Source organism: Gopherus evgoodei, unplaced genomic scaffold, assembly GCF_007399415.2.
Source record: "Gopherus evgoodei ecotype Sinaloan lineage unplaced genomic scaffold, rGopEvg1_v1.p scaffold_39_arrow_ctg1, whole genome shotgun sequence".
Taxonomy (NCBI): Eukaryota; Metazoa; Chordata; order Testudines; family Testudinidae; genus Gopherus; species Gopherus evgoodei.
In genome coordinates this window covers 1,356,860-1,492,474 of record NW_022060060.1, presented here as the reverse complement: position 1 = coordinate 1,492,474, position 135,615 = coordinate 1,356,860, and the positions used below count along the sequence as shown (strand labels likewise).

General features: G+C 51.0%; 1 protein-coding gene, 1 pseudogene and 6 gene segments (V, D, J or C); 7 read left to right on the top strand and 1 right to left on the bottom strand.

Moving 5' to 3' along the window:
* The first annotated feature begins 9,712 nt into the window (after positions 1-9,712).
* Positions 9,713-10,346, top strand: LOC115642245. The segment is given in 2 exon segments: positions 9,713-9,816; positions 9,910-10,346. Coding segments are annotated over 2 exon segments (483 nt in total).
* Positions 10,347-21,105: 10,759 nt separating this feature from the next.
* LOC115642243 lies at positions 21,106-38,571 on the top strand. The segment is given in 4 exon segments: positions 21,106-21,217; positions 21,310-21,618; positions 33,413-33,465; positions 38,380-38,571. Coding segments are annotated over 4 exon segments (600 nt in total).
* Positions 38,572-51,472: 12,901 nt separating this feature from the next.
* Positions 51,473-78,447, top strand: LOC115642242. Its single transcript, XM_030545703.1, is given in 6 exon segments — positions 51,473-51,497; positions 52,479-52,709; positions 52,712-52,921; positions 55,985-56,372; positions 59,115-59,325; positions 78,157-78,447. Coding segments are annotated over 6 exon segments (1,356 nt in total).
* A 2,695-nt stretch (positions 78,448-81,142) lies between these two features.
* Positions 81,143-81,785, top strand: LOC115642241. The segment is given in 2 exon segments: positions 81,143-81,249; positions 81,343-81,785. Coding segments are annotated over 2 exon segments (489 nt in total).
* A 9,156-nt stretch (positions 81,786-90,941) lies between these two features.
* Positions 90,942-96,319, top strand: LOC115642240. The segment is given in 4 exon segments: positions 90,942-91,030; positions 91,475-91,824; positions 92,599-92,807; positions 96,274-96,319. Coding segments are annotated over 4 exon segments (654 nt in total).
* A 133-nt stretch (positions 96,320-96,452) lies between these two features.
* LOC115642239 lies at positions 96,453-96,944 on the top strand. The segment is given in 1 exon segment: positions 96,453-96,944. A coding segment is annotated over 1 exon segment (492 nt).
* Positions 96,945-111,771: 14,827 nt separating this feature from the next.
* On the top strand, positions 111,772-112,423 carry LOC115642238. The segment is given in 2 exon segments: positions 111,772-111,889; positions 111,984-112,423. Coding segments are annotated over 2 exon segments (486 nt in total).
* A 14,154-nt stretch (positions 112,424-126,577) lies between these two features.
* LOC115642237 lies at positions 126,578-127,585 on the bottom strand (annotated as a pseudogene).
* Between the last annotated feature and the right edge of the window lie 8,030 nt (positions 127,586-135,615).

Sequence of the window (135,615 nt, the reverse complement as noted above, 5' to 3'; positions counted from 1 at the left end):
CAGTGGCCAATGCCAGGTGCCCCAGAGGGAGTGAAGTTAACAGGCAATGATCAAGTGATCTCTCTCCTGCCATCCATCTCCATCCTCTGATGAACAGTGGCTAGGGACACCATTCTTTACCCTCCTGGCTAATAGCCATTTATGGACTTAGCCACCATAAATTTATCCGGTTCTCTTTTAAACATTGTTATAGTCCCAGCCTTCACAACCTCCTCAGGCAAGGAGTTCCACAAGTTGACTTTGTGCAATGTGAAGAACTTCCTTTTATTTGTTTTAAACCTGCTACCTATTAATTTCATTTGGTGACCCCTAGTTCTTGTATTATGGGAATAAGTAAATAACTTTTCCTTATCCACTTTCTCCACATCACTCAGGATTTTATAGACATCTATCATATCCCCCCTTAGTCTCCTCTTTTCCAAGCTGAAGAGGCCTAGCCTCTTTCATCTTTCCTCCTATGGGACCCTCTCCAAACCCCTAATCATTTTAGTTGCCCTTTTCTGAACCTTTTCTAGTGCTAGAATATCTTTTTTGAGGTGAGGAGACCACATCTGTACACAGTATTCAAGATGTGGGCGTACCATGGATTTATATAAGGGCAATAATATATTCTCAGTCTTATTCTCTATTCCCTTTTAATGATTCCTAACATTCTCTTTGCTTTACTGACCACCTCTGCACACTGCGTGGACATCTTTAGAGAACTATCCACGATGACGCCAAGATCTTTTTCCTGACACGTTGTAGCTAAATTAGCCCCCATCATATTGTATGTATAGTTGGGGTTATTTTTTCCAATGTGCATTACTTTACATTTATCCACATTAAATGTCATTAGCCATTTTGTTGCCCAATTACTTAGTTTTGTGAGATCATTTTGAAGTTCTTCACAGTCTGCTTTAGTCTTAACTATCTTGAGTAGTTCAGTATCATCTGCAAACTTTGCCATCTCACTGTTTATCCCTTTCTCCAGATCATTTATGAATAAATTGAATAGGATTGGTCCGAGGACTGACCCTTGGGGAACACCACTAGATACCCCTCTCCATTCTGAGAATTTACCATTAATTCCTACCCTTTGTTCCCTGTCTTTTAGCCAGTTCTCAATCCATGAAAGAACCTTCCCTTTTATCCCATGACAGCTTAATTTAAGTAAGAGCCTTTGGTGAGGGACCTTTTCAAAGACTTTCTGGAAATCTAAGTACACTATGTCCACTGGATCCCCCTTGTCCACATGTTTGTTGACCACTTCAAAGAACTCTAATAGATTAGTAAGACACGATTTCCCTTTACAGAAACCAAGTTGACTATTGCTCAACAGTTTATGTTTTTCTATGTGTCTGACAATTTTATTCTTAACTATTTTTTCAACTAATTTGCCCGGTACCGACGTTAGACTTACCGGTCTGTAATTGCCGGGTGTGACGAACTGGGAAAGTTCTTAATGTTTTTTCTGAGTACTGTGTTGGTGCCTCAGTGTCCCCATGGCAGTACTTAAGTATCTGGCAGAGCAAAGGGCCAGTGCACCTAAATGCCTGACACTCTGTCTCTTATCAACTGATGGCCTGGGCCCCTCCTCTGCAAAGGTGCCAGCTGAAGGTGTTGGAGACAAAGGGATCAGATGAGCTCCTTGCCCGGGAAAGAGGCTGAGGAGAGAGGAGGGGCTGGGAGGGGTTGTTAGTCTGGAGCTGGCTGGGGTCAAGGGTGGAGGGCAGACCTGGGGGTCTGGCTCACTGCCCCCCAAAATGGACCCAGCCGAGGGGTCCGGTTCGCTGTATCTACAAGCTCTGTTTTAGACCCTGTTCCTGTCATCGAATAAACCTCTGTGTTACTGGCTGGCTGAGAGTCACGTCTGACTGCAAAGTGGAGGTGCAGAACCCGGTGGCTTCCCCAGGACCCCGCTGGGGTGGACTCGCTGTGGGAAGCGCACGGAGGGGCAGAGGATGCTGAATGCTCCAAGGAGAGACCCAGGAGGTGAAGCTGTGTGAGCTTCTTGCCCTGAACAAGTCTGCTCCAAGGGAGAGGAGGCTCCCCAAAGTCCTGCCTGGCTTGGTGGGGAGCAGTTCCAGAGCATTGCCCGGTGACTCCGTGACAACTGGTGGCAGTGGTGGGATGTACTGCACCCCGTGAATGGTGCTGCTTGCAGTAAGTGACTGGGGAGCAGTAAAACAAAGGAGGGATAATGAGGACCAGGCGTGCTGAAGGCTCAGAGTGGGACGGTTTCAGGGGGCGGTTAACCTCTGGGAGTGTATGACCAGCGAGAAGGACTGTTGGAGTAACGGGGTCCCCCTGAGGACTGCAGCGATCAGTCTCAGGGGCGGAGGAGCTTGCCGCTCGACCCTGGGAGAGAGAAGGATTTTGCAGTAGCAGGGTTCCCCGGGGGATTGCAGGAGCAGTCCCAGGGGCGGAGGAGTCTGCAGCTCGACCCTGGCAAAGAGGTGGTGATCACGAGAAGGGCTGGCACACCAGGGGTTCTTCCTGGAAACCATGGGGGAGCCAAGAGCACACAGGCCTGTGAGTCCAGAGCCACTTGGGAACAGTGAAGTGATGGCCTATCACCATCTCCTTAAGAAGGACATTGTGATCCTGTGCACAAAGAGAGGGTTACGCATGGGGAAATTCACCAAGGCACAGTTAATCGTGCATTTGAAGGAGAAGCACCGCTCTGAGGACCAGATTCCTGGCCCAGATGGGGCTACAAGAGGATCTGAGAGCAGCTGGAGCATCAGCCAGGTATCCCCGGGAGTCTGGTCCCCAAACAGACGAGGGTCTTCACGATTGGGTTCCCCATCAGGAGATTGGAGACGGATGGGATGGGAGCAGAGCCCGAGAGAGCGAGAGGACCGTGAGAGAAAGCAAAAGCCCGAGGAAAAGCTGCATGAGCAGTAGCAGCAGCGTGGACTGGTGATGGTGGAGCAGAGAGACATAGGGGGCTGCCCAGGGGTCAGTGGGGAAACACGCCTGCAGGGGCGAGACCCTGGGACAGAGAGAACTGTGGTGGTGCAGCCTCAGATGCTGAGGGACTGTGGGACCTGGGTGAAGTTCCCTGGAGTGAAGCCCCTCGCCCTGCCTATGGCCCAGATCCCTGTGCAGACCCAGAAGGGGTCGGGCTGGCTGGTGGTTGGGGTTCTCCAGGATATCGGCTGGGATGCCCTGTTGGGGGTGACTGTCTCCCCATGGGACAGGATCCAGGCCCCGCTCCTGTAACGGCCGAGGGTTTGAATTCAAATCCAGGGAACCAATTGGCTAGGATGGAAATGGTCAGTGAAAATGCAAATAACCTGGCTGGCAGGGGGGAGGGGCTGCTGGGCTCAGGATACCTGCCTACCTGTAACCAGCCCCCTGGGGCTGAGTGGGAGGGAGAGATGCTCCCCGCCCCCCTGCACACCGGAGAGGGGGCTCACGCTGGCTCTGATGCTGTGACCAGAGCAGAGAGCTCGCTGCCTGCCCCCACTGGGACAGCAAGGGCAGCGCTGAGCACGGGGGGAGCTGAGACCCCAGCTGAGTGGGGGGACACCAGGGCAGGGCAAGTCAGCTGCCAAACAGGTTTGCCTGGTCCAGACATGCTGCTGGGAAGTGATTACACAGCAGGGAGGGAGCTACCAGGGACAGGGCTCAGGGGGGCTGTGACCCCAGGCCCAGCCAGCGAGAGGGAGCAGGTTCCACTCCCTGCCCCAGCAGCTGAATCCCAGACGGAGCTGCAGAGGGATCCCTCCTTGGAGAAGCTGAGAGAACTTGCTGGCCACAGTGCTGCAAACCCCCTTGGGGAAGGCTGCAGTGACAGAGTCCTGCAGGAGAAGGGATTCCTGTACCAGGAATGGGCTCCCCAAGGGGAAGTAGAACTGGGAGGAATTGGGAGGCAGCTGGTGGTGCCCCAGGAATCCACAGGGTTCTTCCCATTTGAGCTGCTGGATGGGAGGAGAGTGAGGGGACCCCTGGACCTGAAGGGGGAGGATTGGATGGAGAAGGGGGAAGACCCCCGGGGGGATCTCTTCCCTGAGGTGGAAGACAATCTCACCATCAGGTGTTCCCCGTTCAGAGTCACTGGGAAAGCAGCCGAGAACCTGGAGAGAGAGGTCAGGGACATGCTGGCTTTAGATGGGATCCAGCCATTTTACAGCCCATGGGCCTCACCCGTGGGGCTGATCCCCAAGCGAGACAGGATGATCTGGTTTTATGGTGGCTATCAGAAGCTTAAAGCCATCACAGTGTCCGATGCCGACCCCAAGCCTAGGCCTGGGGAGATTCTAGACAAGCAGAGGGGGATGGAGAACTTGGCCCTGGCAGACACTGATAACATGTGCATCTTTAGCCAGACCTGGGAGGAACAGGTGTCCCAGGTGAAGAGGGGGCTGGGCTGCCTCAAGGAGGTGGGACTGACGTTAAAAGCTGGAAAGTGCAAGTGGGGACGGCAGAGGCGTTGTGTCTGGGCCACAAAGTGGGAAGCGGCTGCCCAAGCCCAGAGCTGGCCAAGGCCAAGATCGGGGCTTTTAAGTGCTGGGAGAAGACCCCGTCCCAGTTTGGACCCCAGAGGCATTGGGGTAGCAAAAGGGTTCAAGCCGCATAAACCTTCCCACATGCGGCCTGCGAGTGCCATCAAGCACACCCGACCTAAGGGAGGGCATGAGACTGGACTGTCCTGGTGTAACTCACACCGAGGAATGGGAGAGATGCTGGGGCATCCATAGGAATGTTGGTGGGTTCGAACTTCCCCAGGTCACTGGCTGGAGTGACCTCGCTCAGTTCGGTCTCGAAGGGGGGAGAGATGTGATGAACTGGGAAAGTTCTTAATGTTTTCTCTGAATACTGTGTTGGTGCCTCAGTGTCCCCATGGCAGTTCTTAAGTATCTGGCAGAGCAAAGGGCCAGTGCACCTAAATGCCTGGCACTCTGTCTCCTAGCAACTGATGGCCTGGGCCCCCCCCTGCAAAGGTGCCAGCTGAAGGTGTTGGAGACAAAAGGATCAGGTGAGCTCCTGGCCCGGGAAAGGGGCTGAGGAGAGAGGAGGGGCTGGGAGGGGTTGTTAGTCTGGAGCTGGCTGGGGTCAAGGGTGGAGGGCAGACCTGGGGGTGTGGCTCACTGCCCCCCAAAATGGACCCAGCCGAGGGGTCCGGTTCGCTGTATCTACAAGCTCTGTTTTAGACCCTGTTCCTGTCATCGAATAAACCTCTGTGTTACTGGCTGGCTGAGAGTCACGTCTGACTGCAAAGTGGGGGTGCAGAACCCGGTGGCTTCCCTAGGACCCCGCTGGGGCGGGCTCGCTGTGGGAATCGCACGGAGGGGCAGAGGATGCTGAATGCTCCAAGGAGAGATCCAGGAGGTGAAGACATGTGAGCTTCTTGCCCTGAACAAGTCTGCTCCAAGGGAGAGGAGGCTCCCCAAAGTCCTGACTGGCTTGGTGGGGAGCAGTTCCAGAGCATCGCCCGGTGACTCCGTGACACCGGGATCACCTCTAGAGCCCTTTTTAAATATTGACGTTACATTAGCTAACTTCCAGTCATTGGGTACCGAAGCCAATTTAAAGGGCAGGTTACAAACCTTAGTTAATAGTTCTGCAACTTCATATTTGAGTTCTTTCAGAACTCCTGGGTGAATGCCATCTGGTCCTGGTGACTTGTTAATGTTGAGTTTATCAATTAATTCCAAAACCTCCTCTAGTGACACTTCAATCTGTGACAGTTCCTCAGATTTGTCACCTTCTGTGATGAAGTGGGGTTTTTTTCTTGGAGTTTTCTATCTTTTCCAGGGTTTGCATGCACAGGGGTTGGGACTCAATGTCCCTGGGTGTTACTGGTTTAACAAGGTGAGGGGAGAGGGAGTTTGTTGTTACAGAGGACCAGAGAGGGACTCGGGACCCAGCCCAAGAGACACAACCGGTTCTGGCCAGTGGGAGGACAATGGGCTGCAGAGAGAGCACCCCGTTGACCGGACCAGCCGATTCCAGCCAGAGGAGAGCTGCGAGGAGAGGGGACTCAGGCCTTCCGGTTTAAGACCCTGTTTACCTGGAGAGAAGACAATGGACAGAGGCAGGGATTGAGGCCGGGATATCAGAGGCCCAGCTGGGAAGCAGGGGGGCTCGGGGCTGGCGAGGGGAAGCAGGTAGAGCCCACCTGGATGCAGGGAGACTGGGATGTGCTGCTATTGTGAGAGGCCAGACCTGAGGCCCTGAGAGTTTCCTGTGCTGTGTTCAACTCTCAATAAACTCTCCTGTTTTATACTGGCTGAGAGTCACTCTGGTCTAGAGAACAGGGCTGCATCAGCCCCTTCAGAGGTGAAGAGGCCCAGGGGGTCCAGAGTGTGTGGACTCCCTGAGAGGGCCCACGGTGAGAGACAGACGTGCTAAGGCTCAGAGAGGTGCGGTTCCAGGAGGTGGAGGGGCCTGACCCCTAGAGAGAGTGGACCCCCGAGAAGGGCTGTCTCACCGAAAGGGACAACCCCCATGGACCACACAGGGCCAAGAGTGGGTACTATCTGTGAGTCTGTGACACCTACAAAAGCTGGCTCGGGTTTGGGAATCTCCCTAACATCCTCAGCCATGAAGACTGAAGCAAAGAATCCATTTAGTTTCTCCACAATGACTTTATCGTCTTCAAGCGCTCCTTTTGTATCTCAAACGTCAAGGGGCCCCACTGGTTGTTTAGCAGGCTTCTTGCTTCTGATGTACTTAAAAAACATTTTGTTATTACCTTTGGAGTTTTGGGCTAGCCGTTCTTCAAACTCCTCTTTGGCTTTTTAAAGGAAGTCTTTTTATCTCTCACTGCTTCTTTTACATGGTTGTTAAGCCACGGTGGCTCTTTTTTAGTTCTTTTACTGTGTTTCTTAATTTGGGGTATACATTGAAGTTGGGCCTCTATTATGGTGTCTTTAAAAAGGGCCCATGCAACTTGCAGGGATTTCACTTTAGTCACTGTTCCTTTTAACTTTTGTTTAACCAACCCTCTCATTTTTGTATAGTTCCCTCTTTTGAAATTAAATGCCACAGCGTTGGGCTGTTGAGGTGTTCTTCCCCCCACAGGGATGTTGAATGCTATTGTATTATGGTCACTATTTTCAAGAGGTCTTGCTATAGTTACCTCTTGGACCAGCTCCTGCTCTCCACTCAAGATTAAATCTAGAGTTGCCTCTCCCCTTGTGGGTTGCAATACCAGCTGCTCCATGAAGCAGTCATTAAAAGTATAGAGAAATTTTACCTCTGCATTTCGTCCTGAAGTGAAATATTCCCCAGTCAATAAGGGGATAATTGAAAAGTGGGTGGGATATGGGCCTGTTTTCACTCACACTCCTACTGCGCCTCGTACATCTTTGATTAGGGGCAGTTTGGGGTCCCCACACTAGTGCTGACATCAGCCAATGTGCAGAGCGGGGGGAGAATTCCAGGTGCGCCAGGTGGGCAGAGACACAGCAAGAATAACGCGATTGATGAGTGTTCTCAGGGCACAAACAACCGACATCTTCAACCTGAGCCATCGGGACCAACCCTAGAGAGACAGAAAAGCGGGGTCATTGCGCCACCAGGTCCCCGAGGCGAGAAGAAGGGGCTCGAACGGACACCAGTGTTATTCCCCACGTCTCTGTTTCCCAGCGAAAGAGGGAGTTTGGGAAGAAATAGAAACACGTGTCCAAAGGCCATTCCTGTCCCATGGGCACAGAGTGCCTAACTGCCCTGGCTGCTTTCACACATGCCACAGGAAATACCTTATTTCAACAGCATAACAGCAAATAGATTTTCCTTTATTCTCTCGCCTTACACATGGACCGGCTGTGTCCGATGCTAGGGATGATATGTGAATTTACCTGGGGCCATGGCTACACTGGAGAGTTGCAGTGCTGGTGGTGGCTTTACAATGCTGCAACTTAGTAACTGTCCACACCTGCAAGGCACATCCAGCTCCCTGGCTTCAGCGCTGGCTGTACGCCTGGTCTGCTTGGGGGATAACGATTGCAGCGCTGGTGATGCAGTGCTGCTCATCAAGTGTGGCCACCAAAAGCACTGTAATTGGCCTCCAGGGTATTAGGAGGTATCCCAGAATGCCTGTTCATAACAAACCGGAAGAGTGGCTGAACTCTGGGCACCCTGGAGCTGCTTATCTAAAAAACAAACACAGCTCCTGTTTGCTGGAGCGAGGTGTCATGGAGTGTGGGGAGTCCTGCCCTCCACCCCTCTTCCTGGGACCCACAGTGACTCTTAGCCAGCCAGTAAAACAGAAGGTTTATTGGACAACAGGAACACAGGTTACAGCAGAGCTTGCAGGCACAGTCAGGACCCCTCCACCAAGTCCTTCTGGGCTTTCAGGGTGCTTGGATCCTAGCTAGGATATCCTGAATTCCACCCATCCAGCCCCAAGCCCAAACTCAAACTGCTTCCCTCCTGCCACTCCCTTCCTTTGTCCCCTTCCCTTCCCCTCCCTTACCTAGCTCAGGTTACAGGCCCTGGCATCGTCCATCCCCTAAAGTCCTCCCCTGCTCTCCCACTCCCCACACAGACAGTCCCTACTGCATCACACGAGCGAGCGGAGGCAGGCAGGGGAATTGCTTTGGAAGGTTCACAGCTGTTTGCTTGAAGAGAGAAGCCACATGGCGGAGGGGGAGGGGGAAGTCCGTTTTGAGCAACTGCTTATGTGGTCTGAAGGCTATTTAGGAGTGCATAATTCACATTTAGTGAATAAGAGAGGGGTAGGGGAAGGGGTCGACGCTTTTAAAATGATTGAAGGTTGGTGCTGTGTGTCTTCCAGTCCTTAGAACTTGCAAAGCAGGGAGCTGACAACAGTGTCAGCTCCAAAATCCAATCTCTCTGTCTCTCCCACGCTCCCTGTCACATTCCACCCCACCCCCCTCTTTTGAAAAGCACGTTGCAGCCACTTGAATGCTGGGATAGCTGCCCACAATGCACCACTCCCAACAGCGCTGCAAATGCTGCAAATGTGGCCACACTGCAGTGCTGTCCCTACACAGCTGTACCAAGACAGCTGTAACTCCCAGCGCTGTACAGCTGCAAGTGTAGCCATACCCTGGGCTTGATCAAGTGTCAGCCCGGCTATGGCTACACTTGAAACTTCAAAGGGCTGCCGGGAAGCGCTTTGAAGTGCCAGTGCGGTGGCAGCGCCAGCGCTAGAGAGAGAGCTCTGCCAGCGCTGCAGGTAAACCACCTCCTCATCGGGTGTAGCTCCCAGCGCTGGGCACCGTTTACACTGAGGCTTTACAGAGCTGTATCTTGCAGCGCTCAGGGGGGTGTTTTTTTTCAAACGCCTGGGAGCGAGAAAGTTGCAGCGCTGTAAAGCACCAGTGCAGCCAAGTGTCACAGTCTCTACGTCACTCTCCCTCGCGAGCTCTGGGCTGGGATCTGGAGCCCACTCGCAGTTGAATTCCCCAGTCCCTTAGGAAAAGGGGAAGGTGCAAATGCGGCTACTCATCTCCCCTGCTCTAAACCCCTCAGTCCCCAGACCCTGAAGCTCCAGGGGTCACCAGATGAAATTAATAGGGGTCCGAAACTCTAATGAGGATCCCAGCGCCCTGTGCCTGGCGCTGCACAGACACACAGGACGGGACACTCTGACTCCTGCACCCGGAGCCCTAGGGCGAGTCACTCAGATCACTGGCAGCAGGAGTGTGTGTCTCTTATAAAGCGGGGACATGCAAATGAGGGAGACACTTTCCTGTTAAAATCTGTGCCTCCCTCTGCCCAGGCTGCACCCGGAGACACAATCCGCAGCCCCTGGGTCTGTGCAGTGACCAGCCAGTCCCTGAGAACTTCCCCCTCCAGCACCAGGGAAAATGGGATTTTTGCTCCTTGTGATTTTCGCTGTAGCATCTTTGGAAGGTATTTTCCTCCTCTGAATAACTGGCAGAGTTAGAAGAATATTGTGTTACCCCTGTTTTTATACCGATATTAATGATCTGTCTTTATTCCCAGGTGTCCGGTCCCAGGTGCAGCTGGTGGAGACCGGAGGGGATGTGAAAAAGCCCGGAGACTCTCTCCGCCTCTCCTGCAAAGCCTCCGGCTTCACCTTCAGCAGCTACGGCATGAGCTGGGTCCGCCAGGCTCCCGGGAAGGGGCTGGAGTGGATCGCCAGCATTTACAGCACCAGCATATACTACAGTGACTCGGTAAAAGGGCGATTCACCGTCTCCAGAGATGACCCCAGCAGCCTGTTGTATCTGCAAATGACCGGCCTGAAGCCCGAGGACACCGCCCGCTATTACTGTGCGAGAGACACAGTGACACGAAACCGGTTTGTGACCCTACAAAAACCCAGGCTGCGGAACCGCCCTTCTCCCGGCAGCCGCGCGGGGGCAGCAGTGACACACACCCCGCTCCGGGCTCGGACAGGAGACCCGGCACCCGGGTGAATGTAACACAAACCTCCCGGCAGTTTTAACCCTTCCGCTCCCGGGCAACGTGTCTCCCCTTCCTGCCCAGAGCCCCGCTGGGTGCAGAGATCCCCTCGCTTCACTGTGAACCCCAATCCGGAGTGAGTCCTGTTCTGAGTCGCTCTCCCCTCGCTGACCTGGCGCGTTGGCTCCCGCGGGGCCCGTCTCGGTGTCAGACTCACAGGACAGCGTCTGTCAGTGTAAACGGGACAAGCGCATTGGGGTTCGCATCAGACCCAGAGGATGGAGCGAATTGCTCCGGGGGCCAAATCCTCCGCTAGTGTAAAGTCACCGCAGCTGCTTCTGCTAGACTCGAGTTACTCCGGATTTACACTAATTGGGGATCTGGCTGTAACCGTGCCTTGGTTGTCACAACTGAGAACACGAAATTCAGGACAAACTCCTGAGAAACAGACAAATGCATCCTAAAACCGTGAAGTATCTGAGGATTTCACCATCATTAGTGAATTTTAAGGTAGGGGAGCATTAGTCCCATATCCCAGGTAGAAAACTGAGGCACGGAGAGCTTAAAAGCGGAGATTATCAATGGGACAAACATGAGTTAAGGTAGCCAATTGACAATGATTTTCAATGAGACTCTCTCACCGCCTTTCCTGTAAACCCACCAGGTTCATCCTCAACAGCTACTGGATAAACGTCTGTTAGTCTATAAGGTGTCACAGGATTCTTTGCTACTTTTACAGATCCAGACTAACACGGCTACCCCTCTGATGGATGAGCTGGGTCCACCAGGCCCCTGAGACGGGACTGGAGTGGATCAGGGAAATACACCCAACTTCAGCTATCATCAGCTACCCCAGTCCTTCAAGGGACGCTTCACCATCTCCAGGGACAACCTCAACAACCTGCTGTATTTGCAAATGACTGGCCTGAAGCCCGAGGACACCGCCTGGTGTTACTGGGCTAGGCACACAGTGAGCAGATTACAGCTATTAAACATGGAACAAAAACCGAGCTGAAATGATACCACTTTACCAACACGCCGCAGAGGACAGCAGTGAACTACAATTAAATGCTGTTATATTAAGTCATTTAAGGCATTAGTATTAAAGAGCGTGTTTGTGCTACTACCAGCATGTAAATATTTAGGGATTTCAATGTATTTTAGTGATATGAGACAAATATTCTGTCAGATCTTGAATAGCCACTGGCATTACCGAGAGTTAAGTGTGAAGTTAAATCCATGGCACCACGAATTGTGCTGAACTGGAAGTGGTGTCCTGCACAGAGATGGGGTTACGCAAATGCCTAAGAAATTGTTCTAGGGTCTACATGAAATCACGAATTAACTTGCACCTTTGAAAATCATCCCCCGACCTACTGTGTCCCTTACACTGTTTGGAATATTCCTTCCCCAGACTGCTGTGGGATTTTACATAATATTTACGAGATTGCCCCCACTTAGATATTGCTGAGCTGTGCCTCTGAGCACACTGGATCTCCCCTGAGATACAACATGTCCTTCACCTATTAGGGAGTCTGCTCAGATTTTGAAAGGAACTCAAAGCTGAGAGGTTTCCAACTCCCATGGGATTTGAGAAGTTACATTGCTTAAGTTAAGACCCTTTAAAAACTCCCCCCTGTGTCAGAATGCATCAGCACAGGGGCAGGGCTCAGCTCCTAAGGTCTATGTATTACTGTGATTTTTTATTATTTTATCCAGCGTTCCCACAGAGACTTTCATTTAGTTTTTTTGACATTTTTATCTGTATTATTCCCTTATACAGTGGGTGTTGAAAATAATATTGACACTAATACTAAGAAGAAGAAGAAGAAGAAGAGGAAGAACTGGAAGTGCTAATAAATAAATACAACTATGACATTATTGGCATTACTGAAACTTGGTGGGATAATACACACGACTGGAATGTTGGTGTGGATGGGTATAGTTTGCTCAGGAAGGATAGACAGGGGAAAAAGGGAGGAGGTGTTGCCTTATATATTAAAAATGTACACACTTGGACTGAGGTGGAGATGGACATAGGAGACGGAAGGGTGGAGAGTCTCTGGGTTAGGCTAAAAGGGGTAAAAAACACAGGTGATGTCGTGCTGGGAGTCTACTACAGGCCACCTAATCAGGCAGAAGAGGTGGATGAGGCTTTTTTCAAACAACTAACAAAATCATCCAAAGCCCAAGATTTGGTGGTGATGGGGGACTTCAACTACCCAGATATATGTTGGGAAAATAACACCACAGGGCACAGACTATCCAATAAGTTCCTGGACTGCATTGCAGACAACTTTTCATTTCAGAAAGTTGAAAAAGCTACTAGGGGGGAAGCTGTTCTAGACTTGATTTTAACCAATAGGGAGGAACTTGTTGAGAATTTGAAAGTAGAAGGAAGCTTGAGTGAAAGTGATCATGAAATCATAGAATTTGCAATTCTAAGGAAAGGTAGAAGGGAGTACAGCAGAATAGAGACAATGGATTTCAGGAAGGCGGATTTTGGTAAGCTCAGAGAGCTGATAGGCAAGGTCCCATGGGAATTAAGACTGAGGGGAAAAACAACTGAGGAAAGTTGGCAGTTTTTCAAAGGGACGCTATTAAGGGCCCAAAAGCAAGCTATTCCGATGGTTAGGAAAGATAGAAAATGTGGCAAAAGACCACCTTGGCTTACCCTTGAGATCTTGCGTGACCTACAAAATAGAAAGGCGTCATATAAAAAATGGAAACTAGGTCAGATCACGAAGGATGAATATAGGAAAATAACACAGGAATGCAGAGGCAAGATTAGACAAGCAAAGGCACAAAATGAACTCAAACTAGTTACGGGAATAAAGGGAAACAAGAAGACTTTTTATCAATACATTAGAAGCAAGAGGAAGACTAAGGACAGGGTAGGCCCACTGCTCAATGAGGAGGGGGTAACAGTAACGGGAGACTTGGAAATGGCTGAGATGCTTAATGACTTCTTTGTTTCGGTCTTCACTGAGAAGTCTGAAGGAATGTCTAGTATAGTGAATGCTTACGGGAAGAGGGTAGGTTTAGAAGAGAAAATAAGGAAAGAGCAAGTAAAAAATCACTTAGAAAAGTTAGATGCCTGCAAGTCACCAGGGCCTGATGAAATGCATCCTAGAATACTCAAGGAGTTAATGGAAGAGGTATCCGAGCCTCTAGCTATTATCTTTAGGAAATCATGGGAGACGGGGGAGATTCCGGAAGACTGGAAGGGGGCAAATATAGTGCCCATCTATAAAAAGGGAAATAAAAACAACCCAGGAAACTACAGACCAGTTAGTTTAACTTCTGTGCCAGGGAAGATAATGGAGCAGGTAATCAAAGAAATCATCTGCAAACACTTGGAAGGTGGTAAGGTGATAGGGAATAGCCAGCATGGATTTGTAAAGAACAAATCATGTCAAACTAATCTGATAGCGTTCTTTGATAGGATAACGAGCCTTGTGGATAAGGGAGAAGTGGTGGATGTGATATACCTAGACTTTAGTAAGGCATTTGATACGGTCTCGCATGATATTCTTATAGATAAACTAGGAAAGTACAATTTAGATGGGGCTACTATAAGGTGGGTGCATAACTGGCTGGATAACCGTACTCAGAGAGTAGTTGTTAATGGCTCCCAATCCTGCTGGAAAGGTATAACAAGTGGGGTTCCGCAGGGGTCTGTTTTGGGACCGGTTCTGTTCAATATCTTCATCAACGATTTAGATGTTGGCATAGAAAGTACGCTTATTAAGTTTGCGGACGATACCAAACTGGGAGGGATTGCAACTGCTTTGGAGGACAGGGTCAAAATTCAAAATGATCTGGACAAGTTGGAGAAATGGTCTGAGGTAAACAGGATGAAGTTCAATAAAGATAAATGCAAAGTGCTCCACTTAGGAAGGAACAATCAGTTTCACACATACAGAATGGGAAGAGACTGTCTAGGAAGGAGTATGGCAGAAAGAGATCTAGGGGTCATAGTGGACCACAAGCTTAATATGAGTCAACAGTGTGATACTGTTGCAAAAAAGCAAACATGATTCTGGGATGCATTAACAGGTGTGTTGTAAACAAGACACGAGAAGTCATTCTTCCGCTTTACTCTGCGCTGGTTAGGCCTCAACTGGAGTATTGTGTCCAGTTCTGGGCACCGCATTTCAAGAAAGATGTGGAGAAATTGGAGAGGGTCCAGAGAAGAGCAACAAGAATGATGAAAGGTCTTGAGAACATGACCTATGAAGGAAGGCTGAAGGAATTGGGTTTGTTTAGTTTGGAAAAGAGAAGACTGAGAGGGGACATGATAGCAGTTTTCAGGTATCTAAAAGGGTGTCATCAGGAGGAGGGAGAAAACTTGTTCACCTTAGCCTCCAATGATAGAACAAGAAGCAATGGGCTTAAACTGCAGCAAGGGAGATTTAGGTTGGACATTAGGAAAAAGTTCCTAACTGTCAGGGTAGTTAAACACTGGAATAGATTGCCTAGGGAAGTTGTGGAATCTCCATCGCTGGAAATATTTAAGAGTAGGTTAGATAAATGTCTATCAGGAATGGTCTAGACAGTATTTGGTCCTGCCATGAGGGCATGGGACTGGACTCGATGACCTCTCGAGGTCCCTTCCAGTCCTAGAGTCTATGAGTCTATGAGTCTAAGATTGACATAACACTTCTGTGCAACTGAAAGGGACAGATTTATACAGGAAACTCTCACTCTAATTTGCATATCCTGCTCCTGATAAAAGACACAAACTGATTTGATTTATTAGTTTCAGAAGGGCTCAGGGAGAGGGAGGGAGATTGTCCCAGACTCTGCATTTGTGCAGCGATGGGCACAGCAGCCACCCTAATCCCCTTCCTGGTTTCCTGTGAGACCCACCAGTCATTGTGGTGTGACATTATTGACATGAGCTGTGACCATATAGATCATTGTTGCAACCAAGGTCCTATAGTTGCACCAAATCTTGTACAAAGGAGATCAAATGAGGCGTCTATGGAAAGGTTGTAATTTGCTGGTTATGATTATGCTGACTATATGTGTGCATAATTTTTGTATTTGAAGTTATGAATATTGGCTATGTACTTGTTTCTCAATATGTTTGGTTTCAAGTAGCATTAGCCAAGCACTTTGAGACAGGACTATTCTGCGTAAGTGCCCAATCAAGAAACACTTAACTGACAGTGGACCTTGGGAAACTCCAATCCACATCCGAGAAGCCTTCCTGGGAACATTAAAGGTAGCATGTGAGCAATAGCTGCCGCCCACAAACTGAGTCATGCATGGACATGTGACGTGCCCATGTGACTCCAAACTCCATCTTGCTGCTGTCATTTTCCACAGTATGAAAATCGGGGTCCTTCCACATGGCAGAGGATATGATGATGATGTTCGTCCATCGTTGTCGATTAAGACCTCAACAACTCATTCATTGGATGACCGGGCTCTGTGCGTCCCAAGATGACTGATCAGTCCGATTCGGGTGTGGTAGGTCCTGTCACACATCGGGCAGATATGTGATGGCACTGTCAATGATGTGCAGGCAGATCTCGACTTGTGCAGCTCACGCTTTCCTTCAGTCTCAGCAGTACACCTCGCCTCAAAGGTATTACTGCCTGTGTGAATGAGGCTGCGCCATGCTGGACGGCTCAGTGCGAGGGTTTCCCATATGGTGGTGTTGATCTCGAGGGACTTCAGAGAGGTCTTCAGCGTGTCCTTGAACAGCTTCTTTTGTCCTTTATGGGAGCACTTTCCCTGGGTGAGTTCTCCGTAGAAGAGTTGTTTAGGAATGTGCTCGTCTGACATTCTCACGACATGTCCGGCCCATCTGGTCTGGGCTCTCATCAGCAGTGTGTGAACTGACGGCAAACTGGCTCTGGTAAGGACTTCAGTATTGGGCACTTTGTCCTGCCATCTGATTTTTAGAAGCTTTTGCAGACAGGAAATGTGGAAGTGATTGAGCCTTTGTGCATGACTTCAATAGACAGTCCATGTCTCACAGGCATACAGCAGAGTTGGAAGCACCACTGCTCGGCAGACCTTCAGCTTCGTTGGTAGGCTGATCCTTCGACGTTCCCAGACGTTGGAGGACAATCCGCCAAATGCAGAGCTGGCTTTAGCAATTCTGCAGTTTACTTCATCATTGATTGACACTGCTCGGGAAAGGGTACTGCCCAGGAACGTGAAGTGGTCCACTGCCTGAAGTCACTGTCCATTTACAGTGATGGACGGTTCTGAGTATGGAGCGTGGGGAGCTGGCTGGTGCATGACCTCAGTCTTCTTCATGTTAATGGTGAGACCGAAGTTGTTGCATGCAGATGAAAACTTGTCCATACTAGCTTGCACTTCTGGCTCTGTACTAGCATTCAGAGCACAATCATCGGCAAAGAGAAAGTCTCGAAGTGCAGTTTCCTTCACCTTGGTGATGGCATGCAGTCGCCTCAGATTAAATAATTTCCCATCAGTTCTGTACTTCAGGCCTACTCCTTCACTGCATCAGTCAGAGTGGCAGAGAATATCATGCTGAACAAAGTGGCTGCTAAAACACACCCTTGCTTGAGGCCTTGCTAATGAAGGACAGCTGTCCGAGTCAGGCGGAGGCTGTACATTCTTCTGGAGTGGCTGCAGCAGTGATGACCATCGCAAATCTGGAGTTGGCTTCGCCATCAAGAATCATCTTGTTCTGAAACTTGCCAGTGCCCCCAAGGGTGTGAATGACCGACTCATGACAATGCAGCTTCCGCTTCAAAAAGGAAAACAAGCTACTTTGATCAGCACATACGCTCCCACAATGACCAACCCAGAAGATGTGAATGATAAATTCTACAAAGAACAAGATGCTCTGCTATCATCAGTGCACAGCACAGACAAGCTGATCCTGCTTGGCGATTTTAATGCAAGAGTCGGATGCGATGCCACAGGCTGGGAAGGAGTCATTGGGAAAAATGACATGGGAAAGTGTAACAGCAATGGTCTGTTACTGCTGAAAACTTGTGCAGCACATGACCTTCTGATCACCAATATGGTCTTCTGCCTCCCTACCCATAAAAGGACTTCGTGGATGCATCCCCGTTCCAAGCACTGGCATCTGATCGACTATGTCATCCTTAGCAGAAGGGACAGATAAGATGTCAGGGTGACAAAAGCTATGTGCTGTGCTGACTGTTGGACGGATCACAGGCTCATAGTATCCAAAATGAAGCTCTGTATCATACCGAAGAGATAACCACAAGGCTGTAAGGCTCTCAAAGGATCAACGTGTTGAAGCTGAAGAACAGCCGCATCACTGAAAATCTAGCAGAAGACCTAGAGAATGAGCTTGCTGATCTACGTATTGAGGATGACGCTGAGAAAGACTGGGAGCTATTCCGCAACATTGTCCATACAGCTGCATCGAAGGTATTGGGGCCCTCTACATGAAGACGGCAAGACTGGTTTGATGAAAATGATGCAGAAATCCAGGCCCTACTTGCTGAGAAGCTCCGCCTGCATCATGCATATCAGAACGATCCATCCTCAGAGACAAAGAAGACCACCTTTATCAACGCTCCCAGAACAGTACAGAACAGACTGTGGAAAATGCGGGACTTGTGGCTGAGTGCCAAAGCAGATGAAATACAGGCGTACGTGGACAGGAACGACTAAAAGCGGTTTTAGAAAGCCCTCAACACGCTCTATGGTCCACAGTCTTTTGGGAGCTTTCCCCTCCTGAACTCTGATGGCACTGTGCTCCTTACAGAGAAGACGCAGATTCTCCAGAGATGGGCTGAACATTTTGAAGCAGTTCTCAGCTGCCCCTCAGTCATCAATGATGAGGCCATTGACAAGATGCCCCAGGTTGCAGTCAATGACTCCATGGAGGCTTCACCAGAAGAGGATGAAGTGAAGAAAGCCATCAACCAGCTGTCAAGTGGCAAAGCCCCAGGGTCAGATGCCAAACCAGCAGAAGTGTACAAAGCCAGTGAACCCGTGCTGCTACGGAAACTCACTGAGCTTTTTCAGTCCTTCTGGAAGCAGGGATCCATTCCACAGGAATTTAGAGACGCATCCATCGTGCACCTCTATAAGAGGAAGGGCAATCGCCAGGTATGCGACAATCACCGTGGAATCTCGCTGCTCTCTACAGCGGGGAAAGTTCTTGCACGGGTTCTGTTGAACCGATTGATCACTCACCAGGAGCAGGGCTTCCTGCCAGAATCACAGTGCGGCATCTGCAAGGGACATGGGACTATTGACATGATCTTCGCTGCACGTCAGCTACAGGGGAAATGTCAAGAGCAGAATGGTGAACTCTACACAACTTTTGTGGACCTCACGAAAGCATTTGACTCTGTCAGTCACCAGGGCCTGTGGAGGATCATGTCGAAATTCGGCTGTCCAGACAGATTCTTACGAATGGTACGTCAATTTCATCACGGTATGATGGCTCGTGTCCTGGATGACAGTGAAACATCTGAGGCCTCCCCAGTCACCAATGGCAGAGGATATAAAAGGCCCTAGAAAGCCCTTCACTTTGTTTTCAATCCTGCTTCTGATCTCTGGAGGATCTATGCTTGAAACTGATGCTCTGAACAAAGGACTGAATGACCTATCCAAACTGGGATGTTTTTACTCCAAAGATTTGATTGGTTTAAATCACCAGTAATTCCATCAAGGTTGAAACAAGGACTTTGCAATTGTTGTATGTATTTGATTCCATTTAACCCATCTTAACTCTCATCTATATTTCTTTCTTTTTATGAATAAACCTTTAGATTTTAGAGTCTAAAGGATTGGCAACAGCATGATTTATGGGTAAGATTTGACTTATATATTGGCCTGGGTCTGGGGCTTGGTGCTTTGGGATCGGGAGAACACTTTTTCTTTTACTAGGGTATTGGTTTTCATAACTATTCATCCCCATAAGGAGTGTGGCTGGTGATGATAAGGGAAAATTGGAGTATCCAAGAAAAATGCTTGTATGATGATTCCTAGTTAGCCAGTGGAGTAAAACCGAAATGCCATTGGGAGCTTCAGGGGAGGTACCCACAGACGAGGGCAGCGTGTGGAGCCCTCTGCTCCCTCTTCCCCAGGGGCCAGAAGGATGTGGTTCAGCTGCTTCCAGGAATGGCACAGAGCCAGGGCAGGCAGGGAGCCTGCTCCAGCCGCTCTGCGCTCCACTGCCACCCTGGAGCTGCTCCAGGTAAAGAACACCAGGCGGGAGCCCGAACTGCTCCTGCACCCTAACCCTAACCCTAACCCTAAGCTGAGCCCCGAGGGAAGGTCAGTGGCAGTGCAGAGCCCCAAATGAAGATGATTGACTGGAAGGGGGGTCACTAATCTAGAGGTGACCTCCCCCCTCAGCCCATGGGTAATTCTCTGTGGGTGAAATTCACCCCGTGTGGAAGGCCTTACACAAGGGCCCCTGCCTGTCCTGTGTCCCGCCTAGCCAGAGGAATCTCTTCACCCCAAGCAGCAGTTTAGAAGTGCACAATCCTGATTCCTCTGTCTTCCTCCTTCTGTCCACACTTAGGACTGTGTCAGGTGGGTGGGAAATGGGCCTGTTTTCACGCACACTCGTACTGAGCCTCGTACACCTTTGATTAGGGGCAGTTCGGGGTCCCCGCACTAGTGCTGACATCAGCCAATGTGCAGAGCGGGAGAAGAATTCCAGGTGCCCCAGGTGGGCAGAGACACAGCAAGAATAACGCGATTGATGAGTGTTCCCAGGGCACAAACAACCGACATCTTCAACCTGAGCCATAGGGACCAACCCTACAGAGACAGAAAAGCGGGGCCATTGCGCCAACAGGTCCCCGAGGCGAGAAGAAGGGGCTCGAACGGACACCAGTGTTATTCCCCATGTCTCTGCTTCCCAGCGAAAGGGGGAGTTTGGGAAGAAATACAAAAGTGTCCAAAGGCCATTCCTGTCCCCTGGGCACAGAGTGCCTAACTGCCCCAGCTGCTTTCACACATACCACAGGAAATACCTTATTTCAACAGCATAACAGCAAATGGATTTTCCTTTGTTCTCTCACCTTACACATTGACTGGCTGTGTCCAATGGCCAGTGTGCCCTGTATTGGGGACCCATATTGCTGCACCTCTCTGGAGGTGCTGACCGCCCAACTTCTCAACATCAAACTCAGGGACACTAAATAACGAGTCCCCTTTAACCAGCTTATCCTGTGTGCACAGTAGGAAAATCGGTGTTGCAAGGACAGGCCCCAGCATTGTATGCTGAGGGTGATACATGAATTTACCAGGGCTTGATCAAGTATCAGGCACCGTGTTAAAGACACAGTCACACAGCCCTTGCTAGACGCTCTAGTCTGTCACTCTCCTCTGTGAGCCCGGGGCTGGGATCTGGAGCCCACTCGCAGTTGAATCCCCCAGTCCCTTATGAAAAGAGGAAGGCGCAAATGCGGCTACTCATCTCCCCTGCTCTAAATCCCTCAATCCCCAGACCTGCAGGTCTCGCAAAGAGAAGCTGCAGCCGCGTGGGTTGAAGCAGTGAAGAACTTATTTACCCTTTCCCGAAATACACAAACCAGGGGTCACCAGATGAAATTAATAGGGGTCCGAAAGCCTAATGAGGATCCCAGCGCCCTGTGCCCGGCGCCGCACAGATACATAGGATGGGACAGTCTGTCTCCTGCACCCAGAGCCCTAGGGCGAGTCACTCAGATCACGGGCAGCAGCAGTGTGTGTCTCTTATAAAGCGGGGACATGCAAATGAGAGAGACATTTTCCTATTTAAATCTGTGCCTCTCTCTGCCCAGGCTGCACCAGGAGACACAATCCGCAGCCCCTGGGTCTGTGCAGTGACCAGCCAGTCCCTGAGAACTTTCCCCTCCAGCACCCGGGAAAATGGGATTTTTGCTCCTGTTCATTTTCGCTGTAGCGGCTTTGGAAGGTATTTTCCTGCTATGAATAACTGTCAGCGTCAAGAATATTGTGTTAACGCTGCTTTTTATACCGATATTTACACCCTGTCTTTATTCCCAGGTGTCCGGTCCCAGGTGCAGCTGGTGGAGTCCGGAGGGGATGTGAAAAAGCCCGGAGACTCTCTCCGCCTCTCCTGCAAAGCCTCCGGCTTCACCTTCAGCAGCGCCTACATGAGCTGGGTCCGGCAGGCTCCCGGGAAGGGGCTGGAATGGGTCTCACTCATTTACACTGATGGGAGCCAACAATTTTACGCAGACTCAGTGAAAGGCCGATTCACCATCTCCAGGGACAACCCCAACAACCTGCTGTATCTGCAAATGACCGGCCTGAAGCCCGAGGACACCGCCCGCTATTACTGTGCGGGAGAATGTAACACAAACCTCCCGGCAGTTTTAACCCTTCCGCTCCCGGGCAACGTGTCTCCCCTTCCTGCCCAGAGCCCCGCTGGGTGCAGAGATCCCCTCGCTTCACCTGTGAACCCCAATCCGGAGTGAGTCCTGTTCTGAGTCGCTCTCCCCTCGGAGACCTGGCGCGTTGGCTCCCCTGGGCCCCGTCTTGGTTTCAGACTCACAGGACAGACTCTGTCGGTGTAAAGGGAACAAACGCATTGGGGTTCGCATCAGACCCAGAGGATGGAGCGAATTGCTCCTGGGGCCAAATCCTCGCTGGTGTAAAGTCACAGCAGCTGCTTTCACTAGACTCGAGTTACTCCGGACTTACACTAACTGGACCACAAGACCTTGTGTTTCACACTACTATTGGGTTTGAAGCCGTAGTAAACAGAACCAAGAATGGGAATAGCCAATGATGCATCCGCCGAGGTCTGGGACAACCCTTCTTGCATCAGTTTTGCATTGGGAGTGTGACCTAATGTGGATTTTATGTAATGAGAGTGTTTTTTAAAGAGCCATTCATCTGTTAGTGTGTAACAACAGATGTGTTTTACAAGGGTTCCCCAGGGTTTTCATAATGCCCCTGCAATTAGTCACTCCCATATGATCAAAATGTGGGAAAAATTGACACCCGAAGTCCAAAAAAGAGTAATTTCCTGTGCTGATGATATATTGGTGCAATGGGACAGTAGGGAGGAGGTTGATAGAATCCCTGAGAATGTGTTACAACTCATTCAGGATACTGGATTTAAGGCTAGTAAAGCCAAGGCTCAGTTGGTACAACAAGAGGTAAAACACTTAGGGGTCATATTGAGAAAGGAAGGATGAACCAAAGATGCACAATGGGTGGAACTAATTTGAAAACTTCCCACCTCTACTGATGTGGCATCCTTAAGAGTCCTTTTGGGAACCCGGAACTTCTCGAAGGATTTCATCGAAATGTCTGCGAACAAGCATTGCCCACGGTATTTCCTCCTAGTGAAAGGACAGAAAATGTGTAAATTATTAGGCATTAAGCAAAGGTTCCTCATTAGGGGCTACCCCCAAACCCCAGGACAAGTGGAACAAACCAGCCGCACTCCAAAGGAAGCTTTAAGAAAAATGGTAATAGAAAATGGAAAAGATTGGGATGAAAAACTGCCTATGATTCTAATGGCCCTATTGTCAGCAAGTCACTGTTATACTCCCTTTGCAGCAATGACAGGAAGGGACAGGAGAACACCCCAGCAATGGTAGCTAGATATAGATATTCCAGATGAGTGACAACCCAAAGTGCTAAATGCCCAATGGATCCAGTCCCTTTTAGAGGCATTAACAGAAACCCACAAGGAAATAGCAGAACAATTGGGCCTTAATGTAAGAAAGGTGGATAAAAGGCTGGGCTGTATCGAATATGTGCAGAACAAACTCATTCTTTGGGTATGAAATGAGAAGGCCCAGTGAACATTGTGGGAAAGGCCAGCCCAACAGTATACCAGGGAGAAATCTGGAGAAAAAGGCTAAACAAGCAAAAGTTAAAATGGTTCCATTCTTCACAGCTCACACCATGGCAAGGGGATTCCAATCAGTAACCTCTAATTGTTACCCTACCGGTGGAGGGAGGAGGGATAGAAAAATGTCTATTTTGTCTTTCAGAGTTCAAAAGAAGAAGAAGGCTGGTGCCAGCAGAAGAGCACAAGTAACCCAGGCACCATAAAGAAGAAGCTTCTGTCACAACTGTGTGTGTGTATGTGTGTGTGTGTGTGTGTGTGTGTGTGTGTGTGTGTGTGTGTGTAGATAGATGGGGTGTTAGGGGATAGATAGATAGATAGATAGATAGATAGATAGATAGATAGATAGATAGATAGATAGATAGATAGATAGATAGATGGGGTGGATGGAGATAGATAGATAGACTATGTTACATGTTGTTTGTCTAATAGCCAACCCTATTCACTGGCCTATCAACATCCATGCAGTCAATGCATGGGGAAATGATTTCTGGATGATGGTCCAATGTTGGATTAATCCATCAGTTTTCAATCATACCAGCTGTTGCTTATGTTGGGAAAAGGGGTTTGCTCATCACCATAATGTAATGGCTGGCTGGCTATCACCAAAAGCCCCTTCCAAATCTAGGTTGTCTTTGATGACTGGATACGCTAATATTATGATGGGAAATTGTACGAGCCCTAAAGCCACTATATAGAATATTGATTGCCTTAAGCTAGTACGGGAACAAGGAGAGGTCAGTCCTTTTAGGGTCCCTGGGGTTTGCTTGGCATTCAGGAGGGGACATTAAAATTAGGATGTTAGTGGGATTCAGTGAGCCTCACCTGCTTCAAATCTGGGAATCAAGACCCAGCACATTGTTCCTTCAGGGCAACAATTGCAAATATCAGGAAACTGCACCAATGTGCCTTGGCAGGTGGATATCCAGGACATCGGAGAACTGGCATCCCAAGAATGGATGAAAGAAACCCACGGCAGTAAATGTACTAAAAACAGCCTACAGTTCAACTACAATATCAGTAAAAACAACGAGGAGTCCTTGTGGCACCTTAGAGACTAAAATTTATTTGGGCATAAGATTTCATGGGCTAAAATCCACTTCATAGGATGCATAGAGTGAAAAATACAGTAGGCAGGTATATATATTACAGCACATGATAAGATGGGAGTTGCCTTACCAAGAGGAGTGTCAGTGCTAACGAGGCTAATTCAATCAAGGTGGAAGATGCCAATTCCCAAAAGTTGACAAGAAGGGGTGAATATCAAAGGGAGGGAAAATTACTTTTCATAGTGAGCCAGCCACTCCTTGTCTTTATTCAGGCATAATTTGATGGTGTCCAGTTTGCATATTAATTTCAGTTCTGCAGTTTCTTGTTGAAGTCTGTTTTTTATTTTGTTGTTGTTGTTGTTTTTGAAAAATGGTGACTTTTAAGTCTGTTATTGAGCGTCCAGGGAGATTGAAGTGCTCTTCTGCTGGTTTTTGAATGTTACAATTCTTGGTGTCTGATTTGTGTCCATTTCTTCTTTTGCATAGAGACTGTCCACTTTGGCAAATGTACATGGCAGAGGGGCATTGCTGGCACATGATGCTGTGGAAACAAGATTAAAAGGTTTCATATTCAGGTATCTCAGTTGGGTCAAGACAAAGCAGAGTTAGCCTAAACCTCAGCTCTCACAATGCAAGACTTCTACAAGCAGGGTTTACATCAGAAGCGAGTGGTAAACAGCAAAGCAGAGTCAGCTTGACCTGGCCTTGGAGATAGTAATAAAATGTGAGAGTAGTGAGAAATACTGAGATAAGCAAGGTTTGAGGAAGGAAAATGTATAAACAAGACACAATTGTTTGTCGTTAGTGTCTGTGACTAAATGCTATAAGAACTTGTGCTAAATTGTTTATTCTTTAGAGAACTACTGAGGCAGAGATACTCTCTGTCTGTGTATTCTTCTCGAGCAATTGCCCGAAATAAACTGTAATCTGATTTGTTGCATCCAACCTGAGAGTGAAGACTCTGTTTTCTTCCACAATTTGGTGCTGTGACTCGGATGGTCATGCCTGGCTGGGACAGCGACACCAGGCTGGCACAGCGACCGCTACCATGGACCATACCCCTTCATACCCCAAGGTGCCATATGAGAGGTGGGAGACCTTTTGAAATCTCTACTCTCCATTAATCAAATCACGTTCACACCTCTCAGTTACAGCAAACTGCTGCAAAACTACCATGAGGATTCTTTGCCTTAAGAGATTCTTTAAGCAACAATTCCCCTTTATCTTGCTCCACAGACGCATCGCTCTGCTGAGCTGTGACGAAGTGGGGGGTTTTCTTGGGGTTTTCTGTCTTTTCCAGGGTTTGCATGCACAGGGGGTGGGACTCAATGTCCCTGGGTGTTACTGGTTTAACGAGGTGAGGGGAGAGGGAGTTTGTTGTTACAGAAGACTGGAGAGGGACTCAGGACCCCAGCCCAGGCGACACAACCGGTTCTGGCCAGTGGGAGGACAATGGGCTGCAGAGAGAGGACCCCGGTGACCTGACCAGCCAGTTCCGGCCAAAGGAGAGCTGCGAGGAGAGGGGACTCAGGCCTTCCTATTTACGACCCTGTTTACCTGGAGAGAAGACAATGGACAGAGGCGGGGCTTGAGGCCGGGGATATCAGAGGCCCAGCTGGGAAGCAGGGGGGCTCAGGGCTGGCGAGGGGAAGCAGGCAGAGCCCACCTGGATGCAGGGAGACTGGGATGTGCTGTTATTGTGAGAGGCCAGGCCTGAGGCCATGAGAGTTTCCTGTGCTGTGTTCAACTCTCAATAAACTCTCTTGTTTTATGCTGGCTGAGAGTCACTCCGATCTAGAGAACAGGGTTGCATCAGCCTCTTCAGGACTGAAGAGGCCCAGGGGGTCCAGAGGGCGTGGACTCCCGGAGGGGGCCCACGGCAGAGACAGATGTGCTAAGGCTCAGAGAAGTGCGGCTCCAGGAGATGGACGGGCCTGACCCCGAGAGAGAGTGGACCCCCGAGAAGAGCTGTCGCACTGAAAGGGGCAACCCGCACGGACCACACAGGGCCAAGAGTGGGCACGATCTGTGAGTCTATGACATGAGCCACAACCAGCTCCCTCTGAGCATCACTTAAACCCAGAATCACCTCTGGCCCATTCAGAGGGTTTTTATACAGCCCCCTTCCAGGCAAGCTGCTAGTCTCCATAGTTAAAGGTTAGAGGCGCTCTCTTTCCCTTTGCCGCCCTTCTTGCTGGCAAGAGGCGAGTTACCAAGCTCAACACACACAAGCTTTGGAATTATTTCCTTCGTGTTAAAAGTTTCCACACTGTCAGTGGGTAAAACAGTCAAATCACCTCCGTGCTTTCCTGGTGCCCTGGTCATGATATCAACCTGGTTTAACAGAGTTGTCATATCTTTACCCAGCAACACACTAGCAACAGGCACAATAGAAGCACCAGAATCGCCTGGTCCCTGGGACTTTGTTAAGACACTAACTGGACACTATATTATGACACTAGCTCCTATCTAGTTAGCTATCTATTTATCTATCTATCTACAGGTCTGTCTCATCTTACACGAGGGTTCCGTTCCGTGGTTAGCGCATAAAGCAAAAACAGTGTAAAGTCAAAATTACATTGAGTTCAATAGTACTTGTGGCACATTAGAGATTAACAAATTTATTTCAGCATAAGCTTTCGTGGGCTACAGCTCACTTCTTCGGATGCACAGAATGGAACACAGACAGGAGATATTTATACAGACAGAGAACATGAAAAGGTGGAAGTACGCATACCAACTGGAAGAGTCAATCAACTGAGATGAGCTAGCATGAGCAGGAGAAAAAAACCTTTGAAGTGATAATTAAGATGACCCATAGAAGGTGTGAGAAGAACTTAACATAGGGAAAACGATTCAATTAGTGTAATGACCCAACCATTCCCAGTCTCTCTTTAAACCTAAGTGAATTGTATGTAATTTGCATATTAAATCGAGTTCAGCAGTCTCTCTTTGCAGTCTGTTTTTGAAGGTTTTTTTGCAAAATTACCACCTTCAAATCGGTTACTGAGTGGTTAGTGAGGTTGAAGTGTTCTCCCACTGGTTTTTGAATATTATGATTCCTGATGTCAGACTTGTGTCCATTTATTCTTTTGCGTAGAGACTGTCTTGTTTGGCCAATGTACATGGCAGAGGGGCATTGCTGGCACATGATGGCATATATCACATTGGTAGATATGCAGGTGAACGAGCCCCTGATGGTGTGGCTGATGTGATTAGGTCCTATGATGGTGTCACTTGAATAGATATGTGGACAGAGCTGGCATTGAGCTTTGTTGCAAGGATAGGTTCCTGGGTTAGTGTTTATGTTATATGGTGTGCAGTTGCTGGTGAGTATTTGTTTCAGGTTGGGAGGCTGTCTGTAAGCAAGGACTGGCCTGTCTCCCAAGATCTGTGAGAGTGCGGGGTCAACTTTCAGGATAGATTGTAGATCTCTGATGATGTGCTGGAGAGGTTTTAGTTGGAGGCTGTAGTTGATGGCTAGTGGTGTTCTGTTATTTTCTTTGTTGGGTCTGTCCTGTAATAGGTGACTTCTGGGTACTCTTCAGCTCTGTCAATCTGTTTTTTTCACTTCAGCAGGTGGGTATTGTAGTTTTAAGACCCACCTGGCCCTTAGTCAAGGGTCATTCACCATCTCCAGGGACAATCCCGACAACCTGCTGTATTTGCAAATCACCGGCCTGAAGCCCGTGGACACCGCCCAGTATTACGTGTGAGAGGGTCAGTGAGAAGAAATCCAGTCACAGCCATGCAAACCCCTGGGCCAGCACAGGGAGAGGCTGCCACTTGCTCACAGTTAAGAATGGATTTTTTCCCGAGCTGACTACAGGAGTTAAATGCACAATTTGGGATTCCAGCTCACTTTGGTGGCTTTGAAATTCTTAGCCTAACTGGCCAACTACAAGACAAGTGACATTCTTGGCCACACTGAACATTGGTTTGTTTGGCTGGTTATTCATAGGACACACACAGACATGCCTACATACTCAATACATTGAAGAGGACTCTCTAAATTAATATAATTTAGGGTCAGATCAGGATATTACAAGCAACTAGTCTCGCCTCCTGTTTGTGGATAACACCAGCCTATAACATAACCACCCCTGCTCACTGGCTGTCCCTAGCAAACCTGCTCATTGACTGCACACCCATCCTTCCTAGTGCAGCCAGCGTTCAGACAACTGCAGCGACAGGTGCTTCCAAGAGAAGTTTCTTGTAAATAGAACAAATGGACTTTTGGCAGATCAATGAAAATCCCTGGAAACAATTCTAAAAGCAAATCAGCGGTCAAATAAAAATCGCCGCCCCCCCCCGCCCTCCTGCCCCATGGGTTACAGCCAGGAGACAAAAATGAGCAAGTTCCATTAACCTAAAGGAAGAAAAGGAGGGAATCTTTTCTCTGTTTATCAGACCCGCATGGGGGCAGCAGAATGTCATGTTCGATTATGGAACATTTCTTCCCAAAGACCGAACCCGGGAACACTCACAGGGAATCACTGAAATTCCACCCGTAGGTGCTGAGGACAAAGCGAGGGTTTGCTCAGCCAAATACCTTTCCAGTCAGTGGGAACTGAGTACCCAGTGCTCCTCGGAGGGTCTGAAAATCACAGGACTGGTCCGTATTCCACCAGTGCAGGGCGCTGGTGTTCACACATTCATTGATTCTGTTACTTCAGTTTCATATCCTGGGTGTTACATTTGGATAGCCCAGTATTACACATCTTAATATTGGATTTTACCAACAATCTTTAAGCCCGTATGTGATGCAGTAGGGACTGTCTGTGTGGGGAGTGGGAGATCAGGGGAGGACTTTAGGGAATGGACGATGCCAGAGCCTGTAACCTGAGCTAGGTAAGGGAGGGGAAAGGTCAACACCTTTGCCCGGGAAGGGGACAAAGGAAGGGAGTGGCAGGAGGGAAGCAGTTTGAGTTTGGGCTTGGGGCTGGATGGGTGGAATTCAGGGTATCCTAGCTAGGATCCAAGCACCCTGAAAGCCCAGAAGGACTCAAGGGAGGGGTCCTGACTGTGCCTGCAAGCCCTGCTGTAACCTGTGTTCCTGTTGTCCAATAAACCTTCTGTTTTACTGGCTGGCTAAGAGTCACTGTGGGTCCCAGGAAGAGGGGTGCAGGGCCGGACTCCCCCACACTCCGTGACACCGTATTTAAGTACCACTGAGCTCAGAGTGATTTAGTGTTTTCCTGGATTGGTGCCTAAATTTCATTCATTTGCTCTGGCGTCCTCCATGACTGGGTCCCGCTAAACTCTGAGGTCATTTATTTGTAACGGCAGGTGAAGCTGAGGTTTAGTCAAATGATTTAGCAACACCCACATGCAAATGAAGAAGGGAAATTGGCTGATAAAGGAGAGCAGGAGACCCTCACCGAAGAGCTGCCAGCAGAAGAAAGGTTACTGCTTTGCAGCCCACCAGGTTGTTGTGGAGAATGAATATGATCTGTCTGGGGTTTCTCTTCTTTTTGGCAGCTTTCTCAGGTGAGTGGATGAACCTACAGGTGTCTGGTTAGGACAGCTGGGCTAGGATAGGGAAGATGGTTTTAAGGCTAAGACTTATCAGAGAGATTCAGGAATTCTGGATTCCAAATCCTAGAGTTTTAAACAAATCACATAGGATAGAATTTTAAAGCCAATAAGAGAATTTTGATACACATTTTTCATTATTTTTAATGGGAACTAGGTATCAAAATCCCTGAGACAGCTTGAAAAATCTCAGGCTGGGTTTGTGCCTCAGTTTCCCCTCAGCAAAATGGGGCTAACTGTACTTCCCTCCTTCCCAGTACTGTGGTGTGAATAAATTCATTATTACACACAAGCAGATCAGATACTGCCATGAGGAGGGCAATGGAAGGACTTGGATAAACCTGGGAAGAGGAGGAAAACAATGGAATTAACTGTTTTGTTATTGTTGTTTATTTATAGGTGTCAGATCCCAGATCCAGCTGACCCAGTCCGGGGCAGAAATCAAGAAGCCTGGAGAGTCTGCGAAGGTGACATGTAAAACCTCTGGCTACACCTTTACCAGCTATTACATGCACTGGGTGCGGCAGGCTCCCGGGAAAGGACTGGAGTGGATCGGATATATTAATCCCAGTAGTGGTGACACTGGCTATGCCCAGGCTTTCCAGGGGCGATTCACCATCACCAGGGACACCTCCATAAGCACGGCCTATCTGCAGCTGGGCAGCCTGAGAACTGAGGACACGGCCACGTATTACTGTGCTAGGGACACAGTGAGTCAAACCACATCTACAGCCATTCAAAAACCCCCAGTGAGAGAACCCAGGTCTTCCGAGAATCCTGGAGACTTCACTCACCCCAGAGAGCATTTGCCCATGTAAACAGATTATGGGTAATTCCTCCCCAAAGTTATTAGGCTCCTAACTCACTTAAACCTCAATGTCAGTAAATTTTTCTCCTGTCTCCTACGTCACTTCTCAAAGTATGAATTAGGCTCCTGTGACACCATCACCTGTCACAGCAGCAAAACGCTCCTGGGTGAATGGCCTAAGCACCAGGCTATGGGGTATTTTGTGGAGGGGTCTTTCAATCTCTCCTCTTGAAGCTGTTCCACTCTGACTAATTTAATACTCATGAGCTCTGAAAGAGAATGGGGGTGTCTGCACCCCAATGTCACTCTCCTCTTGACAGTGGAAGATGTGGGCTCAAATCCCGGTCCCAAGTCAGGCCGGGGTAGGGGAGGGAATTAAACTGGCTCTACCATGTCCCAGGCAAGTGCTCTAACCACTAGGCTAAAAGCTAAGGGAAGCACCAACGAATCCTTCTCTGGCACAAGGGCTTTGCGTGGTGGGAAGTTAAGTAACAGCTGGGGCACCTGACTCCAGGAGAGGGCTGTGAATCCCAACTGGTGTTAGGCACCTAACTCCCTTTAACAGGTGGGACTTAGAACCCAACCCCTCCTCAGCATCTCCTAGCAGGGAGGTCAGACAGCGCCCCACTCAGTGCGTTTCCATTAATTGGCTTTGAAATTCACATGCATGGCGAGCCGCTAGGCAAGTTATCATTGCTGGTTGTGCTTGTAATTCCTGTCTTTGGTAATTCAGACAGACCAGAGCAAGACGTCTGTACACACAGAGCAAACTGAACAGGACTTCTTGGAGTCCCACGTTCTAACCGAGAAATGAACATCTCGTCCAATTCCCCGCACCGCACCTCTTCTGCGGGTTCAGATACAACCTTCTTCCTTTGCTGCTGTGACAAGGAGGACTCTGGGATCCTAGCCTGCCAGATTACAGAGGTGACAGACACATGAACCAGGGGGAGAGGGAAAGAGAAAAGATGTCACTTTTAGGGAGAGATTTTCCAGGGTTAATAGAAATCCACAGAGCCACTTGTAAAATCGAGGGATATATTTTAGGCTGAAAAGAGACAAAACACTCTCAAAATGAACTAAAGCTGAAGGAACATCTGTAGCCACGTGGTGGCAGGAAAATGTTCTGTGTGAGACTGGAGGGAAATATTTCATAACAAGGGACCCTGGCAACACTGAGAGGATTTTCTCCTCCTCCCATACATAAGGCCGGGATTTTCAAAGCCAGGATTTGGTCATAAACCAGACTTGTGAAATCGTTGGGAAGTGAGAACCCAGCACTCACTCCTGGGGGGTTGGAAATGACAGCTCACCTGCACCTTTCACCAAAGGAGAGTGCTCATGTTCATCATAGCTTCAGTTATTGCATTTTCCCCATATCCCAGGGGTATTACACTGTCCTAACCCGAGATGATGCATCTTAACATTCCAGCTTTCCGTTAACTCTGAACTCAAACCGAAGTCCACTTGATATCAACATAGAATCATAGAATAGGAGGGTTGGAAGGGACCTCAGGAGGTATCTAGTCCAACCCCCTGCCCAAAGCAGGACCAACTGCAACCAAATCATCCCAGCCAGGGCTTTGTCAAGCCTGACCTTAAAAACATGCTTCCTGCGTTCCTGAATCGGGGCATGAATTCCCTGCAATGGCCCCATCAGTTTGTCAGTCTCGGCTCTGAGGTCATTTATTTGCCAAGGTCGGTGCAGCTACGGTTTATTCAAATGCTTAGCAATGGCCACATGCAAATGAAGTAGGAAAACGTCCCTATAAAGGAGAGCGACTGATCCTCCCTGGAAATCTGCCGGGCAGCCAGACAGTTGCTGTTGTTGCACCGCACAAGGTGTCTGGGGTAGAATTAAAATGACATGTCTGGGGTTCCTTGTCCTTTTGGCAGCCTTCTCGGGTAAGTGGAGTAAAGGTACAAGCAGTGAGTTAGGACAGCTGGGGTAGCACAGGAAGCCGGGCTTTAGGGTTAAGACATACAACCAGGACTCAATAATTCTTTGAACGAATCATTTAATGTGAAAAGTTACCTAGGGGATTTGGATGCCAATTTCATATTGGTTTTCCTGTGAACTCGGTGTCAAAATCCCTTGGGCGGCTTGGAAATTGTCAGGCTGGGTCTGTCTGTGCCTCGGTTTCTTGTCAGGGAAGTGATGACAACAAGCACTTCCCTACCTCACTGGGGCATTGTGGGGATAACATCCTGAATACCCCAGATCACATCATTCTAAGGGGCTGGGGCAATGGAAGGACCTGGATAAATCTGGGCAGAGGAAGGAAGGGGAGAGAAATTAATCATATTTTCCTTCCTTATTGTGACTCATGTTCAGGTGTCAGCTCCCAGATCCAGCTGACCCAGTCTGGGGCAGAAATCAAGAAGCCAGGAGAGTCTGTGAGGGTGACATGTAAAACCTCTGGCTACACCTTTACCAGCTACTACATTGACTGGCTTCGGCAGGCTCCCGGGAAAGCACTGGAGTGGATCGGATATATCGCCCCCAGTAGTGGTGGCACTAGCTATGCCCACGCTTTCCAGGGACGATTCACCATCACCAGGGACACCTCCATAAGCACGGCCTATCTGCAGCTGGGCAGCCTGAGAACCGAGGACACGGCCACGTATTACTGTGCTAGATACACACAGTGACACAAACCACATCTACAGCCATTCAAAACCCCCAGTGAGAGAATCCAGGTCTCCTGCTAACACTGCAGCCCTCAGCCACCCCGGGGAATGGTTACCCCTGTGAACAGACTGTGGGTAACTATCCCCAAGTGACTTAGGGTCACTGAAAGCTAATGGGATTTGAACCTTAAGTGCCTATATCACTTTTTAGGATATGACTCTGTTCCCGGACACAGTCAAATGTAACCGGAGGAGAAGGGGACCAGAACAATCCCAGCCCTTGGAGAAGCTGGGTGTGCCAGGAAGAAGCTGTAGGAAACGTGTGTTTGCCACAGGATTGGACCCGTTGCCAGGGCGTTGTCCCCCTGCCTTCACCCCCAGCTCCGGGAGGGCAGAGACCCCCGGCTATAGGAACCTGTTAGTGACCCTCGGTTGAAGTGATAGGAGGAGCCGAAGGACCCGCCAGACACAGGCGCCTTTAACTCCGTGTGTGGGAGGAGAGAGCCCTGGGGGAAGGGGGTACCCGGGGAGGGCAGAATGGGGGAGCGGGGTTGAAAGAACCCGGTTACTGTGTGCTGTCAGAAGGAAGAGAGGCAGCCCCGGGAAAGGGGGGACCCAGGGAGTGCAGAGTGGGGGCGGGGCTGAAAGGACCCCAGGTCACTGTGTGCTGTCAGAAGGAAGAGAGGCAGCCCCCGGGAAAGGGGGGACCCAGGGAGTGCAGAGTTGGGGGGGGGCGTTGAAAGGACCCCAGGTCACTGTGTGCTGTCAGAAGGAAGAGAGGCAGCCCCGGGAAAGGGGGGACCCGGGGAGTGCTAAGGTGGGAGGACAGAGTGGGGGGGGCTGAAAGGACCCCAGGTCACTGTGTGCTGTCAGAAGGAAGAGAGGCAGCCCCGGGAAAGGGGGGACCCAGGGAGTGCAGAGTTGGGGGGGGGGGGCGTTGAAAGGACCCCAGGTCACTGTGTGCTGTCAGAAGGAAGAGAGGCAGCCCCGGGAAAGGCCACACTGTCTCTGGGCCCACAGGCTGGCGCTTCCCTTCTTACAGAGAACACGGACACCTCAGAGGGACAGAGACATGAATCTCTCTGAGCCCTGGAAACTCAGAGGGCAAGTGGGACTCATAGCGACGGAAGGGAAATCCCAGTGAAATAAACACCCAGACATTTTAACAGATCTGCTCCATCTCCGTCTTTATTTCCCCACCGCTTCTGTGTCGGGCAGGTGAGTACTTGTGTCGGTCCCTAAAGCCCTGCGGTATTCAGGGGTATATCGGTGTAAGTGTTTTCCACATGAGTAGAGGATACACAATCTAGCCCAGTATAAAGACATCAGAGGCAAATAGACAGGCGTCTTCACTGAAATTTCACACTTCTCAGAGCAGAGAATGGCCGGAATTGTCAATGGAGATTAAGGGAATTAGGCACCAAAATCCAAATAACACCAAACGGGACTTGGTGTGGGGTTTTCAGAAACATCCAACAGCCTCAGCAGTACGAGTCCTGTTGCTTTTCCTCTGCACCATTGGAAATCACAGCCAGCACATCTGTCGCCACTGACTCTTTGGGGCTGAGATTTAAAACCCAAACTACCATTTCATTCAATGGGACCCGCCTGGCTGTGGGAGGGGTGTGCTGGCCCCCGTTTCACGCACCCCCATTGGCCTGGAGCGGCGAACCACGGCCAGTGGGAGCTGCGATGGGACGAACCTGCTGGCGCTGCTGCAGGTAAACAAACCATCCCGGCTGCCAGTGGATTTCCTGATGGGCCGCGTGCCAAAGGTTGCCGATCCCTGAAGTAGATCGAGGGAAGGACTCTGAGGGCCTCATCCCTGCAGTATCTCAGGGTTTCACCATCACTAGTGAATTTCAAGGTAGGGAAGCATTAGTCCCATATCTCAGCTGGAGAACTGAGGCACTGAGAGATTCAAAGGGCGATTTTCAATGGGACAAACAGGAGTTACAGTAGCCAATTCACACCGACTTTCAATGAGACTCAGCCCCCCCGATTGCCCTTTGGGCCTCTGAAAATCTCCTCTTAACTGACCATCCCCTCTACCTCCTTTCCAACACTTCTGTGGCCGGAGCCTCATGCTGTAAATCTGTGGGAACTAACCCCACAGCATAGGGCGACCTACAACTAGTGGGAAGTGGAAACTCTCTCTCTCCCTGGGCAAGTTATCTCAGAACTTCCTACTAGGGCTCGTATCGCTCCATTTCCTGAAGCAGGTGACGCTGATTGCTGCTGTCAGAGACAAGTGACAGGGAAACGCCATCACCGCTTCCTCTCAGATCTCAAAGCGCTTTGCAGGGAGGTCAGCACCATTATCCAGGTGGCTGGTTGCTCATTGATTCATGGATTCCAAGGCCAGAATGGACCATTGCGAACATCTAATCGGACCTCCACGGGCTAGAGAACTTCCCTGAAAATAATCCCTCAGACAGATCTTCTAGGGAAAAAACGTGCAGTCTTGTTAAATAATGGTCAGCGACGGAGAACACACCAGGATCATCGATGAGTTGGTCCAATGGCCAATTATTCTCACTTAGATATTTGTACTGTTTCCAGTTTGAATGTGTCTAGCTTCAACTTCCAGCCGCTGGTTCCTGTTACACCCTTTGTCTGTCAGATTAAAGAGCCCAGGATTAAATATTTGCTTCTCATGTAGGAGCTGATCCATGTCAATGCAGTTAAGGCCACGTCCCTTCTCAGTTCAGGGGAGTTTGGGTCCGAACGTTACACACATTCTTCGCCCATCCCTCAGAATCGAAGGGTAAGAAATTTGATCGCTCAGGGAAAGAGTTTGCATCTCTTATAAGGAGCGGGATATGCAGATGGTGTGACACTTCCTGTTTAAATGTCTCTCTCTCTCTGCCCAGGCTGCACACACAGAGACAATCCGCAGCCCCCTGTGTCTGTGCAGTTATCAGCTAATCCCATGAGAGCTTTTCCCTCCAACTCTGGGGATAGTGAGACTTTGGCTCCATTTACTGTTCATTGGAGCAGCATTGGAAGGTATCTTCTCTCCTGGAAAGCATCGTTGGGGCAAGCGAGCAGTCTATTATCGCTATTAATATTAATACGATTTATAATATCTTTCTATTCCCAGGTGCAGGGAGGTTGAAGTGTTCTCCTACAGATTTTTGTATATTGCCATTCCTAATATCTGATTTGTGTCCGTTTATCCTTTTCCGTAGCGACTGTCCAGTCTGGCCGATGTACATAGCAGAGGGGCATTGCTGGCATATGATGGTGTATATTACATTGGTGGATGTGCAGCTGAATGAACCAGTGATGGTGTGGCTGATCTGGTTAGGTCCTGTGATGGTGTCGCTGGTGTAGATATGTGGGCAGAGTTGGCATCGAGGTTTGTTGCATGGATTGGTTCCTGAGCTAGAGTTACTATGGTGCGGTGTGCAGTTACTGGTGAGAATATGTTTCAGGTTGGCAGGTTGTCTGTGGGCGAGGACTGGCCTGCCACCCAAGGCCTGTGAAAGTGTGGGATCATTGTCCAGGATGGGTTGTAGATCCCTGATGATGCGTTGGAGGGGTTTTAGCTGGGAACTGTATTTTGTACCAACAGAACTCCACTGGCCATCACATACAACCCATCCTGGACCATGATCCCTCCGCCTCAGTTACTACGAATAATGAACTTTCTTCTCTTCAACCCGCTTTGTAAACATGAACTAAGAGCAAGACACGCCAGAGAGGTTGTATAAGGACCGGGGAGTGGAACATCTCCCTCCCCCCCCCCCCCCGCCGCTTTTGCCCACCGAAATGTTTCCGCTACTCGCACAGACCGGCAGAAGGCCGCACGCTGCTTGTGCAGCACATTGTGGCTACTGACCAATTCAGGACTGGGCTGGGATGTAGAAGGGCAAGTGGGGACGTAGGTAAAGGTTGGGTTTTCCTTCCTGAGTAACGTCAGGATCGTTCTACTCACCTGGCTGCACTCGAACCCAGCTGTTTAGGACACTGCCCAAGAAACCCATCAGCTCTTTTAGTTTGAGATTTTCGAAGGCACCCAAATGATTTAGGCACCCGCATCCCGTTGCTTGGCAATGGGACTCCTGCCTCCTTCGGCCTCCTTTGAAAATCTCAGCCTAAGTGACAGGCCCGAGATCACAAAGTGAGTCCGTAGCAGAGACAAACTGACCCCGGGGTCCCTGATTCACAGCCCATAAAACACCCCGCGTGCACTTTGCAGAGAACTGTGAAGCCCTGGAGCGTCAGAGAGGGACTGACGGGGCCTATTTATGTCCCAGCTTTCACGCTCTTCATTCCTGGGGGGTGGGGAGGGCTCTCACGCAATGGGCTTCGACAGGGCCTGTGGCGAGGGGCTTGGCCCAGGGACCAAACTGCCAAGAACAGGCAGTGAGGAAGCACCGCTCTCAGATTGTCTGTGGCTCGTGTCCCAAGTCTGGGGCAGGAAATCCTTCTTTCCCGTCTGTTTTCACCTAGTCCCGTTCTCCGGCTCAGAGTTCCGGTCTCTTCTCTACTATATCAAGTCACCCCCCGACCCTCACTGCGCCACGCCCCCACCCCCCATCAGCCTCTCGCCCGGCCTGCCCCCCTGCTGGGTTCAGCCCCTTTTATTTCCAACCCCCCGGCTTCCCCCCGAACATGCAAAGCTGCCACAGCCGACTCCGTACTTAACCACCGACTCCGGCATCTCAGCCAACGGCCCCGCATCCTATCAGGGGCTTACCGGGCCGCGCTCCCATCCATCACCATGCTGGGTCCGCTGAGAATCTGCGTTTTCCTGCTTGGCCTCTCCGGTGGGTTTGTTTCTCTGTTCATCGTCGGTTTGAGATCGCGCTGCAGTTCCTGGGCTGAGGGTTTTTTCCTAAAGTTATCTAGGAACTTCTCTCTAGGCAAGTCGGTAGAGCTCGTGGTGCTGAATACGGGAGTGCTGCAGAAAATCCCTCGCAGCTCGTCCTGCGTGGGAAAACACTGAGATCCGGCCGGGGAGTCACACTAGGGAGTGTTCAGATTAATCTGTACATACAGGTCTCTCTCTCCTCTCTAGGGTATCTGTCTGTGTAGCTAATCTGCTGTTTTTAAACATTACTTCTAACAACCCGCTTTCTTTGTCTCCAGGGGCCCGGGCACAGATGGTTCTCACCCAGTCCAGCCCGGGGATTAAGAAACCCGGAGAATCCACCAAACTGACTTGTACCGTGAGCGGCTTTGATCTCAGCAGCTATAACATGTTCTGGATCCGATAGGCTCCAGGAAAGGGGCTGGAGTGGCTGATTTATTATTATTCATCGTCTGACAACAGCTACTCCCCGGCAATCCAGGGGCGATTCACAGCCTCCAAGGACCGCTCCAATTTCTACCTACACATGACCGGCCTGGAAGCGGAGGACACCGCCGTGTATTACTGTGCGAGACACAGCGAGGGGAAGCCGGGCTGAGCTCAGACACAAACCTCGCCGGGTGTTCATTGGGAAAGAAGCGCTCAGCAGCGGGGAGCCCCTGGCAGCAAACACACTCAGCCGGGACAGGCTGCTCTGCCTGCTCGTGCTCCTCTCCCTGCACCAGCAAGGCTGACACACTCGTTGAAGCACGCCTGCAGAAGGGGACAGGTTTTTCTCCTGAGGCTTGTCTTCCTTGGCCTCGGGTAAACACAGGCTGGGAAAGGAAAACAGCTAAGCGCTAATTAGTACCAATGGTTTATTTGCTTCTCTCCGGCATGAGGGAGGAGCTGCTCCTACTGCTCCAAGTGAAGTCAATTATTATTATTATTATTATTATTTTGCACGATGGCCTCTAGGAGTCAGTTATGGATCAGGGCTCTAGTGTGCGAGGCGCTGCACCAACAGATCAAACAGCCGGTCAGAGCCCCAGGAGCTTATGAACTGTAAGACAAGAGACAGATAAGCAGGGAGAGATACATGGAGGAGGGGAGACAAGGAACCAATAAGACAATATTGGTCGGCAGGGACCCCTCAGCAAAACAGCAGCCTGTTGTCAATACTTCCTTATGCTCCAGGGCACAGGAGGGTTTTAGGAGCGCTTTGAAGGGAAATAATGAGGCAGCGTTGACCAAATTCCCCACTCCCCCCACCCTATCCCGCTCCAAGGCGAGGGCAGCCGCAGGGAAAAGCAGGTGGCTACTTGTTTAAATTGTTAGCAATTGGACAAAGGAGGATTCCGTCGGGAGATGGGGGTTGTCACAGTGGATGAGAACAAGCAGCAAACTAGTCCATTCTCCTACTTCTCCAGCGGTAAACACCAGCTGCACAAACATTGCAGGGGGCAGTTATAGAGAATCGAACCACAGGGGAATGTTCCTCTGCCCTCGCTTGTACATTGGTTTCTCCCCTAAATCAGTTTAACGTGAACAACGCAAAGCAAATGTTATTAGTGACGTCTTAGACCAAGGCAGAAAAGAGACAGAAGTATTAGTGACACCTGAAGCCAGAGCCGGCTCTCGGTTTTTTGCAGCCCCAAGCAAAAATTTTTTTGGCTGCCCGCCCCCCCCCCCGACATGAGCTCCCCCTCGTGCCCACCAGTACCCCCTGTCACGGAGTCACCGGGCGATGCTCTGGAACTGCTCCCCACCAAGCCAGTCAGGACTTTGGGGAGCCTCCTCTCCCTTGGAGCAGACTTGTTCAGGGCAAGAAGCTCACACAGCTTCACCTCCTGGGTCTCTCCTTGGAGCATTCAGCATCCTCTGCCCCTCCGTGCGCTTCCCACAGCGAGCCCGCCCCAGCGGGGTCCTGGGGAAGCCACAGGGTCCTGCACCCCCACTTTGCAGTCAGACGTGACTCTCAGCCAGCCAGTAAAACAGAGGTTTATTCGATGACAGGAACAGGGTCTAAAACAGAGCTTGCAGATACAGCGAACCAGACCCCTCGGCTGGGTCCATTTTGGGGGGCAGTGAGCCAGACCCCCAGGTCTGCCCTCCACCCTTGACCCCAGCCAGCTCCAGACTAACAACCCCTCCCAGCCCCTCCTCTCTCCTCAGCCCCTTTCCCGGGCCAGGAGGTCACCTGATCCCTTTGTCTCCAACACCTTCAGCTGGCACCTTTGCAGAGGAGGGGCCCAGGCCATCAGTTGCTAGGAGACAGAGTGTCAGGCATTTAGGTGCACTGGCCCTTTGCTCTGCCAGATACTTAAGAACTGCCATGGGGACACTGAGGCACCAACACAGTACTCAGAGAAAACATTAAGAACTTTCCCAGTTCGTCACACCCCCCCACCCACACCCCCTGCTGCCTCAGCACTGGGCTCCCCCAAACGCGGGATCCGCTACCAGCACACAGCAGCCGAGCCCTGGCCCAGCTGCGACTCTGTCCCCACGCGGGTGGAGCTGCTGAGCGGCGCGGAGTGGGAGTACTTCCAGGTGACAGCGCAGCTGCGGGCGGTACGGAGAACACGGCCCCCTCCCTGGGCTTCGTGGTGCTGCTGGTGGCCGAAGTGGATCAGTTCGCGCTCACCGCCCTCACACCCGACATGCTGGCGGTCGAGACCTGGAGAGCCCCCCGGACCTGCCGCTCTTCAGCCTCATGGTGCCCTGGCCCAGCCCCGGCGGGAGGGAAGGCGAGGATCTCTGGCTGCGGGGCTACCTGCTCAGCACCGATGAGCCCAGCTGGCCATTCACCTCCTCACATACTCCGGGAGCCCCTCTCCCCGCCACCGCAGCCGGGGCTCGGCTCCAGGGAACCCCGTTTCCCTCCCTCCCCGGCTCCTCACACACTCTGGGCAGGGCCATCCAGGGGATTCAGGAGGCCTGGGGCAAAGCAATTTCGGGGGCCCCTTCCATAAAAAAAAAAGTTGCAATACTATAGTAACATGTATTTGGAAATGTAAAAAATAACTAGTGAAATACATTCAAAAATTAATTTGTAATAATTTGAAAATACACCAGATACATGATATAAAAACCTTAAATGCTTTAAGGGTATGTCTACATTTGCCATTACATGATGGGCTGTTGCTGGGTGACGGTGAAGGTTGGTGCCAATGGGCTGTCGCTGCCCGGGGGGTGGTGCTGCTGTTGCCCAGGGCTGGGTGGGGAGCTGGGCTCTGGGTTGGGGGGTACCTGGCTCACAGGGGCTGGGTTCAGGACTGTGGAATGATGGGGTTGGGGGTTGTCCAGCTCAGAGGGGCTGGGCTCGGAGCTGGGGGTCAGGGCTGTGGGGGGTGCCCAGCTCAGAGGGGCTGGGCTCGGAGCTGGGGGTCAGGGCTGTGGGGGGTGCCCAGCTCAGAGGGGCTGGGCTCGGAGCTGGGGGTCAGGGCTGTGGGGGGTGCCCAGCTCAGAGGGGCTGGGCTCGGAGCTGAGGGTCAGAGCTGTGGGGGATGGGGTCGGGGGCTGCCCTGCTCAGAGGGACTAGGCTCAGTGATGGGCAGGACCGGTGCTAGAGGTTTGAGTGCCCTAGGCAGATGGCAATTTCGCCGCCCCACGCACTGGTCCTGCAGCTCCGCTGGAGCTGCCGCAGTGGTGCCTGCAGAGAGTCCAGTGCACCGTGGCTCATACCTGCAGGAGGTCCACCGGAGCCGCGCGAGCAGCCGACCATCCGCCCACAGGCATGACTGCGGCAGCTCCACCGGAGCCGCCTGCCGCCCCCCGCAGCAAAATGCTGCCCCCCCAATAATCCTGGCACCCTAGGCGATTGCCTAGGCTGCCTAAATGGTAGCACCGGCCCTGGAGATGGGGGTCAGGGCTGTGGGGGGAATGGGGTCAGGGGGGTGTCTGGCTCAGAGGGGCTGGTCTCAGAGCTGGTGGTCAGGGCTGTGGGGGGAATGGGGTCAGGGGGGTGCCCAGCTCAGAGGGGCTGGTCTCAGAGCTGAGGGTCAGGGCTGTGGGGGGATGGGGTCGGGGGAGTTGCCCAGATCAGAGGTGCTGGGCTTGGAGCTGGGGGTCAAGGCTGGGTGGAGAGGATGGGTTTGGGGTGGTGCCCATCTCAGAGTGGCTGGACTCGGAGCTGGGGGTCAGGGCTGGGGGGGATGGGGTAGGGGGGTGCCTGGCTCCAGCCTGGTCCCTTACCATGCCACTTGCCCCCTCTCCCCAACAGCACTGCAGCGGCGTGGTGTCTCCCGTGGGGCCTGAGTTCCAGCCACTCAGCTGCAGCTCACAGCCACGTCCCCTCACCAGCTGAGACACCGGCGGATGGGGGAAGACGGAAGCGGGGGGAGCCTCCGACATGCCCTGTGGGGCCCTGAGCCTGGGGAAAATTGCCCCACTTGCCCCCCCCGCCCAGGCGGCCCTGACTCTGGGAGCCCCTCTCGCCGCCGCTGCAGCCCGGGCTCGGCTGTGTGAGGAGCTCTCGGAGCCTGTGAGGAGCTGGGGACGGAGAGGGAGCCAAGCCCGGGCTGCGGCGGCGATGAGAGGGGCTCCCAGAGCATGTGAGGAGCTGGAGAAGGAGAGAGAAGGGGTCCTGCTCCCGCTGCCACTCCCAGCGGCGCCCTGTATCCCAGTGGGCTCTGCAGGGCGCCGCTGGGCTGGGCAGTGGGCGCGGATCCGGCTCAGGCGAGTGGCTGCGCCAGGGCCGGCTCCCAGCAATGACACCCCAAGCAAAAAAATAAAAATAAAAAAGGGGAGACGGGTGTGCTGCCCCTTCAAAAGTGCCACCCCAAGCACATGCTTGGAGGGCTGGTGCCTAGAGCCAGCCCTGCCTGAAGCCACATCTAAAACAATCAAATGTTAAAGAAGTATAAAGATTGTAAAGGGATATTCGCCTTTAATGCATATGTGATCACCTTGCCGCTGGCCTTCTCCATCCTCCCTTCATGTGCACAGAGACCCCGCTGGAGACACAGAGACAGGGTCAGTCCTGTGCTCCAAGAGGCCAAGAAAGAGGCATCGGGGGCAAACCCTGGAGAGTCCTTTTGGCAGCACAGATTACATGGGAATCACTAATGGAGAAGGGTTTTTACCTGCCCTAAACATCTGTAACCATTGGCCTTATCTTGGCCTTCCAGGGCCGCTGTGTGCATGACTGGAAACGGAGAGTCGTGAAGTTCCTCAGTGACCTGTGGTTACAAATATTAGCTAACTAACTGGCTGTCAAGGCTGATTGCCTGCTCTGGCACACCAAGTGCAGAAAGTGGGGCCTGTAAAGACCTTAAAAATACTTACCACTCTAGGCTTGTATTAAACTCCCAAGATTCCAGATCCCCTGGCCTTGAGTCTCATCAATGCCACCATCACGCAAATGCAGGACCCCCTTGAGAGCCCAGGAAGGCGCACTTGGGAATTCCTTCCTGTGGGTACTCTCAAGCCCTTTCACCCCCCTCTGGAAAGAAAAGAGAAAAGGAAATCAGCTGTTGCCACCAGCTGAACCTGGAACCTCTGTGTTCCTCATAGTAGCTAACTGAATAACATACACACAGACCGCTTTACCTCCTAAGAGGCACAAATCCAATAATGTTCTTAAAACAGGTAATATATATATATATATGCTTTACTCTTTATATATGTGACATAGTGTAGTGGTTAAGAGCACTGCCCTTTAATATGGAAGACTGGGGTTCAAATCCTGGTTGGTACCCCTAATGCATCACCTGCCTACCTCAAATATGAGAGCACACAAACTAGGAGAGCCATACCGGCTCAGATGTTGCCAGGATTAACAAGGTCCGAGCCAGATGTTGAGGAACCAGGACAATCTGACGATAAGTGGGCTACTGGAACAAACCATTCGTGGGTGAGACAAGAGAACCTGGAATTGATGGAATGCTACTATAACAGTAGACCTAAGGAGAGGGGATGTATGAGGGGGCTATGGATAGACAAAAGACCTATATCCACACTTACTGAGAAACAGCTAGTTACCCTACGCTTCAACATAGTAAAGAGGAAGCTGCTCTCACAGCTTGAGACAGACCAACTCCACATTACATCCCAGACTCAAGAAGGCCTGGAAGAACAAGTGGCTGTGCAGTCCACTCCTGAAGCTGAAACTTCACTGCTACCCCCTCCATTGCAGAGCACAGCAGCTGATATGAGGCATAAAATCATGGAGAAACTAGCTACAGTCAATCCTTGAGACCAATTACCAAGGCTCAGTGGAGAAGTACCATCAGATAGTATGTTAGAAGATGCCAATAGGGCCCTCATGACAATCCCTACTACCACCATAATTCAAACCGATGAACTGGTATATGCTACAGCCTCTGTAACCCTGGAGATGCTTGGCTATACGATCAAGAAGAACAACAGTATATACCCACCCTGGAAAATGAGGTTGGAGGATAAGACCAAGGTGACTTGGAGAGAAGTTAGTCAGCTGGTGGAACTACAGAAGGGTGTAGAGATTAAGGATAAGACTCGGCTACTGAAAAAATACAAGGGCCTGACTCCAACTGAAGCCCTAGAGACTGCTAAACAAAGGCTCACAGCACTGGCTACCAGGCTAAGGAGATACACTAGAGAAGCAGAGGCCAAAAAAGTAAATGCCCTGTTACCTAAAGAACCATCTAAGGTGTACTCCCAATTACAGTACAATAACAGCAGAGCCACCAGCAGTAGAAACTGAGCAGTACTAGGAGAAAGAGAAGACTCATAACACCAGTGCAAAGTGGCTGCAGGACCTGAAAACAGAGCACAGCAATCTCCCAGAACAGAAACCAGTTACCATCACAGTAGAAGACATCCAGCAGCGGGTCAAGAACATGAAGAGCTGGACAGCACCTGGACCAGACATGATCCACACCTACTGGCTAAAGAAACTAACAGCAGTGCATGAATGCCTAGCAGCACAGATGAACCAGCTGCTGGCAGCAGGCTCCCACCCAAACTGGCTAACACAAGGAAGGACAGTGCTGATCATGAAAGACCCTTGCAAGGGAATAGAACCGGCCAATAACCTGCCTCCCCACAACATGGAAAATCCCATCAGGTATCATAGCCGCCAAGCTACAGGACCATATGGGCCAGTACATGAGCACAGCTCAGAAGGGCATTGGGAACACCACCAGAGGCTCAAAACACCAGTTGCTCACAGATAGAGCAGTCACCCAAGACTCAAGGTCTAGACAGACCAATCTGAGCACAGCCTGGATTGACTACAGGAAAGCCTACGACTCAATGCCGCACACGTGGATCTGTGAATGTCTGCTGCTATACAAAGTCAATAGGATACTAAGGACCTAACTCAAGGGGACTATGGAAGACGACACTGGAAATCAACTCAAGGCAGCTTGCACAAGTGGCCATCAAGTGCGGCATATACCAAGGTGATGCATTGTCTCCACTGCTGTTCTGCATAGGCTTAAACCCCCTCAGCCAGATAATTACAAGGACTGGGTATGGGTTTAGGAGTGGAACTACCATCAGCCACCTCCTCTACATGGATGACATCAAGCTGTATGCTAAGAATGAACGAGACATCGACTCACTAATCCACCTGACGCAGATTTACAGTGAGGATATCGGGATGTCATTCAGACTGGAGAAGTGTGGCCGGATGGAGGTGAAGAGAGGGAAGGTAGTCAAGACTGATGGGGTGGAACTACCAGCGGGCCACATAGCAGACATACAGACCAGCTATACAAGTACCTTGGCATCCCACAGTAACATGGAAACCATGATGAGGAGGCAAGGAAGACAGCAACATCCAAGTATCATCAAAGGATAAGACAGGTCCTGAAGAGCCAGCTCAGTGGGAAAAACAAGATCCACGCCATTAACAGATACGCCCTGCCGGTTATCAGATACCCTTCCGGTATAGTGAGCTGGCCAAAGGAGGACATGGAGGCTGCCGATGTGAAGACCCGGAAGCTCCTCACAATGCATGGAGGTTTCCACCCCAAGTCCAACACCCAGAGACTGTATACCAGCTGGAAGGAAGGCGGGCAGGGCTTGGTTGAGCGTCAAAGCCACTGTCCTGGACGAAACCCGAAGCATCCAGGAGTACATCAGTAAGATGGCCCCCAAAGATGAGCTGCTGAGAGAATGCCTGAGGCAGCAGCAGACATGGGAGGAAGACCAAGCAGAAGAAGTGCCATGGCAAGACAAGATCCTGCATGGGATGTACCATCGACAGATAGCTGAGGTGGCTGACATTGGGAAATCCTACCAGTGGCTGGAAAGGGCTGGACTAAAAGACAGCACTGAGGCACTGATCATAGCAGCACAGGAACAGGCACTGAGCACCAGATCCATTGAAGCAGGGGTCTACCACACTAGAGAGGACCCAAGGTGCAGACTGTGCAGAGAGGCCTCAGAGACAGTCCAACACATAGTGGCAGGACGTAGGATGCAGGCAGGAACAGCATACACTGAACGGCACAACCAAGTGGCTGGCATTGTGTACAGGAACATCTGCACAGCATATGGGCTAGATCCTCCCAAGACCAGATGGGAGATTCCACAGAAGGTTGTGGAGAATAGCAGGGCTAAGATTCTGTGGGACTTCCAGATCCAGACGGACAAGCAGGTACTGGCCAATCAACCGGACATCGTGGTAATAGATAAGGACCAGAAGACAGCGATGGTGATAGATATAGCAGTGCCAAGTGACAGCAACATCAGGAAGAAGGAATATGAGAAGTTGGAGAAGTACCAGGGCCTGAAAGAGGAACTAGAGAGGATGTGGAAAGTGAAGGCCAAAGTGGTCCCAGTGGTGGTAGGAGCACTCGGGGCTGTGACTCCTAAGCTGCGTGAGCGGCTCCAACAGATCCCAGGAACAACATCAGAGCTCTCTGTCCAGAAGAGTGCAGTGCTAGGAACAGCTAAGATACTGCGCAGAACCCTCAAACTCCCAGGCCTCTGGTAGAGGACCTGAGTTTGAGGAAGACACATACCACCCATAGGGGTGAGAGGGGGAATTATATATATAGAGAGAGAGAGAGAGAGAGTAAAACACATCTGGAAAATCAGGTTGCTGCTAGATGTTAAAGAACATTTACAAAAAAGATTAAACACCAGGAATGGTTTCCCTGGGGTCCAGTTTAAAGGTTATAAAAGAAAACACAAGCACCTGTGTTTAGCACAGAGGAATCCACAAGCCCAAAATAAAGAGAGAAGCTTGATTGCATCTAGCTAACATTTCTCATCCTGTTTGCATATCTGTCATTCCAAATGAGTAATTCCAGGTATGAATGCTAAGGAATTTTCATCCCTGGCCCAAGCTCCTTACAGCTGCTGCTCTGCCTTTCCAGTTGAGAGAACAACAGTTCACACAAAGGAAAGGTGGTTTGTTTGTTTTTCTTTTTTTTTCCCCAATTTTAAAAGTTTCCAGTCTTACCATTGGCTCTTTTGGCCAGATGCCAACTCACTTCCTTTTACCTAAGCATTTCAGTGAGACTTCTTAACCCTTTACAGGTAAGGCAAGTAGAATACCATTACTAAGAAGGATTTTATAGCTGACTGACTGGCTGAGTGTCCATAAAAGAGTGCTCCCACCCCCATTTCCCACACTAGCATAGCCACAAGTCTGTGTGCCTCCCTCCATGTTGATGGTGGTGTCAGAGCTCTGGTCCAGGCATCATGGTTCCTGATCCAGGGTGAGCCCACGGCCTCCCTGTAGGAGGAAGAGGTATACCAACATCTGGGCACACCCACAGAAGTCAGCGTCCAACAGACACCCAAAGACATCATCGCAGAGATCCTGGGGGACATGGCCAAACTGACTCCTTCCTGTTTGCCCCCTGGCAAAAGATCAATGCCCTCAATACCTTTCTGATCCCCTGCATCTCCTTGTCCCCAGGGGATCAGCTGTGGCCAAGGTGCCCCTGAACAAGGCCAACAGCACCATCAGGCAGCTGGTGAGGAAATGGCTCTACCTTCCCCAGAGGACCAGCACAGACATCATCTACATTTCCCACAGGAAGGTGGTGCCAACGTACCTCAGATAGGTGACCTGTGCAATGTGGCAGTGATCACCCACACCTTCCGCCTCCTGACATGCCCAGAGCAGACAGTGAGGAGCATCGCGCAGGAAGCCATAAGGGACGTGGTTAGGAAATGCATCGCCAGGGCCCCCTCTGAGCAGGACATCGCCACTTACCTCAGTGGCTCCCTGGAGGCTGAATTGGGGAGAGCGGGGGGAGACCTGTCCTCTCTCTAGTCCCTTACCCACAGCACCTCAAGACGCCTAGAAAAGAGGATCGTCTGCCGCTGGAAGTGGCACGAGGAGCGCTGGGAGCTGGGAATACTGGTGCTGCTCCTAAAGACCTCGGATCACACCATCATCACCCCGGCCACCTGAACAATGCTGGAAAGGACCCTCAAAGATGCCTTCCACTGCCACTATGCCGAGAACCACAAGCGGAAGCCAGACCAGGGCAAGGTGTTTGAGGTGTCCAGCAAGTGGGATGCAAGCAACCACTTCTTCCCCGGGAACAACTTCACCAGGTTCTCCGACTGGCAGTTCGTCCACTGGGCCCGACTCAACTGGATTCCCCTCAATGGAGCCATCCGCCATGGCAACCGGAACAAGCTCTGCAGGAAGTGTGGCTACCCCAACGAGATCCCGCCCCACATCCTGTGTGGAAGGAAATAGCACTCCAGAGCCTGGTGGCACCGCCACATGCCATCGAGAACCGGCTGGTGAAAGCCATCCTGTCATCCCTGGGGGAGATCACCGTCAACTCCGCCATCCCAGGGACAGACAGCTGACTGCAACTCGACATCATCATGATGGATGCAGAAAAGAAGGTCCTCATGGTAGATGTCATGGTGCCATTTGAAAACAGGTCAATGGCCTTCCACGATGCCTGAGCATGGAAGGTGTTGAAGTACACCCTGCTGGCAGACACCCTGAGAGCCCAGGGCTGCAAGATCCAGATACACACTCTGATCTTGGGAGCCCTGGGCTCATGGGACCCCCGCAACGAGCCTGTACTGAGAGCATGCAGAGTCAGGCAATCCTACGCCCGGCTCACAAGACAGCTCATGGTATCTGACACCATCAGGTGGTCCAGAGACATCTACATGGAACACATCATGGGACACCGTCAATACCAGGTTGAGTAATTGTCACGGAGCGTGGGGGAGTCCGGTCCTGCACCCCTCTTCCTGGGACCCACAGTGACTTTTAGCCAGCCAGTAAAACAGAAGGTTTATTGGACAACAGGAACAGAGGTTACAGCAGCGCTTGCAGGCACAGTCAGGACCCCTCCATCAAGTCCTTCTGGGCTTTCAGGGTGCTTGGATCCTAGCTAGGATACCCTGAATTCTGCCCATCGAGCCTCAAGCCCAAACTCAAACTGCTTCCCTCCTGCCACTCCCTTCCTTTGTCCCTTTCCCGGGCAATTGACCTTTCCCCTCCCTTATCTAGCTCAGGTTACAGGCTCTGGTCTCGTCCATCCCCTAAAGTCCTCCCCTGCTCTCCCACTCCCCACACAGACAGTCCCTACCCCATCACAGTAATCAAGACTGCCAACCAGGGAAATAACCCACTTCCTTCCCTGATGAGCCAAGGGACACATTCCACCCATGTACTTATTCACTATACCAGGGATTGGCAACCTTTGGCACGTGGCTCTCCAAGATAAGCACCCTGGTGAGCCAGGCCAGTTTGTTTACTGGCAGGTTCAGCCATTCATGGCTCCCACTGGCTGTGGTTCACTGTTCCAGGCCAATGGGGGCTGCGGGAATCAGCAGAAAGCACATCCCCTATCCCACGCCACTTCCCGCAGCCCCCATTGGCCTGTGTTGTCAGATGCTACCGGTGTGGTGCTCTGCTCTGTTCAATGTTGATATCAATTGGCTGCGTGCGTGTGTTCCCTCTGTGTGCTATCCCAGCTCTGCACAGATCACTGACACAGCAGACCCCGAGAGAACCCCCAATGACCACAGACTCTAGTAAGGTACGAAGGCACATTGGCCAGGTTTATTGTTGAAGAGAAACACAGTCTCCAGCTCCCTGGCAAACGAAGTCCAAGGTGCTGCTAAGGTGCAGCTAGCCAGTACCCATGTGCTCCCCGGCAATGGACTTAACTCAGTCAGTGGTGGGACTTTCCACTGCCCCCTCGGCTGGACAAAGATACTGCCCCAGGGATGCATTGTTATACACAGGTACAAACAAGTTACACATCACTCCTGAGGTATTGAGGTGCAACCCCTCTACATAGCAAGGTACAACCTCTCTATGTAGCAAGGTGCCACCTCTCACCTTGTACATGTTGGTTCGAACAAAACAACTCTATCCATCATACTACACTTTTGCCCCTGTCATTGGGATGGGTCAGCCTGTTGCTTGTTATCTGTGTGGAGTGTACAAGTATGCGAATGTTCTGATCTCTGGTGTCCAGTACCTTTTAGGTGTGTCTTTTTTTGCAGCATCAGCCCTTTCCTTGCCAGCTTCTGTGAGCAGGGCCTGCCTCTGGCTCACAGCTTCACTTTGCTTTATGTTAGCAAAGCCTTGACCATTACCCCTTAGTTCAGGCCTTAGGCCTCAATCCAGGCCTCTGATACCAAGGTTTATATCTCAGGGCCCTCTCTTACTACAGCCTGGAGCTGTGAACCGTGGCCGGTGGGAGCCGCAATTGGCCAAACCTGGTTGCCAATCCCTGAGCTACACTGATACCGACTTGGACTCTAATACATTCCACGGGTGGCGTACTCAAGCTCACTTACCCACTGAAGCTTTAAAAACTCCCACACCCCAATCTGGGTCTATGCTGGTTATGTGACATGTATGTATCTCTTCATCCTTGTATACGAAACCTGTAATCCCTTGTAACTCAAGCTGGACCCCAGATCTTCCTCTTAACTTGTGTATATTTAATTTTAAACATTAACTTTAATTAAAAAAAATCAGAGCTGAATAGCTGAAATCAAAACTGCTGTCAAATCCAGTTGTTTGTCAATAGCCAATATTACCACATGATTGATTTAATCTAGAACAGGTATTTTAAGGCCAGCCTCACCTCAGTATTTGTGTGTCACATTCATTAGCAAATCTTAAAATAGAGAAATGTAATTCCCATTGTAGAAATGGGGAACAGTTTACGTGACCTGGAACCCTAAGTCCAACTTTCAGAAGTGATTTAAAATTAGCAGCCTAAATCCTAGAGAAAGTGATTTGGAGTTGAGTTCCCAAATCACTTAGTTACCCCAAGTCCAAGTGGCTCCTTTGATTTCAAAGGGATTTGGGTCAGAGCGCAACACACTAACACCCCGCCCCGCCACCTCAGGATAGGAGGACAAGAAGTGAGATCACCCAGGGAAGGAGTTTGTGTGTCTTATAAAGCGGGGATATGCAAATCAGGGGGACAGTTTTCTGTTTAATCTGTCCCTGCCTCTGCCCAGACTGCGCCCAGAGACACTATCCACAGCCCCTGGGTCTGTGCAGTTACCAACCAGTCCCATGAGAATGTTCCCCTCTAGCACCAGGGAAAACGAGACTTTGGCTCCATTTAATGTTCCTTGTAGCAGCTCTGGAAGGTATCTTCTCCCCTGGAAAGCATTGGCAGGGCAGGGGAACAGTCTATTATTGCTCTGAATATCAATGTGATGTATAGTATTGTGATGAATTGGGAATAGTCTTAATGTTTGCTCTGAATACTGTGTTGGTGCCTCAGTGTCCCCTATGCAGTTCTTAAGTATCTAGGTATTGGGATAAGGGTGAGTGATTGCTGCAGAGCAAAGGGCCAGTGCACTTAAATGCCTGGCACTCTGTCTCCTAGCAACTGATGGCCTGGGCCCCTCCTCTGCAAAGGTGCCAACTGAAGGTGTTGGAGACAAAGGGATCAGGTGACCTCCTGGCCCGGGAAAGGGGCTGAGGAGAGAGGAGGGGCTGGAAGGGGTGGTTAGTCTGGAGCTGGCTGGGGAAGAGGAGTGAAGTGCAGATGTAGGGGGTCTGGCTCACTGCCCCCCAGAATGGACCCAGCCGAGGGGTCTGGTTCTCTGTATCTACAAGCTCTGTTTTAGACCCTGTTCCTGTCATCCAATAAATCTCTGTTTTACTGGCTGGCTGAGAGTCTCGTCTGACTGCAAAGTGGGGGTGCAGGACCCAGTGGCTTCCCCAGGACCCCACTGAGGCAGGCTCGCTGTGGGAAGCACACGGAGGGGCAGAGGATGCTGAATGCTCCAAGGAGAGACCCAGGAGGTGAAGACGTGTGAGCTTCTTGCCCTGAACAAGTCTGTTCCAAGGGAGAGGAGGCTCCCCAAAGTCCTGCCTGGCTTGGTGGGGAGCAGTTCCAGAACATCACCCAGGGACTCCGTGACAAGTATCAGAGGGGTAGTCGTATTAGTTTGGATCTGTAAAAGCAGCAAAGAATCCTGTGGCACCTTGTAGACTAACAGACGTTTTGGAGCATGAGCTTTCGTGGGTGAATACCTCATGCTCCAAAACGTCTGTTAGTCTATAGGGTGCCACAGGATTCTCTGCTGCTAATGCGATGTATAATATCTTTCTGTCCCCAGGTGCCCGGTCCCAGGTGCAGCTGGTGGAGTCCGGAGGGGATGTGAAAAAGCCCGGAGACTCTCTCCGCCTCTCCTGCAAAGCCTCCGGCTTCACCTTCAGCAGCTACGCTATGAGCTGGGTCCGCCAGGCTCCCGGGAAGGGGCTGGAGTGGGTCTCTCTCATTTACAGTGATGGGAGCCAACAGTTTTACGCAGACTCAGAGAAAGGCCAATTCACCATCTCCAAGGACAACCCAACAACCTGCTGTATCTGCAACTGACCGGTCTGAAGCCCGAGGACACCGCCCGGGATCGCTGTGCGGGACACACAGTGCGGGGCGCCGGGCTGAGCTCAGACAGAAACCCGCCCTCTCTGGCTAAGCACAAACTCTCCGCTGGGGGGCGCTGCAGTTCTACAGCTCGCAGCGCAGAGACCGTGAGCGAGAAAACTCCGGTCCGCAGCTGCCCGCCTGTGACTCCCCCCCGCCCCCACCCAGATACAGACACGGACTGACCGCGCTGTTAGCAGAGACCAGCCCCAACTCCCCCTTCCCCCAGGACACTCTGTGCCCCTCACTCCGCCCCTCAGCCCCCCCCCACCCCACAGATACAGACACGGACTGACCGCGCTGTTAGCAGAGACCAGCCCCAACTCCCCCTTTCCCCAGGACACTCTGTGCCCCTCACTCCGCCCCTCAGCCCCCCCCCACCCCCCAGATACAGACACGGACTGACCGCGCTGTTAGCAGAGACCAGCCCCAACTCCCCCTTTCCCCCAGGACACTCTGTGCCCCTCACTCCGCCCCTCAGCCCCCCCCACCCCCCAGATACAGACACGGACTGACCGCGCTGTTAGCAGAGACCAGCCCCAACTCCCCCTTTTCCCCAGGACACTCTGTGCCCCTCACTCCGCCCCTCAGCCCCCCCCCCCCCCAGATACAGACACGGACTGACCGCGCTGTTAGCAGAGACCAGCCCCAACTCCCCCTTTCCCCAGGACACTCTGTGCCCCTCACTCCGCCCCTCAGCCCCCCCACCCCCCAGATACAGACACGGACTGACCGCGCTGTTAGCAGAGACCAGCCCCAACTCCCCCTTTCCCCAGGACACTCTGTGCCCCTCACTCCGCCCCTCAGCCCCCCCACCCCCCAGATACAGACACGGACTGACCGCGCTGTTAGCAGAGACCAGCCCCAACTCCCCCTTTCCCCAGGACACTCTGTGCCCCTCACTCCGCCCCTCAGCCCCCCCACCCCAGATACAGACACGGACTGACCGCGCTGTTAGCAGAGACCAGCCCCAACTCCCCCTTTCCCCCAGGACACTCTGTGCCCCTCACTCCGCCCCTCAGCCCCCCCCCCCCAGATACAGACACGGACTGACCGCGCTGTTAGCAGAGACCAGCCCCAACTCCCCCTTTCCCCAGGACACTCTGTGCCCCTCACTCCGCCCCTCAGCCCCCCCACCCCCCAGATACAGACACGGACTGACCGCGCTGTTAGCAGAGACCAGCCCCAACTCCCCCTTTCCCCAGGACACTCTGTGCCCCTCACTCCGCTCCTCCCTGCCTCCCCCCCCCACCTCCCAGTATCCCAGGCTGAGAGAATCAACATTACAGTGGATTAAAACACGTTAGTTCAAGCCCCTCCCTAGCAGCCAGGCGGGGGGTCTCCAGGCTGCCCTAGAGATCCGGACACCTCGTGCCTATTCTAACCCCTCGGGAGCTTCAAAAAACCGCAGCCTGGGCAGACAGGTTTGAATTCTGGAAGGAGCCTACGGGAGCTAGACAACCACCTGCCAGGCGTTTTCAGTGTGTGTTCAGGGCTAGATCCACACTGTGAATTCAGCACCTACCTGCCGCCTGATGTGCCTAAATCGGACATGCCAGCGAGACCCTCAGAGCCGGCACCCTGTAAGCACCGAAATCCGCTAGGCGCCTGGCTGGGGATACATGCTGGGCAGAGAGAGCAGGAAAGCGAGTCACTCCACAGCCCGGGGTTCGGACACTCTCTGGGACTCAGGAGACTCAAGTCCCTGCTATAAGCCCTGTTGTGTCAATCCTAAAACACACCCACTCCCCTCCCACACACACACCCCTCCCGCACACACACCCCTCCCGCACGCACACACACACATCCTGCACACACACACAATTCAACTCCAATGACCGCATTCACACCCCAGAAAACATACCCGAGGGGAAAGGAATAGAGTCAGCAGAACCAAGGAGAGAAATAAAACCGAGCTCCCCGCTGGCGCTGGCAGTGACCATTGCAGACAGGAGTAGGGAACAGACCGTGACACCGTTACGTTGGCTGGCACCTCACACTGTGTATAACCTGCCTGCTGGACACAAATACTAGCGGGGGGTCAGGTATTTCCATATGATTCAGTAACATGGGACAAATCTTCCCAGCCTTATAGAGCCCACGGCGCTGCTCAGAGTCCCAGGGAACTGCTGTCTCCCTTAAGGACCCTTCGCTATCCCAACCCAGCTCACAGATTTTACAAACCAGTCTCTGCAAAGGGTCCCCCACGCGTAAAGAGAACGGAGCCCGGCATCGGAGCACGCTGCCTCTCACCCGGGGGGTAACACTCACGGCCTGACCCAGCAGCGTACCGCGCCGTGGCACCTCTGGGGCTACTGCTCTCGCAGCAACAGAGGGGATCCTGACCCCCAAATCCCCACTAATGTTAAGGCGCCGGTAGAAGGATAATAAACAATAATTCTGTCTTCTAGTCCAGCGTTGCTACAAGGAGTTCAATAACCGTTCTCCAATTCTTCTAGCTGAATCACTGCCTCTGAGCTATTCCAGAATGGTTTCCATACCTAGATCTCAAAGCCCCGACCAAGGAGGGTCAATATCATTTCCCCCATTTCAGAGACATACAAACTGAGGCACAGAGAGTGTAAGTCTCTTGTCCAAGATCACCCATCATCATAGGAGTAGCAGAGCCGGGAACAACCCGCCAGATCCTCAAGCACCAGGCTCATGTCCCCCCGACAGATCACGCTGCTCCAAGGATCTCACAAGAGCAGAGGGACGAGCAGACAGGAGCTGGTGAAAGGGAAATAATCAACAGGGAATTTTGTCTCTAAAAAGCAACTCCAGCAATGTCCCTGTGAGTGGAGTTCTTACCCTTCTCCGGTACCCAGGTAACCCTTTCCCAATACACCCACCCCCTGGAGGCTGAGTTTGCTGAGGGCTCAGGTCCAAGATGTGTCTTATAAAGAGGAGAAGATACAAATCCAGTGCCTCGGCGCGCTATAGAAACCCCCTGATCTCCCGGACCCCGCAGCGTGGGAAGGGAGGAGGGACAGGTCTAGGTGTCCGTGCAGATCCCGCCTCCCCCCAGCGTCAGCAACATGAGTCTGTGGCGGAGCCTCGCTTTCTTTCTAGCGACCCTTCCAGGTAATGTTATCCCCCTCCCCGGGACAGGGAGTGGAGACACCAGGGGAGGCTGCACATCCCTACCCCCACCCAGAGCGCGGTGACGTCACTGGGAACCTTTCTGCTGCTTCCCAGGGGCTCTGAGCCGGGCCAGGGGTGAATGTGATTCTCGTTCTGTCTTTCCAGGTGTCCGGTCCCAGGTCCGGTTGGTGGAGTCCAGAGGCGGGATTCAAACCCCTGGGGGATCTCTCCGCCTCGCCTGCCAAGCCTCCGGAGTCACCTGCAGCAGCTACTTCATGGACTGGGTCCGACAGGCTCCGGGGAAAGGGCTGGAGTGGGTCGCACAGATACGCAATCCTGCTTCTAGCTCAGCAGCCTATTACAGTGACGCGGTTAAAGGGCGATTCACCATCTCCAGGGACGAGTCCCGCAGCTCGGTGTATCTGCAGATGAACAGCCTGAGAGCCGAGAACACCGCCCGGTATTACTGTGCGAGAGACACAGCGATCAGAAACCTCCTGCGGTTAGCACAGAAACCTCCAGCGCGAAGCCCCCTCCCTCTCGGTGCCCCCAGCCACTGCCAGCGCGGAGCGGTCAGACAGAGCGGAACCCGGAGTGTGAAGTCCCCAGTCCTTCATCCGGGCTTCGCTCCTCCGAACATTCACTGTGATTATCAAAGACCCGCGGTTCCGACAGAACCGAGACCCCCTCCCTTATACATTTCCTCCTGGCGCAGAAATAGAATCCGCCTCCACAGTGTTATTCACACTCAGCCGCCCGTCCTTCCACCTGCCTTGCCAGCAAGCCAAGCTGGAGCAGACAGGCAGGAAGCGGGAGCCACAGGGCCAAGGTGGAACCTGATTGAACTCGACCTTTTCACATCCTGGTTTTCCCACACTTCGCACACATCTCACCAAGGCGGAATTGTGTTTCTGGAACACGCTGCTTCATCTGCATCACATTCAAGATTACAACCGGGCAGGACACGCGCTGGCTCACAGCAGTGTCCATATGTAACTTATTTTCCTTCCTTCAAGCCTTTTCTGCAGAAGTCAGGTCGCTAACTAAGAGGGGCAACGTGCAGGGAGAGATTTAACAGGAGAGCTGGGAAGGAGCCTATCATAACTGTAGTCCCAGATTTGAACCTTAGCGTCCAAAATATGGGGGTTAGCATGAAAACCTCCAAGCTTAGTTACCAGCTTGGACCTGGTACTTGCTGCCACCACCCAAAAAATTAGAGTGTTTTGGGACACTCTGGTCCCCCTGAAAAACCTTCCCTGGGGACCCCAAGACCCAAATCCCTTGAGTCTCACAACAAAGGGAAATAATCCTTTTTCCCTTCCCCCCTCCAGGTGCTCCTGGAGAGATACACAGACACAAGCTCTGTGAATCCAGAGTGACTCCCCCTCTCCGTTCCCAGTCCTGGAAACAAAAAGTACTTTCCTATTCCCCCAGAGGGAATGCAAAATCAGGCTAGCAAATTCAACACACACACAGATCTCCCCGCTGATTTCTTCCTCCCACCAATTCCCTGGTGAGTACAGACTCAATTTTCCTGAAATTTCCCAGTAAAGAAAACTTCAACAGGTCTTAAAAGAAAGCTTTATATAAAAAGAAAGAAAAATACATACAAATGGTCTCTCTGTATTAAGGTGATGAAATACAGGGTCAATTGCTTAAAAGAATATTGAATAAACAGCCTTATTCAAAAAGAATACAAATCAAAGCACTCCAGCACTTATATTCATGCAAATACCAAAGAAAAGAAACCATATAACTTACTAGCTGATCTCTTTGTCCTTACACTTAGAAACAGAAGACTAGAAAGCAGAGACTACTTCTCCAAAGCTCAGAGAAAGCAGGCAGACAGACAAAAGACTCAGACACAAACTTCCCTCCACCCAGAGTTGAAAAAAAAATCCTGTTTCCTGACTGGTCCTCTGGTCAGGTGCTTCAGGTGAAAGAGACATTAACCCTTAGCTATCTGTTTATGACAGAGCCAGACCTGGAGTATCACAAAATACAATGTGGGGAGAGTTAATACAGGCTGACTGCTCCATTCCGGCACAGCTGCCTTCCCTATATTTACAGTGACTAGGCTCTGAAGTGATGCATTCTGGTCCCATTCAAGTCAAAGGCAAAACGCCCATTGGCTCAGTGGGTCTGGGACTCCGTCCCCAATGACGGAAATATGTGTCAGACTCGTGACAGAGGCAGAAGAGGGCGGAACTGTGTTTGCGTGGGCAAAAGGAACGATTTCAAGATCTGCCATTTCTTGTGTGTGCCTATCTATGAGATATGGAGAGAGTAAAAAGGGAAAGTTTAAAGTGATGGAGAGGGAGGGAGAAATGCGAGGGGAGGGCACTAGAGGAATCTCATGTACTTTCCCTACTCACCTAGGTGAATTCTTCCTTGTTCTCTCTAGGATAGATTAACCCACTGGGCAGATCCGTCAATATAAGGTTTATAAACCACTCAATTCCTCAGTATTGGGTTGAAGAGATTTAAGTGGTCCAGAGATCTGCCCATGGGGCCTCTGAACAGTGTAGGGAATTTAACCCACAAAGTCATAAGGGACAATAAGTTTTTAACTTTGAGAGTAATTAACCATTGAAACAATTTATCACAGGTGGTGGCGGATTCTCCATAACTGACCATTTTTAGATCAACCCTGGAAGGGTTTGTTGTTGTTTTTTTCCCTAAAAAATCTGCTCTGTGAATTTTGGGGGGAAGATCTGAGTTCTGTGTTATAGAAGAGGCCAGACTAGCTGCTCACAATGGTCCCTTTGGGACTTCGAATCTATGAAACCCACTGAGTTAAACTCAGGAAATATAAATCATTTGGGTTTGGCGTGTTCATGTCTCTGTTATATAGAGCAGTCCATGCAAATTACCTCCTTACATTTCCTGTTTAAAGCCAGTGATTCCCTAGACCCTGCAACTCTGGGGTTCAGAGTCTGCAGCCCCTGTGTCTGCTCAGACCTGCCAAAGCCCGTGAGAACTCTCTCCACAGCCAGGAACATGGCACTGTGGTTATTTTACCTTCTCATTGAAACAGCTTTCACAGGTGCATTGATTTCCTGAGGACACTAGAGACCCCAAAGTTTGTTACAATCTCACTGGGAGCCGGGGTCTCTAGGAATCTCATTGCGTCTTTATTCCCAGGAACCCGGTGCCAGGTGCAGCTGGTAGAGTCCGGAGGGGATGTGAAAAAGCCCGGAGACTCTCTCTGCCTCTCCTGCAAAGCCTCCGGGTTCACCTTCAGCAGCTACTCGATGGGCTGGGTCCGCCAGGCTTCCGGGAAGGGACTGAAGTGGATTGGGGAACTACACTCAACTTCAACTACCATCAACTACGCCCAGACCTTCAAGGGACGCTTCACCATCTCCATGGACAACCCCAACAACCTGCTGTATCTACAACTGACCAGCCTGAAGCCCGAGGACACCGCCCGGTATTACTGTGCGCGAGACACAGTGAGCAGAAAGTTAGTGCGGTCCGGACAAAAACTGATTTGGAATCAGGTGTAATCTTCACAATGAACTGCACGAGTCAGTAGTGTCCTATTCGGTTACTTAAAGGACAAAGATTATAGGGTTTCTTCTTCAGCTTCTCATTAGCTCTAAACATCTTTGCAGATAGCAATGCAGTGTCACCATCCATTGCTGCCCATGTGCTCTGCCTCCTGGTCTGACTGACCCTCATAACATATACCCGATAGGGATCCGAGCACTGGTTTGTCTTCTACAGTGTCACCAGCAGCTTAGTCTTTTTCATTGCAACTAATCTTGCACCCTGACTTCACATCCCAGACTCCTTCTGACTTCTTCATGTGTCTGGAATCATTACACCTCAAACCGGACATCTTCCAAAGAACTCTCACCTCTACTCCTCCAGCCGTCTGACCTCTGCTTCTTTTACTGCAGCTGCTTCGAGACCACACAGAAGTGCTGTTTGCAGGCTGGTTTGATGCATTTTCACTTTAGTTCCAAATTTAATCTTTATAGTGCATATGGATGGCACATCTTACTGGTGAGTAATTTTGGATGAATCAGTAAAATAAGACAACTCTTCTTGTTTAGGGTGCATGGACGCAGAGGACAGGGAATTTATTCCGTTCACAGAACAAGTTTCTGGCTCTTTTAAGGAGCAGGAAATGCAAATAGGGGTGAGAGTTTCCTATTTAAATAGTTTTCCCCGGCTGCACTCAGAGAGACAATCCGCAGCCCCCTGGGTCTGTGCAGACACCAGCCAACCCCCCTGAGAACTTTCCCCTCCAAAACCAGAGAAAATGAGACTTTGGCTGCATTTAGTGTTCATCATCGAGGCTTTGGAAGGTATTCTCTCCTCTCCCATGCCTTCCAGGAAGAGGGGAATGGGATAGCTCTAGTGGTTTGAGCATTGGCTTCCAAAACCCAGGGTTGTGAATTCAATCCTCAAGGGGACCATTTAGGGATCTGGGGCAAAAATCTGTCTGGGAGTTGGTCCTCCTTTGAGCAGGGGGTTGGACTAGATGATCTCCTGAGGTCCCTTCCTACCTCTATACTCTATGATTCTGTCTGGTAGCTCCTGATGCCATTTCTAAGCCTCTCTTTATTCCTAGGTATCCAATCGGTCACAGCATCAGCTGATGGAGTCCTGAGGGGATGTGAAAAAGCCCAGAGACTCTCTCTGCCTCTCTTCTGAAGTCTCCAGGTTCACCTTCACTGAATATAACTGAAACTGGGCCCCTGGGAAGGGAGTGGAATGGGTCACTTATAGAAGCAGGGGTGGGGATAAGTGATACTGTGAATCAGTGAAAGGCTGATTCACCATCTCCAGGGAAAGAAAGAAAGAAAGGGGTTAGTCTCTAAGGTGCCACAAGGACTCCTCATTGTTTTAGCTGATACCCCTCTGAAACCCATCTCCGGGGGCAATCCCAACAACCAGCTGTATCTGCAGATGACCAGCCAAGGACATGGCCCGGTATCTCTGTATGGGGGAGAGAGGTGGAGCATGCAGAGTGATTGATCTCATTGGATTTTCCAGCTGAATATGTAGATTACAAGAGAACTGCATGTCCCTGTCCTGTCCCCGTGTGGGATTACTGGGGAGCCAATACAAAGCAAATAGTATTCTTTAAGGATGGGTCTAAGGGAGTTAGGCACCCGCCAATCAGTCAGAGTAGGACAGCTTTCTCCTCTGCTATTCTTGGAAAAACCCAGTGTAAGGAAATAGCTAGATGCTTGAAAGTGAAAGGAGTTCGTGTCTCTTATAAGGGGCGGGATACACAAATGAGGGGCCAGGTTCCTGTTTAAATGTGTCTCTGTCTCTGCCCAGGCTGCACCCGGAGAGACAATCTACAGCCTGCAAGGAGAGACACAGCTGATAATATACTCAGTGGGACACTTTCCACTAACTTGCAATGGGCTTTCCATCAGGCCCTAGAAGAATTTAACAGACTTTTCTTATACTGTACTAGACAATTTTCCTTGGCTTAATCAGATCATCAAATCAGCAGTTTTCTCAGGGGAAGGAATATAGACTAATAGCTGCATTGGGAAAAGGTTCAAGGCCTAATGAAGGCAATGGAAGGACTCATTCCATTCATGTCAGTGATTTTGGATCATACTCAGAGTAAGATTTTTCCCCTCTTAGAGCCACATATGGGAGCAATCTGTCACAGCAGAAAAACTCTCCTGCATAATACTCACCAGCAACTACACACCACATAACAGAAACACTAACCAATCCCTGCAACAAACCCCTTTGCCAACTCTGTCCACATATCTATTCAAGGGACACCATCATAGTACCGAACCACATCAGCCACACCATCAGAGGCTCGTTCACCTGCACATTTACCAATGTGATATATCCATCACCGGCCAGCAATGCCCCTCTGCCATGTACATTGGTCAAACCGGACAGTCTCTACGCAAAAGAAGAAATGGACACAAATCAGACATCAAGAATTGTAACATTCAAAAACCAGTAGGAGAGCACTTCAATCTCCATGAACACTCAATAACAGACTTAAAAGCAGCCATTCATCACCAAAAACCTTTAAAAACAGACTTCAATGAGAAATTGCAGAACTGGAATTAATCTGCAAACTGGACACCATCAAACTGGGCCTGAATAAAGACTGGGAGTGACTGGGGTCACTACAAAAACTAATATTTCCATCTGCTGACACTCACGCCTTCCTGTCAACTATTGGAAATGGGCGACATCCACCTTGATTGCATTGAACTTATTAGCACTAATAAAGTAATCAACTGTTGAGAATAAGCCACATCCACCCTAATTGAATTGGCCTGGTTAGCACTGACTCGGTAAGGCAAGTCCCACCTTTTCATGTACTGTGTGTTTATACCTGCTACTGTATGTTCCACTCCACACATCCAATGAAGTGGATTTTAGCCCATGAACTCTTATGCCCAAATAAATTTGTTAGTCTCTAAGGTGCCACAAGGACTCCTCATTGTTTTCACTGATACAAACTAACACGGTTACCTCTCTGAAACCTCTCCTCAGCATTTCTTTGGGCAGAGGTGGGCAAACTATGGCCTGCAGGCCACATCCAGCCTGTGGGACCTTCCTGCCCATCCCTTGAGCTCCTGGTTGGCGAGGCTAGCACCCAGGTCCTCCCCTGCTATCCCCCCACCCCACAGCCTCAGGTGCTCTAGACTGTGTGTGGGCGTGGGTGGCTCTGGGAACGTGGCGTGGCTGCCTGTCTTGGTGCGCTGAGTGGCATGGTAAGAGGAATGGAGGATCCCGGGGGGAATCAGGGGACAGGAAGCAGGGGGTGGTTGGATAGGCATGGAAGTCCCTGGGGGGCCTGTCAGGGGGAGGAGAGGTAGATAGGGGTTGGGAGGAGGGATGGGGTAGTGGCAGTTAGGGGGCAGGAAGTGGGAGGGGGCAGAGAGGGGGCAAGGGCCAGGCTGTTTGGGGAGGTACAGCCTTCACTACCCAGCCTGCCATACAGTTTCACAACACCAATGTAGCCCTCAAGCCAAAAAAGTTTGCCCACCACTGTCCTAGGGGGTAGTTGAGGCAGCTCCCCACTCAGTGTGCTGGCTTTTGCAGATCCCATTATCAAGCACCTAACTCACCTCTACACATGCATGTTACCCCTAAGGCAGCCCCACCTGCCCGGATGGGGAATGGCAGGGGACTGCTCCTCTCATCCCCCTCTGCTGGCTCCTTCTCAGCTTCAAGGACCAGTCACAACCACTGTCTTCTCCAGGGTCTCCCACTGGCCTCCTGGTCTCAGACTATCACACAACAGTTCAGTCCCCTCCCAGGGGCAGCTCTGAACCAAGGTCCTTCCCCCCTCCAGGGCTTGACTTCAGTTCCCACCCCCCCTTGTGAGGGTACCGGGTCCCCCGTCTTCTCCCTTTGGGAGTTCATGAGCCACTTAGACCAGCCTCAGCCTTCCACCCTTCCTGGGTTCTTGGGTCCCCAGGCCCAGGCCCATGGAGGGGGGCAATTGCCCCATTGCCCAGGCAATTTAAAAGGACCCTTTTAAATCTCCCCAGCATAGGAGGCTAGCCCCCAGCTCCACTCCTTCTGCCTGCACCCTCTCCCCATGGCTGGAGCCTGGAGACTCCCCGCAGCCAGAGTATCCAGACGCAGACCCCCACATTCCTCCCTGGAGGAGCCCATGTCTGACGTGCCTGCTGCACAGGAGGGAATATAGGGTGTCCTACCTAATTAATGGAGCCCCATAGGCTGGGTCCAGTAATTAGGTGCCTCCTGGACCCTGGAGAGGAGGTGGAAGAAGGTGAGGTGATGAGAGAAATAGGAGGTAGGTGGGGGTTAGTGAGATGAAGTGTGTGTGGGTGTTGATATGTATCAGCCCCAGCCGGACTGGGGATAACAGGCTGCTGGGGGTGGGGGGCTGAGGAGACCAGGCTGCATAGGGAGTGGAGGTGGCTGGGGGGTGATCAGGCTTCATGGAGGGGTGACTAGATTTCTGGCAAGTTGCTGGCATTTGGGGGCTTGTGGCTACCTGAGAGTGACCGTATGGATAAAGCAGAGCACTCCAAGGTTTGAAGAAATAGATCTGTGATTGTATTTTCATTGGTGTCACTAGCTGCTTTATGCTCTTTACTCTCTCCTAGATGCTGATCCTGCAAACAGTTGTGCCTGTGGCAGCTCCCTGGCAGAGGCATTTGCAGGACTGGGGCTTCAGTGAATGAAAACTGGAACAAAAGCACTTGGATGGGCCTAGCTCAGGGGTAGGCAAACTACCACCCACGGGCTGGATCCGGCCCATCAGGGCTTTGGATCTGGCTAGCAGGATTGCAGCTCCCATGGTGCCACAGGGCTAAGTGGGAGGAAGCAGCCTGCACCACGTTTCTGCAGCCCCCGGGGCAGAGGGGGAAGAGGGCTCTGTGTGCTGCCCTCACCTTCAGGCACCACCCCTGCAGCTCCCAATGGCTTGCAAAGGGAACAGCGGCCAATGGGAGCTTCGGGGGAGGTATCCGCTGGGGAGGGCAGCGTTTGGAGCCCTCTGCTCCCTCTCCCTAAGAGGCCAGAAGGATGTGGTGCCGGCCTGCCCCAGCCTCTCTGTGCTCCACTGCCACCCTGGAGCTGCTCCAGGTAAGCAGCACCTGGCAGGAGCCTGAACTCCTCCTGCACCCCTATCCCCCTGCTCTGAGCCCCTGCCACACCCCGCACCGTTCCTGCACCCCCAACTCCCTGCCCTGAGCCTCCAACCTTCTGCCACACCCCGCACCATTCCTGCATCCTTACCCCCTGGCCAGGGCCAGCCCAAACCAGTATGCCACCTAAGCAATCGCCTAGGGCACTAACATTTAGGGGGTGCGACCGTGGCGGTGGGACCATCTGCCGCCTCTTTTGGGGGCAGCATTTCAAGGGTGGGACCTTCTCCGCCTCTGTCGGGGTAGCATTTCGTGGGGGGGGGACCTTCTGCTGCCTAGGCGGCAAAAAAGCTGGGGTTCTCCTGCCCCTGCCCTGAGCCCCCCATACACCTAACATCTCTCCTGCGCTATAACTCCTGGCCCTGAGTCCCTTCCTGCACACCACACCCCCTCCCACATCCCAACCCTCCGTTGCAGCCCTACATTCATTGCCCTGAATGCAATTTCCCCATCCAGATGTGGCCCTCTGGCCAAAAAGTTGGCCCACCCTTGGAATAGAGAGAATCTTATTTAGTGGCTAGCAATGCAGAAAGAGAATCTGCTTCAGTTACTATGAATAATGAGCTTTCTTCTCTTCAACCCGCTTTGTAAAAATGAACCAGCTTCATGACTGGCCAGGCTACAATGTGACTATTCTGTGTGTGTTTCTCCTTGATGCAAAACCACCCTCTTTGCTGAATTTACTTCCCTGTAAGCCAACCCCCCTCCCCACTTCGACCACAGCTGGCAAAGGAAATAAAGTCTATTGCTTTCAATCCATGCATTCTTTACTTATTTTTTTTTAAAGTGAGATCACTGACAAGGTAGCCTGGGTGGGGTGGGGAAGGAGGAAAGGACAAGGCCAAATTGCCTATTGTAGCCACACTACTAATTAAAGCTGTTTGAATGGAAGTCTTCTGTTGCTCGGACCATCCTCTGAAGTGGAATGGCTGCGTGCCCGGAGCCTTCCTTCCTGCATTCTTGGGCATCTGGAGGAGGAGGATATGAAACTTGGGGAAGAGGACAGGCTGTTATAAAATGGATAAGGCGGCGGTCTGAGCACTTGTTGCCTTTCTTGCAGCACCACCAAATGCCTGACCATGTCTGTTTGCTCCAACATTAGCCTCAGCATCTCCTCCTGCATGTTCTGATGACGCTCACTTAATGCTTTCCGGGCCTCTGCCACTGAATGCCTCCATGCATTCAGCTGTGCCCTATCAGTGTGGGAGGACTGCATGAGCTCCAAAAACATGTCATCGTGAGTGTGTTTTTTTCGCCTTCTAATCTGCAATAACCTCTGGGACGGAGATGATGGGGGAGCATAGACACCTGCGGGGAGATAAAAAGGGAGAGTAAAATTTAAGAAGATGCATTTCTGAGAACAAAAGGGAGACTCTTTCACAGTGAACCAAGCAATTCACAGCAGACAGCACATGTGCGTAGGTACAAGGTCAAATTTTGCCTTTTATATTGAGCACCTGCCGGTATGGTGACACATCACACACGGCGGGGCAACAGAATTTGGTTTCCAGGCAGCCATGGTAAGACAAAGGGTATGTGGAGTTGACTTCTTCTGCCTTCATAACACGTGGAAAAGGTTTCAAACTGCAGCACCCTCCTTTCCCATAGCAAGCAATGCCGATTGGGTTGGCCATTTAAAAGGAGGGGCTGCAGCTCTGGGGTGGATGTGCAGCACAACCCTCTTCCCAACCCACCGTGTGGCTATTCTCTGGGATGATCCCTCCCGCTCTCCCCACTGTTCCCTCTAAGCTGTGCGTGCGCACACAAATCCTAAACCCCGCCCACACGATAAAACATTGCACGCACAACAATTTGCACAGAAGATTTTTTTTGCACACATGGCCTGTGTAAAATTTGCACAGAATAAATTTTTTGCCCACAGGGCCTCACAAAAATTAGAGGGACCATTGCCTCTCCCCCCACCACGTGACTGTTCTCTGGGATGATTCCTTTTAGCCAAACACAAATAGCCCAGTATGAACAGGGTCCTTTGACTGTTCCCTTACAAAAATTCCCCTAGTTCAACCAGATGACCATGAATGATATCATTCTCCTGAGGCTGACACAGAAAGATAAAGACCAAATGTTGCATGAATGTGACCAAAACCCAGGACCATTTGCTGCCTTGCTTTGTGCTGCAGTGATTCCAGACTACTTGCTACTGGCTTGATGTAGTAAAGTGTTCTACCGTAGAAGATGGAATAAGTCAGCCCTGCCGAGAAACCTTCTGCAAAGGCTTCCAGAGTACCTCCAGGAGAGCTTCATGGAGATGTCCCTGGTGGATTTCCGCTCCATCCTCAGACACGTTAACAGACTTTTCCAGTAGCTGTACTGGCTGCAAATAGATCCTAATTGTTCAGGGCAAATCAAACATTAAACACAATTGCTCTTAACCACTGTAGTGTAGTTACAAATGTGCACTCACCAGAGGGGTCTTCTCCACCTTCAGGGTTGGGGATCCCGCCTTGAAAGAGTATTGGCTCCAGGGTGGTGAAAACGTCCTGGCTACCAGGGAGAACGGATTCACCGCTTGCCTGCTGCACATTCTCCTCCTCCTCCTCTTCCTCATCCACAAAATCCTCCTCTCTCATGCGTGAGACTCCCCCCTTGTAGGTCTTCACGGACAGTGGTGGGGTAGTAGTAGGGTCGCCCCCTAGAATGCCATGCAGCTGATCATAGAAGCGGCTTGTATGGGCCTCTGACCCAGAGCGACCATTTGCCTCCTTTGTCTTGTGGTAGGCTTGCCTGAGCTCCTTGACTTTCATGTGGCACTGCTGCGTGTCCCTGGTATAGCCTCTCTCCACCATGCCCTGTGTGAGTTTGGCATATATATGTGCATGTCTTCTTTTGGGTTGGAGTTCTGCCTGCACAGATCCTTCTCCCTAGAGAGCAATCAGATCCAGTGTCTCCTGTTTGCTCCATGCTGGAGCTCGTTTGCGATTCTGGGACTGCATGGTCACCCCTGCTGCTGAGCTACCCACGCTGACCAAACAGGAAATGAAATTCAGAAGTTCCCGGGGCTTTTCCTGTGTACCCGGCTAGTGCATTGGAGTTGAAAGTGTTGTCCAGAGTGGTCACATTGGAGCACTCTGGGATAGCTCCCGGAGGCCAATACTGTCGAATTGCGTCCACACTACCCCAAATTCGACCCAGCAAGGTCGTTTTTAGTGCTACTCCCGCTCCACTTTTAAGAGCCCTTTAGGTCGGCAGAATGGGGTTGGATGTGTAGCCGCATTGCTTATAACATGGATCTAAGGCGGCTAAACTCCAGCTAATCTCAGGGCTCATCAGTCAGTGATGACTCCCTGGAGCATGAGCTCCTGTCTGTACACAGATTTTGAGGAAGAAACACAAGGGATGTTTATAATGACTGGCGGTGAAATAGCACCCCCACTCCCCCAGGCTTTCCACACTAAAATGTTGCCACTATTCGTACAAACTCGCAGAAGGCGGAATGGTGCTTCTGCAGCGCGTTTCCATTCCTGTGCTGTCCCTGTGGGTCTGTCACCCTCTATCCATAGGCAGCCTGTCCCTCTCCATCTGCAAGAGACAAAGCTCGGAGCCGGAGCCCCCTTCCAGACTCAGCTACTCAGACTGAGACCCAATACCCACTATCGGCTGAGTCCTCGCAGCCCTGCCACACCAAACCTCCAACCCACCATCCTGTTGCTGTGGGGTTTGGAGCCCAGACCAGCCTCCTGCTTGTCGGACTCTCCTTTGTGTACGGGGTGGGTCTGGTCTCCTGTCAGCTGATGTGGGATGTTTGTTGTCATCGCTTCCCTCTGTTCCCACCAGGCCCGTGGGCAGGTTGTTCTGACCTAGTGAGATCCCGAAGAGAAGCAGCCCAGAGGATCCAGCAGCTGAAACGTGCCAGTGTGATGAAGTGGGGTTTTTTTCTTGGGGTTTTCTGTCTTTTCCAGGGTTTGCATGCACAGGAGATGGGACTCAATGTACCTGGGCATTACTGGTTTAACGAGGTGAGGGGAGAAGGAGTTTGTTGTTACAGAGGACCAGAGAGGGACTTGGGACCCCAGCCCAGGAGACACAACAGGTTCTGGCCAGTGGGAGGACAATGGGCTGCAGAGAGAGGACCCTGGTGATCTGACCAGCCAGTTCCAGCCAGAGGAGAGCTGCAAGGAGAGGGGACTCAGGCCTTCCTGTTTATGACCCTGTTTACCTGGAGAGAAGACAATGGACAGAGGCGGGGCTTGAGGCCGGGATATCAGAGGCCCAGCTGGGAAGCAGAGGGACTCCAGGCTGGCAAGGGGAAGCAGGCAGAGCCCACCTGGATGCAGGGAGACTGAGATGTGCTGTTATTGTGAGAGGCCAGGCCTGAGGCCCTGAGAGTTTCCTGTGCTGTGTTCAACTCTCAATAAACCCTCCTGTTTTATGCTGGCTGAGTCACTCCGGTCTAGAGAACAGGGTTGCATTAGCCCCTTCAGGGATGAAGAGGCCCAGGGGGTCCAGAGTGCGCGGACTCCCGGAGGGGGCCCACGGCAGAGAAAGACGTGCTAAGGCTCAGAGAGGTGTGGCTCCAGGAGGTGGAGGGGCCTGACCCCGAGAGAGTGGATCCCTGAGAAGGGCTGTCTCACTGAAAGGGGCACCCCCACGGACCACACAGGGCCAAGAGTGGGCACGATCTGTGAGTCCGTGACAGCCGGGAGTGGGGTTAATCCTAAGGACTCGCTCCTCTTACACCCTCCAGGGGATTCATACCATGGCCAGCTCCAGCGGCTCCGTGCACACCCCGGGCGGAGACCGGAGAGCACCGCGCTATGTCAGGAAACAGAGACACACTCCGTGGGGGAGCCTGGCTGCAGAGACCCGCTGCGGACTCGCCCTTCTCCCATTCTCCGCGTGGGAGCAGCGGTGAAACACCCAGCGCGGCTGTGGGGACCGGACTGAGCACGCGCCCCTGGGTGGACCCGCATCTGACTCCAGCTTTTCACTCCCTGGTTCCTTGGAAACGCCCCACACTGATGCTCAAAGCACCAGAACCGAGCAAAGCCCTGCCGGCCACTGGCCAACCGCTCCTCGCCTTGCAAATCTCGAGAACTCCGGGGAGTGAAGCGAACCACGATTGTCCCGTGTGGTTAAAGCTACTGGGGAATATTTCCCACTGGACAGAGCCCGGGTCCGTGGAGCCACCTCTTCCGGGAAAGGGCCTTGGCCGGGCTTCAGTCCCAGCTATTTCCCAGCACTCAGGGTGTTATTGTGTCTCCAGGGGTGTCTGAGTCCAATGGATATCTGTGACCCGACCCCTCCCCTGGCACTAACCCCACTGATCCGCAGTACCACAGCCCCACTACGGGGAGGAACGGGGTGGCTCCAGGGCTGAAGCTCCTCCCTCCCATACAAACGGAGAGTAATCGGGCTCTGAAGTTGTGTCAGGGAAATTCTTATTTGGGGCCCTTCCTCTTTCTTGCCTCTTCCTGGGACAGACTCTGAGCCCAGACAAAAGCATCCCAGATAGTCACAAATTCATAAACCTCAAGGGAGCAGTGTGATAACCTACTCTGAGCTCCTGCATAACACAGGCCATAGATCCTCCACCTGGTTCATTCTGGTTCTATCACCCTGATTAATAACCCACGCTGGGATTCCACTTCATGTCTCCAGTGTCAGTGACACATTCCAGCAGAAAGACACCGATCTCTCACTAGACCAAACCATGTGGCTTTGTTTCTTTGCTTGCTTGTTTGTTTTCCAGTTGAATGTTTTTCTACCAAACGTGGCTCTGGCACAAGGACCATTTTCCTAGGAGAAAAAAAAAGCCTGGGTTAAATTAATAAATAAATAAACCCATCAAAATATTCATTTTCTGGATGTAATATGAATAATAATACAAAAAGGGAAGACAGAGAGGTGGGTGGGCTGCAGAGTCCGCTTTTCCCATGTATCACGAGGGGGCAGCAATGAGGAATGTGGCACAGCAGGGCCCTGGGGACAAGACTGACAAGGGGCGGTGGGTTACCTACCTACCCTGCTCCGTTACACACACAAACGGCATTTGCACTTTGACCCTGTCAATTTGCCTGAAATCTGAGAGAAAAATAACGGATAACAGTTTTCAAAAGAAAAGCAGCCACAAAACTGCACCCTGAGGTTCCCCTCAGATCCAACCCCTGCGTCATCCAATCAATCTGAGATGAAGCCAATATTAAAGTCCACCTGTTCCATTGGAACCATGTTATTATTATAGGTTTGTCTGCCTTTGGGAGCTTGGGCAAGTCCCGTACAGCCAGATTGAAAAGTGAATTAGGTTCCTGTGACGAACTGGGAAAGTTGTTAATGTTTTCTCTGAATACTGTGTTGGTGCCTCAGTGTCCCCATGGCAGTTCTTAAGTATCTGGCAGAGCAAAGGGCCAGTGCACCTAAATGCCTGGCACTCTGTCTCCTAGCAACTGATGGCCTGGGCCCCTCCTCTGCAAAGGTGCCAGCTGAAGGTGTTGGAGACAAAGGGATCAGGTGACCTCCTGGCCCGGGAAAGGAGCTGAGGAGAGAGGAGGGGCTGGGAGGGGTTGTTAGTCTGGAGCTGGCTGAGGGCAGACGTGGGGGTCTGGCTCACTGACCCCCAGAATAGACCCGGCCGAGGGGTCCGGTTCTCTGTACCTACAAGCTCTGTTTTAGACCCTGTTCCTGTCATCAAATAAACCTCTGTTTTACTGGCTGGCTAAGAGTCACGTCTGACTGCAAAGTGGGGGTGCAGGACCCGGTGGCTTCCCCAGGACCCCGCTGGGGTGGACTCGCTGTGGGAAGCGCACGGAGGGGCAGACGATGCTGAATGCTCCAAGGAGACACTCAGGAGGTGAAGACGTGTGAGCTTCTTGCCCTGAACAAGTCTGCTCCAAGGGAGAGGAGGCTCCCCAAAGTCCTGCCTGGCTTGGTGGGGAGGAGTTCCAGAGCATCGCCCAGTGACTCTGTGACAGTTCCCAAAGGACATTGGCCCCTAATGACACTATGAAGGCTCCTAAAGTTTCCCCTAAATTCCGTTGAAATCAAGAGGCGTTAGAGTCCTGGTCACTTCTGTAGATCCCACAAGGTGCCTTCCTGCATTTGAAGGCACCCAAATACCTTTCAAAATCTCCCGCTCTGAGCCTCGATCCCCGCTTGCTAAATATGATTGCACATCTTTACGTCACTGGGGTGTGGTGAGGCTGAATACATTGAATCTGGAGAGGTGCTGAGATGCTGTGGTGAGGGGCTGTGATGCAGTAGGGACTGTCTGTGTGGGGAGCGGGAGAGCAGGGGAGGACTTTAGGGGATGGACGATGCCAGGGCCTGTAACCTGAGCTAGGTAAGGGAGGGGAAAGGTCAACACCTTTGCCCGGGAAGGGGACAAAGGAAGGGAGTGGCAGGAGGGAAGCAGTTTGAGTTTGGGCTTGGGGCTGTGTGGGTGGAATTCAGGGTATCCTAGCTAGGATCCAAGCACCCTGAAAGCCCAGAAGGACTCGGTGGAGGGGTCCTGACTGTGCCTGCAAGCTCTGCTGTAACCGGTGTTCCTGTTGTCCAATAAACCTTCTGTTTTACTGGCTGGCTGAGAGTCACTGTGGGTCCCAGGAAGAGGGGTGCAGGGCCGGATCCCCCCACACTCCGTGACAACTGGTGGCAGTGGCGGGAGATACTGCACCCCGTGGACGGCGCTTCCTGCAGTAAGTGACTGGGGAGCAGTAAAACGAAGGGGTGATTAACCCCTGGGAGTGTGTGCCCAGCGAGAAGGACTTTGCAGTAACAGGGTCCCCCGGGGGATTGCAGCGAGCGGTCCCAGGGGCAGAGGAGTCTGCAGCTCGACCCAGGCAGAGAGGTGGTGACCTCAAGAAGGGCTGGTGCACTAGGGGTCCCCCTGGAAACCGTGGGAAGTGGCGAGCACCCCGGCCTGTGAGTGGCCAGCAGGAAGATGTATGCCAAGCGGCGCAAGTGCGACCTGCTGGAGCTGTGCAAGCAGAGGGGGCTGCGCCCGGGGAGGCTCACCAAGGACCAGCTGATTGCCCAGCTGGAGCAGGGAGACCGCATGAATGAACGGAGCCCTGTCTCTGAGGGAAGCAGCCAGGCAGATGCAGCGCAGGCACCAGTGTCTGTCCCCGCTGGGAGTGGTCAGCCAGCGGACGAGAGCTTCCCGAGACCCCCCCTTCCTAGGCATAGGGGAAGGGCGGGGAGGAGCCCAGTGTATACCGAGGGCACCGTGACACCCCCGGCCAGCAGGGGAGCCTCACGGCGAAGCTCACCCCCCAGCAGGGGATCCTCCCGGCGACGCTCAGCATCCGTGGAGCAGAGGCGGCTGGAATATGAAAGGGAGCTGAGATGGGAGGAGCTCGAGTTAAAGAGGCGAGAGCTGGAGGAGAAGGAGAAACAGCGTAACCATGAGCGGGAGGAGAAGGAGAAACAGCGTAAACATGAGCTGGACCTGGCCCAGCTGAGGAGCAGTGAGGCTCCGGCTGTGGTGAGTGAGGGGGGACCCAGGCCTACAAAGAGCTTTGATAAGCACTTGCTGCCCCGGCGTAAGGAGGGGGAGGACATAGATACCTTCCTGACGGCCTTTGAGAATGCCTGCGAGCTGCACAGGGTTGACCCTGCAGACAGGATCGCAGTTCTCACCCCCTTACTGGACTCCACAGCCGTGGAGGTGTACAGCCGACTGAAAGGGGCGGAGGCAGGGGACTACGAACTGTTCAAACAGGCCCTGCTCCGCGAGTTTGGGCTGACTCCTGAGATGTACCGGAAAAAGTTCCGGAGCCAGCGTAAAACCCGTGAGGTCACATACCTACAACTGGTCAACCGGGCGCAGGGGTATGCCCGCAAGTGGACAGCTGGGGCCCAAACTAAAGAGGACCTGCTTGACCTATTCATACTGGAGCACCTGTACGAGCAGTGCCCGTCCGACCTGAGGCTGTGGTTGATGGACCAGAAGCCGGAGAACCCGCAGCATGCAGGCCAGCTGGCCGACCAATTTGTGGACAGTCGGGCAGGGGATGGCAGGGAGGAGTCTCGAAGGAGCAGGCCTGCCTCAACGCAGAGAGAGAGTCATCATGGGACCTCCCAAAGGGGGCCTATAGAGAACCCCCCCAAAAGGGGAACATCCAGTGGCAGGTCCCTCCGACCCACTCAAGGGGACCCACGAGATATGGGCTGCTATTGCTGTGGCCAACGAGGTCACATAAGGGCCCAGTGTCCCAAGCTCAGGGACAGACCAAGCAGACCCAACCCGCAGAGGGTGGACTGGGTAAAAACCCAATCGGAGGACGGGCTACATTCCCAGGAAAGGGGGGCTGGCAACATACCACCTGTGGATGCTCCAGGCTCCGGGTTTTTGGTTTACCGGGTGGGCGCGGGGCTGCCCCTCCGGAAGGAGTGCATTGTTTCCTTGGAGGTAGATGGGAGGAAGGTTACTGGGTACTGGGACACGGGCGCAGAGGTGACGCTGGCCCGGCCCGAGGTGGTGGCCTCAGATCGGATGGTGCCCGACACCTACCTGACCCTGATGGACGTGGGTGGGACCCCATTCAAGGTACCCGTGGCAAGGGTACACCTGAAATGGGGGGCCAAGGAGGGCCCCAAGGATGTGGGGGTACACCAATATTTGCCCACTGATGTGTTAATGGGAGGGGACCTTGAGGATTGGCCTAGTAACACCCAGAGTGTCCTGGTCGTGACTCGTAGTCAGAGTCGGCAAAGGGCACTGCTCCCCGACAACGGGGAAGGTACTCGACCCGAGGTGCAGGACCCTAACCCAGGGAGCGGGGAACGCCCAGGGGCACGGTTCAGAGAGGCTGCGGCCTCAGACCCAGCCAGCAAGAGAGAGCCGGTCCCCATCCCTGTCCCAGCTGCTGAGTTCCAGGCTGAGTTGCAGAAAGATCCCTCCTTGCGGAAGCACAGGGACCGGGCTGACCTTAGTGCGGTACAGACCATGAGGAGAGGTTGCAAGGAGAGGTTCCTGTGGGAGAAGGGGTTCCTGTACCGAGAATGGGCTCCCCCAGGGGAAGTAGAGTCATGGGGGATCAGGAGGCAGCTGGTGGTTCCCCAGAAGTTTTGTCACAAGCTGCTGTACCTGGCTCATGACATCCCTCTCGCAGGGCACCAGGGAATCCGGCGCACCAGGCAGAGGCTGCTACAGAACTTTTACTGGCCTGGGGTCTTTACCCAAGTCCGACAGAACTGCCAATCCTGTGACCCCTGCCAGAGGGTGGGGAAGGCCCGGGACAAGGGGAAAGCAGCTTTGAGGCCTTTACCCATCATAGAAGAACCTTTCCAGAAGGTGGCCATGGACATAGTGGGACCCCTCAGCAAGACGACCAGGTCAGGGAAGAAATACATCCTGGTGGTGGTGGATTTTGCCACTCGCTACCCCGAGGCGGTGGCCTTGTCCTCTATTGAGGCAGACACAGTGGCAGATGCGCTGCTGACAATTTTCAGCCGGGTGGTGTTCCCCAAGGAGGTCTTAACGGACCAGGGGTCCAACTTCATGTCGGCCCTGCTCCAGTCCTTATGGCAGAAATGTGGGGTCCAGCATAACTGGGCCTCAGCGTATCACCCCCAGTCCAACGGGCTGGTAGAAAGGTTCAACGGGACGCTGAAGATGATGCTAAAAACATTTATGAACCAGCACCCGCAAGATTGGGACAAGTACTTACCTCACCTGCTGTTTGCGTACAGGGAGGTACCCCAGGAATCTACCGGGTTTTCACCTTTCGAACTGTTGTATGGAAGGCGGGTGAGGGGGCCCCTAGACCTGATGAGGGACGAATGGGAGGGGAAGGCCGCTCCCGAGGGAGAGTCAGTGGTGGAGTATGTCCTGACCTTCCGGGAAAGACTGGCCGAGCTCATGGGCCTGGCCAGGGAGAATCTGGCCCGAGCCCAGAGGAGGCAGAAGGTCTGGTATGACCACACAGCACGAGCCCGTGCCTTCGCCACCGGGGATCAGGTGATGGTTCTCATCCCCGTGAGGAGAAACAAACTCCAGGCCGCCTGGGAAGGGCCCTTCAAGGTGATCAAGCAACTGAATGAGGTAAACTATGTGTTGGAGCTGTCAAACCGGGCACATCACCGTCGGGTGTACCATGTGAACATGATGAAACCATACTATGACAGGGGGAATGTGGTGTTGGCCATGTGTGGACATTGGGAGGGGCAGGGAGATGACCCCTTAGTAGATCTATTCCCTGGGACAAAAGCTGGTTCTCCCCTGGAGGCGATTCCCCTCTCTGATCAACTGACCCCAGGCCAGCACGCTGAGATCAGAGGGGTGCTGCATCTGTACCGACAGCTGTTTTCCAACCAGCCTGGACGCACTAATTTGACTGTCCACCGGGTGGAGACCGGGTCACATGCCCCTATAAGATGCTCCCCTTTTCGGGTCACTGGGAAAACTGCCCAGGATCTTGAAAGAGAGGTCAGGGACATGCTGGCTTTGGGGGTGATCCAGCCGTCTTCCAGCCCTTGGGCCTCGCCAGTGGTGCTAGTCCCCAAGAAGGATGGGTCAATCCGGTTCTGTGTGGACTATCGAAAGCTCAATGCCATCACCGTATCTGATGCCTACCCTATGCCCAGGCCTGACGAGCTCCTAGACAAGCTGGGAGGTGCTCGGTACCTTACCACTATGGATCTTACCAAAGGCTACTGGCAAGTGCCGCTGGACGCAGATGCCAGGCTGAAATCGGCCTTTATCACCCCTCTGGGGCTCTATGAGTTTCTGACCCTGCCCTTCGGCCTCAAGGGATCGCCGGCCACCTTCCAGCGCCTGGTGGATCAGCTACTGAGGGGGATGGAGAGTTTTGCCATGGCGTATATTGACGACATCTGCGTCTTCAGCCAGACCTGGGAGGACCACATGTCCCAGGTTAAACAAGTCCTAGACCGACTCCGAAAGGCTGGGTTAACAGTAAAGGCTGAGAAGTGCAAGGTGGGGATGGCTGAAGTATCTTACCTGGGCCATCGGGTGGGGAGCGGCTGCCTGAAGCCGGAACCAGCCAAGGTGGAGGTGATCAGAGACTGGCCTGCTCCCCAAACCAAAAAGCAGGTCCAGGCCTTTATTGGGATGGCGGGGTACTATCGAAGGTTCGTGCCCCACTTTAGTGCCATAGCCAGCCCCATCACTGAACTGTGCAAGAAGGGGAAGCCAGACAAGGTGATCTGGACTGAGCAGTGCCAGGAGGCTTTCCGGGCGCTGAAGGAGGCTCTGGTTAGTGGCCCAGTTCTGGCAAACCCAGATTTTGACAAACCCTTTATGGTGTTCACTGATGCCTCAGACACGGGACTGGGGGCAGTGTTAATGCAGGAGGATGAAAAGGGGGAGAGACACCCCATCGTGTACCTGAGTAAGAAGCTGCTACCCCAGGAACAAAGCTACGCGGCCATCGAGAAGGAATGCCTGGCCATGGTGTGGGCCCTTAAGAAGCTAGAGCCATATCTCTTTGGGCGACACTTCACCGTGTACACCGACCACTCTCCCCTGACCTGGCTGCACCAGATGAAAGGAGCCAACGCCAAGCTCCTGAGGTGGAGCCTGCTCCTGCAGAACTATGACATGGACGTGGTCCATGTGAAGGGAAGTGCCAACCTGACAGTGGATGCGTTGTCCCGGAGAGGGGGCCCTGAACTTCCCCAGGTCACTGGGCAGAGTGACCCTGCTCAGTTCAGTCTCGAAGGGGGGAGAGATGTGATGCAGTAGGGACTGTCTGTGTGGGGAGTGGGAGAGCAGGGGAGGACTTTAGGGGATGGACGATGCCAGGGCCTGTAACCTGAGCTAGGTAAGGGAGGGGAAAGGTCAACACCTTTGCCCGGGAAGGGGAACAAAGGAAGGGAGTGGCAGGAGGGAAGCAGTTTGAGTTTGGGCTTGGAGCTGTGTGGGCGGAATTCAGGATATCCTAGCTAGGATCCAAGCACCCTGAAAGCCCAGAAGGACTCGGTGGAGGGGTCCTGACTGTGCCTGCAAGCTCTGCTGTAACCTGTGTTCCTGTTGTCCAATAAACCTTCTGTTTTACTGGCTGGCTGAGAGTCACTGTGGGTCCCAGGAAGAGGGGTGCAGGGCCGGACTCCCCCACACTCCGTGACAGGGGCGCGCCCAGAGATACCTAAAACAGACGGCTGGAAAATGTGACTCTGGGTATTTTGAGTATTACCATTAGCCGAGTGTCAGATCCAGTTAATACAGTCAAAGGAAAGATTCCCACCGAGTTCTGTGAGGTTTGGGTCAGGCCCAGAGCAAGAACAAAGGACTCGTCCGTTTTCTCTGAACCCCAGAAAAGAAACCGAGACGGCTCGGGAAGGAGTTTGTCTCTTATAAGGAGAGGGATATGCAAATTGGTGAGTGTCTCCTCTTCAAATCTCTCTCCTTCCCAGCAGCCCCCGGACAGACAATCCGCAGCTCCCTCGGTCTGTGCAGTTACCAGCCACTCACTCCACTGAAGACTTTCCCCTCCAGCACCAGGGAAAATGAGACTTTGGCTCCATTTACTTTTCCTTGCGGCGGCTCTGGAAGGTATTTTCTCCCCATAGATGCACTGGGGAAGGGAGCAAAAGTTCCTGGTTTTCTGCACTGAGCTAAAAATGTATTTTGTAACCTGCTTTTATTGATATTCGTCTCCTGTTAACTGACGGGGAATCGAGTTTCATGTGACCGGTTCCCTCATTGGTCGCTTTTCTCCCTCCTCTTTCCCACAGGGGCCCGGTCACAGTCCAGTACTGAAGAAGCCCGGAGAATCCACTCGGCTGAAATGCGCCTCGAGCGGGTTCACTATCACCAACTATTATATGGACTGGGTCAGACAGGAGCTGGGAAAGGGGCTGGAGTGGCTGGTCAGCTACTGGAAACCAAGGCAGAGCGAGTATTATTCTCTCACCATCCAGGGGCACTTCTCAGCCTCCAAGGACAGCTCCAACTTCTACCTGCAAATGACCGGCCTGACACCCGAGGACACCACCATGTATTACCATGTGAGAGACACACAGTGACTCACACAGTGAGGAGGAAACCATTTGAGCTCGGACAAAAGCCTGTCCTGCAGAGACCAGAGAAGGGATTTCCTGGGGGTGGAGCTTTCGATCCACAGCAGTGAAAAGAGAGAGACACACAAAGTATCTCCTGTAGTAAGAGGAGATATAAACCTTCGTATCAGAGGCCTCGTTTGAGGCCTAAGGCCTGATCTAAAGTAATGGTCAAGGCTTTGCTAACGTAAAGCAAAGTGAAGCTGTGAGCCAGAGGCAGGCCCTGCTCACAGAAGCTGGCAAGGAAAGGGCTGATGCTGTATAAACATATATCTATATAGTGTATTGGATGCCAGAAGTATCAGCACGGTACCAGGACACTCTGATACTGGAACATTCCACAGATAACAAGGAACAGACAGACCCATCCCAAAGACAGGGCCAAAAGAGTAATAGGATGGAGAGTTGTTTTGTTCTAATCAACATATACAAGGTGAGAGGCGGCACCTTACTGCGTAGAGGAGTTGTACCTTGCTATGTAGAGGGGTTGTACCTTGCTACATAGAAGAGTTACACCTCAATACATCAGGAGTGATGTGTAACTTGTTTGTACCTGTGTATAAGAATGCATCCCTGGGGCGGTGTCTTTGTCCAGCCGAGGGGGCAGTGGAAAGTCCCGCCACTGACTGAGCTGAGTCCATTGCCAGGGAGGACATACTCATAGTATGTCCTGCAGAGTGAAATCTAGAGGGAACTATCATTGTGCTTCTTTTGACAATAAACCTGGCCGACGTGCCTTCGTACCTTACTAGAGTCTGTGGTCATTGGGGGTTCTCTTGGGGTCTGCTGTGTCAGCGATCTGCGCAGAGCTGGGACAGCACACAGAAGGAACTTGCACGTAGCCAATTGATATCAACATTGAACAGAGCAGAGCACCACACTGGTAGCATCTGACAACAACTCCCCTTGACAAGATCTCACACAGCTGCCAGGGGAAAGAGAGGCTCTGCTGACTCCATCTGCCCCGGGGAGCGCAGGGAGCAGATGCTCAGTGGCTATTTTAGCGAAGAAGAAGCAGGTGCATCCGCCCTCACTCTGCGATGCCCCCACTGACTCACCAGGGCTTTCTGGTCAGCCAGTCTCCAGTGCGAGACTCCCTCCTTCTCCCAGTGAAGGGAGAACCTGAGCCAGGAAGACAGGTCAGTGGCAGTGCAGAGCCCTGAATGAAGATGATTGACTGGAAGGAGGTCACTAATCTAGAGGTGACCTTCCCCCTCAGCCCATGGGTAATTCTCTGTGGGTGAAATCCACCCCGAGTGGAGGGCCTTACACAAGGGCCCCTGCCTGTACTGTGTCCTGCCTAGCCAGAGGAATCTCTTCAGGCCACGCAGCAGTTTTGAAGTGCACAATCCTGGTTCCCCTGCCTTCCCCCTTCTGTCCACACTTAGGCCTGTGCCAGGTGGGTGGGATATGGGCCTGTTTTCACTCACACTCCTACTGCGCCTCATACACCTTTGATTAGGGGCAGTTTGGGGTCCCCGCACTAGTGCTGACATCAGCCAATGTGCAGAGCGGGGGGAGAATTCCAGGTGCGCCAGGTGGGCAGAGACACAGCAAGAATAACGCGATTGATGAGTGTTCCCAGGGCACAAACAACCAACATCTTCAACCTGAGCCATCGGGACCAACCCTACAGAGACAGAAAAGCGGCACCATTGCGCCAACAGGTCCCCGAGGCGAGAAGAAGGGGCTCGAACGGACACCAGTGTTATTCCCCACGTCCCTGCTTCCCAGCGAAAGGGGGAGTTTGGGAAGAAAAACAAACACTTGTTCAAAGGCCATTCCTGTCCCCTGGGCACAGAGTGTCTACCTGCCTCGCTGCTTTCACACATGCCACAGGAAACACCTTATTTCAACAGCATAACAGTAAATGGATTTTCCTTTGTTCTCTCGCTTTACACATGGACCGGCTGTGTCCAATGGCCAGTGTGCCCCGTATTGGGGACCCATATTGCTGCACCTCTCGGGAGGTGCTGACTGCCCAACTTCTCAACATCAAACTCAGGGACACTAAATAACGAGTCCCCTTTAACCAGCTTATCCTGTGTGCACAGTAGGAAAATCGGTGTTGCAATGACAGGCCCCAGCATTGTATGCTGAGGGTGATACATGAATTTACCAGGGCTTGATCAAGTATCAGGCACCGTGCAAAAGACACAGTCACACAGCCCTTGCTAGACGCTCTAGTTCGTCACTCTCCTCCGTGAGCTCTGGGCTGGGATCTGGAGCCCACTCACAGTTGAATCCCCCAGTCCCTTATGAAAAGAGGAAGGTGCAAATGCGGCTACTCATCTCCCCTGCTCTAAACCCCTCAATCCCCAGACCTGCAGGTCTCACACTGAGAAGCCGCAGTCGCTGGGTTCAAGCTGTGACGTAGTTATTTACCCTTTCCCCAAATACACAAACCAGGGGTCACCAGATGAAATTAATAGGGGTTTGAAAATGTCAGGAGGATCCCAGCGCTCTGTGCCTGGCACTGCACAGACACAGGACGGGACAATCTGGCTCCTGCACCCAAAGCCCTAGGGCGAGTCACTCAGATCACTGGCAGCAGAAGTGTGTGTCTCTTATAAAGCGGGGACATGCAAATGAGGGAGACACTTTCCTGTTTAAATCTGAGCCTCCGTCTGCCCAGGCTGCACCCGGAGACACAATCCACAGCCCCTGGTTCTGTGCAGTGACCAGCCAGTCCCTGAGAACTTTCCCCTCCAGCACCAGGGAAAATGGGATTTTTGCTTCTGTTCATTTTCGCTGTAGCCGCTTTGGAAGGTATTTTCCTCCTCTGAATAACTGGCAGAGTTAGAAGAATATTGTGTTACCGCTGTTTTTATACCGATATTAATGGCCTGTCTCTATCCCCAGGTGTCCGGTCCCAGGTGCAGCTGGTGGAGTCCGGAGGGGATGTGAAAAAGCCCGGAGACTCTCTCCGCCTCTCCTGCAAAGCCTCCGGGTTCACCTTCAGCAGCTACAATATGAACTGGGTCCGGCAGGCTCCCGGGAAAGGACTAGAATGGGTCGCATTTATTTACTATGATGGGTCGGGTCCAACCTACGCGGATGCAGTCAAAAGCCAATTCACCATCTCCAGGGATAATCCCAAGAGTGAGCTGTATCTGCAAATGACCGGCCTGAAGCCCGAGGACACCGCCCGCTATTACTGTGCGAGAGACACAGTGACACGAAACCGGTTTGTGACCCTACAAAAACCCAGGCTGCGGAACCGCCCTTCTCCCGGCAGCCGCGCGGGGGCAGCAGTGACACACACCCCGCTCCGGGCTCACACAGGAGACCCGGCACCCGGGTGAATGTAACACAAACCTCCCGGCAGTTTTAACCCTTCCGTTCCCGGGCAATGTGTCTCCCCTTCCTGCCCAGAGCCCCGCTGGGTGCAGAGATCCCCTCGCTTCACTGTGAACCCCAATCCGGAGTGAGTCCTGTTCTGAGTCGCTCTCCCCTCGCAGACCTGGCATGTTGGCTCCCCCGGGGGCCCGTCTCTGTGATAGGGTACGTCTACGCTACGGGATAAATTTGATTTAATATAAACCGGTTTTATAAACCAGATATTATAAAATCGATTGCGTGCGGCCACACTAGGTACATTAATTTGGTGGTGTGCATCCATGGTCCGAGGCTAGTGTCGGTTTCTAGAGCATTGCACTGTGGGTAGCTGTCCCGTAGCTATCCCATAGTTCCCACAGTCTCCCCCGCCCCTTGGAATTCTGGGTTGAGATCCCAGTGCCTGATGAGCAAAAATCATTGTCGCGGGTGGTTCTGGGTACAGCCTCACCCCTCCCTAAGTGAAAGCAGCAGACAACCATTTCACACCTTTTTTCCTGGGTGAACTGTGCAAACACCATAACACAGCAAGCATGGACCCTGCTCAGATCAACATCGCGATCGTGAATGTTGTAAACACCTCGCACATTCTCATGCTGCCTATGGTGAACCATGAACTGCAAAGCCAGGCGAGGAGGAGGAGGCAGCTACGGCAGCGCGGCGACGAGAGTGATGAGGACATGGACACTGAATTCTCCTTAACCGCAGGCCCTGCGCTTTGGAGCTTCTGCTGGTAATGGGGCAGGTTCTAGCCACTGAATGCCGATTTTGGGCCTGAGAAACAAGCACAGACTGGTGGGACCGCATAGTTTTGCAGGTGTGGGACGATTTGCAGTGGCTGCGAAACTTTCACATGCGTAAGAGCACTTTCTTTGAACTTTCTGACTTGCTTTCCCCTGCCCTGAAACGCCATAATACCCAGATGAGAGCAGCCCTCACAGTGGAGAAGCGAGTGGCAATAGCCCTCTGGAAGCTTGCAACACCAGACAGCTACCGGTCAGTCGGGAATCAATTTGGAGTGGGAAAATCTACTGTGGGGGCTGCTGTGATGCAAGTAGCCAAAGCAATCATTAAGCTGCTGCTACGAAAGGTTGTGACTCTGGGAAACGTGCAGGTCATAGTGGATGGCTTTGCTGCAATGGGATTCCCTAACTGTGTGGGGGCGATAAATGGAACCCATATCCCTATCTTGGCACCGGTGCACCAGAGCACCCAGTACATAAACCGCAAGGGGTACTTTTCAATGGTGCTGCAAGCACTGGTGGATCACAAGGGACATTTCACCAACATCCATGTGGGATGGCCAGGATGGGTTCATGACTCTCACGTCTTCAGAAGCACTGCTCTGTTTAAACTGCTGCAGCAGGGGAATTACTTCCCAGACCAGAAAATAACAGTTGGGGATGTTGAAATGCCTGTCGTTATCCTGGGGGACCCAGCCTATCCCTTGATGCCATGGCTCATGAAGCCATACACAGGCAGCCTGGACAGTGGTCAGGAGTTGTTCAACTACAGGCTGAGCAAGTGCAGAATGGTGGTAGAATGTGCATTTGGCCGTTTAAAGGCGCGCTGGCGAACGTTACTCACTCGCTCAGACCTCAGCCAAACCAATGTCCCCTTTGTTATTGCTGCTTGCAGTGTGCTCCACAATCTCTGTGAGAGTAAGGGGGAGACCTTTATGGCAGGGTGGGAGGCTGAGGCAAATCACCTGGCCGCTGATACGTGCAGCCAGACACCAGGGTGATTAGAAGAGAACGCCGGGAAGTGGTGCGCATCAGAGAAGCTTTGAAAACAAGTTTCATCACAGGCCAGGGTACTGTGTAACTGCTGTGTTTGTTTCCCCTTGATGAACCCCAGCCCCTTGATTGACTCATTCCCTGTAAGCAACCCATCCTCTCCCTTCCATTCCAGCTTGCTTAAGAAAATAAAGTCACTATCGTTTAAAAATCATGTATTCTTTATTTAAAAGCTCATTAGAAAAAGAGAGAGATAACTGGCAAGCATGCGGTTTGGGAGGAGGATAAGAGGGAAGGAAAAAATCATGTATTCTGTATTAAAAAGCTCATTATAAAAAGAGGGAGAGAACTGGCAAGGATGCGGTTTGGGAGGAGGATAGGAGGGAAGGAAAAGGCCACTAAAAGCAAGTATGGACCCTGCTCAAGTCAACACCATGATCGTGAACGTTGTAAACACCTCGCGCATTCTTTTGGTTGGGCTGTCCATGGGAGTGGAGTGGGTGGGTGCACAAAGCCTTCCCCCACACGTTCTTACACGTCTGGGTGAGGAAGATATGGAACATGGTGAACTATGACGGTGGTGACACAGGGGCTGCAGCGGCACTCTGTGACCCCGCTGCTCTTCCTGAAGATCCACCAGACGTGGGAGGATGTCAGTTTGATCATGTAGCAGCCCCAGCATTGCATCCCGACGCCACTGATCTTCCTGCCTACACCTCTGATCTTCCTGCCGCCACCTCTCATCTCGAGCGTCTCTCCTCTCCTCACGTTGGTCCCTCCTGTCCTCACGTTCACTGGCATCTTTCCTGTACTTTGCTACCACGTCTTTCCACTCCCCCAGATGAGCTCTTTCATTGCGGGTTACTTCCATGATTTCTGAGAACATTTCATCTCGTGTCCTCTTCTTCCTCTGCCTTATCTGAGCTAGCCTTCGGGATGGAGTAGGGAGGCTTGAAAAATGTGCAGCTGCATGAGGGAGGGAAAAAAGGGAGAGAAGTATTTAAAAGATACATTTTACAGAACAATGGTTATACTCTTTCACAGTGAACAACACTATTCACCTTACATAGCACATGTGATTTCACTGCAAGGTCGCATTTTGCATCTTAACTTTGAGTGCCTGGGCTCTGGTGTTACAGATCTCACAGACGCAGGTCCAGGCATCAGAATTCACCTTGCATGCAGCCATGGTAAGCCATTGTCTTTTGGCTTCAGCAGCCTTTACTTCCATTCACAGAAGCCACCCCCACCCACCTCCAATTCTCTAGGATGATCGCTTTACCCCCTCCCCCCACCCAGGGCCGGTGCAAGGATATTTTGCGCCCTAGGCGAAACTTCCATCTTGCGCCCCCCCCACCCCCAAAGCACATACATTATACACAATACACGGTCACAGCGTAACATGTTATAATTTAGAATTTATGTTTCCGCGCTTTAAGTTTAGCAAATTTAGAAACAAATTCCTCCAAGTCAATGCTGTGAGCAATGTCATGTTCTATTGACAAGGTAGATAGCCCAACAAGTCTGTGTTGCAACATTGATGTTCGCATATATGTTTTTATCAACTTGAGCTTCGAGAAGCTTCGCTCACCACTGGCCCCAGAAACTGGGAGGGTCAAGAGGATGCGAAGAGCAATAACTGTGTTAGGGACACTATCTGTCAGCTTATTTTCCCATGTGAAGTTCAATACATCGTGCGGTGATGAACTCCTTTGGACTCGTCTTGCAATGGCTTGCAATTCACTGCACAAGTCAAAGGCATCAGTATCTTTGGATTCACCATGTTGCAAAGCTTTCTCCAGATTCAAGCAATGTTCCATAATTTGCTTTGGTGTTTTATTTTGCAAACTGTAAACATCATATATGAAGCCAAATACTGAACTAATTTGCTGCATCAGTGTGAATCTTTCTTCAACCGACTTTATTGCTGTGTCAATGACTGCAAAGTAAAAGTTCACTTTGAATTTTTCTTTCGGATCATAAATAGGTTCGTCATCTACTTCATATGTGAACTGCTTCCTCTTCTTTCTAATACGGATTGGATCTAGTTCAAAAAGTGCCGGTACATCCAACTCCTCCGCAAGTTCACCTGCATCTACCAATGTTTTCTCAAAGGCTGCGTCACTTCTGCGACCCACAAGAAACTTCTTGGTTTCTCCAAGTTGATTAATGGCATCACATATATCAAATTCTTTTGCCTGAAGTTGTTTGCTAGTTATGTTGATCTCAAACAATATGTCATACCACAAAACAAGAGAAACAAGAAACTTGAAACTAGAAATGGCTTTTGTAAGAGCCTTTGCATCAACTCGTGATGTATTGGCAGATGATCCTGTCAGAGTATTGTCTTCATAGATGTCTACCAGAGCATCACAGATGTCACCAATGAAAGCAGGATGGAAAAGCTCCCCCCCCCCAAGAAGACCTAAGACATGATGGCTGGATACATAAACAGTCACCTGTCCCTCACAGGCACTACCTCATAACATGCCAATTTTGCTCAGAACAGAACATCACAGAGGAATACAATGCATTCAGTGGTCTCTACACTGGCCAAGCAACAGCATGACAACTAACCTAACCAGTCCATCCAACTTTTTTGACTGCTTCTTGGGCACTGGTGAGGGGTAGCGGTGCCAGACTGAGTCTGGTGATGGGTGCACTACAAATCTACAAACTGAGGCAAGGTGCTGGGCCTAGAGTCCTGCTGAGACTGCTGTCCTGCACCAAGTGGAGCACAGCCTCCATGAGGAGAGAACTCAGACAAATATCACGCTCCTTCTGCATGATTCCCCCAAGCACTTCTTCAGGCAGCTGCTATGAGGGTCACTCACAGGCTTAGGCCTGCCTGTTGCAGGCAAAACACAGGAGCAGGGCTTAAAACTCAGACAGGGCCGCCCAGAGGACTCAGGGGGCCTTGGGCAAAGCAAAATCGGGGGCCCCTTCCATAAAACATTTGCAATACTATAGTAACATGTATTAGGAAATGTGAAAAATAACTAGTGAAATACATTCAAAAATTAACTTGTAATAATTTGAAAATACACTAAATACATTATTTAAAAACATTAAAAGCTGTAATGGTCTGTATACATTTGCAATTACATAATGGGCAGTTGCTGGGTGATTGTGATAGTTGGTAACAATGGGCTGTCGTTGCCTGGGGGTGGTGCTGTTGTTGCCCACGGCTGGGTGGGGAGCTGGGCTCTGGGTTCAGGGGTGCCCAGCTCACAGGGGCTGGGCTCAGGGATGTGGGGAGATAGGGTCAGGGGAGTGTCCAGCTCAGAGTGGCTGGGCTCACAGCTGGGAGTCAGGGCTGTTGGGGGGATGGAGTCAGGGGGGTTCCAAATCAGAGGGACTGGGCTCGGAGCTGGGGGTCAGGGCTGTGGGGGGATGGGGTCAGGGGAGTGTCCAGCTCAGAGGGACTGGGCTCGGAGCTGGGGGTCAGGGCTGTGGGGGGGATGGGGTCAAGGGGGTTTCCAACTCAGAGGGACTGGGCTCGGAGCTGGGAGTCAGGGCTGTGGGGGGGATGGGGTCGAAGGGGTTTCCAACTCAGAGGGACTGGGCTAAGAGCTGGGGATCAGGGCTGTGGAGGGGATGAGGTCGAGGGGGTTTCCAACTCAGAGGGACTGGGCTCGGAGCTAGGGGTAAGGGCTGTGGGGGGATGAGGTCGAGGGGGTTTCCAGGTCAGAAGGACTAGGCTCGGAGCTGGGGGGTCAGGGCTGTGGGGGGGTTGGGGTCAGGGGGGTGCCTGGGGGCACTGGGGCAACTCAGCTCTGCAGGCTGCTGTTCTCTCCAGCTGTCCAGGCACAAGGGGAGTAGGAGCAGGGACCAGCCAAGGACCAAGGGGGCAGGAGCACAGGCACCTGAGGCCGACTTGTGGGGAGGCACTTGCTTACCTTGCCCAATGCATGAGTGTTGGGGTCCTCTTTCTTCCTCCGCTCCACCAGACCACTGCTGAGGCTCTTTTCTTCTCCGTGCCCCTCACTGGGGCTGACGTGGAGGCTGAGCCAGGGGGTAGCTGCGGCTTTCCTCCAGAAGTGAAGCCCTGGTGTTGTTCCGCTGTCGCAGGGCCCCTGCCACATACCCTAAGCAGAGCTGCGCAGCTCTGCCCAGCCGCCGGTGCCCCCGCCGGCAATGAGAAAAATTGCAGAGGCTGGAGCCCCTGCTCTGGGAGGGAGAGAGATTCTGAGCCTCTGCCTGCAGCTCAGGGATTCCTCTGGGTCAGCGCAGCTGCCGTCAGCCCAAACCTCTGGGCTGCCGCGGCGGCACACTGACCCCGGGGGCGCCCTGGGCTGCCGGGCTGCCGCAGCGGCTCCCTAACCAGGGGGGCTCCCTGGGCTGCTGGGCTGCCAGGGCGGCACGCTGACCCCGGGGGCGCCATGGGCTGCTGGGCTGCCGCAGCGGCTCCCTAACCAGGGGGGCTCCCTGGGCTGCTGGGCTGCCAGGGTGGCACGCTGACCCCGGGGGCGCCATGGGCTGCTGGGCTGCTGCGGTTGCGCCCTGACCCCGGGGGCGCCCTGGGCTGCCGGGCTGCAGCAGCGGCTCCCTGACCCGGGGGCGCCCTGGGCTGCTGGGCTGCCGCGGCTGCGCACTGACCCCTGGGGTGCCCTGGGCTGCTGGCTGCAGGCAGGTGCTGCTGCGGGTTGCTCAGACTACCTCTCCAGCAGCAGCGGCTGCAACCATTTAAAAATTTTTTGGGGGGTACCGCTTTTTGGCACCCTCAAATCTTGGAGCCCTAGGCAACCGCCTAGTTCGCCTAAATGGTTGCACCGGCCCTGCCTCCAGCACCAGGGGAAATGAGGCTTTGGCTCCACTTAGTTCTCATTATAGCGGCTTTGGAAGGTAATTTCTCCCCCTAACTCACTGCAGAGGCAGAGGATGATTTTATTATTGCTATGGGTACTCCTATGATGTATAACGTGGTTTATTTGCAGGTGTCTGGTCCCAGGTCCAGCTGGTGGAGTCCGGAGGGGATGTGAAAAAGCCCGGAGACTCTCTCCGCCTCTCCTGCAAAGCCTCCGGCTTCACCTTCAGCAGCTACCGGATGAGCTGGGTCCAGCAGGCTCCCAGGAAGAGGCTAGAATGGGTCACTTATATAAGCAGTAGTGGGGGTACTGCATACTACCTTGATTCAGTGAAAGGCCGGTTCACCATCTCCAGGGGTAATTCTAAGAGTGAGCTGTATCTGCAACTGACCGGCCTGAAGCCCGAGGGCACAGCCTGTGTGAGAGACACAGTGACGGGAAGCCGGTCCGAGCTTGGACAAAAACCTTCCACTGCAGTAATCAGAGAAGCAGTTTGGTGTTGGGGGCGCCCAAAGCCTGTAAGTGACAATGAGATCAGTTGTGAGAGATGCGCTAGCAGCAACAAACCCTGTTTATTCTTATTATTGTTCCTCCTCAATTTTTCTGAAGGTGAAGGAGTAGACACAAGCTGTCACAAAGCACAGAACATTCTTAGTTGGGTCCCTGCCTCTTTCTTTCCTCTGCCGGGGACACATTCTGAGCCCACCCCCAGTCTCCCACTGATGCAGAGACAAAAAGGCCAGAACGGAGCAGCGTGAGAAACTGCTCTGAGCTCCTGCATAACACAGGCCATGGAGCCTCAACCAGGTTCACTCCGGTTCAGTCTAGCGCCCCCTTAGTGTCACTGGTGTCAGTGACACATTCCAGCAGAAAGACCCGGAACGCTCAGCTTTTGGCACTAGACTACACCAAGATTGTTTCTTTGTTTGATTTCCCCCCCTTTGTCTAGTTAATCGAATAATTTCCCCACCAATGCTGGCTTTTCTGGCACAAGAAACATTTCCTTGGGAAGAAAAAAGATTCTGGGTTAAACGAATAAATAAATAACCCTCAGATATTCATTCCCCTTTTCCAGTCCACCACGAGGGGGGAGCAATGAGCAAACACCACAGCAGAGCCTTGGGGCCAAGACGGAAAAGGGGCATTGCACTGCGGGTTGGAAACAGGACTGGCGTCAGGGTTTCTCACGCCCTAGGCGCACGGCCGTTTCGTTGCCCCCCGCGGCTCCGGTGGAGCTGCTGCAGTGATGCTGGTGAACGGTCCACCGGTTTAAAGGCTCTGGTGGACCTGCCGCCGGCATGACTGCGGTAGGTCCGCCTGATCCTTTAGACCAGCACACTGTCTGCCAGCATGACTGCGGCGGCTCCACCGGAGCCACATGCCACCCCCGTGGCAAAATAGCACCCCCAAAAAATTCTGGCGCTGAAGACAAAGGGGTCAGGTGACCTCCTGGGCCAGGAAAGGGGCTGAGCAGAGGAGGAGGGGCTGGAGGGATTTTCAGTGTGGAGCTGGCTGGGGAGGAGGAGTGAAGTGCAGACGTGGGGGGGGGTCTGGTTCACTGCCCCCCAGAATGGACCCGGCTGAGGGGTCCGGTTCGCTGTATCTACAAGCTCTGTTTTAGACCCTGTTCCTGTCATCGAATAAACCTCTGTTTTACTGGCTGGCTGAGAGTCACGTCTGACTGCAAAGTGGGGGTGCAGGACCTGGTGGCTTCCCCAGGACCCCGCTGGGGCAGGTTCGCTGTGGGAAGCCCACGGAGGGGCAGAGGATGCTGAATGCTCCAAGGAGAGACCCAGGAGGTGAAGGCGTGTGAGCTTCTTGCCCTGAACAAGTCTGCTCCAAGGGAGAGGAGGGTCCCCAAAGTCCTGACTGGCTTGGTGGGGAGCAGTTCCAGAGCATCGCCCGGTGACTCTGTGACACAGGACACAAAAACGAGCAAGTTCCATTAACCTAAAGGAAGAAAAGGAGGGAATTTTTTCTCTGTTTGTCAGACCCGCATGGGGGCAGCAGAATGTCATGTTTGATTATGGAACATTTCTTCCCAAAGACCGAACCCGGGAACACTCACAGGGAATCACTGAAATTCCACCCGTAGGTGCTGAGGACAAAGCGAAGGTTTGCTCAGCCAAATCCCTTTCCAGTCAGTGGGAACTGAGTACCCAGCGCTTCTCGGAGGGTCTGAAAATCACAGGACTGGTCCGTATTCCACCAGCGAAGGGCGCTGGTGTTTACACATTCATTGATTCTGTTATTTCAGTTTCATATCCTGGGTGTTACATTTTGATAGCCCAGTATTACACATCTTAATATTGGATTTTACCAACAATCTTTAAGCCCGTATTTAAGTACCACTGAGGTCAGTGTGATTTAGTGTTTTCCTGGATTGGTGCCTAAATTTCATTCATTTGCTCCGGTGTCCTCCATGACTGGGTCCCGTTAAACTCTGAGGTCATTTATTTGTAAAGGCAGGTGAAGCTGAGGTTTAGTCAAATGATTTAGCAACACCCACATGCAAATGAAGAAGTGAAAATGGCTGATAAAGGAGAGTAGGCGACCCTCACCGAAGAGCTGCCAGCAGAAGAAAGGTTACTGCTTTGCAGCCCACCAGGTTGTTGTGGAGAATGAAAATGATCTGTCTGGGGTTTCTCTTCTTTTTGGCAGCTTTCTCAGGTGAGTGGATGAACCTACAGGTGTCTGGTTAGGACAGCTGGGCTAGGATAGGGGAAATGGTTTTAAGACTAAGACAGAGCAGAGGGATTCAGGAATTCTGGATTCCAAATCCTATTGCTTTAAAGAAATCACATAGGATAGAATTTCAAAGCCATCAAGAGGATTTTGATACACAATTTGCATTATTTTTAATGGGAACTAGGTGTCAAAATCCCTTAGACATCTTGAAAAATCTCAGGCTGGATTTATGCCTCAGTTTCCCCTGTGCAAAATGGAGATAACTGCACTTCCCTCCTTCCCAGCACTGTGGTGTGGATAAATTCCTTATTACACACAAACAGATCAGATACTGCCATGAGGAGGGTAATGGAAGGACTAGGATAAACCTGGGAAGAGGAGGAAAAGAATGGAATTAACTATGTTTTTATTGTTGTTTATTTACAGGTGTCAGTTCTCAAATCCAGCTGACCCAGTCCGGGGCAGAAATCAAGAAGCCTGGAGAGTCTGTGAAGGTGACATGTAAAACCTCCGGCTACACCTTTACCAGCTACGACATTAGCTGGGTGCGGCAGGCTCCCGGGAAAGGACTGGAGTGGATCGGATATATTAATCCCAGTAATGGTGGCACTAGCTATGCCCAGGCTTTCCAGGGTCGATTCACCATCACCAGGGACACCTCCATAAGCACGGCCTATCTGCAGCTGGGCAGCCTGAGAACCGAGGACACGGCCACATATTACTGTGCTAGGGACACAGTGACACAAACCACATCTACAGCCATTCAAAAACCCTCAGTGAGAGAACCCAGGTCTACCTGCTAACACTGCAGCCCTCAGCCACCCCGGGGAATAGTTACCCATGTGACTAGACTCTGAGTAATTACCCCCAAGTGATTTTAGGGTCAGGGTCAGTGAAAGCTAATCGGATCTAGAACCTTAAGCGCTTAAATCACTTTTCAGGATATGACTCTGTTCCCGAGACACAGTCAAATTTAACTGGAGGAGAAGGGGACCAGGTAACCCTTTCTCACTACACCCACCCCCGGGAGGCTGTTTGCGCCTAGGGCTCAGGTCCAAGATGTGTCTTATGAAGAGGGGGAGATGCAAATTCAGGGCCCCGGTGCTCTATAGAAACCCCGTGATCTCCGGGACCCCGCACAGTAGGGAGGGAGGAGGGACAAGTCCATGTGTCTGTGAAATTCCCACCAGAAACGCCCCCAGCGTCAGCAACATGAGTCTGTGGCGGAGCCTCGCTTTCTTTCTAGCGGCCCTTCCAGGTGATATTCTCCCTCTCCCCAGGACAGGGAGTGAGACACCAGGGGAGGCTGCACATCCCTACCCCCACCCAGAGCGCAGTGACGTCACTGGGAACCTTTCTGCTGCTTCCCAGGGGCTCTGAGCCAGGCCGGGGGTGAATGTGATTCTCGTTCTGTCTTTCCAAGTGTCCAGTCCCAGGTCCGGGTGGTGGAGTCCGGAGGCGGGATTCAAACCCCTGGGGGATCTCTCCGCCTCGCCTGCCAAGCCTCCGGATTCACCTTCAGCAGCTACTTCATGGACTGGGTCTGACAGGCTCCGGGGAAAGGGCTGGAGTGGGTCGCACAGATACGCAATCTTGCTTCTAGCTCAGCAGCATATTACAGTGACGCGGTTAAAGGGCGATTCACCATCTCCAGGGACGAGTCCCGCAGCTCGGTGTATCTGCAGATGAACAGCCTGAGAGCCGAGGACACCGCCCGGTATTACTGTGCGACAGACACAGCGATCAGAAACCTCCTGCGGTTAGCACAGAAACCTCCAGCGCGAAGCCCCCTCCCTCTCGGTGCCCCCAGCCACTGCCAGCGCAGAGCGGTCAGACAGAGCGGAACCCGGAGTGTGAAGTCCCCAGTCCTTCATCCGGGCTTCGCTCCTCCGAACATTCACTGTGATTATCAAAGACCCGCGGTTCCGACAGAACCGAGACCCCCTCCCTTATACATTTCCTCCTGGCGCAGAAATAGAATCCGCCTCCACAGTGTTATTCACACTTAGCCGCCCATCCTTCCACCTGCCTTGCCAGGAGCAGACAGGCAGGAAGCAGGAGCCACAGGGCCAAGGTGGAACCTGCACTAGATTTTTTCACACCCTGGTTTTGTCACAGTTTGCACACACCTGAACACGCTGCTACATTTGCAAAGCCACCGGGGATCCGGAGTAGCCGATGCCATGTTCTGCAGGAAGCGGGAAATGCGGCCACGAGACCTAAATTCACCGGCAGAGTGTGAGAATTCCCTGCACAGAAGCTATTGGATTCAGCTGTATCCAAACTCCAAGTTTCTTGCACCTGCCGATTCATAATAAAATATCCCATGTGCAGAGAGCATCTCAATGTAAGAATTGCCTGTTCTAAAATAATCCTGTTTTTCTGAGCCCACAGAAATTTAACGCCACTGCTGTCTGGTTTATTCTTGCATGAGACAGTCATTCTGCACCTCTCTGTTTCAATAAATCCGTGCATCCGATGAAGTGGGTATTCACCCAGGAGAGCTCATGCTCCAAAACGTCTGTTAGTCTGTAAGGTGCCACAGGACTCTTTGTTCAGTTTATTCTGAAATCACATCCAAGATAACAATTGGGCAGGGCAGAAACGGTCTCACAAGTGGCATCAACATGTAGCTTCACCTCATTTTTCTTCCTTCGGCCCGGCCTGCATAAGTTTGGTCACTAACTAAGAGGGGCAAAGTGTAGCAGAGGAATCGTTTAACGTGAGAGGAGCCAGGCCTGGGGTATCCCCAAATGTGGAGAGAGCTAGAGCAGGCTGAAGGCTCGATTCCGGCACAGCTGCCTTCGGTACATATTTACAGTGACTCAGCTGTGAAATGATGACTCCTGGTCCCACTGAAGTCAAAAGTAAAACTCCCATTGGCTCAGGGGGACTGGGAGTTACTCCCCAGTGTTGGAAATATGTGTCAGACTCATAACAGAGGCGCAAGAGGACAGAACTGGGTTTGCTGTGCAATCGGAAGGATTTCAGCATTTCTTCTCTTTATCTGACAGAGAGAGAGAGAGAGAAACAGAGACAGGAAAGGGTGTGTGTGTGAGAGAGAGAGATAGGACAATGTGTGTGTCTGTGTGTGTGACACAGAGACAGCAAGGAGTGTCTGTCTTTGTGTGTGTGTGTGTGTGTGTGTGTGAGAGAGAGAGAGAGAGACAGGACAATGTGTGTGTCTGTGTGTGTGACACAGAGACAGCAAGGAGTGTCTGTCTGTGTGTGTGTGTGTGTGTGTGTGAGAGAGAGAGACAGGACAGTGTGTGTGTCTGTGTGTGTGACACAGAGACAGCAAGGAGTGTCTGTCTGTGTGTGTGTGTGTGTGTGTGTGAGAGAGAGAGACAGGACAGTGTGTGTGTCTGTGTGTGTGACACAGAGACAGCAAGGAGTGTCTGTCTTTGTGTGTGTGTGTGTGTGTGTGTGTGAGAGAGAGAGAGACAGGAATATGTGTGTGTCTGTGTGTGTGACACAGAGACAGCAAGGAGTGTCTGTCTTTGTGTGTGTGTGAGAGAGAGAGAGAGAGAGAGAGAGAGAGAGAGACAGGACAGTGTGTGTCTGTGTGTGTGACACAGAGACAGCAAGGAGTGTCTGTCTGTGTGTGTGTGTGTGTGTGTGTGTGAGAGAGAGAGAGAGACAGGACAGTGTGTGTCTGTGTGTGTGACACAGAGACAGCAAGGAGTGTCTGTGTGTGTCTGTGAGAGAGAGAGCGAGCGAGCGAGTTAATGTAAAGTGGAGGAGAGGGACGGTAAAGGGAAGCAGAGCTGGAGATGCACTGGGGTATTACAGGGATATCACATACTTTCCTGCTCACCTAGGCCTGTGCATCCTTGTTCCCTCTAGGTTCAGTTCAGCCCTAGGCTGGTATGTCAGTACGTAGCTTATAAACCACTTCATTCCTCCATACTGGGCTGGCCCCCTGAACACTCGGAAATTGAACCCAGAAACTCGAACTGCACAGTCAGTTGAGAGTAATTAACCATTGGGACAATTTCCCAGGGTGGTGCTGGGTTCTCCATCACTGACAATGTTTATATCAAGAGTTGATGGGTTTGTCTGGAAGATGTGTTCTAGGAATTTTGGAGGGAAATTGTTGCAATGTTGATAAGTACAGGTTGCAAAGGGTTATGCACCGTTAATCCGTATGTGATCACTGAGTCATGTGCCTTCTCCTTGCTCTGTTGGCATGAGCTGAAGTAACTTCTGGAGCCACAGCTATTGGCTGATAACTGACCATGTGTACCGAGAGGCCAAGAAACAGGCATCTGGGACAAACCCTGGGTAACTTATTTGGCAAAACGGATCACAATGTGATCACTAATGGGGAAGGGCTTTCACTTCCCCGGAGCACGATGGGCATAGGCAGACAGTGGTGTCGGTCCTCCTCTGCTGGCCTTCTCAATCAGCTGTCTGCCTGGACTGAAAAGGGAGAGTTGGAAAGTCCCTCAGTCTGTGATTACAAACATTATCTAAATATCTGGCATATGGTACCCACAAGTCTTTGCAGTGAGGGGGAACCGGGGTGAAATAGCTGAAATAGAGACAGCTGCCAAATCCAGCGGCCTACTAATAGCCGCGAGTCTCCACTTGGTTAATTCAATCTGGGTATTTTGAGACCCTCATTGATGCTGCATTTAGGATTCATTAGTGAATCTTAAAGAAGAGAAACATAATTCCCATTGTGCAAATCGGGAACAGTTTAAGTGAGCTGGGAGCCCAAGTCCAACTTTCGATAGTGACTTAAATTTAGGAGCACTACCACAGCAGGGGTCAGTCTGCACCGAAGAAGATGATGATTCAAAGGTTAGTCTCCAAGGTGCCACAGGTGCTCCTGTTCTCTTTCCACAGGTCCTTGTTTGTCATTACCAGGACTGCAGCTTCCTCTCTCGCTTTCTCTCTTTTCTGTTCGCTCCCGTCTTCCTCTGATTCTGCCCTGACAGCCCCTTTCCGGAGCCAGTCAGGCCAGGTTCCCATTGTGCTGGACTCAGTACAAACACATGGGACCTGATCCGATATCAATGGAAGCCACTTAAAAATCCCCTGGGGTTTCACTGGGATTTGGGTCAGAGAGCTACACACATTGACACAAATCTCCCCCTTCTCCCGGATGCCGAGGGCGAGAAATGAGATAACCTAGAAAGGAGTTTGTGTGTGTATAAGGAGCGGGATATGCAAATCAGGGGGACAGTTTCCTGTTTAAATCTGTCTCCATCTCTCCCCAGGCAGCGCCCGGAGAGACAATCCGCAGCCCCTGGGTCTGTGCAGTGACCAGCCAGTCCCTGAGAACTTTCCCCTCCAGCACCAGGGAACATGAGGCTTTGGCTCTATGTAGTGTCCCTTGCAGTGCCTTTGGAAGGTATTTTCTCCCCTCATACCCACTGGCGGGGCAAGGGAACAGTCTATGATTGCTGTGAATATCAATACGATGTATAATATCTTTCTATCCCCAGGTGTCCGGTCCCAGGTGCAGCTGGTGGAGTCCGGAGGGGATGTGAAAAAGCCCGGAGACTCTCTCCGCCTCTCCTGCAAAGCCTCCGGGTTCACCTTCAGCAGCTACGCTATGAGCTGGGTCCGGCAGGCTCCCGGGAAGGGGCTGGAGTGGATCTCACGCATTTACACTGATGGGAGCGAACAGTTTTATGCAGACTCAGTGAAAGGCCGATTCACCATCTCCAGGGACAACTCCAACAACCTGCTGTATCTGCAACTGACCGGCCTGAAGCCCGAGGACACCGCCCGCTATTACTGTGCGGGAGACACAGTGACACGAAACCGGTTTGGGATCCTACAAAAACCCAGGCTGCGGAACCGCCCTTCTCCCGGCAGCCGCGCGGGGGCAGCAGTGACACACACCCCGCTCCGGGCTCACACAGGAGACCCGGCAATACAGTAAATTATCTGCAGCTGACCGGCCTGAAGCCCGAGGACCCCGCCCGGGATCGCTGTGCGGGACACACAGTGCGGGGCGCCGGGCTGAGCTCAGACAGAAACCCGCCCTCGCTGGCTAAGCACAAACTCTCCGCTGGGGGGCGCTGCAGTTCTACAGCTCGCAGCGCAGAGACCGTGAGCGAGAAAACTCCGGTCCGCAGCTGCCCGCCTGTGACCCCCCCCCCACCCCCCAGATACAGACACGGACTGACCGCGCTGTTAGCAGAGACCAGCCCCAACTCCCCCTTCCCCCAGGACACTCTGTGCCCCTCACTCCGCCCCTCAGCCCCCCCCACCCCCCAGATACAGACACGGACTGACCGCGCTGTTAGCAGAGACCAGCCCCAACTCCCCCTTTCCCCAGGACACTCTGTGCCCCTCACTCCGCCCCTCAGCCCCCCCACCCCCCAGATACAGACACGGACTGACCGCGCTGTTAGCAGAGACCAGCCCCAACTCCCCCTTCCCCCAGGACACTCTGTGCCCCTCACTCCGCCCCTCAGCCCCCCCCACCCCCCAGATACAGACACGGACTGACCGCGCTGTTAGCAGAGACCAGCCCCAACTCCCCCTTTCCCCAGGACACTCTGTGCCCCTCACTCCGCCCCTCCGCCCCCCCACCCCCCAGATACAGACACGGACTGACCGCGCTGTTAGCAGAGACCAGCCCCAGCTCCCCCTTTCCCCAGGACACTCTGTGCCCCTCACTCCGCCCCTCAGCCCCCCCACCCCCCAGATAGAGACACGGACTGACCGCGCTGTTAGCAGAGACCAGCCCCAACTCCCCCTTTTCCCCAGGACACTCTGTGCCCCTCACTCCGCCCCTCAGCCCCCCCCCCAGATACAGACACGGACTGACCGCGCTGTTAGCAGAGACCAGCCCCAACTCCCCCTTTCCCCAGGACACTCTGTGCCCTCACTCCGCCCCTCAGCCCCCCCCCCCCCAGATACAGACACGGACTGACCGCGCTGTTAGCAGAGACCAGCCCCAACTCCCCCTTTCCCCAGGACACTCTGTGCCCCTCACTCCGCCCCTCAGCCCCCCCCACCCCCCAGATACAGACACGGACTGACCGCGCTGTTAGCAGAGACCAGCCCCAACTCCCCCTTTCCCCAGGACACTCTGTGCCCCTCACTCCGCTCCTCCCTGCCCCCCCCCCCATCCAGGCTGAGAGAATCGATATTAAAGTGAATGAATGAAAACACGGCTTTTAACCCCCCCTCTAACAGCCAGGAGGAGGGTTTCCTATCTGCCCAGGAGATATTGGCACCTCATGCCTATTATAGCCCCTCAGGAGCTCTAGAAAACCTCAGCCTGGGCAGAAGAGGCCCTGTTCTAGCAGTTCAGGTGTGAAAACCAAGAGAGGAGAAACTGGTTCTGTAATTGGCAAGCCATTCACAGTCTTTGTTCAATCCTGAGCTGATGGTGTCAAATTTGCAGATGAACTGAAGCTCAGCAGTTTCTCTTTGAAGTCTGGGCCTGAAGTTTTTTTGCTGCAGGATGGCCACCTTAAGGTCTGCTATAGTGTGGCCAGGCAGGTTGAAAGTGTTCTCCTACAGGTTTTTGTATATTGCCATTCCTAATATCTGATTTGTGTCTGTTTATCCTTTTCCGTAGCGACTGTCCAGTTTGGCCGATGTACATAGCAGAGGGGCATTGCTGGCATATGATGGCGTATATTACATTGGTGGATGTGCAGGTGAATGAACCGGTGATGGTGTGGCTGATCTGGTTAGGTCCTGTGATGGTGTCGCTGGTGTAGATATGTGGGCAGAGTTGTCATCGAGGTTTGTTGCATGGATTGGTTCCTGAGCTAGAGTTCCTATGGTGCGGTGTGCAGTTACTGGTGAGAATATGTTTCCGGTTGGCAGGTTGTCTGTGGGTGAGGACTGGCCTGCCACCCAAGGCCTGTGAAAGTGTGGGATCATTGTCCAGGATGGATTGTAGATCCCTGATGATGCGTTGGAGGGGTTTTAGCTGGGGACTGTATGTGATGGCCAGTGAAGTCCTGTTGGTTTCTTTCTTGGGTTTGTCTTGCAATAGGAGGCTTCTGGGCACACATGTGGCACAGATCAACAGAGCCTGAGAGAGAGAGAGATGGGCTGCAGAATCCACTTCTCCAATCCATTCGGAGGAGGCAGCAAGGAGCAAACAGAAGAACACTGCAGAGCCTTTGGGACAAGAGTGAAAAGTGGCATTGGAGGTTGGAAAGAGGGCTGTCTCCAGGCACCAGCAAACCAGCAAAATTCAAGGGGTGGTAAAAAACTTAGAGCCAGCCCTGGTTGGAAAACATCACTTTCCAGCTCTGTACCTGCACAAACGGCTTGTTTGCACATAGAACCCGCAGGTGTCCTTTGACTCCGCCTCGCTTGTAAAGTCGCCAGGTTCCACCTCGGTGCTGGATCCATCAGGCTCCTGGGTAGTGGCTGGAACGGGTCTCCAGGGCAGAGCACACAGGAAAGAGTTACACTACACTGATTCACGGAAAGGACGATTCATTGTCTCCCTTGAGAATCCCAACAACCAGCTGGATTTACAAATGAGCAGCTGGAGATGCCAGGACACAGCTCACTATCACTGTGTGAGAGACTAGACCATAGTCACAAAGCCCATCACCAAAACCAACGGTGGGTTCGCACCGTGTTTGCCTTTTAATATGGCCACATCTAAGAAAAGACAGGAATCAACCCCAGTAGTCAACAAAATGTCAATAGCACAGATTTATTCTTGGTTTAATTTTCAGACTGGAGTAGATGAAATAGGTAGTATTTGATTAATCATATGGAGGACTGTATACAACCCTTTCGTGTTCCATATTCCATTATTACTTGCAGGAATCATTAGTCTGAAGATACCATTGCAGGAAATATGAACAGTGATGAATCACATAAAGTTGTGTGCTAACTGAAGGATGTTACCATTGTGGGAGATATCATCTATCTATCATTTATCTATCTATCTATCCCCATCCACCCCCTCAATCTATCTATCTATCTATGCCCATCCTCCCCATCTATCTATCTATCTATCTATCTATCTATCTATCTATCTATCTATCTATCTATCTATCTATCTATCTATCCCCATCCACCCCCTCTGTCTATCTATCTATCTATGCCCATCCTCCCCCTCTATCTATCTATCTATCTATCTATCTATCTATCTATCTATGCTCGTACACCCCCTGTCTATCAGTGTCACTCAGAGCAGGGACGTGTATCACACTCATCTCTATGGGTTCTTTCTTTGCTATCTAGAATTGTCAATGCCTAATTCTCAATCAGCCATGGCTGGGATGTTGTTAGTGTCTGTGGTTCCAACTGAGCTGTTTCAAGGAGAGGAATAAGAGTGTAGGAGAGACTCACTTGGGTCTGTCCTTGGGCAGTGGGATGAACGGTGTTTTCATTCCTGGGAAAATAATACTTATAAAATCGAAGAGAGAGAGACTATTCCTCTTGCTGGAAAACAATGCACATTCCCAGCTGGAAAGGCAATATGCAATGTAAGAGACTGGGGATATCTGTGAATATATTTGTAAGTAGGTAGATTAAGGGGTCACGGGGAACTTGGAGCACAGATCCCCTAGGCACCTTTTGAAAACTCACCCTTATATTTCCAAGGACAAGGAAATGAATTTCTAGAGAGTTTTGGCCTCCTCTTTTCCATAGCAACACATTGGTAAGAGGATTTGTGTGACTTTGAAGGGGCTCAGAGATGTTTAAGTGCATGCAGAGTTAGAGATGACTGATTTTGAGGCAGAGAGTCAGGGGTGTACGTGAGGAATCACTTCGTGAAATAACCTCAAACCAGCCGCACAATCTCTACTCCGGTCTCTCAACTGACACATCAGGTTTCAGGTTCACCTCACTCTCAATGAAGATTTTAGCCTGGATTTATAATTCCACTTGGGCTAGAATCAGGTGGACCTTTGGTATGACCCAGTATGGCCATTCTTATGTTCTTATGAAGCACTTGTCCTCACAACTTGCACAATCAGCCTGTGGAATTCATTGCCAAGGGATGCTGTGAAGGCCAAAATGCTAACAAAGTTCAAGAAAGAAATATAAGTTCATGGAGGACAGGTCTATCAATGGCTACTAACCAAGGTGGGCAGTGATGCAACCCCATGCTCTGACTGCTAGAAGCTGGGTCTGGACAATGGGAGATGGATCACTCAGTGGTTGCCTGCTCTGTTCATTCCCTTTGAAGTACCTGGCATTGGCCACTGTCCGCAGACAGGACACTGGGCTTGATGAACCTTTGGTCTGACTCAATGTGGCTCTTCTTATGTTCTCATGGGGAGAACCTCACACTGTTCTGTGATGTGTCTGATTCCTCCTTAGGACCAGATTTTTAACATTATTTAATGATCTAAATACCAAAAACGGGGGGCAGGGGATTCTATGCAGTGCAATGAGACCAATTTTAGATAGAGTGTTGGATCCTGGCTGTGACACACATTCACATGAACACAAACTCATAGACAGTGATACCCCTACACAGAGAGAGAAAGAGAGAGAGAGACTGACACAGTAAATCGAATATGAACAACAGATACCAAAACCAAAAATCTCTCTCTCTTTCTTTCTCTCTCTCTGTCTTTCACACACACACACACACACACACACACACACACACACACACACACACACACACACACACACACACACACACACTTATAGACCATTGTCATTGCAGTATGTTCATTCAAATTATTTATTTTATACAGTTTTTCAAATCATTTTACTATTTTCCATTTTGTTTTTAAGGTGTTCTTTTAAAATTCCATGTATGTTGGGAAACTAACTCCTTAGGACTATTTTAACCAAAACTCACTATGTGGAGATAGCAAAATTCCCTCAGTAATGCCTATCAATGATATTCTCTAAAGCACTAAACTGACTGAGGAACCCAAGCTCCATTTTCAGAAATGACTTAGGAGTTCTGAAGTCTAAGGTCTTGTCCACACGGTGTGATGAAGTGGGGGAGGTTCTGTGTTTTCCAGTGGTTTGCATGCAGACAGGGTGGGATTCAGTGTCCCCGGTGCTATTGGTTTAACGAGGTGAGGGGAGAGGGAGTTTGTAGTTACAGAGGACCAGATTGGGTCTCAGGACCCCAGCTGATGGCCTGGAGGATGGAGACCCCAGCGACTGGTGACCTGGAGACACAGCTGGTTCTGGCCAGTGGGAGGACAATGGGCTGCAGAGAGAGGACCCCAGTGTCCTGACCAGCTGGTTCCAGCCAGAGGGTGCCAGAGGAGAGCTGCGAGGAGAGGAGACCCCGGCCTTCCTGTTTACGACCCTGTTTACCTGGAGAGAAGACATTGGACAGAGGCAGGGCTTGGAACTGGGGATATGGGAGGCCCAGCTGGGAAGCAGGGGGACTTTGGGCTGGAGAGGGGAAGCAAGCAGAGCCCACCAGGATGCAGGGTGACTGGGATGTGCTGGGTTGAGGGAGGCCAGGTTTGGGGCCCCAAAAGTTTCCTGTGCAGTGTTCAACTCTCAATGAACCATCCTGTTTTATGCTGGCTGAGAGTAACTCCGGTCTAGAGAACAGGGTTGCATCAACCTCTTTGGGGGTGAGGAGGCCCGGGGGGTCCAGAGCACATGGACTCCTTGAGGGGGCCCAGGGTGAGAGACAGATGTGCTAAGGCTCAGAGAGGTGCGGCTCCAGGATGTGGAGGGGCCTGACCCCAAGACAGAGTGGACCCCTGAGAAGGGCTCTTGCACTGAAAGAGGCACCCCCATCAGGGCTGATGCTACCATTTAGGCAGCCTTGGCAATCGCCTAGGGAGCCAGGATTATTTGGGGGGTGACATTTTGCCGGGGGGGGTGGCAGGTGGCTCTGGTGGACCTGCTGCAGTGGTGCCTGTGGAGGGTCCGCTGGTCTCATGGCTCCTGTGGACTTCCCGCAGGCATGACTGTGGCGGCTCCACCGGAGCCAAGGGATCAGCGCGGGGGGCAGCGAAATGGCAGTGCGCCTAGGGCGGGAGAAACCCTGGCGCCCGTCCTGACCCCAATGGACCGCACAGGGCCAAGAGTGGGCACAATCTGTGAGCCTGTGACACGTGGTCCTGCAGTTCAGCCTACAGGGGAGTGACTAGCAATGTGCACCAAAGTGCTACACCAGAGTTTATCAAACAGGGGTCGCCGCTTATGTGGGGAAAGCCTCTGGTGGGCCAGTCTGGTGTGTTTACCTGCCATGTCCACAGATCCGGCTGATCGCGGCTCCCACTGGCCGCTGATCGCTGCTCCGGGCCAACTGGGGTGGCAGAAAGTGGCGGTTAGTAAGACCCTCAGCCCAAGCCGCTTCCAGCAGCTCCCATTGGTCTGGAGCAGCGATCCGCAGCCATGGGAGCCGAGATTGGCCAGATCTGTGGACGGGGCAAGTAAACACACTGGCCCAGACCGCCAGGAGATTTCCCTACACAAGCGGCGATCCCTGTTTGAGAAACCCTGAACTACACAGTCACTTTCCTGTGTGTGTACTTCAGGGGTGAACTAAAGAGCCCCCGTGAGCAATAACATAGCCCTCTTCAAGCAGGAATATATTAGTGTGAAGGAGAAACCTTTTAGTCTGCATCCGCAGCATCCAAAGGGGGAGTTTCAGCACAGAACTTTGATGTGCCCTGTTGTTCGCAGCCCCCTAGTCCAAACCGAGGGGCAGTGTGCACATTCCCTTAGTCTCAATGAAAGTCAGTGGGATGTAGGCATCTAAGACTCTGATTTTCAAAGGTATTTAGGTGCCTACAATTGCAGCTAGACACCTAGTGAGATTTTCAAAAGCATCTAAGTGCCTAGCTCCTATTGATTTCAATGGCACTTGGATGCCTAGGCATGTTTGTAGAGTCCATTAGGAACCTATCTACACCTTTAGGGGCCTAAATAGCCTTAACATTTTGACATTATATCATTTTTTAAAAGAGAATTTAAAATGAAAATTACAAAAGGGCCAAAGTGAGTTAGATTCTGGGAGTTGGGCTTCTATCTCCCTTAGGCTCCTTCAAACTCCCAGCATTACTCTCCTATGGCACATAGAGTAAAATTCTCAAAAACACCTATGTATCACAGAATCATAGATTAGCGTTGGAAGAGACCTCAGGAGCTCATCTAGCTCACCACCTATGTGACGTTGCACTCCATATGTTTTGTGGAAATATGCTAATGAGTGTAAATATAATGTAACTGAAACATGCTTTATGTAAAAGGTCTCTTGTAAGGTACCATCACAAAGCTTATAATCTACTGAGTGTGGTCATCCTATTTGTATGTATGTCTGTATCATTCTTGTATCTGAAGCTAGAAATATGAAGTATAACCCCAAGGTCCTATTGTAATTATGCAAAGTGTGGGCCATTAATGGCTTGATGGCTCCCATTGACTAGGATAATTAGTTGTAAATGGCTCTGTTTACTTGTAAGCCTTCCTGTGTTCCTGTGAGTCAGGCTGCAAAGAATGAAGGCTTGGGGGTCTCACAGGACATGTGACCATGTCACCTGGTATTGGAATCCATCTCAAACCTGGTGCTTTTCCATTTAGAAGGAGGGGTGGGAACCCAGAGAGACAAAAGAGTCCCACCTTGTGTCAAAGAGATAAAAGGGGGTGGAACAGAACAAAGGGGGCTGCAGTCATGAGAAATCCCCAAGTTACCACCTGAGCTGGAACTAACAAGGTCTGTACCAGGGAAAGGGTTGGGCCCAGACTAAGAAGGAGTCTAGTCTGTGAAAGAAGCTTATTGGAACATCTTTGAGAGTGAGATTTACCTGTATTCAGTTTCTTAATGTATTAGGCTCAGACTTGTGTGTTTTCTTTTATTTTGCTTGGTAAGTTACTTTGTTCTGGTTGTTATTGCTTGAAACCACTTAAATCCTGCTTTTATACTTAATAAAATCACTTCTGTTTATTAGTAAACCCAGAGTAAGTGATTAATACCTGGGGGGGCAAACAGCTGTGCATCTCTGTCTATCAGTGTGTAGATGTGCCAGACTCACCCCTGCGGCACCTCCTGCTGGTTGTCCTTGGGAATTAGCTCACTTCCAGCCAGGAGCACCTTCTACAGGCCAGTGATCCACCTGTCTTCTTGGCCCCCGTGTCCCTCCCAGGACCCCAGTGCCTCTTTACAGGGCCGGCTCCAGGCCCCAGAGCACCAAGCGCATGCTTGGGGCGGCATGCCATGGGAGGCACTCTGTTGGTTGCCAGGAGGGCAGCAGGTGGCTCCGGTGGACCTCCCACAGGTGTGCCTGCAGAGGGTCTGCTGGTCCCGTGGCTCCAGTGGACCTCCCGCAGGCGTCCCTCCGCAGGCATGCCTGCTGGAGGTCCACCGGAGCTGCGGGACTAGCGAGCAGCAGAGCCCCCACTTCCCCCCCCTCCCGCAGCGTGCCGCCATGCTTGGGGCAATGAAATGGCTAGAACTGTCCCTGCCTTTTTAACCGGGTCTCCCCCTCCCAGGGGAACCTCCACCCCACTATCCCCACTTTGCCTCAGTTTTGACTACTGCCCAGTCTCCATCTAGCCCCTGTTCACTGGGGCAGACTGCAGTATCTACCGCTCATCATAGGCAAAGGGGTTTGGACCTCCTGCCTTTGCCTACCCCTGGGCTGCTCCCTGCAACCCCCAGTACCTCTTGGCCTTATGCTAGGCCGCAGCTTGGGGCTTTCCAGACTGGAGCTCCCCAGCTCCTCTGCCTTTCCCCAGCCCTGCTTCATCCAGCTACTATCTCCCTGCAGCCAGGCCCTTCTCCCACTAGAGGCAGAGCACGAGGCCTTGGCATCTTTCCTTTGTCCTTCATCTGGCCAACCCTCCCTGGGTTGCCCTGGGCCATGTCCCTTGGGGCAGAGTACTCCCGCTGTAGGTGTCCCCTCCGCCAACAGGGTCTCTTTACCCAGCAGATGTCTTGAGGGATTTGCTGCTGTCTCCGTTTGGGGTGAGGTTCCCCCCCCTCCAGCCCCATAGGGACATTCCTGTCTTATGTGTCCTGTCTGATCGCAGACGTAGCTAGCCTTCGCCATGGGTCTCCTGGCCCTGGCACTCTGTGGCCCATGCCCTCCACGGTCTCCTTTATACTTCCTCCATGACTGGGTCCCGCTAAACTCTGAGGTCATTTATTTGTAACGGCAGGTGAAGCTGAGGTTTAGTCAAATGATTTAGCAACACCCACATGCAAATGAAGAAGGGAAATTGGCTGATAAAAGAAAGCAGGCGACCCTCACCGAAGAGCTGCCAGCAGACTAAGGGTTACTGCTTTGCAGCCCACCAGGTTGTTGTGGAGAATGAGAATGAAAATGATCTGTCTGGGCTTCTTCTTCTTTTTGGTAGCTTTCTCAGGTGAGTGGATGAACCTACAGGTGTCTGGTTAGGACAGCTGGGCTAGGATAGGAGAAATGGTTTTAAGCCTAAGACGGAGTAGAGGGATTCAGGAATTCTGGATTCCAAATCCTAGAGCTTTAAATAAATCACATAGGACATAATTTTAAAGCCATCAAGAGGATTTTGATACACAATTTGCATTATTTTCAATGGGAACTAGATGTCAAAATCCCTTAGACATCTTGAAAAATCTCAGGCTGGGTTTATGCCTCAGTTTCCCCTCCGCAAAATGGAGATAACTGCACTTCCCTCCTTCCCAGCACTGTGGTGTGGATTAATTAGTTATTGCACACAAGCAGATCAGATACTGCCATGAGGAGGGTAATGGAAGGACTAGGATAAAGCTGGGAAGAGAAGGAAAAGAATGGAATTAACTATGTTTTTATTGTTGTTTATTTACAGGTGTCAGTTCTCAAATCCAGCTGACTCAGTCCGGGGCAGAAATCAAGAAGCCTGGAGAGTCTGTGAAGGTGACATGTAAAACCTCCGGCTACACCTTTACCAGCTACGACATTAGCTGGGTGCGGCAGGCTCCCGGGAAAGCGCTGGAGTGGATCGGATATTTTCATCCCAGTAGTGGTGGCACTGGCTATGCCCAGGCTTTCCAGGGTCGATTCACCATCACCAGGGACACCTCCATAAGCACGGCCTATCTGCAGCTGGGCAGCCTGAGAACCGAGGACACGGCCACGTATTACTGTGCTAGGGACACAGTGACACAAACCACATCTACAGCCATTCAAAAACCCTCAGTGAGAGAACCCAGGTCTCCTGCTAACACTGCAGTCCTCAGCCACCCCGGGGAATGGTTACCCATGTGACTAGACTCTGAGTAATTACCCCAAGTGATTTAGGGTCAGTGAAAGCTAATGGGATTTAGAACCTTAAGTGCTTAAATCACTTTTCAGGATATGACTCTGTTCCCGGGACACAGTCAAATTTAACTGGAGGAGAAGGGGACCAGGTAACCCTTTCTCACTACACCCACCCCCGGGAGGCTGTTTGCGCTGAGGGCTCAGGTCCAAGATGTGTCTTATGAAGAGGAGGAGATGCAAATTCAGGACCCCGGTGCTCTATAGAAACCCCGTGATCTCCGGGACCCCGCACAGTAGGGAGGGAGGAGGGACAAGTCCATGTGTTTGTGAAATTCCCACCAGAAACGCCCCCAGCGTCAGCAACATGAGTCTGTGGCGGAGCCTCGCTTTTTTTCTAGCGGCCCTTCCAGGTGATATTCTCCCCCTCCCCGGGACAGGGAGTGGAGACACCAGGGGAGGCTGCACATCCCTACCCCCACCCAGAGTGAAGTGACATCACTGGGAACCTTTCTGCTGCTTCCCAGGGGCTCTGAGCCAGGCCGGGGGTGAATGTGATTCTCGTTCTGTCTTTCTAAGTGTCCAGTCCCAGGTCCGGGTGGTGGAGTCCGGAGGCGGGATTCAAACCCCTGGGGAATCTCTCCGCCTCGCCTGCCAAGCCTCCGGATTCACCTTCAGCAGCTACTTCATGGACTGGGTCCGACAGGCTCCGGGGAAAGGGCTGGAATGGGTCGCAGAGATACGCAATCTTGCTTCTAGCTCAGCAGCATATTACAGTGACGCGGTTAAAGGGCGATTCACCATCTCCAGGGACAAGTCCAGCAGCTCGGTGTATCTGCAGATGAACAGCCTGAGAGCCGAGGACACCGCCCGGTATTACTGTGCGACAGACAGAGAGATCAGAATCCTCCTGCGGTTAGCACAGAAACCTCCAGCGCGAAGCCCCCTCCCTCTCGGTGCCCCCAGCCACTGCCAGCGCAGAGCGGTCAGACAGAGCGGAACCCGGAGTGTGAAGTCCCCAGTCCTTCATCCGGGCTTCGCTCCTCCGAACATTCCCTGTGATTATCAAAGACCCGCGGTTCCGACAGAACCGAGACCCCCTCCCTTATACATTTCCTCCTGGCGCAGAAATAGAATCCGCCTCCACAGTGTTATTCACACTCAGCCGCCCGTCCTTCCACCTGCCTTGCCAGGAGCAGACAGGCAGGAAGCAGGAGCCACAGGGCCAAGGTGGAACCTGCACTAGATTTTTTCACACCCTGGTTTTGTCACAGTTTGCACACACCTGAACACGCTGCTACATTTGCAAAGCCACCGGGGATCCGGAGTAGCCGATGCCATGTTCTGCAGGAAGCGGGAAATGCGGCCACGAGACCTAAATTCACCGGCAGAGTGTGAGAATTCCCTGCACAGAAGCTATTGGATTCAGCTGTATCCAAACTCCAAGTTTCTTGCACCTGCCGATTCATAATAAAATATCCCATGTGCAGAGAGCATCTCAATGTAAGAATTGCCTGTTCTAAAATAATCCTGTTTTTCTGAGCCCACAGAAATTTAACGCCACTGCTGTCTGGTTTATTCTTGCATGAGACAGTCATTCTGCACCTCTCTGTTTCAATAAATCCATGCATCCGATGAAGTGGGTATTCACCCAGGAAAGCTCATGCTCCAAAACGTCTGTTAGTCTGTAAGGTGCCAAAGAACTCTTTGTTCAGTTTATTCTGAAATCACATCCAAGATAACAATTGGGCAGGGCAGAAACGGTCTCACAAGTGGCATCAACATGTAGCTTCACCTCATTTTCCTTCCTTCGGCCCGGCCTGCATAAGTTTGGTCACTAACTAAGAGGGGCAAAGTGTAGCAGAGGAATCATTTAACGTGAGAGGAGCCAGGCCTGGGGTATCCCCAAATGTGGAGAGAGCTAGAGCAGGCTGAAGGCTCCATTCGGGCACAGCTGCCTTCGGTACATATTTACAGTGACTCAGCTGTGAAATGATGACTCCTGGTCCCACTGAAGTCAAAAGTAAAACTCCCATTGGCTCAGGGGGACTGGGAGTTACTCCCCAGTGTTGGAAATATGTGTCAGACTCATAACAGAGGCGCAAGAGGACAGAACTGGGTTTGCGTGTGCAATCGGAAGGATTTCAGCATTCCTTCTCTTTATCTGACAGAGAGAGAGAGAAACAGAGACAGGAAAGTGTGTGTGTGAGAGAGAGAGAGAGACAGGACAATGTGTGTGTCTGTGTGTGTGACACAGAGATAGCAAGGAGTGTCTGTCTTTGTGTGTGTGAGAGAGAGAGAGAGAGAGACAGGACAGTGTGTGTGTCTGTGTATGTGACACAGAGACAGCAAGGAGTGTCTGTCTTTGTGTGTCTGTGTGTGTGTGTGTGTGTGTGTGTGTGTGAAAGAGAGAGAGAGAGAGAGAGACAGGACAATGTGTGTGTCTGTGTGTGTGACACAGAGACAGCAAGGAGTGTCTGTCTTTGTGTGTGTGTGTGAGAGAGAGAGAGAGACAGGACAGTGTGTGTGTCTGTGTGTGTGACACAGAGACAGCAAGGAGTGTCTGTCTTTGTGTGTGTGTGTGTGTGTGAGAGAGAGAGAGAGAGAGACAGGACAGTATGTGTGTCTGTGTGTGTGACACAGAGACAGCAAGGAGTGTCTGTCTTTGTGTGTGTGTGTGTGAGAGAGAGAGAGAGAGACAGGACAGTATGTGTGTCTGTGTGTGTGACACAGAGACAGCAAGGAGTGTCCGTGTGTGTCTGTGAGAGAGAGAGAGAGAGACAGGACAGTGTGTGCCTGTGTGTGTGACACAGAGACAGCAAGGAGTGTCTGTCTTTGTGTGTGTGTGTGTGAGAGAGAGAGAGAGAGAGAGACAGGACAATGTGTGTGTCTGTGTGTGTGACACGGAGACAGCAAAGAGTGTCTGTGTGTGTCTGTGAGAGAGAGAGCGAGCGAGAGAGTTAATGTAAAGTGGAGGAGAGGGACGGTAAAGGGAAGCAGAGTGGGATATGCACTGGGGTATTACAGGGATATCACATACTTTCCTGCTCACCTAGGCCTGTGCATCCTTGTTCCCTCTAGGTTCAGTTCAGCCCTAGGCTGGTATGTCAGTACGTAGCTTATAAACCACTTCATTCCTCCATACTGGGCTGGCTCCCTGAACACTCGGAAATTGAACCCAGAAACTCGAACTGCACAGTCAGTTGAGAGTAATTAACCATTGGGACAATTTCCCAGGGTGGTGCTGGGTTCTCCATCACTAACAACGTTTATATCAAGAGTTGATGGGTTTGTCTCGAAGATGTGTTCTAGGAATTTTGGAGGGAAATTGTTGCAATGTTGATAAGTACAGGTTGCAAAGGGTTATGCACCGTTAATCCGTATGTGATCACTGAGTCATGTGTCTTCTCCTTGCTCTGTTGGCATGAGCTGAAGTAACTTCTGGAGCCACAGCTATTGGCTGATAACTGACCATGTGTACCGAGAGGCCAAGAAACAGGCATCTGGGACAAACCCTGGGTAACTTATTTGGCAAAACGGATCACAATGTGATCACTAATGGGGAAGGGCTTTCACCTCCCCGGAGCACCATGGGCAGAGGCAGACAGTGGTGTCGGTCCTCCTCTGCTGGCCTTCTCAATCAGCTGTCTGCCTGGACTGAAAAGGGAGAGTTGGAAAGTCCCTCAGTCTGTGATTACAAACATTATCTAAATATCTGGCATATGGTACCCACAAGTCTTTGCAGTGAGGGGGTGAAATAGCTGAAATAGAGACAGCTGCCAAATCCAGCGGCCTACTAATAGCCGCTAGTCTCCACTTGGTTAACTCAATCTGGGTATTTTGAGACCCTCATCGATGCTGCATTTAGGATTCATTAGTGAATCTTAAAGAAGAGAAACATAATTCCCATTGTGCAAATCGGGAACAGTTTAAGTGAGCTGGGAGCCCAAGTCCAACTTTCGATAGTGACTTAAATTTAGGAGCCTAAATCCCAGAGACAGTGATTAGGATTTAGGTTCCCAAATCATTTAGTTACCGCAAACCCGACACCCTGGGGCTCCGTTGCCAATTCTGGTCCTATAAGCAGTGGTGCTGAAAGACATCCCAGCCCCACCACCTCAGTGTCCCACTACCACAGCAGGGGTCAGTCTGCACCGAAGAAGATGATGATTCAAAGGTTAGTCTCCAAGGTGCCACAGGTGCTCCTGTTCTCTTTCCACAGGTCCTTGTTTGTCATTACCAGGACTGCAGCTTCCTCTCTCGCTTTCTCTCTTTTCTGTTCGCTCCCGTCTTCCTCTGATTCTGCCCTGACAGCCCCTTTCCGGAGCCAGTCAGGCCAGGTTCCCATTGTGCTGGACTCAGTACAAACACATGGGACCTGATCCGATATCAATGGAAGCCACTTAAAAATCCCCTGGGGTTTCACTGGGATTTGGGTCAGAGAGCTACACACATTGACACAAATCTCCCCCTTCTCTCGGATGCCGAGGGCGAGAAATGAGATAACCTAGAAAGGAGTTTGTGTGTGTATAAGGAGCGGGATATGCAAATCATAGGGACAGTTTCCTGTTTAAATCTGTCTCCATCTCTCCCCAGGCAGCGCCCGGAGAGACAATCCGCAGCCCCCTGGGTCTGTGCAGTGACCAGCCAGTTCCCTGAGAACTTTCCCCTCCAGCACCCGGGAAAATGAGGCTCTGGCTCTATGTAGTGTCCCTTGCAGTGCCTTTGGAAGGTATTTTCTCCCCTCATACCCACTGGCGGGGCAAGGGAACAGTCTATGATTGCTCTGAATATCAATACGATGTATAATATCTTTCTATCCTCAGGTGTCCGGTCCCAGGCGCTGGTGGAGTCCGGAGGCGATGTGAAAAAGCCCGGAGACTCTCTCCGCCTCTCCTGCAAAGCCTCCGGGTTCACCTTCAGCAGCTACGCTATGAGCTGGGTCCGCCAGGCTCCTGGGAAGGGGCTGGAGTGGGTCTCACGCATTTACACTGATGGGAGCCAACAGTTTTATGCGGACTCAGTGAAAGGCCGATTCACCATCTCCAGGGACAACTCCAACAACCTGCTGTATCTGCAAATGACCGGCCTGAAGCCCGAGGACACCGCCCGCTATTACTGTGCGAGAGACACAGTGACACGAAACCGGTTTGTGACCCTACAAAAACCCAGGCTGCGGAACCGCCCTTCTCCCGGCAGCCGCGCGGGGGCAGCAGTGACACACACACCGCTCCGGGCTCACACAGGAGACCCGGCAATACAGTAAATTAGCTGCAGCTGACCGGCCTGAAGCCCGAGGACACCGCCCGGGATCGCTGTGCGGGACACACAGTGCGGGGCGCCGGGCTGAGCTCAGACAGAAACCCGCCCTCTCTGGCTAAGCACAAACTCTCCGCTGGGGGGCGCTGCAGTTCTACAGCTCGCAGCGCAGAGACCGTGAGCGAGAAAACTCCGGTCCGCAGCTGCCCGCCTGTGACCCCCCCCCCCCCCCCCAGATACAGACACGGACTGACCGCGCCGTTAGCAGAGACCAGCCCCAACTCCCCCTTTCCCCAGGACACTCTGTGCCCCTCACTCCGCCCCTCAGCCCCCCCCCCCCAGATAGAGACACGGACTGACCGCGCTGTTAGCAGAGACCAGCCCCAACTCCCCCTTTCCCCAGGACACTCTGTGCCCCTCACTCCGCTCCTCCCTGCCTCCCCCCCATCCAGGCTGAGAGAATCGATATTAAAGTGAATGAATGAAAACACGGCTTTTAACCCCCCCTCTAACAGCCAGGAGGAGGGTTTCCTATCTGCCCAGGAGATATTGGCACCTCATGCCTATTATAGCCCCTCAGTAGCTCTAGAAAACCGCAGCCTGGGCAGAAGAGGCCCTGTTCTAGCAGTTGAGGTGTGAAAACCAAGGGAGGAGAAACTGGTTCTGTAGTTGGCAAGCCATTCACAGTCTTTGTTCAATCCTGAGCTGATGGTGTCAAATTTGCAGATGAACTGAAGCTCAGCAGTTTCTCTTTGAAGTCTGGCCCTGAAGTTTTTTTGCTGCAGGATGGCCACCTTAAGGTCTGCTATAGTGTGGCCAGGGAGGTTGAAAGTGTTCTCCTACAGGTTTTTGTATATTGCCATTCCTAATATCTGATTTGTGTCTGTTTATCCTTTTCCATAGAGACTGTCCAGTTTGGCCAATGTACATAGCAGAGAGGCATTGCTGGCATATGATGGCGTATATTACATTGGTGGATGTGCAGGTGAATGAACCGGTGATGGTGTGGCTGATCTGGTTAGGTCCTGTGATGGTGTCGCTGGTGTAGATATGTGGGCAGAGTTGTCATCGAGGTTTGTTGCATGGATTGGTTCCTGAGCTAGAGTTCCTACGGTGCGGTGTACAGTTACTGGTGAGAATATGTTTCCGGTTGGCAGGTTGCCTGTGGGTGAGGACTGGCCTACCCCCAAGGCCTGTGAAAGTGTGGGATCATTGTCCAGGATGGATTGTAGATCCCTGATGATGCGTTGGAGGGGTTTTAGCTGGGGACTGTATGTGATGGCCAGTGAAGTCCTGTTGGTTTCTTTCTTGGGTTTGTCTTGCAATAGGAGGCTTCTGGGCACACATGTGGCACAGATCAACAGAGCCAGAGAGAGAGGGAGATGGGCTGCAGAATCCACTTCTCCAATCCATTCGGAGGAGGCAGCAAGGAGCAAACAGAAGAACACTGCAGAGCCTTCGGGACAAGAGTGAAAAGTGGCATTGGAGGTTGGAAAGAGGGCTGTCTCCAGGCACCAGCAAACCAGCAAAATTCAAGGGGTGGTAAAAAACTTAGAGCCAGCCCTGGTTGGAAAACATCACTTTCCAGCTCTGTACCTGCACAAACGGCTTGTTTGCATATAGAACCCGCAGGTGTCCTTTGACTCCGCCTCGCTTGTAAAGTCGCCAGGTTCCACCTCGGTGCTGGATCCATCAGGCTCCTGGGTAGTGGCTGGAACGGGTCTCCAGGGCGGAGCACACAGGAAAGAGTTACACTACACTGATTCACGGAAAGGACGATTCATTGTCTCCCTTGAGAATCCCAACAACCAGCTGGATTTACAAACGAGCAGCTGGAGATGCCAGGACACAGCTCACTATCACTGTGTGAGAGACTAGACCATAGTCACAAAGCCCATCACCAAAACCAACGGTGGGTTCGCACCGTGTTTGCCTTTTAATATGGCCACATCTAAGAAAAGACAGGAATCAACCCCAATAGTCAACAAAATGTCAATAGCACAGATTTATTCTTGGTTTAATTTTCAGACTGGAGTAGATGAAATAGGTAGTATTTGATTAATCATATGGAGGACTGTATACAACCCTTTCGTGTTCCATATTCCATTATTACTTGCAGGAATCATTAGTCTGAAGATACCATTGCAGGAAATATGAACAGTGATGAATCACATAAAGTTGTGTGCTAACTGCCTCTGAAGGATGTTACCATTGTGGGAGATATCATCTATCTATCATTTATCTATCTATCCCCATCCACTCCCTCAATCTATCTATCTATCTATGCCCATCCTCCCCCTCTATCTATCTATCTATCTATCTATGCTCGTACACCCCCTGTCTATCAGTGTCACTCAGAGCAGGGACGTGTATCACACTCATCTCTATGGGTTCTTTCTTTGCTATCTAGAATTGTCAATGCCTAATTCTCAATCAGCCATGGCTGGGATGTTGTTAGTGTCTGTGGTTCCAACTGAGCTGTTTCAAGGAGAGGAATAAGAGTGTAGGAGAGACTCACTTGGGTCTGTCCTTGGGCAGTGGGATGAACGGTGTTTTCATTCCTGGGAAAATAATACTTATAAAATCGAAGAGAGAGAGACTATTCCTCTTGCTGGAAAACAATGCACATTCCCAGCTGGAAAGGCAATATGCAATGTAAGAGACTGGGGATATCTGTGAATATATTTGTAAGTAGGTAGATTAAGGGGTCACGGGGAACTTGGAGCACAGATCCCCTAGGCACCTTTTGAAAACTCACCCTTATATTTCCAAGGACAAGGAAATGAATTTCTAGAGAGTTTTGGCCTCCTCTTTTCCATAGCAACACATTGGTAAGAGGGTTTGTGTGACTTTGAAGGGGCTCAGAGATGTTTAAGTGCATGCAGAGTTAGAGATGACTGATTTTGAGGCAGAGAGTCAGGGGTGTATGTGAGGAATCACTTCGTGAAATAACCTCAAACCAGCCGCACAATCTCTACTCCGGTCTCTCAACTGACACATCAGGTTTCAGGTTCACCTCACTCTCAATGAAGATTTTAGCCTGGATTTATAATTCCGCTTGGGCTAGAATCAGGTGGACCTTTGGTATGACCCAGTATGGCCATTCTTATGAAGCACTTCTTCTCACAACTCGCACAATCAGCCAATGGAATTCGTTGCCAAGGCATGCTGTGAAGGCCAAAATGCTAACAAAGTTCAAGAAAGAAATATAAGTTCATGGAGGACAGGTCTATCAATGGCTACTAACCAAGGTGGGCAGTGATGCAACCCCATGCTCTGACTGCTAGAAGCTGGGTCTGGACAATGGGAGATGGATCACTCAGTGGTTGCCTGCTCTGTTCATTCCCTTTGAAGTACCTGGCATTGGCCACTGTCCGCAGACAGGACAATGGGCTTGATGGACCTTTGGTCTGACTCAATGTGGCTGTTCTTATGTTCTCATGGGGAGAACCTCACACTGTTCTGTGATGTGTCTGATTCCTCCTTAGGACCAGATTTTTAACATTATTTAATGATCTAAATACCAAAAACGGGGGGCAGGGGATTCTATGCAGTGCAATGAGACCAATTTTAGATAGAGTGTTGGATCCTGGCTGTGACACACATTCACATGAACACAAACTCATACACAGTGATACCCCTACACAGAGAGAGAAAGAGAGAGAGAGACTGACACAGTAAATCGAATATGAACAACAGATACCAAAACCAAAAATCTCTCTCTCTTTCTTTGTCTCTGTCTTACACACACACACACACACACACACACACACACACACACACACACACACACTTATAGACCATTGTCATTGCAGTATGTTCATTCAAATTATTTATTTTATACAGTTTTTCAAATCATTTTACTATTTTCCATTTTGTTTTTAAGGTGTTCTTTTAAAATTCCATGTATGTTGGGAAACTAACTCCTTAGGACTATTTTAACCAAAACTCACTATGTGGAGATAGCAAAATTCCCTCAGTAATGCCTATCAATGATATTCTCTAAAGCACTAAACTGACTGAGGAACCCAACCTCCATTTTCAGAAATGACTTAGGAGTTCTGAAGTCTAAGGTCTTGTCCACACGGTGTGATGAAGTGGGGGAGGTTCTGTGTTTTCCAGTGGTTTGCATGCAGACAGGGTGGGATTCAGTGTCCCTGGTGCTATTGGTTTAACGAGGTGAGGGGAGAGGGAGTTTGTAGTTACAGAGGACCAGATTGGGTCTCAGGACCCCAGCTGATGGCCTGGAGGATGGAGACCCCAGCAACTGGTGACCTGGAGACACAGCTGGTTCTGGCCAGTGGGAGGACAATGGGCTGCAGAGAGAGGACCCCAGTGTCCTGACCAGCTGGTTCCAGCCAGAGGGTGCCAGAGGAGAGCTGAGAGGAGAGGAGACCCAGGCCTTCCTGTTTACAACCCTGTTTACCTGGAGAGAAGACATTGGACAGAGGCAGGGCTTGGAACTGGGGATATGGGAGGCCCAGCTGGGAAGCAGGGGGACTTTGGGCTGGAGAGGGGAAGCAAGCAGAGCCCACCAGGATGCAGGGTGACTGGGATGTGCTGGGTTGAGGGAGGCCAGGCTTGGGGCCCCAAAAGTTTCCTGTGCAATGTTCAACTCTCAATGAACCATCCTGTTTTATGCTGGCTGAGAGTAACTCCGGTCTAGAGAACAGGGTTGCATCAACCTCTTTGGGGGTGAGGAGGCCCGGGGGGTCCAGAGCGCATGGACTCCTTGAGGGGGCCCAGGGTGAGAGACAGATGTGCTAAGGCTCAGAGAGGTGCGGCTCCAGGATGTGGAGGGGTCTGACCCCAAGACAGAGTGGACCCCTGAGAAGGGCTCTTGCACTGAAAGAGGCACCCCCATCAGGGCTGGTGCTACCATTTAGGCAGCCTTGGCAATCGCCTAGGGAGCCAGGATTATTTGGGGGGTGACATTTTGCCGGGGGGGGTGGCAGGTGGCTCTGGTGGACCTGCTGCAGTGGTGCCTGTGGAGGGTCCGCTGGTCTCATGGCTCCTGTGAACTTCCCGCAGGCATGACTGTGGCAGCTCCACCGGAGCCGCGGGATCAGCGCGGGGGGCAGCGAAATGGCAGTGCGCCTAGGGCGGGAGAAACCCTGGCGCCCGTCCTGACCCCAATGGACCGCACAGGGCCAAGAGTGGGCACAATCTGTGAGCCCGTGACACGTGGTCCTGCAGTTCAGCCTACAGGAGAGTGACTAGCAATGTGCACCAAAGTGCTACACCAGAGTTTATCAAACAGGGGTCGCCGCTTATGTGGGGAAAGCCTCTGGTGGGCCAGTCTGGTGTGTTTACCTGCCATGTCCACAGGTCCGGCTGATCGCGGCTCACACTGGCCACTGATAGCTGCTCCGGGCCAACTGGGGTGGCAGAAAGTGGCGGTTAGTAAGACCCTCAGCCCAAGCCGCTTCCAGCAGCTCCCATTGGTCTGGAGCAGCGATCCGCAGCCATGGGAGCCGAGATTGGCCAGATCTGTGGACGGGGCAAGTAAACACACTGGCCCAGACCGCCAGGAGATTTCCCTACACAAGCGGCGATCCCTGTTTGAGAAACCCTGAACTACACAGTCACTTTCCTGTGTGTGTACTTCAGGGGTGAACTAAAGAGCCCCCGTGAGCAATAACATAGCCCTCTTCAAGCAGGAATATATTAGTGTGAAGGAGAAACCTTTTAGTCTGCATCCGCAGCATCCAAAGGGGGAGTTTCAGCACAGAACTTTGATGTGCCCTGTTGTTCGCAGCCCCCTAGTCCAAACCGAGGGGCAGTGTGCACATTCCCTTAGTCTCAATGAAAGTCAGTGGGATGTAGGCATCTAAGACTCTGATTTTCAAAGGTATTTAGGTGCCTACAATTGCAGCTAGACACCTAGTGAGATTTTCAAAAGCATCTAAGTGCCTAGCTCCTATTGATTTCAATGGCACTTGGATGCCTAGGCATGTTTGTAGAGTCCATTAGGAACCTATCTACACCTTTAGGGGCCTAAATAGCCTTAAGATTTTGACGTTATATCATTTTTGAAAAGAGAATTTAAAATGAAAATTACAAAAGGGCCAAAGTGAGTTAGATTCTGGGAGTTGGGCTTCTATCTCCCTTAGGCTCCTTCAAACTCCCAGCATTACTCTCCTATGGCACGTAGAGTAAAATTCTCAAAAACACCTATGTATCACAGAATCATAGATTAGCGTTGGAAGAGACCTCAGGAGCTCATCTAGCTCACCACCTATGTGACGGTGCACTCCATATGTTTTGTGGAAATACGCTAATGAGTGTAAATATAATGTAACTGAAACATGCTTTATGTAAAAGGTCTCTTGTAAGGTACCATCACAAAGCTTATAATCTACTGAGTGTGGTCATCCTATTTGTATGTATGTCTGTATCATTCTTGTATCTGAAGCTAGAAATATGAAGTATAACCCCAAGGTCCTATTGTAATTATGCAAAGTGTGGGCCATTAATGGCTTGATGGCTCCCATTGACTAGGATAATTAGTTGTAAATGGCTCTGTTTACTTGTAAGCCTTCCTGTGTTCCTGTGAGTCAGGCTGCAAAGAATGAAGGCTTGGGGGTCTCACAGGACATGTGACCATGTCACCTGGTATTGGAATCCATCTCAAACCTGGTGCTTTTCCATTTAGAAGGAGGGGTGGGAACCCAGAGAGACAAAAGAGTCCCACCTTGTGTCAAAGCCATAAAAGGGGGTGGAACAGAACAAAGGGGGCTGCAGTCATGAGAAATCCCCAAGTTACCACCGGAGCTGGAACTAACAAGGTCTGTACCAGGGAAAGGGTTGGGCCCAGACTAAGAAGGAGTCTAGTCTGTGAAAGAAGCTTATTGGAACATCTTTGAGAGTGAGATTTACCTGTAATCAGTTTCTTAATGTATTAGGCTCAGACTTGTGTGTTTTCTTTTATTTTGCTTGGTAAGTTACTTTGTTCTGGTTGTTATTGCTTGAAACCACTTAAATCCTACTTTTATACTTAATAAAATCACTTCTGTTTATTAGTAAACCCAGAGTAAGTGATTAATACCTGGGGGAGCAAACAGCTGTGCATCTCTGTCTATCAGTGTGTAGATGTGCCAGACTCACCCCTGCGGCACCTCCTGCTGGTTGTCCTTGGGAATTAGCTCACTTCCAGCCAGGAGCACCTTCTACAGGCCAGTGATCCACCTGTCTTCTTGGCCCCCGTGTCCCTCCCAGGACCCCAGTGCCTCTTTACAGGGCCGGCTCCAGGCCCCAGAGCACCAAGCGCATGCTTGGGGCGGCATGCCATGGGAGGCACTCTGTTGGTTGCCAGGAGGGCAGCAGGTGGCTCCGGTGGACCTCCCACAGGTGTGCCTGCAGAGGGTCTGCTGGTCCCGCGGCTCCAGTGGACCTCCCGCAGGCGTCCCTCCGCAGGCATGCCTGCTGGAGGTCCACCGGAGCTGCGGGACCAGCGAGCAGCAGAGCCCCCACTTCCCCCCCCCGCAGCATGCCGCCATGCTTGGGGCAATGAAATGGCTAGAACTGTCCCTGCCTTTTTAACCGGGTCTCCCCCTCCCAGGGGAACCTCCACCCCACTATCCCCACTTTGCCTCAGTTTTGACTACTGCCCAGTCTCCATCTAGTCTCCGTTCCCTGGGGCAGACTGCAGTATCTGCCGCTCATCATAGGCAAAGGGGTTTGGACCTCCTGCCTTTGCCTGCCCCTGGGCTGCCCCTTGCAACCCCCAATACCTCTTGGCCTTATGCTAGGCCACAGTTTGGGGCTTTCCAGGCAGGAGCTCCCCAGCTCCTCTGCCTTTCCCCAGCCCTGCTTCATGCAGGTACCCTGTGTCTATCTCCCTGCAGGCAGGCCCTTCTCTCTCTCTACAAGCACAGGGAGAGTGCTGAGCTCCTGGCTCCCAGCCTCTTTATAGGGCCAGCTGGTCTCTGACTGGGGTGTGGCTCAGCTGCAGCGGCTTCCCCCAATCAACTCAGCTCTTTTCTTCCACAGCGCCAGCCCTCTATAGGGCTGGCTCTAACCCTTCCCAGGCAGGAGCGGGTGACCACTCTGCTACACAGTGTTACAGAGGGCGGACAATTTATGAGTTTACCCTGTATAAGCTTTATACAGAGTAACTTGGATATATTTGAGGTTTGGATTCCATTGGGAACTGGGTTTCCAGGTGCTGGACATAGGTGACTGGTTGGCTAAACTCTGCAGCTTTGGGGGCATGGACCAAACCTGGGTCTGTTGAAGCAGACTAGCATGTCTGGCTCAACAAGGCAGGGTTCTGGAGTCCCACGCTGGCAGTGGAAAACAGGCTCATAGGTAATCTCAGCACACCAGGTGACAATCCTCAGGGGGTCTCTGTGACCGAACCCATCACACCCTGCTCAAAGTAGGACCAACCCCAACTAAATCATCCCAACCAAGGCTTTGCCAACCAGGGTCTTGAAAACCTCTAAGGATACAGATTGCACCATCGCCCTAGGGAACCCATTACAGTGCTTCACCACCCTCCTAGTGAAATAGTGTTTCCTAATATCCAACCTAGACCTCCTCCACTTCAACTTGAGACCATTGCTCCTTGTTCTGTCATCAGGTACCACTGAGAACAGCTGAGCTCCATCCTCTGTGAAATCCCCTTCAGGTACTTGAAGGCTGTTTTCAAAACCCCTCCTCTCATCTCTTCTGCAGACTAAATAAACCCATTTCCCTCATGTGTCCCAGCCCCCCTAATCATGTTCATTCCCCTCCTCTGGACTCTTTCCAACTTGTCCATATATTTTCTGTAGTGGAGGGCTCAAAACTGGATACAATTCTCCAGATGTGGCCTCACTAGTGCCGACTGGAGGGGAATAATCACTTCTCTCAATCTGCTGGCAATGCTCCTACTAAAACAGCCTGATTTGCCATTAGCCTTCTTGGCAACAAGGTAACACGGTTGACTCATATCCAGCTTCTCATCCTCTGTAATCCCCATTTCCTTTTTTTGCAAAGCTGCCACTTAGCCATTCGACCCCCAACCTGTAGCAGTGCATGGGATTCTTCTGTCATAAGTGCAGGACTCTGCACTTGTGCTTGTTGAACCTCAGACTTCTTTTGGTCCAATCCTCTAATTTGTCTAGGTCCCTCAGGACCCTATTCCTACCCTCTAACATATTTACCTTTCCCCCCAGTTTAGTGTCATCTGCAAACTTGCTGAGGGTGCAATCCACGCCATCCTCCAGTTCATTAATTAAGATATTGAACAAAACTGGCCCCAGGACCGACCCCTGGGGCACTCCGCTTGATATCGGCTGCCAACTAGACATTGAACTGTTGATCACTACTCATTGAGCCTGACAATCTAGCCAACTTTTTATCCACCTTATAGTCCATTCATCTAATCCATACTTCTTTAACTTGCTGGTAAAAATACTGTGGGAGACGGTATCAAAAGCTTTGCTAAAGTCAAGGTATATCACATCCACCACTTTCCTCATATCCACAGAGGCAGTTCTCTCATCATAGCAGGCAATCAGGCTGGTCAGGCATGACTTGCCCTTGGTGAATCCATGTAGACTGTTTCTGATCTCCTTCGTCTCCTGCAAGTCCTTCAAAATGATGTCCTTGAGTGCCTGCTCCACGATTTTTGGGGGACTGAGGTGAGGCCGACTGGTCTATAGTTCACCAGATTCTCCTTCTTCCCTTTTTTAAAGATGGGCACTATATTTAACTTGGACTGCCACTGAGCTAGTCGTGAACATCCAAATACTCTTGGTGGTTTTAAAATTGCTGCCTTAGCTCCTGTAGTGCAATTTTCATGCATTGTTTGAAAAGCACCTGGCAAAGGAAGAGAATCAAGGTTTATCCACCTTTATGTGCTAGGGAAAAATTAGGTGATTTAAAAGTTATCCCCACAGATCCTGCCCTCATCCAAGATTTGGTGGGATTTTCAAAGGGGCTGAAATTATTTGACAGCCTGAGCCTACATTGTTTCCTTTGATACACTGGTGTTTGTCATGAGAGACAGTGGTCAAGACTCAGGAGACTTGTTTCCTATTCCCATTAATATCACTGGTCTCCAGGTTGCTCACAGACAAACTCCATCACCCCTCCATACTCAGCAAAGTTTTCATCTATCTATGCACTTATCTCCCATTGTCTTTCCTCATGCCCAACTCCTGTCTGTGCCTTTAAAACCCCTCCTCCAGTGTCTGTGACAATGACAGAGTTGAAAAATATCAGCCAAATGAAATGAAAAAATAAAAATAAAAATGAGGAAAAAAATCCCATTTCCCCACCTCTTTTTTCAACCATCTCTGCGTTATGTTCAAGTTAGATAAAAACATAGGACAGTCTTGCTTGAAGGTTGCACTGTAACATCACTTTATTTCTGAGAATTCAGACCCATAAGATGCAAGAACACAAACACTGAAGGACAAAGCAGGCTCCTCCCCACAACAGAGAGTCATAACTCCATGGTGGCAAGCTCAGAAGGACTCGTAATAATCAGAGACATAGATTTCCATACAAAGGCCCCTGTGTGCAAGAGGGACCAGAAAAAAACAACCCTTACACTTGGAGCAACAGCTTCTAATTTTAATACAGCTTTCAGCACACCTCACTCTGCATGAGGATGAATTAGTTTGTGACAAAGTTTCTGGCCTATAGGCAGTATGTGGCTGATCTAGGAAAAGAAGTGAAGAGTTGTGACTCTCGCACCTATGTCTTAACCACAAGACACTCAGCCTTGCTGGAAAACCCATTCAGCCTGTATTTCTGCCCTGCCTGCAGTATTGTGGCAGAAGATGGCAATTAGAGTGCAGTGAAACACTGATTTCTCATTTTTCTGGCAGTTCTGGAAAACAAAAGCCTTACTACCAGGGTATGAACTCATTCGCACTTGCTTTTCCTAGTCCAATGACTATTCATTGACAATCATGATGAGAATGAATAGTCATTGGGCCAGAAAACAAGTTTAAGGATGACTCCTTAGTCTGGTAGTTAAGACACACAGTTTGCTTGTGGGAGATCAAAGTTTAACTCCCTGTTCCAAGGACTATTTAATTATTTATATCCAATGGAACCACTTTTCCAGGACAGAGAGAGAGAGAGAGAGAGAGAGAGAGAGAGCTTGTGCGAGAGTATTCTATAGGCCCGTGCACTTGTTTGCAGTGTGGGAAACTGAAGACTTCCCTCCAGTCAGGTGGGGGGATATTGAACGTAGGTCTTACACACACCAAGGTGCTCTAACCACAAGGTTAAATATTATAAAGGGAAGGATTGGTGCCCAGCATCTAAATCCTGAAAGATTTCGATGGATTTTTGCTGAAAATATTCAGCTAATTTGAGTTAAATGAATTCATGAATTAGGGCTACATGCCTCCAGCTTTCATCCAGACCACATCACATGATCCATTGTCTACAGGCAAGATCTAAGATACATCCACATTTGCTCCAATCCCTCAGGCAGAGACAAACACCTACAGGATCTCTATGAAGCATTCTTAAAACTACAATACCCACCTACTGAAGTTAAGAAACAAATTGACAGACCCAGGAGGGTACCCCGAAGTCACCTCTTACAGGACAGGTCCAACAAAAAAAGTAACAGAACACCACTAACCATCACCTACAGCCCCCAACTAAAACCTCTCCAGCACATCATTAAAGATCTACAACCTATCCTGAAGAACACTCCCTCAATCTCACAGACCTTGTGAGAAAGGCCAGTCCTCAGTTACAGACAGCCCCTCAACTTGAAGAAAATACTCATCAGCAACTACACAACAAAAACACTAACCCAGGAACCAATCCCGGCAACAAACCCCATTGCCAACTCTGTCTGCAATCTATTCAAGGGACATCATCATAGGACCTAACCACATCAGCCACACCATCAGGGGTTTATTCACCTGCACATCTACCAATGTGATATATGCCATCACATGCCCCTCTGCCCTGTACACTGGCCAAACCGGATAGTCTCTTCTCAAAAGAATAAATGGATACAAATAAGACATCAAGAATTGTTACATTCAAAAACCAGTAGGAGAGCACTTCAGTCTCCCTGGACACTCAAGAACAGCCTTGAAAGTGGCAATTCTGCACCAAAAATCTTCAAAAACAGACTCCAATGAGAAACTGCAGAACTAGAATTAATTTGCAAACTGGACACCATCAAATTAGGCCTGAATAAAGACTGGGAGTGGCTGGGTCACTACAAAAAGTAATCTTCCCTTTGCTGATACACACATCTTCTAAGCAATGAGTCCTGTGGCACCTTATAGACTAACAGATGTTTTGGAGCATGAGCTTTCGTGGGTGAATATCCACTGACATGCATCTGACGAAGTGGGGATTCATCCACGAAAGCTCATGCTCCAAAACGTCTGTTAGTCTATAAGGTGCCACAGGACTCTTTGTTGCTTTTACAGATCCAGATTAACATGGCTCCCCCCCGATACTTCACACCTTCTTGTCAACTATTGGAAATGGGCAACATCCACCTTGATTGCATTGGCATTGTCAGCACTACAAAGTAATCAACTGTTGAGAATAGGCCACTTTCACCTTATTTGAATTGGCCTCGTTAGCACTGACTTGGTAAGGCAACTTCCATCTTTTCAAGTACTGTATATATGTAGCCTTCTGTATTTTCCACTCTATGCATCTGATGAAGGGGGTTTTAGCTCTCCAAAGCTTATGCTCAAATAATTGTGTTAGTGTCTAAGGTGCCACAAGGACTCCTCATAGTTTTTGCTGAGACAGACTAATACAGCTACCACTGTGAAAATTGACAAGAGAGGATCCTAATCAGTGGAAAATGAATGTCATTCAGTTCAGTGGGAGTGGAAGAGACCCAGAACCACTCAAAAGATGTTGAGCTCCTTGCAGAATTCGGGCACTAGCATACATGTACGGACGAATGTCTGGATGCATGAGGCAGAGTGCTTTACTGAAATGTGTTTCTGGAAAAAAAACATTTTTCATAAAGAATCTCTCTTACAGTATCAAGTTTTGTATAAAGAAATGTGTATTAAATGCATGAAAGATTAATGCTGAAAAAGTATCAGCGTAACAGAAAGAAGATGAAGTAAGGTCAATGAGGGGTAATCCTGTTCTCAAGGACTCAGATGGGCCATGACTAGTAAAATAGAGATGAATTGATATAGTTTCTTATACAGTAACTCCTGACTTAAAGTCATCTCAGTTAACGTTTCTATGTTACGTTGCTGATCAATCAGGGAATCTGTTTAAAGTTGGGCTGTGCTCCCTTATAACATTGTTTGGCAGCTGCCTGCTTTGTTCGCTGCTTGCAGCAAGAGCAGCCCCTTGTAGCTAGCTGGGGGGGGGGGGGGCTTGGAACCAGGGTGGATCGGCAGCCCCCCTATCAGCTCCACTAAGTTCCCTGTGCAGCATCTGCCCAGCAGGCTACCAATTGCAGGCAGTCCAGCTGTTGCTCCCTGCACTGCCATGTGCTGCTTCTGCCCTCTGCCTTGAAGCTGCTCCCAGGAGCCTCCTGCTTGCTGTGCAGGGAAGGCGGGGGTGAGGGGAACTAATGTCAGGGTGTCCCCCTCCACCATGCTCCTGCCCCCTGCTTACCCCTTCTCCACATAGAGCAAGGTGAGGACAGTACAGGGCTCAGGATGGAGAGAGTTTGCTGGCCGCTGCTACTATCTCAACTTCTGGATCTTTGTAAAGGCAATATACTTAGAGTGGGGTCAGCGTACTTAACGAGGCAATGAGCATCTCTCTCTCCCACCCACCCACAGGGCGTGTGTCTCTGTCTGCCGCGCTGTCTCCTCTCCCTCCATTCCTGCTGCCTTGTAGAGGGTGATGCTACATTAACAGCAACGTGTCAACCCTTGAGGGCTCAGCCAAGTGCTAGTTCATCATTTAGCAGCAAGGCTCCCTGGGAAATATCCCTCCCTCTGACTCCACCAGCTCAACCAAACTTCACAATCATCATGGCTGTGTACAGTATTCAACAGTTTGTTTAAAACATATATATATACATATATATATACACATACACACACAGAGAGTATAATATAAATTTATATAATATATATATATATAAAATAAAAAAAATTCCTTGGAACCTAAGCCCCCCCATATACATTAATTTCTATGAGGAAATTGGATACGCTTAACATTGCTTCACTTAAAGTCGCATTTTTCAGGCACATAACTACAACATTAAGCGAGGAGTTACTATATGCTAAAATTTGTCCTTTAAGCTTCCATGCCTGTTTCTAAAAGTAATTAGTTTAAGAATAGCTTTTCTCAGGGCCTCATTGACCTCCTTGTTTCTCAGGCTATAGATTACAGGGTTGATCATGGGAGTCAGGACTGTGTAGAAGACAGAGAATAGTTTGTGTAGGATCTAGTGATTATTGGCTGTTGGAACCACATAGACAGTAATCAGCGTCCCATAATAAACTATAACCACAATGAGGTGAGAGGAACAGGTGGAAAAGGCCTTTTGCCTCCCTGTGGTGGATGGGATTCTCAGGATGGTGGTGATGATACGAATGTAGGATGTCAAGACCAGTAGACAGGGCACAAGTGTCCCTAGGGTACAGACAATAAATATCAGCAGTCGCACAGTCTGGGTGTCACCGCAGAACAGTTTTATCACTGGTGAAAAATCACAAAAGAAATGGTCAATTTCTTTTGAACCACAAAACTTTGATTTGAACAAGAAAATGTTTATTGTGGTGCAGGCTAGAAAGCTACTTATCCAGGACCCTGCCACTAGCTGACAACAAATCCTGCCATTCATCAGAACCGCATAACGGAGTGGATTGCATTTCGCTAAATACCGATCATAAGATATTGCCGTGAGGAGCAGACATTCTGTAGCTGTCAGGATACCAAAGAAATATGTTTGCAGAATGCAGCCCTTAATAGAAATGGTTCTGTCCCCAGTCAGGAGATTGGCCAGCAGCCAAGGTAGGAAGGTGGAGCTGTAGCAGATGTCCAGGCAGGACAAGTTCCCCAGGAAGAAGTACATGGGGGTGTGAAGGTGCTGATCAGTCACAACTAGCGCAACAATAAGGATGTTCCCCATCACAGTCACAACATAGATCACTAGAAACACGAGGAAGAGAAGGGGCTGCAGTTCACGAACACTCCCAAATCCTAAGAGGATGAATTCCATGATGGGTGTTTGGTTTCTTCCTTCTCCTTTTCCCATAATATGTATCTAGAAGAAGACAATCGTTAAGTATTGATGGAGTGCACACAGTTAGGTTGTGCTGTTGATTATACTCGGTGAAACCAAGAGCGTGTAACCTCATACCATGGCATCTTTCTACTGGAAAAGTGAAGCTGTCACTAAACAGAGGAAGACTCATATAATTAACAGGCTGAGTTTCCAATATAGGTGAACCAAGAGCATAGAACCCTATTGAACTGCAGAAATAACCCTTCTACCTCCCTGAATCTCTCTTGAACTTTAAAGAAAGACTTTTAGGCTGGGATTTTGAAATATCTTTATCCTACCAAGAATAATATCATATCAAGAAATCTAGAAGATATAACAAAAATCAATAGATTGGAAGTGAAAAATATATGGAGTTCAACCATGGATATATCTCCCCTGCAGCTGGGAGATGTAATACACTAGCTTTGGTCATCAAGCTAGCAGGATAAAATTAGCAGTGAGAACATGGCAGCACACACAGCCCTTTGGGATGGCCACCTGGGTACGTACCTAGGATCTCAGATGAGACTGGGCTCGGGCGCTAGTCTCTGCTGTGGAGGCTATGTTTAGCACAAAGCTCAGTAGCTCAGTCAAAGACAGAGTGTGTAGGTTTGCCAGAGAGGGAATTACACTTGCCACATGCAGTATAAACACACCCCATGAGGCACATACTGAAACACAAAAGAGGCTGAGGTTTACATGAAGGTCTATCCAGCTGTCCTCTATCAGAGCAGATTCGAAGACAAATTTGCCCCATTTTATAGATGCATCTGAGAAACAGACACAGACATACAAAACCCCACCATAACCACTCCTAAACACACACTACGGGGAGTTTCCTGTACACAATTACACCAGGTTAAATTGCATCAGCTTCATGTGGATTTACATGAGTGCAACTGAGGTTGGAATCCATCCACATATAAAGAAATGTAAGTGAAATAAAAATGAAAGAAGAGAGTCATTTTTATCTAGAAGGGAGAATGTGCTTGGAGAAAAATGAAAAACTGGAGAAAAAGAAAGAGATATATAGAGAGAATGAGTTAAAAATAGAGAGAGAAAGAGAGAGGTGGTTTATTTATCCAAATGTTATGAGCAATAAAATATAGATACACTTCTCCTCCAATATAACACAAATTCGGATATAACGCGGTAAAGCAGCACTCCAGGGGAACAGGGCTGAGCACTCCGGTGGATCAAAGCGAGCTTGATATAACGCAGTTTCACCTATAACATGGTAAGATTTTTTGGCTCATGAGGACAGCGTTATATCAGGGTAGAGATGTATGTTTAGAGAGAAGTCGCAGATCCCTGCTGTTAAAGCAAAGATATCAGAGCCAATAAGTCTGAAATCTCTTCCTTGCTTTTCCCCTACACATTTCTTGATGTATCGATAATCGTACCTTCTGATCTTTTCAGCCACTGCCTTCGGTTGCGCCCATATAAATGTAAAGGAACTGTTGCCCCCCTACTAAGGCTCAGTGGGGTGTTTTGGTTGCTGGCTGTCAGCACTAAAAGAGGAGGGGTCGATGGGAAATCAGGAGCCTGAGATTGACAGTCCCCAGGAACAATGGGGAGAGGCCAATGCTCCGTCAGCCTGATTGAAGGCCAGGGGGTCCCCTCCTCCGTGTGAGCTGGAGCTGCCTGGGTCAGACAGAGTGGGGCTGAGCTAAGGAGAAAGCAGGGGCCCAAGCTGAGTTGGGGAGCAGAGCTGGGCCAGAGCCAGAGGGGCCAGAGCAGCAGCCCAGGGAGCTGAAGGCAGAGCAGCAGCAGCAGCCGTGCTGAGGCAGCGCGGAGCTGGGGCTGGAGCAGTCCGGAGCTGGATGCAGTGAGCAGCTGGGGAGAGCAAGGGGGACCCTGGGCAGTGGACCCAGTGCAGGGAGACGCCTCAGCCAAGAGGCCCTGCAGGCCAGACTTGGGGGGGATTGTAACTACAACGGGAAGGGGGCGATGATGGGAAGAAGGGTCCTGCCACCTAGAGCCTGAGGGCGTGTGGGAACCACCAGAGCAAGTGTCCAACCCGCAGAGTCCCTGCAGCACAGCCAGGGCCTGAGACAGAGGCCTGGGACCTGCAAGGAACAGACTGTGAACTGCCCTGATGTCCAGAGGCACTGGTTGTGAGGTTCCTTGCCACAGAGGGGGGTGATGTGTTTCCTTTAACCTTCCCCACTTTTCCTTGTTCTTTTTAAAATTAATTGTCAATTAAACAACTTGCATTTTCTTTAAATTGTATGAAATGATCAGTGGGTCAGGGAGGTGCCCCGTGCAGAGAGAGCACCCCAGAATAGGGACACTCTAGCCCCTGTCCTGGGTGACCACAGCAGGGTTGGGGGTTGAGCCCCCCAGGAATCCTGGGCCCAGCCTTGTTTGGGTTACAAGGACTCTGCCAGACAGGAAAGCGGAAGGGGAGTCCTCAAGGGCACAGAGGCCTCTGGGAAAGGAAGTGGGAGCAAGGACGCTGATCCTTTCGCTAGCCCACTTCACTGGGGTAGTGCAGAAGCCAGGAAAGTTCCCCACAATAGCGGGACCATTCCCCTGCTTACATAATCTATGTCTATATCGAGTGTGGCAATGGTACATTGAAAGAAAAATGGAAATCCAGAAAAGCGTGCACAGAGAGAGAGAGAGAGAGAGAGAGAGAGAGAGAGAGAGAGAGAGAGAGAGACTATTTTGTTTCAAAATTTTTAAAAGCAATAAAACTCACGTGGTAAAAAAATAAAATACACACTCAACTAGCCAATACACGAGATAAATGCACGGAGGCCAGGTCTATTAATGGCTGTTAACCAGGCTGGGCAGGGATGGTGTCCATAGCCTCTGTTTGCCAGAAGCTGGGAATGGATGACAGGGAATGAGTATCTGTATTGCTGTATTGTAAAACGCGAATGTAGTCTATGATTATGTATGTGAGAGTGGGCAGGGCAGACATGGATCCTACCCATAGCAGACATGGAGAAAGTAATGGATGCCTTTGCCCATCTGGGGCCTGAAACGATCCCCCTTGTCGTCAAGGACTGAGAGTCTTTTCCTTAACGACAAAGGACTTTGGATCTGGCTCATGATTATAAGATACAAGATGCTGGAGCATATGAAGCATAGGGAGATAAAGAATGATTTTACATCTCCTAACAGGGTGACAACTTACCCAGTAGGGGGCTGGCTGGTGATGTGAAGTTGACTGGTGGGGAAGTATGGATCTGGTTATGTGCACAAACCCAGTCCAACAGATCCCATTCTCTCTTTAATTACATTGCAACCAATACAATTTTACTTAGTGTTGATGAATAGTATAGTTAATCCCTTCACCCACTTTGGTTCATTATCAAATATATTCAAGAGTCCAGATAACCAGTGCCAGTCAAGTTTATTTCTATAAGCCAGTAGTAACATGGTACATTAAAAAGGTGATGGGCGACAGGGGCTGGATCACTTGATGATTCGCTGTCCTGTTCATTCCCTCTGGGGCACCTGGCACTGGCCACTGTCAGCAGACAGGACACTGGGCTAGATGGACCTTTGGTCTGACCTAGTTTGGCCATTCTTATGTTTTAAACCTGAGAACTATTCATTGCTCTGTCTTAGGCAGGGTTCTCAGATTTTTGTGCAGCTGACCCCTTTCACACAGCAAGCCTTTGAGTGTGACCCCCCTTATACATTAAAAACTCTTTTTAATATATTAAACACCTTATAAATGCTGGAGGCAAAATGGGGTTTTGGATGGAGGCTGGCAGCTTGTGACTCCCCATGTAATCACCTCACAACCCCTAGTCTGAGAACGGCTGGTCTTAGGCATGTTTTGCTATAACTGATCAGTGATTGGTTCCCCCCAGCATGCTACCACTGAGCCCGCTGACTCACCAGTCTGGGCTCTTTCTCACACCTCCTCCAGCATTCACACAGGTAGGGACCCACCCAGCTGCAGTTACATGCAGGTTCTCTGATCAGCAACTGCATGAACCAACAGTAGAAAAGATACAGACAAGATAACCAGCAGCTTCGCAGCCTAGGACCCAAGAGCTGTACCACCCTGCCCTTATCAAAACACTGACCAGTATGAATTTGTTACCCTGTTCCCTCTCCCTGATTGTGGAGGGAAATATGCACACTTGTGCTAACCAAGCTGAGATTTTCCCCCAGGCAGTTCAGTTAAAGTCACACTGATTTAAATTAAACAACAAACAAGTTTATTAACTACAAAAGTGAACATTAGGGATAGGAAACAGATCAAAGCAGATATCCAGCAATTAAAACATCAAACTCCGCTTAACACACTAGTTAGATTGACTATGAATGAGCAGTTTCTCACCCTGACTGATGATATCAGCAGTCTGGCAGATTCTCAAGGCACAAGCTGCATTTGCTTTGCAGCTTAGGTTTCTCAGGTTTCTATATACAGGCTAGAAATCTCTTTAACCTGGGTCCAGCACTTCCCTCAGTTCAGTCTTTGTTCCTCAGGTCTCTCCAGGAATCCTCTTGTGTGGCATGATATTGCTCCCTGCCTTATATAGGGAACCCTTTGTTTCTAGACTTCATTACCAGACCAGTTTGTGGAAAAATACAGATGTCCCAAGATGGAGTCCAGAGTCACATGATCTGCTCACCTGCCTTGGTAGAGTTATGGCTACCATTACTTACAGGCTCTCTGGAGTGTTCTCAGAAGGCTCACCAGGTGGGAGATAAGCTTCTCCTAACGCCAATTGTTTTCCCTAATGGCTCATTACCTGAATATCCCCTTCCCAACCAGCTCTCTAGACTGAAAGCATCTTCACCAGTGGATGTTACCCAGATGTAACTACATTTGAAATAGAGATACACAGTCAACATTCATAACTTCAGATACAAAAGTGATACAGGAATACAAATAGGATAATCATATTCAGCAAATCATAACTTTTCCAATGACACCTTCAATGACCCATCTTGCACAAAATGCCTCATGATTATGCTATAGTCATGCCATAACCACATCCCTGTGAGGAATACGGGGAGCAGTGTCACACCATCTACCTTCATTGACTTTCCCACTGGACTGAACAAGCAAGCCTATTCTGCTTGACATGGTAGATGTCTGAGCAGGAACTTTTCATTTCTAAATCAGATTATCTCATTGAAACTGCCCTGCTTCCCTCTCATACAGATGACCTATTGCCAGCCATACCCAACCCTAACCCTTCCACCACCTTTTCTGAGACCAGATTACAGTCTTTGCACTGCACTTTCCATTCTCTTGTACTATTCATAGTCTTCAATTATCTCGGTAAACTGAGCTTTGGGTTCCTTCCCGGATGTCTCAATCATGCTGCACTTCTTGGTGTATTTTGTTGTTTTTCCCTTTCACAGAAATTAGCATCTCTCCTTCTTGGTAATTTTGCCTTCATATGAAATGATGTAATCTCCTTGGATATTCTGCTGGCGGGAAATGTGAAATTATTGTATAAAGGAAGTGAATAGTTTGTTTTATCAAGGAAAAACAATGGTACAAGGGTAGTTTTATTACTAACTGTAGTGAGGCGGTGTGGTTCCCTGCCGCCCCAGAGAGGGACGAGCCCCTTCGGACGCCATAGTGGGCAGAGCCAGTGGAGCTTGCACCCGCCCCCCAGAGGTCAGAGTGCAGGACAGGATGTATAAAATCCCAACCCAGAGCTCACTACAGCCACGGCCTCCGGAGAGGCCAGACGCCTGTGGCAGAGCTCCTGGTGGGGAGACTCCTGCAGTCTGCGACCGACCCGAAGACTGGCCAGACCAGCCAAGGCCTGATGCTGACCAGGCCCCAGGGAAGCTGTTAAGCCTGCCTGTGGCAAGCTACCCAGAGAAGCTGCCAAGCCTGCCGCTTGCCGGGTACTCCGAGGAGCTGTCAAGCTGCTTGATTCCTTGGAAGACTCCGTCCAGGCGCAGTACCTCTGGAGGGGGAGGTAGGAAGTAGCCCGGGGGCAGACAACCCTAGTCTGGCTGAAGCACACCCGGAGCCCATGTCAAAATGTTGCGGCCTGGATCCCCACTGCCACACAACGGGTATTGTACTGCTGCTAGGGCCTCGGGCTGGGATGCAGTGAAGCGGGTGGGCTTGCATGGCCCTGCCACCCAATGTGCAGGTCACATCTTCCCCTCTCCCCAGGCCCTCTGGAACCAGGGCCTGACCAAGTGCTTCACTGTTTGCTCAGCACTGTCTGAGGGCCTGAGCATCAAACTCTGTACTGCCCCATCCTTACCCAGGGCCTGGGCTTCCCTGAATTTACTAGTTTGCTCAGTCCTGCCTGAGGGCCTGAGCTACAGACTCTGAAGCCCTGGTCTACACTACACGTTTAGGTCGAATTTAGCAGCATTAGTTCGATCCACCCATCCACATGATGAAGCCATTTTTGTTGACTTAAAATCAGTTTCTGTACTCCTCCTTGACGAGGAGATTAGCGCTTAAATTGACCCTGCTGGGTCAAATTTGGGGTAGTGTGGATGCAATTCAACGATATTAGCCTCTGGGAGCTATCCCAGAGTGCTCCATTCTGACTGCTCTGAACACCATTCTCAACTCCAATGCACTGGCCAAGTAGACAGGAAAAGACCCGTGAACTTTTGAATCTCATTTCCTGTTTGCCCAGCGTGGAGAGCTGATCAGCACAGGTAACCATGGAGTCCCAGAATCACAAAAAAGCTCCAGCATGGACCAAACAGGAGATACGGAATCTGATCGCTGTATGGAGAGACAAATCTGTGCTATCCAACCTCTGTTCCAAAAGATGAAATGCCGGAATATTTGAAAAAAATCTCCAAGGGCAAGAAGGTCAGAGGCTATAACAGGGCCCCCCAGCAATGCCGCGTTAAACTTAAGGAGCTCAGGCACAATGGCCGCTCTGGGGCAAGCCCCAGACATGTCATTCTAGGAGGTGCCCCTACAACTGCCCCATCCCGTGAGTAAACTCCATCAATGGATTCTCATGCAATAAGAATGTGGATTTGGGGGATGAGGAAGATGATGATGGGGAGGAGGAGGTTGAAGATAGCGCAGAGCAAACAAGCAGAGAAACCATTTTCCCTGACAGCCAGGAACTGTTTATCACTCTGGAGCCAATACCCTCCCAACACACCCAAGGTGGGCTCCCAGACCTTGAAGGTGGAGAAGACACCTCTGATGAGTGTAAATATTTGTAAATATTGTACATGGTTTAAAAGCAAGCATGTTTAATGACTAATTTACCCTGAAGACTTGGGAAGTATTGGCAGCCAGTACAGCTACTGAAAAAGTCTGTTATCGTGTATGGGAATGGAGCAGAATCCTCCAGGGACATCTCAGTGAAGCTCTCCTGGATGTACTCCCAGGGTCACCTGGTTGAAATAGGGGAACTTTATTAAGGGGACATTCAGAGGTGTCCGTTTCTGCTGGGCTGCTTGTCTGTGGCTGAACAGAAATCATCTCTGCTGTTAGCCATGTGGTAGGGGGAGGGGTGAAGTGATCATCCCAGAGAATTGGGTATGTGTGTGTGTGGGGAGGGGTTAGTTGGGTTTGTGCTGCACCTTAACCCAAAAACCACAGCCCCTCCTTTTAAATGGCCAACCCATTTTAAATGGCCAACCCAAAGGGTGCTTGGTATGGGAAATGAAGGCACTGCAGTTTGAAACCCTTCCCACATGTTATGAAGGTTAATGAAGCCAAAAGACTGTGGCTTATTATGTCTGCCTGCAAGTCGAATTCTGTTGCCCGCCTGCCCTGCGTCTGTGATCTCTCACACCAAACCAGAGGCCCTTGATATAAGAGGCAAAATGCGACCTTGTAAAGAAAGCACATTTGCTATGTAATGTTAATAGTTTGGTTCTCTGTGAATGAGTCAATCCATTGTTCTCTAAAATGTGTCTTTTTAAATACTACTCTCCCTTTTTTCCTCCCACAGCTTCAAATGTTTCAACATTCCCCATATCTTCATCCTAGAGGCTAGCGAAGATCAGAAGGCAAAAAAAATGCACTCTCGACGAAATGTTCTCTGAGCTCATGCAGTCCTCCCACACTGAAAGAGCCCAGCAGAATGCTT